The 144,179-nt window shown below is 41.5% G+C and overlaps 2 protein-coding genes across 6 annotated transcripts; one reads left to right on the top strand and one right to left on the bottom strand.

Moving 5' to 3' along the window:
- Positions 1 to 14,601: 14,601 nt before the first annotated feature.
- TTR (transthyretin) lies at positions 14,602 to 21,463 on the top strand. 2 transcript variants are annotated; one of them, XM_021686084.1, is made up of 4 exons: positions 14,602 to 14,736; positions 16,047 to 16,177; positions 18,027 to 18,162; positions 21,199 to 21,463. In XM_021686084.1, exons 1-4 carry the CDS (start codon positions 14,668 to 14,670, stop codon positions 21,304 to 21,306), a joined length of 444 nt encoding a protein of 147 aa, XP_021541759.1. In that variant the 5' UTR covers positions 14,602 to 14,667; the 3' UTR covers positions 21,307 to 21,463. The 2 variants fall into 2 exon arrangements, with proteins under 2 accessions (XP_021541759.1, XP_021541760.1); XM_021686085.2 differs by having other exon boundaries at positions 14,662 to 14,733.
- A 22,665-nt stretch (positions 21,464 to 44,128) lies between these two features.
- Positions 44,129 to 112,704, bottom strand: B4GALT6 (beta-1,4-galactosyltransferase 6). Of its 4 annotated transcripts, none has more exons than XM_021686282.1 (9): positions 112,305 to 112,704; positions 89,658 to 89,774; positions 82,761 to 82,874; positions 65,665 to 65,789; positions 59,175 to 59,291; positions 52,293 to 52,480; positions 48,487 to 48,609; positions 48,105 to 48,206; positions 44,129 to 47,609 (listed from the first exon to the last, which is right to left on the bottom strand). In XM_021686282.1, exons 1-9 carry the CDS (start codon positions 112,417 to 112,419, stop codon positions 47,462 to 47,464), a joined length of 1,149 nt encoding a protein of 382 aa, XP_021541957.1. In that variant the 5' UTR covers positions 112,420 to 112,704; the 3' UTR covers positions 44,129 to 47,461. The 4 variants fall into 4 exon arrangements, with proteins under 4 accessions (XP_021541957.1, XP_044776793.1, XP_021541958.1 ...); XM_044920858.1 differs by lacking the exon at positions 112,305 to 112,704 and adding an exon at positions 101,505 to 101,517; XM_021686283.1 differs by lacking the exon at positions 89,658 to 89,774 and having other exon boundaries at positions 112,305 to 112,588.
- Between the last annotated feature and the right edge of the window lie 31,475 nt (positions 112,705 to 144,179).

Raw genomic sequence — 144,179 nt, 5'->3', positions numbered from 1 at the left:
TATTGGGGCTGACTCAGTATACCCTTTTGTAGAAGAGTGACCCTCCTCATTCTCTGCCAGAATATTAGCAAGCCACAGAACAAGAGACACCAAACTAGGAGGATGGATGAAATGGGGGCATAAGGGAAGAGGGGAGAGCTAGGAGGGGAATGTTGAGAAGGTGAAGATGGGGTCTAGAGAGGCAAAGATTCATGGAAATTCCCCTCTCAGTCCTCTGTCTTTTCTGGATCTTCAGATCTTCTCTTTTACTCCAGCCCCCCACCAAAAAGCTTTCCTGCACAGAGTCTTCTTCAAGCCCACAACCCGACATCAGCACCTCTCCTTTTCCCAAGCATGTTGGGCAATTTTAGTGTGAACTCCCAGCCGAGTTCTTTATACCTGCTTCTGGTTTCTAGTGTGTGGACCTGGTTCCTAACACACTCTGCCGGCAAGAGGTTTTAGATGCTTGAGAGCAAGGTTATGTTTGAAACTTCGTCTGCAGCTTTGCCGCAAGATCTGCATCGTTCACTGAACTCCTTCTACCTGCACTCTGTCCTTGACGGAGGGGGGCAGGCATTAGCAGAAGAAACCTCAAGAGTCCCCCCGCTTAAGACCACCCACTGTGGGCCTCATAGATCAGGCAAAGGACCTGCCAATCCTTGGCACAAACTACTAAAGGTGATTGAAGTTGTTATGTCATCTAGAAATGGGTTACCATTTGTCACAAAAACACATGCACATTTGATTTATAAAATATAAAGTCCTTTCGAGGCAAAGCTGCCTTTTTATTAACCTTTTGTCATAGATTTTTTTTTTCCCCTAAATAGAGGTCCAGGTGCAAGAAATTTTTTTACATCAAAAAAAAAAAAAAGAATTTCTATGTCATATTAGAAAAGGTTCTGATCACTGAACCACATGCCAGATGCTGCTTTTCTCCCCATTCAGTCGGGCAACATTCTCCCAACTAGAGCCCAGGGTCCAGATTCCCCATTTCTGAGCTCAACCTGCTGCAGAGTCAGTTCCTTTGAATGGATATTTTTGAGCCTGCCAAACAGAAGCTTCTGAAATCACAGAAGCTCAAAGCCTAGGACAAAGTTTAAATGCTACTGATGCAACTGTCACCCTTGACCCATTTGCTGGGAGCGGTGATCTTAAGCAATACGATTTAACAGTTCTGTTTTAGCTTACAATAAACAGCAAGACGCAGTTCCAATCGCTGTCCCTCCACAATGCTGATTATTCAGAGGCCCCTCCTTGCATGGCTGGCAGGAGACCGTCAAGCTTCATCGTATTTCTTACATTAACAGAAACAGTAGGGCTCCTCTCCTTCCTTGATTCACTCTCTTTATTTCCACAGACCGTGGGGAATGATAGCCATGCAGCACAGTGAGCCCCACTGAAATAAACGGACACCACTTGAATGCCCTGATACGTACTTACACTTCTACATGTGTCGTAACCCAAGAGGCAATTACCGAGGTAACTAATATTCCAAGTTCTGATAGGACTTCCATATTTGATGCGGACAGGGATGGCATTCAGGGCAAAAATGAAATGGGTCTTAAACTGAGTTGCAATAGAGTGATTCCTACCTAAAAAGCTGGGACCTGGACCTGGAAACAGCCACGGGCTTGCAACTTCCTCTGTAGAGTATCCACAACAAACAGAGCCAAAGATTGAATTGCTTGAACAAAAGATAAGGCAAACATGCCAGTCTCCCCATCCACCTCTACCAACTAGGCCAACATCGTGAATTACTGTGTGCCCATAACTCTGCTGCCTCTCAAGAGAAATATTTCTTTGCCTAGCAGCCCTCACAGCCATGGTGGGCCTGGACGGAGTTGAGGATGGCCCTAGCATAGGGAAGTGGGGAGATACCTGGACGGCTTAAAAAAAGTGGTAGCACCAAAAATTCAAGCTGCCTCCTTTGCACAAGAGCCCCTGCTGAGTTTTTTCATCAATATCCCCTCAGCTGGCATGGCCAACAAAAAGTTTTCAAAAATCAACCAGGAGCAGGCATATCTCACAAAATGGGCGGTGAGCTCACAGATGCCATGTGGACAGGCCTTGAGGTCTCCAGGTGGAAGCTAAGTGGGTGAGGGACTCTGGGGGATGGGCGTGATGCCAGATGGGGCAGCTTACCTGTCTCAGGAGCCGGTTTCAGCCCCACAGCACCTGCAGGAATGGGGATAAGAGATTGCAGATGCTGGGGCCCGGCTGCAACAGTGTTGTTGGGAAAACTGCTAATCCAAACCCACCAGCCACAGCCGACTTATCTTCATCAGAACTTCGGAGCGGGTCTCAGAACTAAACAGTGGGAAGAAGGCCAACTGCAGTTATACCTGACTGCAATAAAGCTGTGGATATATTCATTTTGTTTTTCTATGCAGACATTTGTCCCAACCGAAGAATTATAGTGTTGGCGTGAATATGCATTAAAAGAATAGAAGCTGAGTTGTGTTCCAAGGGAATTGTATTGACTATACAGGCAGCTAATGACATGGTTTACTTCTCTAGAAGAATCAGCACTCATTTTCAGAGTGACCTTGTCGTTTAAACTCTTTAAATTGAGAACACAATGAACAAGCTCCTCTGCTGAATTCATAAGTAACTAAAACACAACAGTAAGCAGCACTAAGCCACTATCTGGGTCATTCTTTTGCCTGTTGAAACGTGGGTTGATCATTGTTCATGCGTCAGTCTCCCTAAGCTACTACTATCTGCAAATAATTCTTTCTATACCAGTGTCAAGACACCCTGACTCAATAGAACCCATATGTCATAGATTATTTGCTTAACCTCTCTCAACACAAAACTTTGGCAAAGAGGTTCTTATTTGCCTCGTTGACACCTGGCTAAATGGATTTGTTTCTGAACGAGGTTGGAGGTCATTAAAGACAGCAGGTACCTGGTCACCGCCCAGCCTAGCCCTTTTAAAGTACCGAGTCAGCCCTGAAGCTTTCCCCTGTTAACAACTGACACCGTGAGAATTTGTGGTGTTGTCTTTGTGGTGTTCAAAGAGCCATAGAGTACTATGACTCCAATGTGTGATCAACTGACTCAAAAATTTTATCTTATAAAGAAAAAAACCCTGAAGTCTGGAAAGATTAAGGGACTTGGCCAAGATTACCCACCTAGGGGGTGGCAGAGCTGTTAAAGAAACGGGACTCTGGACTCCAAGGCCCAACCTCACTCCTGAACATGAAACTTCAGAACACATCATAACCACCTGGAGATCTTGTTAAAACAGATGGTTGGGCCCCACCCCCAGAGTTTCTGATTCAGTATGTTCGGGGTGACTCTCTAAAATTTACATTTTAACAAGTTCCCAGGGAATGCTGACACTCTTGGTCTGAGGCCCAACACTTTAGGAAACACTGATCCAGGATGTGTGGTAGGGAAGAAGTCTCTCCTCTGACCCCGAAGACACAAAAGATTTCTCTAACAACTCAGAATAAAGCAATTTGCTCCCATTTCCAAATCTGTTCTGAGCTAAGTAAAAAGTGAGGTGAAACTGTCTTCTAGAGTGCGTGTTCTAGAAGCAATCCAATCTCAAGGGAGCAGCCTGTCCTGCTGAACCATAGTAAAGAAGTTTTGGATCTGAGTCCATCATCAAAGATGAAGAAATGAATCCTCAGGCAAATACAGAAGCTAGTTAGAGGTCCATGGAAAATCCCCTGGGTGAAGATGGGCCCAGGCAAGCAGGCAGGGAAACAAAGGTAGGGTCAGGGGATGCAACCAGGAGCGCGGGAGCTCAGACTCAGCCTGGCTCCGTCTGACACGTGCAGCCGAGAACGTAGGCAAATGGCAGTTAGATTGTTTGGCCAAGATCAGAAATGGCGAAAGTCAGTTATAGAAGGCAATGCAAGTGTTGATTCACTGAGAGAGAAAGCAAAACCTAGCTGCAGCTGGAAGTGACCTTGTCCGTTTATGGAATCATTTGAGAAGCGTTTATTAGGCATTTCCTGTGTGCACATCCCGCACGAGGGACTGCAGATGCAAAGAGTAAGAAGTCATTGCCTCTTCTTTTAAGGCACTATTGTTTCTGGACAGAGAAACTGAGTACCAACAAGTCTGACAAATGTCATAAATGTTCAAGAGAGGTAGAAAGCACTTCCCAGGACAGAAGTAAACTTCTGCCTGGGAAAAACCTCTGTTTCAGGCTTTTCTTGCTTTTATCACTGACTGAATGTTAGTTGACCCCAGAGTTCCATTCTCAGACCTCTCATTGTTAATGGCTGTCAGTGACCTCCAAATGTTGGAATCCAATCCGAATGCTCATGACTCTGAATCTGCAGCACCAGCCTGATTCCCACCCTCACCAAGCCCCATCACCCAGGCTATTCCCAACCACCACCTGGACGTGGATGTCTGGCTCTCAACCCCTGAAACTCAACATGCCCCAAACTAGATTCACTTTCTTTCATATTTCTAGCTGTAATAGTGAAGAATTTGATCATCTAAATAGCCTCCCAAGCTAAAGTACTCCAGTCATCCTTGACTCTTCCTTCTCATTCATTTTCCATTCCTAATGGCATCAGAATCTCTTATTTCTACCTTCATAACTGTCTTTCATCTGGCTTTTTCTCTCTATGACCATGGCCTTCACCAGCTCTTTGCTAGGTTCACAAAGCTCCCTCTTCTCTGAAAACTTCTGCCTCAAGCCTCACCACCACACACTAAAAAGCCTCTGGGAGCTTTGTTTGCCCCCTCAGGCAGTTAGCAGTCTGCAGGAGAATGGACAAGGAGGGGGCAGAAGGGCACAGGGTGACAGGTCACAGGAACTGTCCAGTGCTCAGCTGGCGTTTGAAGAACCACAACAATAAATGAAAATGGAGAAGAGCTAAGACTTGGCCATCTCTGAATGCCACGCAAAGGACATTGGACTTTATTTGGCTGGCCATGGGGAGTGAGAGAAAGCTTTTGAAGAGAGATGTGATGTAATCAGAGGTATGCATTAAGAGGATTAGTTTGGCAGGAGCTTATAGAAAAGATTCCATGGAAAATGGATGAGCAGTGATGTTGTTGCAGACCATCTGAGTAGGGTTAAACTTGAACTGTCTCTTTGCCCTCTGCCTTTAGATATGCAAATGCTCTTGTTCCATAAATAAGACCTTTGGTTTACTACACTGTTGTTTTTATTCACTGCCTTATGTCTTTTCTGCCAGAGAGACACTCTCTAATCTTCTTAAGTTCTAAAATGGAAAATCATTTTTACCCCTCCATCTTCCTCAACACCCTGTCCGTCTGGTATCCTCCTGCTTCACTCTGTCTGTTGAACAGTGTCCCTTCCTTCTAAATCAGTGACACCACACCAGCCTGATTACTATTATAGCATTGTAGGAGGTCAGTTCTCCACTTGAAGCCCAGCTGGCCTTCTCCCTCAGGGGCATTATCTGGGTGGATTTGCAATTCACGTGGGCCAACCAACGTCCAAAGTCAACTGTGTAAGCTCGGAAACGCTGTTTCATCTAAAATCTCAGAGATGGGACTTTTGGTGACCAAGCTCACAAATGCTGAAGTATAAATAAACATTTCAGTGTAGTGATATTCCATAACAAACTCAACGGTCACACAGGTCAGGATGACTAACATTCTTCTATCTTCATGGGGGGTCTCCAGAGCACTCTTCTTTACCCCAGGGAAAGTCCTGTCCATAAAACTGTCCATAAAACTACAAATATTCCATCCAAACAGCCAACATTACCATTTCCTTCCACAACTAACCAATCCCAGGGATGACTGCTATTCTCTTTCTCCCCATATGCCAGTGGATTCCATTAGATTACAGCCAAGCAGTGCTGGACTGGGACTCATTCTGTCTCTTTGCCTGGGTTCTTGACCTCATTGTGCATAAAATTACATATAGAGGAAGTCAATGACATCGAAATGATATTCGTGACCAATGACCAGTGAGTTTTCACATGGACCTCCTAGTGGCAATGAGCCCTCTGACCTCATGAGGCAGAGTGCTCCAAGCTCACGATAATCGAAAATCTTCTGAAGGTGAGCCAAGGGGTCCCATCACAGAGGGAGATATCAAAATCATATACCTTAAAGTTGCTTATAATTTAGTTACTAAAAAAATATATTTGGGATGCCCAGGTGGCTCAGTCTGTTAAGTGTCTGCCTTCGGTTCAGGTCATGATCCCAGGGTCCTGGGATCGAGACCCGCATCGGGCTCCCTGCTCTGCAGGGAGCCTGCTTCTCCCTCTCCTCCCTGCTCGTGCTCTCTCATGCTATCTCTGTCACTATCTCTGTCTCTCTCAACTAAATAAATAAATAAATAATCTTAAAATATATATATATATATTTGCCCATTTGATGGGAAACAGCATCATTATAAGATTTTCAAAAATTATCAGGAAGGTTTACGTTCTTGCTTATAAGTAAAACTCAGACTTCTCAGGAAAGCACTGAAGAGCTTGCACAATCTAATTCCGAACTGTGTTTCTGGCTCATCGGCTTAGGCTTCTACAATCCATCATCCATACATTAGACACTGCTCTACTCTTCGTTCTCAGGCCATACCTGATACTCTTCCACTTCTGCACTTTGGCTCACTCTGGTTTCCATGGGGCTTAGTCCTAACAGCTCAGTGCTCAGACCAGCTCCCTTTTCCTTCACAAAGTAGGCTCCAGGGGCCCAATAGAATCAATAATAGAAACAACAAATATAACCAGACACTTATAACTAGGTTTCAATATGTCATGGTTGAAATTCCCAATCCATGTGTAACAAATGGAGTATACAGGATGCATAGGGATGGTCCCCTCTGCTCTTGGAGTTGCCAGGTAGGGCCTGGGGAGCTGGATTCACTAGGCTCATCACCTCCAAATGGAGTAGACTTTTCCATTTACCCTAAGTGCTGTTACAGATCTTATCATTCTTACAGGAGTGGAAAATTGGGGGAAGCACAGCATCAGAATCCTCTCCAGTCCAGACTCCATCAGACTTCAGGCTCTAGAATTCTTCCGACCCCTCCTGACCTGCTTGCTCTGTTGTCTCCTTTGCTGTTCCATTGTCTCTTTCCTGGTCTTAACCTTTCTGTCTAGCCCTTTAAAACTGATGCTTCCCTCAAATTCTATGCTCAGTCCCTAATCCTGGATTTCAAATTTTCCTCTATTCCATGTACCACAGTATGTATGCCACTAACTTCTCCTTCTGCCCCACCCAGCATCTGCCCCTCAAATGCTTCCTTACTTGTATGGGAAAGAAATCACACACACTGCTCCTTTCCTCCTACCTAGATTATATTTATCTTTGATGATAAGCTTAAATCTCACTTCTTACAGAAGCTTTCCATGAGCCTGAAAGTGACTTCCTTCTTCTCTGAATAATTACCTACCTCATCAACTGTTTCCCATTGAATGGGAAATATATTTTCTTAATAATTAAATTATAAGCAACTTTGCTTGGGTGGTTCAGTCAGTTAAGCATCTGGCTTGAGCTCAAGTGGTGATCTCAGGGTCCTGGGATGGAGTCCCACGTCACATCCAGTTCCTCACTCAGCGGGGAGTCTGTCTCTCTGCCTCTCTCCCCCCAGTACTGTCTCTCTCTCTCAAATAAATAAATAACATCTTTAAAAAAATTAAAAAATAAAAATAAATTATAAGCAACTTTGAAACATATGCTTCTTGATATTTCTCGTGGTGATGACTAGCATATGGCACACATTCAGAAGATGCCCAATAGTTGTTTGTTTTTTTATTTTATTTATTTATTTATTTATTTTCAAGATTTTATTTATTTATTTGAGACAGAGAGAATGAGAGACAGAGAGCATGAGAGGGAGGAGGGTCAGAGGGAGAAGCAGACTCCCTGCCGAGCAGGGAGCCCGATGCGGGACTCGATCCCGGGACTCCAGGATCATGACCTGAGCTGAAGGCAGTCGCTCAACCAACTGAGCCACCCAGGCGCCCAGTTGTTTGTTTTTTTAATCAGTTGAAGATAAAATATCCCTATATTAGTCATATTTCCAAAATTGAAAGATACATAAAAGTCACCAAAATATGGATCCTGAGCCATGGATCCTGGATGATGGCTCTAAGCTGATTCTAAAGGTGATATGGGTAAAGAGATAAAATCAGTTGAATAAATCTTTATTAATTCTAGCTGGTACAATGGACCCAAACCCCACGGCAGTCTCTTGGTGAACTGAACTAAACTATCAGGAAATCACAAAGACATGTTTGGAGAAGAAAGTAGTCTCTTCCATACTATCTTTCCAACAAGCCATACCCTGATTCTTGCTTCTTTTTCACAGGATGTGGCCATATAGGCCCATCCAAGGGGCATGCAACCTCAGGCCTGTTTTGCTACACCAGCTGCATGAGAGCTGCAGAGAAAAACAGAGAAACACAAAGAGAACTGCCAGCTAGATTAGAACCTGGAATCGCTCCTGTCTATACCTCTCTCCATCGTAAGTAGGGTTGGGTGAAATTTGAGTGGCTCTAGAAACCAAAACTCTAACTTCATCTAATAGCTACCTCTGGGTAAAATCCTTAACAAATGTGTGATTGCTGAGGCAGATAGGAACTTGGACCCAGGCATGGGTGTCTTGACTTCGAATCATCAGAGCTACTGACATAAGGTAAATTAAAGTCCCCCAGATAGAGACGGGGTCAGTTCTCAAACTTGGTGTGGGGCCATGGGTGCTGCTTTTGATGATACAGTCCTGAAATACGGCAGCAGGCAGGATAAGAGCTGTGTAAGATTCTTATACTGGGGAGTTCCCAACTGTTTTTCCCAACTAGGTTGGGCACTGAGATTCAACCATGAAACTAAAATTACAATTAATAAAAAATAAAATGTGGTCTGATTAATGTAACCTGGCTAATGTTTGCCTTGACCTACATGATGGTCCACATGGACAATGAAAGAAGGGAAGACAAGGGAAAAGGCTTTTTAGTGTTTATTCGGCAATCCCTGAGGAAAGACATGGCAGATAAGGTGGACACAAGCAGTTGGAGCACCAGAAAAGTATACTCTATGGTGAAGTAAGGAAACTTTTCTAGGCTCGTCAGTAGTTTGGATAAAATGTTTTCAAAAAAATTAGTCAAGTTCCTTTGCTGTAATTCCTTGCTTACTCAGCAACCATTTGAGTATTAATTAAATTGGTATTATGGTTTTAAAATGAGTCTTTTATGATTTGCTTACCTTTAATCAAACCCACAGGGCTTATTCACCTTGAAAGGAGCTAACAGCTTTGAATTCTCTACCCCTGCAAAGATCCAGGGCCCCGCCCCAGCCCCACTCCTTCCCCCGAGACCCAGTCCAAGTACTTGGCCAGCCAACTCTCCACTCTGGCTAATCAGCTTACTTGCAATAATATTAATAAGTATTTCAGGGTCAACGGATCCCTGGCTAGCAGTTCACAGGCACCCTCAGAAACTAAATGAAGAAAAGAAGAGTTAATCTATTGTACTTTAAAAATATTAATAAATAAGTTTGTTCATTATAAGGGAGAGAGCAGAAGAGCCTTAAATTAAGAGCAGGCCTGAGTTGTTTATTAACCACTGCATATTCTATAGTAGGAGGAGGGCTGTTGTCATCAAATTAGTCTATTTTACCTCAATTAAACATCTACACCATAGTCCCACGGTCAGAATGTGAGGAAAAACCGTATAAGGCTAAGAAAAGACACAACTGAAGCATAAATGTCTCAATAATGCACCTTTTGTTTTCTGGCAATGGATCCTTATTGCTGCTAATATTCTCCCTAGAGCACTGTTTCTGCAGCAACCACTTAGGACTCCAGGAATGTGGTGACCTTCGACCTTAACTCATCCCTCTTGGTGGATCCCCTGTAACCACCTTTCTAAAAGAGCTCTCACAAACTCAAACCAACACAGGAAAGGCAGGCCCTCTTATCGTGGGGCGCCTGTGTTTATCCATGTGACCCTCAGTCATCCTCACAGATTGCCTCTCAGGCAGGAAACACTGGATTTTTCTTGTATTTGTCATTGCCACTTGTTCCGACAAGCGTTCCTTTGACCGAGAACGCATTTCCACTCCTCTTCTCTGTTTTCCTTCCTCCTGCTCTTCTCTCACCTAAAAGGCACTGTAAGCTCCTTCTCCTGAACTCTCTTATGTTTCCTTTAGACCATCTCCCTTTGATCTGTAGGTCTCTGCCAACATTTTTCTTTTTATGTTAAAAATATCCTCCATCTCTGTAAATTTACCGATGGTTCAACAATCAAATGCAGGCTGCTCCTTGTACTCTGCATGACTCCACTTTCCGTCCACCTCCTTGTCTTGTTCAAATTCGAATTTTATTAATGATTTCCAGATCAATGGCAGTTCAGAAGGCAAGCAAGTCCATGTGGCCAAGGACAAGATTGGAGGGCACACTAATGCAGTGAATGACAGAATGGACTATTAAATGGTGTCAATAGGATGGAGTGGAAGACAGAACAGGATGAGATGATAAGACATAAATACAGGTTCCCATATTTAGGTTAAAATTTATAAATGATAACCACAATGGGATAGCACATCATACCTGCTAGAATGACGATCATCAAGAAGAAAAGACATAGTGTGAGCCCCAATGTGGAGAAAAGAGAACCCTGTACACTGTTAGTGGGAATGTAAATTGGTTCGGCTACTAGAGGAAATAGTACAGAGGTTTCACAAAAATTTAAAAATAGAATTACCATATGATCCAGCAATTCCATTTTTGGATACATATCTCAAGGAAATGAAAATCTGATCTCAAAGAGATATCTGCATTTCCATGTTCACTGCCACATTATTCACAATAGCCAACATATAGACACAACACAAGTGCCAGTTGACAAATGAATGGATAAATAAGGTTGGTATGTAAATACACTGGATTATTATTCTGCCAGGAGAAAGAAGGAAATCCTGCCATTTGTAATAGCATGGATGGACCTTGAGGGCATTACGCTAAGCGAAATAAGCCAGACAGAGAAAGACAAACACTACATTGTATTTCTTATATGTGGAATCTAAATTAAAAAGAAAAAAAAAGTCAAACTCAGAAACAGAATGTAGAAAAGTGGTTGCCAGGGCTGGGAGATGGGGGAAATAAGAGGTTGATAAAGGACAAATTTCAGCTATAAGATGAATAAAGTCTAAGGACCTAATGTAAAACATGGGAACTTTAGTTGATAACAGTGTACTATGTAACTGAAATTTGCTAAGACAGTAGAACTTAAATGTTCTCACACATAAAAAAGATAAAGGGCACCTGGGTGGCTCAGTCTGTTAGACATCTGACTTTGGCGCAGGTCATGATCTCCGGGTCCTGGGGTGGAGCTCCTCGTCAAGCCCCACGTTCTGCTCCATGCTCAGCGGGGAGTCTGCTTCTCCCTCTGCCCCTCCCCCCACTTGTGTCCTCGCTCTCGCTCTCTCTCTCTCAAATAAATAAATAAAATCTTTTTTAAAAAACGTAAATATGTGAGGTGATGGATGTATGAATTAACTAGATGGTGGGAAATCCTTCCACATTGTGTGCATGTTTCAAATCCCCACAGCGTACACTTTAAATACCTTACAACTTGTCAAGTATATCTCCATAAAGCTGAAAAACAAATAAAATAAAATTTATACATGATAAAAGCATAAGGCGATGGATAATATATGGTGATTTTATTTTATTTTTTTTTTTTTAAAGATTTTATTTATTTATTTGAGAGAGAGAATGAGAGACAGAGAGAGCAGGAGAGGGGGGAGGGTCAGAGGGAGAAGCAGACTCCCTGCCGAGCAGGGAGCCCGATGCGGGACTTGATCCTGGGACTCCAGGATCATGACCTGAGCCGAAGGCAGTCGCTTAACCAACTGAGCCACCCAGGCGCCCAATATATGGTGATTTTAGATCATTGTGACGAACAGGTCACAATGGGTAGTGTTATGATGAGGGGGGCGGCTGTAGCTACTATGGTACAAATGTTCTCAGGTGCCCCCTTGGCAGTGGAGCCCCTTTGCCAAGGCCAATAAGGGTCTCAATGTCCCGTGTTTTGGCCTGATCCCATCCGGGTCATGTGTCCCCATCAGAGCAACCCATTTGAAAAGAAACAGTGGCCAGTGGGAGTATGTCAGAGGGGGAAGTCCTGGGTGATAAGGGTTCCAGAAACTGTGTCTGAAGAGGAATCATTCAAAGAAGTAAGGATATCTGTTTGGAAAAACAAAAACAAAAAAACGAGCTGTCATTCACTATCCAAATGGCTGTTGGAAGACCAGCAATGGCTAACCCAGGTTGCCAAGAGGCCAGGTAGGAACATAGATGAGACAAACAAGGGCATGTGTAAGGAAAGAACCAAGCTCGAGCCTGATAGGAGCACTAGAAGTATCACCTAGCCTTGGAGTGGAGGGAGGCCGAGGGAGCTGTGATGTCTGAGAGGGAGAGCCCACTGTCATGTGTGAATGTGGGCCTAGAGCTGCCATCTTTCCTGATTTTTCAAGAGAAGCCAGAAACACAAATTTTTATGCAATATGTCTCAACTTTTAATTTTAGCAACTATTTCAGAATATTTAAAGAAACATTGCACAGCCCATCCATACCATGTCTTATGGGCGTCTGACAGCCCGGGACGGCCAGTTCACAGTGTCTGCAGGAGACGGTTCTAGGTTTCAACAGAACATAGTGCTGAGATGGAAGATGGACTTGGGATATGAGAGAATTTTCAAATATGTTCATAGTCAGGAAACAGGCCCTCCATCTAAGTTCTGAGCAACAGGAACAAGTGAAGAGAAAATTGGATGACAATATTTAAGAGATGTTAGAGAAAAGGTCTTCTCCTTAGCAGAAATGTTGAACCAAATTGTTATAACTATCCTTGACCCCAGAGCAGTGGTTTACAGTTTACAAAGAGCTTTTATATCATCTCATACTAAAAGTTACTAGAAAGGTCCTTTGAAGTAAAATATTAGATATTTCCATTTTACAAATGCGTAAGCTGAGTATCTGAAGTATTAAATGACTCAGAGAAGGTCATCCTGGAAATGGGGCTGTAGAAGTAGGAATTGGATGATTCAGGTTTTCTATCTCCAAACTCAGAACTCTTTCCAGCACCACTTCAGAGTCAGACTCTAAGGCTCTAAAGATTCCATTTCTAGTTATGCTCAGAAACAGATTTGCTCATTGTTGCTTTCCTGTGATCACCGCCCCCTTCCCCAGGTCTTCTGCACATGTCCATATTCCTGAAATGCCTCCCTGTCCTTCTACTATTCCCTGAAAGCCGTTGTCCTTCATGATCACTTGTCACCTTTCTTTCAGCCTAAATTCTGTCAGCTATGGGAATGCTCTCCCAGCCCTCGCTGCTCCAAACTGGACCTATCCTTGACATGTATTTGTCCAAAATTGTCTATCTTCTGCATGTCTCTTTAAGGATGAACCTGTCCTAATGAATCAATGAACAAAGCCACAAACACATATATGTGCATTCATATACCCGAGTTGATACTTGATCAATGAATCATCGAAGAGTGATAATTTCTGGGTGTGTAAATTGGGAGGAGGAAAGGATTATGCTATTGACCATAACTTCTAGTTCTTACAGTCTTCTCTACTCCCTTCAAGAAATTTGATTGTGATTCTTTTTTTTAAATACGCTCTAAGCCCAACATAGGGCCCAAACTCACAACCCCAAGATCAAGAGTCGCATGCTTCACCGAGTCAGTCAGGTGCCCTGGATTATGATTCTTGGGATTTAAAAGCCAGCTGGGTAGCCTTGTTTCTACACATCAGTGCAGGAGAAGCAGTGAGAATATCTGGTTCTCTGGGTGCCTGGGTGATGCAGTCAGTGAAGCAACTGACTCTTGGTTTCAGCTCAGGTCATGATCTGAAGGTCGTGAGATCGAGCCCAGTGTTGGACTCCTTGCTCAGTGCAGAGTCTACTTGAGATTCTCTCTCTCTCTCTCCCTTTGCCCCTTCCACTTATGCTGTTCTCTCTCTCTAAAATAAATAAATAAATAAATAAGTATTTTTAAAAAGGAATATCTGGTTCTCTGTATTTCAGGCTTTTTAATGCCAGTTTGAAATATATCATTATTTCTTGGGTTGAGATGAACCTAGTCCGGGAAGAACACAAAAACCAGTGGAGAAATTGCTGAGTAAGCAAAGCTTCCGGATGACTTAGTTTGGCTAAAATGTAGGCTTTTTAAAATATAAACACTGCAAAGTGTTTTTCCTCTTGACTCCTGGACATATAGCAAGGGCACTGGATGTTTTCTAATGCACTGTATTTAACCCCCTGAGGCCGAACATCATTCCGTGTGAAATAAATTATTACAACTTGCATCTAGCATCTAAAACGAAAGACAAAATGTATAGAAAGTGGAAAAAAAAAAAAAACACGCAGAGAAATCTGTAAGGGAGAGAGAAAAAAAAAAAGTCCCAAGAATGTTGCTGCCTCCCGCCAAGCAGGGAGAAGAATATGTTTGTTTGGTTTTGTGTGTTTTGTTTTGGCGATTTAGCTGGTCAGTGACCTGCTAAGCATAAGAATATTTCATAGAGCTAATGTTCCTACACTCTAATCTCTCTAGGCAAGGTTCATATTTGTGCGAGTTACTTATTCTCTCTTTGTTGACTAAGTCAATAATCAGAATCAGCAGGTTTGGAGTCAGTTGTCAGGGATCAGCAGCATGGCTTGGGAGAAGTGAGTATAAAAGCCCCAGGCGGAGGGCGGCCCCCACGCAGGCCCTCGCGTTCTCGGCAGGATGGCTTCTCATCACCTGCTCCTGCTTTGCCTCGCCGGACTGGTACTTGTGTCTGAGGCCGGCCCTGCGGTGAGTGTTTGATTCTGCCAAGTGCTTTTATGCAGACCCTTAGGTCCACTAGACGAAGTAGAAGTGACTCCTTTCAGCTCTGCCCGCCGCCTTTTGTTCCTGGGACAAGGGCACCCCGCATTCGACTTTTAAATGTCATTGATTCAAACTTCAAAATGAGTCGAGTTCGGCAGAGCTCACTGACCCCGGGCTGGGACCCTGGGTGCGCCCCACTATTGCTTTGGTGTACTGGGGTTACAGGGCCTGGTTCCTCCACTCAATGTCCTCAGATAGATGGTAGAAATAAAGACGTGATATTCACGAAGCGACCAATATCACGTTTTCAGAAATGCATCCTTTTTTTTTTTTTAAAGATTTTATTTATTTGAGACAGAGAGAATGAGAGAGAGAGAGCACATGAGAGGGGGGAGGGTCAGAGGGAGAAGCAGGCTCCTTGCTGAGCAGGGAGCCCGATGCGGGACTCGATCCAGGGACTCCAGGATCATGACCTGAGCCGAAGGCAGGCGCTTAACCAACTGAGCCACCCAGGCGCCCCAGAAATGCATCCTTTTATAAGGTTTATTTCCCTTCTGCTAATCAAAATGTCTTTATTGATTAATTTTTGAAAGGCTTGGCGGACAACATTCTAGTCAAATGCCAAATTCTTAAGTCCTCTAGAAGAATTAACTAATGCTATTAAATGGGTCATGAGATGGGCTGACGTGATTTTACGACTCGTAATAGGGAACGACTACAGCAACAGCCGACTAAAGTGCTCTCGGGGAGACACTAACTCTTCGGGCCTGTGGCACATTATGTCTTTTCAGTAATTCCACTGCAATAGTGAGGCTTCACAAAGCAACTATTCTCAGAGGGCTGATTTTCTCCCTCAAAACTCATTAGCCTTGTCCCCGGTCGATCGCAGCATGTCCGGAGGCAGAAGCCAGCCTTGCTTTGGGAGCAATCGGGTCCAGGCTACACTGAGAAGGGGAGCTCATTCCCTCTCAACACTTATATTGCTTATATTGTACGTCTTGCCTTGTTCCAGATTTCGAACACCATCAAGGATAGATCCTTTCAGGGGCGCCTGGGGGGCTCAGTCGGTAAAGCGTCTGCCTTTGGCTCAGGTCATGATCCCAGGGCCCTGGGATCGAGCCCTGCATCAGGCTCCTTGCTCCGCAGGGAGCCTGCTTCTCCCTCTGCCTGCTGCTCCCCCTGCTCGTGCTCTCTCTCTTTCAAATAAATAAAGAAGATCTTAAAATAAGAAAAAGAATAGATTCTTTCACTCTTACCAGTTTTGTTGACCTCTCACTGGCCTTCTCTATGCCCAGGGCACTGGCGAATCCAAGTGCCCTCTGATGGTCAAGGTCCTAGACGCCGTCCAAGGCAGCCCTGCTGTCAACGTGGCCGTGAAAGTGTTCAAAAAGGCTGCTGACGAGAGCTGGGAGCCCTTTGCCTCCGGGTAAGCTGCCCAACAAGCCCAGACCCGGGACCTCGATCTAGCTGCTCATTCTCCCGCCACTTGTTAGAGAGATTGCCTCACACCATTCACGGAAGAATCTTCGAGTAGATTGAGAATGCAGGTGGGGGTCAAGTAGGCCGTGGGGAGGATGCCCTCCTCTTGCTTTGCTTCACCGGGAGTGCCCAGAAGGGACAGGCCATAAAGGGAAAAGAAGGAGCCAGCAGGGATCCACTGCCTTCTCAGGTCACAGACCACTTTAAGAAGGTAAGGAAAACTATGTTCTCCATGCCCAGAAAAATATCTCTCACACACACACACACACACACACACACACACACACACACCCATATGTATATACAATTTCAAGAGTATCACAGATTCCCCGGTGCCCTTGCAAAACACTCAAGCTGAGTGTCCTTGGCTTGGAATTTTAGGCAAGATGTACAATTTGTGTTACTTTATTAATGAAAGGAAAGGAATTGAGGGACAGCCCTGACAAGGCATGCATCTAGTTTATCTGGATCCTCCAGAACCCAGTGCTCGTGTCTAAGCAGCACTCGTGGAATACCCACTCCGTGCCAGGCTGGAGGCTGGTGCACTCAGTAACAAAAGGACACAGACAAGAAAGATACATAAGCAAAGCACAGCCACAGACCGATCACCCAATGTCAGGTATGACCGTGACTTTTCACCTTCCTCGGGCACTGCACAATTTTCATAGTGTTTACCCACCTCCCTTAGCAAGAATTTCAAAGAAAATGCGCATTCGTAAACCTAAACCAACTCACTGAACGAATGAGCAGCCAAGAAACCCTCAGCACCAAACGATACTGCTAAGTGCTTCTGTCTCCACGAAGGAAAATTTCTGTGGGTTTTAACTGAATCCCAAGAACCGCACTGGGATTCGTCACCCATCACTGGGAAGACCATTTTCGTTGGTGTGGTTTCAATTGAGTTTTTATTTGTGAATTCATTTATGTTTATCTAAAACGCCAAGCACAATGTGGAAAGTACTTAAGAGAATATTCTCAGCAAGAGATAGAATGAACACCAAACATATTCAGATGTTCATGTGAATCTTTTTTTCTTCTGACAAGATAAATAAAAAAAAATTAAATACTTTCTTCCTAGAAAAGAAGAAAGGTGGAAAGGCAATGATCAGAGTTAGTAAAGACAATTTCCATTTTTATCTGTCAGTTTTTGAGGTCTAATGGAGGGCAATTTCTAACTCTAGCAATGGAGCTGGTACCTCTACAGAAACAGAAGTTGCCTCGTTATTTTTTTAAAAGGAGTTGCCTTGTATCTGTTGTTAGTAAAGGGTGACCAAAGAGATTAAATATATAAATAATTTCCGGTACAGGTGCCTTATTATACTTTGGGGCTCCCCCTGTGTGTTCAAGTTATATGGACTCTGAAAGACACCCTCACACCAGGAGGGAAAGGGGTAAGACCCCGGTGTCATGGGGACCACAGAGTCCAAGAGGCCCATGGCCACGTCCAAGGGGGAGTTATGAACCTTCACCCAAACACCAGCCCTGAACTGAAATGACCGTTTTTGAGTTGAAACATACCCATACCTTCTGTTCTCCTAAGAAAAATCTAGAATAAGCTTTTTGAAATCTTTCTGACAAATTTCCTGTCAATTTCGGTTACTAGAATTTCACCTTCCCTTCCTTCTCCTTTTCCTCAATATGTATATTTATATAAATGTATTTCCCCCCACATACACACACTGCACATGTGTAGTGTGTGTGTGTGCATGTGTGTGTGTGTGTGTGTGTGTGGTATCACCTTGCCATGGTATGCATTCCCCTAATGTCTAACTTAACCTGTAACTTTTACCTTCTAGGAAAACCAGTGAATTTGGAGAGCTCCATGGGCTCACAACTGCTGAGAAGTTTGTAGAAGGGGTATACAAGGTGGAATTAGACACCAAGTCGTACTGGAAGTCACTCGGCATTTCCCCGTTCCACGAATATGCAGAGGTGAGAGTGTAGAGACACTCGAGTTGCTTTTTAGTATCTTCTTTGTTTTGTTGCTGTCGTTGATCCCAGGCAATGCCCAGTCTGCAGTCACATGCCATGGAAATGTAAGGAAAGCACCGAACTGGCACAGTTTCCCTTTCCTATTTCTACAGCCGGAAAGCTATAGAACTCTGAAAAGCAAAGTTTATTTCTAAGTTTGGTGGAAACTCATTTAGTAACATGACCTGAATTGACATGAGGCTCCTAATTATCTTCTTTAGTTCCCCTGACTAGGAATATTTGCTTGCCGAAGAACTGTTAATATGTTGGATGACTAGCAGCCCTCCAGACCCTACCTAGGGTGCTCTGTAATGAAACATAGATGCGCCATTTTACTTCTCTAAAATCTGAAGGGAAAAAAAAAAGAACAAAACAAAAAAACACTTCATTCCAAAACACATCTGGCTCCCAGAGGTCTGGAGAAGTGTTATGCGGTAATGTATATACAGACAGCAAATTCAAGATAATAACAGCAACACAAGAGATAACACTGGTCGAGCATACACCACGTGCCAGATTGCTGTCTTTTCTATATTTAACCTACTCAGTCCTCCTCCACAGCCCATTGGAGTTGTTATTATTATCCTCATTTTACAGAGGAAGAACTTGAGGCACTGGGCAGTGAAATAACTCGCCCAAAGTCTAGTAAAGGGATGAGCAGAAATAATGACCAACAGGGCCCAGGCTGGGCTTAACCTCAGGGGTACCTCAGCTTTCTTCCTGTAAGAAGTCAGGCTAAAAACAATAATAATAAAGCCACCTTTGTAACCCTTGGTTCACACTCTAAGTTTTGCTTATGAGGTAGTAGGAACCTCCAAGTGATCCACAGGCCCTATCTTGGGGCCTCCTCCTTCTCTGTAATTCCTTAAGTCATTTAAAACAGATGGCTGTCATGGAAAGAGAATCCAGAACTCTGGTCAGAGTTAAAGATCAAATAATCGCATCAAAAATAGTTCAGCATGAAAGGGAAGCATCCTCTCTGCTTCAATTGACATCGGATGGTTCTTTGGGGCAAAGGTGTTGCCAGAAAAACCGTAAGGGCCTGACTTCTGGGGCTCCCCATCTACCAAGAGGCTTGCCTTTGGCTGCTCCTCCTAAGTGGGGCAGCAAGACAAAGAGCCTAGTTTAGATGGTACAGGGCTTAGAGGTGCCCACCACAAAACATTCTCCCCTAGACTCTCTCAGCCTCTACCCTAGAACACAGGATCAGGCCCCTTGGAACCCTTGTCTGCCCTGGGCTCAGCCTAATGAGAAGATTCACGGCCATAGTGTCCACGATGCGTTGCTCCTAGTCATTAGATGTTAACTTCCTTGTCTGTTACTTACTTTCTAAGTGTTCATTCAGCCAACATTTGGAAAATAAAAGCCTTCTATGTGTCCAACACTCTGCTAAATGCTAGAAATTCATAAGTGAAAACACACGCCTGCTCTGGGGGTGGAAGGAGAGGGACTGATGTCAGGCATACTAGGTAGGACCATCAGCCCAATGGATACGGGGAGTGAGAGAGAGCAGGTAGGCAAGCGCGAGTCCCGGGGCCTCCCCTTGGTGGTTGGTGCTGACGGGTTCAGCCATGAGTCCCTCCCCTGCCAACCTCTTCTGACCAAGACCCCCAGACAAATGCTGTTCTTCCGCATCAGCCACCTCCTCCCTCGCCCGGGGACCCAGGTGGCCCTGTTACACTCACAGAGAGAGTTAGGAAACTGCCTGTGGAACTAGGAGTCCTCTTCACTTCATGGGATTTTGAGCACCGATTATGCCATTTACAGTTTTGAGGAAGAATCAAGGGGAGCTGGAGGCCAATGTCAGTGTTAGAGGGAAGAAGCTTTTCCTGGGTGATGCCAGACACTCGGCCTTTAAGGAATGCTTTTTCTCCTTCAGAGATTCTTAGGTGATTCTTACCTCCTCTTGCCCTCAATGCTATTTTTATTTTCAGTATGGTTCAATCAGATTTTTTTTTTCTCCTGTCCCCAAACAACCAAGGCTTCCTTTTGCCATATTAGGAAAAAAACACATTTACCCAGGATGTGTCCAAAGCTCAATCCAAGGCCTATATACAAAATAAGTAAAATTAAAAACCTCCTCACCATCCCCCATCTCTCTCCTGAACCAAATTCCTCCTACTTGTCTCACTCTGGCACCTAGACTGTTGCAGGCCCTGAGCCTCAGAAGCTCTACTAAACCCGCCTGAAGTACATGACTAACTGGAACAACACTTTGGTCAATAATTTGTCCAATTAGGAAGCTCAAACGAGCTCCAACCCATGTGTCTGTTTCAGAATTCCCATGTGACCTTCCACACTCTGCTATCGTAACTAGAACAAGATACTGCTTTTACTCCATATTTCATTGCTTGTTACACATACACACACATTCTTGTTCTTCGTGTTAGAAAATGCAAAGGAATAGAGGGAGAAAAACCTCTGGGTTTGGAGACAGAAGCCTTAACTTCTAACCTGGCTCCATCCTGTATAAACTTGGGCCAAATACTAACTCAGAGGTCTGGCTGACTTACCTCTAAAATGGGAAGAATATTCCTGCCAGCTCTACAATTCCAGGTCTCTGATGTGTGGTGAGAATTGCAGTCACTGATCTCCGGTCTTCAGACCACCGAAGGCCAGTTACTACCTCTCCACTTCCTTTTTCTACCAAGAAAATCGACAAGAGCATTTAGGCTCTCTGTGATTTCCCTCAGTCAGGCTAGCGCCACCCAGATTTTTAGTGTGAATTGGCAAAAACAAACAAAAATGAGAGAGAGACAGAGAGAGACCTGATTATACAGGCTGTAGGAAAGAAATCTTGTTTCCAGGGGTTGCACCAGTCTCCCATGGAGTCTTACCAGCATATTTGGATTTTTGCCTTTTGTTCAATCTGTTCCAGAAAAAGAAACCATAAGATAAAATGAATTAACTTGGCACTGGACTTCCAGTAGTCTCCCTCTCGGTGACTCACATTTCTAGGCTCTGATAGAAACGGACCCTGTCTGTGCTCTCTCGTAGGTGGTGTTCGCAGCAAATGACTCTGGCTTCCGCCACTACACCATTGCAGCCCTGCTCAGCCCCTATTCCTACTCCACCACAGCCCTCGTCAGCAACCCCAAAGAATGAGGGACCCCTCCTTGGGTGGATCTGAAGGAGAAAGGACAGGATTTTGTGTAACCAGTAGTATTCCATTTTTATTAAAGCAGTGTTTTCACTTTATAAGCTATGCTAGAAACTTGGGCAGAGACAATAAAACATTCCTATTAAAGCACTTCTCATTTCATTTGAACTCGCTTTTTTATTCCCGTGTTGTCCTCTCAAAAAAAAAAAAAAAATTGAATTTAAGAGAGAAGCAAAGGAACTCAAAAAAGTCTCTGGCTGAATTCTGGAGGGAAGTCCCAGTGCTCAATGTCTTTCAAGCTAAGCACGTATTCGACATGGTCCGCAGCCATTAAGAACACACATTATGAAAAGGAAAAAGCTTTTGTGTCCTCTAACCTTCGGTGAATAGCAAAAGACAAATTCTGAGGACCCACTTCTTTATTCTGTGCATTCCCTTTAAGTGCTTAAATGATTTTGAGGTCAGTGCCCAGCTGTACAGGGCCAGACCTGCAGTGACTCAAGCTCTCCAATCCGGTTCTGACCAAAGGCAGCCCACAGTCAACTGACTAGAAGATGTAATCAGAGAACCCTCACACCCCCAATTCACTTAGACTCATCCAAAATTCATGTACTGAGAAACCCTACATGCCAAGTGCTATTTTAGGTGCCCTGAACATAAAGAAAGAGATCTAGTGCCCGCATTTCAAGAGCTCACAGACTTTGGAGAAGATGACGATGTCAATGTGATTTCACCAAGGCTCGGGTACAAGGCTCAGCGAGGGGAGGAAAGAGGGCGTAGCAAACAGCCGGGAGAAGTCACACAAGGACACCGAATAAACTTCACTTCTGAATCTTGGCAGTTTACCAGCCAGGAAAGGGAGGGGTTATTCCAGGTCGAGAGAGCAGAGATTGCAAGGCCCAGACAAAGTGAAACAATGCGGTAAGTGGAGGGAACAGATGGAGGTTGAGGATGTTGACAGATAGGAGGTAGTAAGGTGGGCGAGGTTGTGCTGTCATAATAACAATATCAATCTCCGGGACTTCACAAAACCACAGTTTATTTCTCACTCACACCAAGTCCGATGAGGGAATTCTTCATCCGCTGACCTCCAGGGTGGCTTTCCTCCAAATGGTGACTCAGGGCCCAGGTTTGCTTATCTTGTGGCTTCAAGGGACACCCAGTCGGCAGACTGGAGGAAGAGAGAAAGTATGGTCTTCATCCCCCCATGTTGCAGTGACATACAGGATTCTCACTGACATTTCCCTGGCCAGAATTTGTCACATGGTCTCACTTAGACACACCGAGCGATCTAGTTCCTGGCTGGGAGTCATTTCCCAGAATGACCGCATTCTGGAGAAAAGCACTAATCTGTGTTGGTCAAGATCCATCTCTGCCACAGTAAGGTTAGGACCAGAGGGAAAGGAGACTGGAGCGAAAGCAGGCTCTAGATGCCACCTGCTAGAGCTGCAAATTCATCTTCCAGACAATATGGATCCAAGCTGGGAAACTTGTCACCAGGTGTCCCCCGTGTGGCTGGGGCAGAGATAGTTACTTCTGGGGCACAATCTCCAACCAGGGTTCCCCAGGACAACCTGGGTCTGACCCAAGGTTTAGGCCTAAACATACTTAAGCAGCCATTCTGTTTTCCGCCAAATTCAAATCTAAAATCTTGCCGTGCTCTAGCTGGCTGGATAGAAGGAGGAAGAAATTTGAAGAAAGTGGAGTGTAGGCTTGGACTTTTTAACATGCATTCATTAAGATTTACCCCAAATCCATGTGGTAAAATCAATGCCCCTATTTCTGTTAATGAGATTAGCAAGTCCTATTTCTATGTATATTAGGCTAATCCACATCAAATTGCCATTTTTATAGATTAAACGGTCAAATATTGGCAATTTTGTAAGATTCAATCTAATACTTAAAATGATTGTATTGGTCACTGACCTGCCTGTTAATAAAATGCTACATTTCAATTTGGCCGCTGTTAAATAGCTATGGATTTTTATAGCCCAAGCAGATTGAAAATATGAATCTGTCATATATATATCTCTGAATTGAATTTAACTTTTTAATGTTCTTGCCTCATTTCTTCTTGGCATCAACAAATTGAATCTTGCCCAATGAAATCAACTCAATTTGACTTCCAGTTTAACATTCAGCCTTCTCCTTCCTTTCTGAATGTCATCTATCTTCCAGAAGCTATGTAGTATCTTGGCATAAAACGGAGTGTGTTGTCTGGTCCCTGAGAGTCCTCTGTCCCAGCTGCATCCACTGAAATACTTTCTTCCTCTGCTCTTTGTTATGTGTTAGTATCTTTCACGGCCACAGTTATGGGTTGAATTGTGCCCCCTTAAAAAGATATGTTGAAGTCCTAACACCCAGGCCCTGTGAATGTGACCTTATTTGGAAATAGAGTACAGAGGCAGAGAATGGAGTGACGACCAATCATAAGCCAAGGACACCAAGGATTGATTGCCATCGACAGAAGTCTTCTCCCCTACAAGTTTCAGAAGGAGTGTGGCCCAGCTGACACCTTGATTTCGGACTTCTGACCTCCAGAACTGTGAGACAACAAATTCCTGTTATTTTAAGCCATTCACTTTACATCCCTGGGAAACTAATATAGCCTCCTATGTATGGTATCCTTCCAAATTTTATCCTGGGTTTGTAATCAGTGAACTATGTCATTCTGAAAGTCAACATTTACACTTAATATTTCTTTAGATTTTTTTTTTCCTTAGTGTTGCTGAACATATTGTCTTGTGCTCATTGGCCATTCAAACCTCTTGTGAACTGCACGTCCACATCATTTACCATATTATGCAGGGGGTCTGTTTAGTCAGTATTGATTTATAAAAGCACTGTATATTTGAAAGATATTACAAGTTGTATTTGAAAAGTAGTGTGACAGACAGAGGAATATTTATCTAAGTTGTAGAAAACCACATCAGCTGAGATACCCTGATGGAAGTTGGTGTGATAATTGCAAAGAGGAGGGTGGGAACTGGGTCGTCACAAGCAGAGAGATGAAAAATCATGGGGGATCATTGGGTGGGTAAGTTCAAGTTATAGAATCACTGAATGCTAGGTTTTAGAAGTCTTTTTGGGACAAGAAAGCCGAGCTACAGAAGGTTAAGTAATTTGCCCAAAGCCAGGCAGAGAGCTTTGGAAAGTCCTGAAAGGCAGAGAGAGAGATTTGTCACAGTACTCCATGGGTTCCTGATTAATTCTGACCGTGAGGAGTTGCTCACCCAAACCCTTGAAATAGCAGTGAATGCTAATAAGAAAATCCTGCCAAAATCCACAAAAGCAGTAATATGTGCTTCTAACATATCAACCTTGGTGGACTCCCATCAGCCCTACTCTCTTTCCCATAAAAATACCCAAGAGATAAGAGTTTCTTAATTAATTCCACTCATGGCCTTTCCCACTCATCAGAAACACACGCATCTCTTACTTCCCTAAAACTAAAAGGATCTTCATCATGTTGTATCAGTTTCCCAATAACCTCAGAAATAAGAATGTGGCCAAAGATAGGATGGATAAAGTAGAGGAGGAGCACCATGATGATTAACTTTATGTGTCAACTTGGTTAGGCTATGGTACCCAGTTTTTGGTCAAACACCATTCTAGATATTGCTGTGAAGGTATTCTTTGACATGATTAACATTTTTTCCCCTCCAGCTTCATTGGGATATAATTGACATATAACATCATGTAAGTCTCAGGCGCCTGGGCGGCTCAGTCGTTGGGCGTCTGCCTTCCACTCAGGTCATGATCCCAGGATCCTGGGATCGAGTCCCGCATCGGGCTCCCTGCTCGGCGGGAAGCCTGCTTCTCCCTCCCCCACTCCCCCTGCTTGTGTTCCCTCTCTCGCTGTGTCTCTCTCTGTCAAATAAATAAATAAAATCTTAAAAAAAAAAATCGTATAAGTTTAAATGTAAAACATGAGGATTGATAAACATAGATCCTGCGAAAAGATTACCACCAGGAGGTTAGTTAACACATTCCTCGCTTCACATGGTGACCTCTTGTGTGCATGTGTGTGATGAGAACTTTTAAGATGTACTCTCTTAACGACTTTCAAGTATACGATACAGTATTGTTAACTCTAGTTACCATGCTGTACATTACACCCCCAGAACTTACTCATCTCATAACGGGAAGTTTGTACCCTTTGACTACCTTAGACATGATTACCATTTAACTCAGTGGATTTTGAGCAAAGCAGATAGTCCTCCATAATGTGGATGGGCCTCATCCAATCAGTTGATGGTCTTAAAAAAGGCCCCTAGAGAAAGAAGGAATTCTGCCTGCAGACTGCCTTTAGACTCAAGATGGTAACATCAACTCTTCCCTGGACCTCTAGCCTGCTGGCCTGCCTTGCAAATTTCAGACTTGCCAGCTCCCACAATCACATGAGCCAATTCCTTAAAGTGAATCGTTTTCTCTCTAGATATATATGTATATTTAAATATAAATATAATGGAATTTTATATTAAATGTAAATGTGCTAAATTTATATTTATACTTATTTATATTTCTCTGGAGAACCCTGACTAATATAGGGACTATACCACCATCCATCTTTTGAAAAGCCTGTGTATGGTAATAAGGAGAACTTGTAGGGTCTGGACCAGGGGGATGACATGATAGAAGTTGATGTGCATGAATGCGTGGAGGGCAAATGTAAACAACAGTGTCATTTAAAGGCAAGGTATCCATTCTCATAAAATGTACCCCCCCTTTTTAAAAATAGAAAAAAATACTGCTATGCTCTCCACATAAAGCATATTCAAATGAACATAATTTGAATGAGACGTTTATGTGCAACGATCTATTTCAAGATTACCTCTGTTTAAAGACTTCCCTGGGCCGTGTATCATACCTTCAGGGAACCAGAGATTACCATTAAAATCAATGAGACGTCCTGAGCCTTTAAAGCCAGACTTCACAGGTAAAAATTATTAATCTGGTCACATACAGATGAGTTGATTAGTACATTTCCACCCCCCATTTAACCTTTCTGATGTGTCAGGATGCTACACTGCTAAAGCCAGGAGACTCTTCTCTAGGGTAAGACCAGCCACTCGGCACTTTGAGGGGCATAGGAGAAAAGGCATACTTTTCCAGTGGTTTCCAATATAAACCGGGAAGAGAAATGGAATATTCACTGCGCTCCCTCAACACGTGTTTGTGTCTCTCGGCATCCTCTCCTCCTCGGGGCCCAGGGCCATGCTCTGCAACATGAGGACACGGTTGAGGATTGATGCAGCCTGAGGACAAGAAGGGAAGGATCAGAGAAGAGATGACGAATGAATGGGGTCGTATAACTTCCCACAGTGGGAAGGCGAGAGCTGTGGACATGAGCCCAGTGAGGTTAGTATTGCTGGAGACAAAGACCAGAGCAGGGAGGCCAGCCTGACGGACAGCAGCTGGCGTGCGAGGCTCCTTCTGTGCCACCCCGAGTAATCTTCAGTGCAAACAAGCACAGAGGACTTGTTCATCTCATCCCAATGCAGGGTGTTAAGCAGAGAAGTGGTACGATTAAATTGGAATGCCAGATGATTGTTTCTCATTTAAGAAAAAAATGTCTATGCCCTATTGTGTGTGTGTGTGTTTGTGTGTGTGTGTTTAATTCTAGTATAGTTAACATATAGTGTTACTGAGTTTCAGGTGTACAACATAGTGATTCAACACTTCTGTAACTGAGCTCAGTGCTCCTCACGGTAAGTGTACTCTTCATCCCCGTCCTCTGTTTCACCCATCCCCCGCCCCCCTCCCCTCTGCTAACCATCTGCTTGTTCTCTATAGTTAAGAGTCTGTTTGGTTTTTTTGTAAAGGTTTTATTTATTTATGAAAGAGAGAAAAAGCACGAGCTGGGGGCGGGGGGGATGCAGAGAGAGAAGCACCACTGAGCAGGGAGTCCGATGCTGGGGCTCGATCCCAGGACACTGAGATCATGACCTGAGCCATCCAGGCATCTAAGAGTCTGTTTTTTTATTTGTCTCTTTTTTTGTTTGTTTTTGTTTCTTAAATTCCACATATGATTAAAATCATATGGTATTTGTCTTTCTCTGACTCACTTATTTCACTTAGCATTATCACCTCTAGGTCCATCTATGTTGTTGCAAATGGCAAGATTTCATTCTTCTTTATGGCTGAATAATATTCCATGTGACTTTTGTGTGTGTGTGTGTGTGTACCATTTTTTCTTTATCTATTCATCTATCAGTGGACCATAATTTGACTATTGTAAATAAAGCTGCAATAAACATAGGGGTGTATATATCTTTTCAAATTAGTGTTTTCATATTCGTTGGGTAAATACCCAGTAATGGAATTACTGAATCATGTGGTAGTTCTATTTGTAATTTTTTGAGGAATCTCCATACTGTTTTCCACAGTGGCTGCACCAGTTTGCATTCCCATCTACAGTGCATGAGGGTTCCTTTTTGTCCACATCCTTGCCAACACTTGTTGGTTTCTTGTGTTTTTGATTTCAGTCAGTGTGACAAGTGTGAGGTGATATCTCATTGTGGTTTTGATTTGCATTTCCCTGAGGATGAGTGATGTTGAGCATCTTTTCATGGGTCTCTTTGCCATCTGGATGTCTTCTTTGGAGAAATGTCTGTTCATGTCTTCTGCCCATTTTTCAATTACATTATTTGGGGTTTTTTTGAGTTGTATAAGTTCTTTACATATTTTAGATAATAACCCTTTATCAGATATGTCATTTGTAAATATCTTCTCCCATTCTATAGGTTGTCTTTTAGTTTTGTTGATTATTTCCTCTGCTGTGCAGAAACTTTTTATTTTGATGTAGTCTCAATAGTTTATTTTTGCTTTTGTTTTCCTTGCCTCAGGAGACATACCTAGAAAAACATCGCTATGTATGCCCTGTTGTTTTAACTTCTCATTTTGAATTAATTTTCGCCTCAGAGAAGAAAAGTTGGAAAAACAGTATATAGAGCTCCTTACCCAAATTCTAATGCTAACGTCATACATGATCATAGTACAATTATCAAAACTGGGAAAACAACACGGATATAAGGTTTGCTAGTGGCATCCAACCTGTAACAGTTTCTCAGTCTTTTCTTGCTGTATTAGATTCCTGGGGCTGCTGTAAAGTACCATAAACCAGGCGGCTTAAAACAACAGAAATTTATTCTCTTGCAGTTCTGGGGCTGAGAAGTCCAAAATCAAGACATTGGCAGGGCCCTGTGCCTTCTGAAATCTGAAGGATAGGATCCTTCCATGCCTCCCCTCTAGCTTCTGGTGACTTGCTAGTAATCTTTGGGGTCCTTGGCTTGCAGCGGTGTGTCTCCAGTCTCTGCCTCCTGCCCAAATCCACCAGGAGCACTTTGATGTAGTTGAACCCCTTGTGTTTATTACTCCTTCTAGCCAGAGAGAACACACACCATGGGGAACCATAGAGTGTCTCACTGAGAGTGTTGGAAAGAACTATTATAGGATTTGGGCTTTAATTGAATGAGTTGAGAAAGAGTCTAAGGAAGTAGGACTTCATCGAGATTGGACGCTGTCTGAAAGTGATGGCAATTCTATGGGTCACAGAGGTTTATCTGTAGGGAGGGCAGAGCAGAGAAGAGGAAGAACTGTAATTGGTAATGAAGCAGAAGCAGTGACTCCTTTCAATAGAGGGGAGGTTTGGTGCTTTGTGGGTTTCACGGTGATTTTGGTTTTTGTCTTTGTCATGGTCTCAGAGCAACCTTGATGATGCTGATGCTCTGTGATATTGTCATGTCCAACGGACCACTGCCCTATGGTGAGCACCAAACTAGCTTGTGATAACACTGAGGCCAGTTCCTCCACGCGTGAGCTGCTTCCCCACCCCTCCCTCCGCTTTACCTCCATGTCTATAGAGGTATTTAGAATAGAAAATCAGCAGGTAGCAATGCTGGCTTCGTTGTGGGAATGGGGAGAATTAGAGGAGTCTGTGACTTCTCGGGCACCCATCAATGGCTAGCAGATTGAGTGGATAAGCCAGCAACCGAGCTCAGGAATACGGGCAGAAGAGCAGATTCGTAGGCAGAGATGGTGAGTTCAATTTCAACCATGCTGAGCCTCAAGTAACCAAGCCACTTTTTAATCTCATACCTTGGGAGTTGGCATTGTGCGCACACATATAAGCAGAAAACAAAAATCGCCAATATTAAAATAACTCCAGAAACATTCAGATAGCACCTGTCCAACAGGGACATTTAGGGTATTTATGCCTTAAACTATATTTTGTCTGCAGAGACAGCGCTTCCTAGGAATTCTGTACCTCATCCAAACCCTCATTTTTTTTTTAATTTTTTAAAAAATTTATTTTATTATGTTACGTTAATCACCATACATTACATCATTAGTTTTTGATGTAGTGTTCCATGATTCATTTTTTGTGTATAACCTCCAGTGCTCCATGCAGAACGTGCCCTCCTTAATACCCATCACCAGGCTAACCCATCCCCCCACTCCCCTTCCCTCTAGAACACACAGTCTGTTTAAAACCCTCAGTTTACAGCCATTCCTTCTTTCTACTTCCCAGTTCGTAGAACACACCCCTCCCTTAGCCCCACTCCTTCTTACTGCCTCTCAAAATGGAAATAAGCTCCCAATCAATTCCATTTCCCAGCTTACCATTCACTGTGGGTTAGAACGGCCCCAGTTAATTTAAAGCCAAGGCAGATGGCAATTCATCTTTGGCAATCAATGCAAATGCTGAAGGTCTGTTCTGGAACCGCCTGCAGCTAGCAGGGGAGAGGGGCTCCATGCAGCCTGCTTACACAAACGCCGGACATGCGGCACTTCCCTCCAGGCTCAGCAGTCACCCACCTGCTGGCCCGGCCACTAAGGTCACTCCCCAGGAGGCCAGAGGCTGTGCAACCGGGTGTCAAGCCTGCTGTGGAAAGCGGTGGCGGGCTGAGGGAGAGAACCCTGAGGCTGGCCTCAGAGCCCCCGCAGCTTCTAGATGACCCGCGCTGAGCTGAATGAACACTGCTCCACAGTTTTCCCTGGCAAAGTGTTTTTGGAAAAGACATTGGAATGTATTTTGAAGTATCTGCAGAGAGGGTCCAGCACACAGTCAGTGTTCAGTAAATATTTGCTGCAGGATAGGGGCGCCTGGGTGGCTCAGTCGTTGGGCGTCTGCCTTCTGCCCCAGTCATGATCCCAGGGTCCTGGGATCGAGCCCCGCATCCGCGGGAAGCCTGCTTCTCCCCCTCTCACTCCTCCTGCTTGTGTTCCCTCTCGGTGTGTCTCTCTGTCAAATAAATAAAATCTTTAAATAAATAAATAAATAAATAAATAAATAAATAAATAAATAAATGTTTGCTGCAGGATAAGTGAACGGCTTGACTCTGAGTGGGCAAACAGTTCTCCTGTGAGCCCTTACAAGGTCTCGGGGTTTTACCTGGATGTTTTTTCCTCTCATACGGACACATGAGACATGGCACCATGACCTATCAATCTACAAGAAACGGACCAGTTTGTTGGGAAACACTAAAAGACTACCAGCTCCTGGTTCAAATCCTGAGTGCCAAGGTTCTGTATCCTTGAACTGATTTCAAGAACTTAGTCACTGGGAACGTTTAAAAATAGAAAACAGTCTATTTAAAATGTTCTTCTGCCTAGGGCCAGGGCCAAAAGAACAAAAGTGTCCCTTCATTCAAATTATAATTAAAGACTATTATTGAGTGGGTTTTGCTTCAACATCCTGAAAGGCAGAGACCCACAGCCGTTCCAGGCCAGCCCACAGAGAGGCATCATGGGGTGGGAGCCCCGCATCGTGGGGGGTCAGGGCCCTGCACAGGGGGTGAGCCCGACTCAGAGCTCGAGCTCATGAGCCTGAGATCAGGACCTGAGCTGAAATCAAGAGTCAGGATCCTGCATAAGTATCTGGCATCTTGTCAGGAGTCAAGGCCCTTCCTGCTTCCTGAAAGTTCTGTAATGAATATTCCAACATCCATTCCATCCATTCTGCTTCCTTTGAAGAGCAATGCAAATGCTCCTGGAGAAGGGAGTGGGAGCAAGGAGTTTAATCTGTCTAAATCAGTCTCATCATCTTTGCCCCCATGTTTAGTGTAGGGGTGCTCAGGGACCCAACGTAGTCCAATCAGAGGGAAACCCGGGACTTCTCTTTCACGGTGAGGTAAGAATGTGATGTCTCCCCTGGAAGAGCCCGGGAGGTGCTGGTAGGTGTCCTATGAGGGGTGATCTTCAGGAGGGAGCCAGTTCCAGAAAGGCAGAAAGCGAGGCTTGGTGACATGTTGGCACAGCTGAAGCATTTAATATTTCTTGAATTTTCACTGGCATTAACCAATACTTTATTTTTTAATTGTGTTTGAATCAGGGTTTTTTAAATCAATTTTTCTTTATTTATAAAAATAGCTTTTTAAAAATTATATATACTTTTTAAAAAGTTTTTTAAAATAAACTTTGAATTTTAGAACAATTTTGGATTTACTGATTTATTTATTTTGCTACTTGTGACCAAGAATGTCTCAAGGGGTGCCTGGGTGGCTCAGTCAGTTAAGTATCTGCCTTTGGCTCAGGTCATGATCTCAGGGCCCTGGGATTGAGCCCCATGTATGGCTCCCTGCTCAGTGGGGAGTCTGCTTCTCCCTCTCCTTCTGTCCTTCCCCTCACCCATGCTCTCTCTCTCAAATAAATAAAATCTTTTTTTTTAAAGAATGTCTCAAATGATACAGCTGTAGAAATACCCATCTTCTCTCGGTAAGAGAAAAACATGTACCAAAAAAATCAGTAATGTTTCCAAAATAGGCTTTCTCATACATATTATTAAATTGAAAGATTCAACCCCATGATTTATTGAGAAAAAAGTTAGCAGAGTTTTTTCAAAGATAATTATTTTATTATACTTTTATTGAAAAGAATTTAATAATGTTCAAGAAACTAAAATTATAGCAACATATAGTTGTACCGCAATAGAATGTTCTTATTAATAGAATGCTATAAACATATTTATATAAATTTGCAATCATAATGTAAAATTATTTTTTTTAAGATTTTATTTATTTATTTGACAGAGAGATAGAGAGAGATCACAAGTAGGCAGAGTGGCAGGCAGAGGGAGAAGGAGAAGCAAGCTCTCCGCTGAGCAGGGAGCCGGATGTGGGGCTCGATCCCAGGACCCCAGGATCATGACCTGAGCCGAAGGCAGCTGCTTAACCGACTGAGCCACCCGGGCGCCCCATTTTATTTTCATGCTTTAATTATGTTACCACAAACAATTTCTCATATTTCCATATAATCTTTATAATTATAATTTTTATTTTTGAAAAATTTACAGCACTTTCATAATGTAATATACTTAGTCTCGATTTTGAGGACTTGTAGTTAGTGCTACAATGAACATCTTTATGAAGCATACAGCTTTTTGCTTCTGTTGAATTGAGTGACCTAACATTTTCTAGAAGTATCTAACTCTTAGATGACATGGAGCCTTGGTCATCAAACTGCCTGGGAAGTAGTCTTGGCTTCACCATTACAAGCTGTTTGATCTTGAACAGATTACATCAGCTTTCTATGCCTTGGTTTTTTTCATTTGTAAAATGGGAATAATCACAGCACCATTTCCAAAGAGTTATTTTAAAGACCAATTGTCATAATACATGTAAAAAGGTTTAAAACAATCCACAGAACATATTAAGTTCTCAAGAACTATGATATATTATTTGGAGTAATACTGGAGAATGAACATATTAATGTAAAAAATTCTATAACACTGAAGCCTTACCAGTTCTGCTTATTAGAAATGTTTTACCACTTTAGCAGATAGATCATTATGTCTCATGATTGCTTGAATTTTTATTTTTTGACTACAAAGGATGAACATTTATCTTGTATCTATTTTTTTTTAAAGATTTGTTTATTTATTCTAGAGAGAGAGCACAAGCAGGAGGGGCAGAGGGAGAAGGTCAGAGAATGTCAAGCAGATTCCACACCCACCTCGAAGCCCAACACTGGGCTCAATCTCATGACCCTGAGATCATGTCCTGAGCCGAAATCAAGAGTCAGACACTTAACCGACTGAGCCACCCAGTCACCACTGTATTTATTTTATTTTTAATGTGTATGATCTATTCCATTTAATAAACCATTTTTTAAAATATATCTAATAGTCTGAAAGGTCTGACTCATTGATTCATTTAGGCATGTGTATTAGTGTATTAATGTATTGTCGCTGGAACAAATTACCACAAATTCAGTGGCTTAAAACAATCCAGATTTATTCTCTTACACTTCCGGAAGCCAGAAGTCTAAAATCAAGATGTTGGCAGGGCTGTGTTCCTTCTGGATGGTTGGCCTCAAAGAGTGGTTCTCCTTGCCTTTTTAAGCTTCTAGAGGCCACTTGCCTCCTTGGCTCATGGCCCTTTCTTACAAGGAGCCTTGCGATTATATTAGGTCACTCAGATAATCCAGGATAATTTCTCCATCTCAAGATCCTAAATTTAATCACATCTGCAAAGTTCCTTGCACAGATTCTGGGAACTAGCACATGGATATCTTTGGGGGGCAGGTGGGGTGCATTATTCAATCTATGACAACACACATGTATTGGTTCTTACACACACACACACACGTGTTGAGCACCTGTCCTGGGTGCTGGAGCCAGAGGGATGAAATAAGACACCAAGTCTGTTTTCAGGGAACTCATGTTATTACCAGTGGAGATGGGCATGAAAGAAGAACTGAGAGAAAGAGAGAAAGACGGGAGGAAGGAGGGAGGGAGGAGGAAGGAAAGTAGAGAGAGGGAAAGAAAGTCAGCACTTTGGTTAAAAGATTGAAATGCTATGGCAGCCTAACAGAAAAACTTGCCCGGATTCCTGGGGGCCCAGAGGCATCACAGAAGAGGGGACAACTGAGCTTGTCCTTAGAAGCTAAGTAGGAGGCACCAGGCAAATAAGGAAAAAGCCATTCCTGGGGAGGAGACTGAACTGCAGAGGGACAGAGATGTGCGAGGACATTAAACAGTGCGACAAAGGCAAGCAACTCGGTTTCATTTGAGGCAGGCTATTTCATACCGAGTAGCAGAGGACAGATGGCCTATGCTAAGAAGTTAAAGAACATGTGGGTAAAGGGGAAGCTGGTGTCAAGGTAAAAACAGGCAATGAACTGATTTGATCAGTGCTTTAATCCGTCCATGGCTGGGATAGACTGAATGACGGGAACCTTACAGTTGCCTGGTGGAGGAGTGGTAAATCCCATTTATCTTTCTTTTTGTTTTAATGGGTACCTAATACAATAACTAGAAAGGAAAAGAAATTAACTGGATGATGTTAAAGTTCCTTTCTGACCTAAAGTTCTGTGGTATCACAATCCCTATTCAATTTGTTCTCCCCATGGGACTGGTAATTACAATACTTTAGCTACCAGGCCTAGAGTAAAAAAATTACATTTACTCCCAGGACTTACAAAAGAAGTTTTTAGATAAGTAGCTACTAAAAAGTGTTATTAAAAAATTATTCAATTATTTCCCCCGATGTATACTCCAAAGCCTTTGGATAGATTGTATTTCCTTACAAAAGCACACTATAAAAGCAGTACCATATTCCTTATAACCTAAAAGCAGCAAAACCCTTCAGACCACAGACTCAGAAAAACAATGTTTATTGTTCTTTTCTTTCTTAATTTTAATAAATTGTTGGACTTTAAGGTTGAATTCTAGAGTCATGAGTTAATTTCTAGAAAGTTTTTCCTAAGGCATGTAAATTTCTGGGGTTTGTAAAATTTCTCATCCACTTCTTATTCTACTTCTTTAGACCTTCCAATTTCCTTTAACCACTTCCATGTTTTGATTTATCTCGAAAGGGCAGCATTTAACTTTTGCTCTTCTGTCATTGAATCTCTTTCCTGTGACTTCTCAACAGATCCCTTCTTTTACTCGTTCAGGGTGGTTGTGAAGACCAGTAACGAGGTATGACCTGAAACAGGCTTAGAAAGTACCTGGGCATTGTAGACATGTAGTGTGTGAAATATTATCTACATGAACTTTGTGGAAACTGAGCACATTATCCTATGAAATAGTCAAAAACTTGTCAAGATAATGGTCTTATTAAACAATCTCTCATAATGGAGCGCCTGGGTGGCTCAGTTGGTTGAGTGCATGACTGTTGATTTTGGCTCAGGTCATGATTTCAGGATCATGGGATTGAGCCTTGCGTCGTTGGGCTCCAGCTCAGCACAGTCTGCTTGGGATTCTCACTCTCCCTCTCCTCTGCCCCTCCTCCTGCTCACGCACATGCTCTCTCTTCTTTTATTTTTTTAAAGATTTTATTTATTTATTTGACAGACAGAAACACAGCTAAAGAGGGAATACAAGCAGGGGGAGTGGGAGAGGGAGAAGCAGGCTTCCCACTGAGCAGGGAGCCCGATGTGGGACTCGATCCCAGGACCCTGGGATCATGACCTGAGCCGAAGGCAGACGCTCAACGACTGAGCCACCCAGGCGCCCCTCTCTCTCTAAAATAAATAATCTGTCATAAGTCTCCAGCATCTTTCTTCAGAAATAATAATAATTTATGGCCCAAAAGGAGAGAGGGAGGGCCATGGGCCAAGGCACCCCCACAGGTTCTACCTGAGCCTGTTCTGGCCTCAAGCAGTGGTTACCAAACTTCAGTACCCAGCAGCCTGGACCAAGGTCTACATCGGTGTGAAAAGTCCCGTGAGTACATCAACAGCAAGGTCCCATTAATGACTTAGGATTTACTGCCATGGTTTTTAATCCCAGCTGCATTTTTTAGTCACTTGGGAATATTTTGAAGCATACCCGTACCCAGGCCCCAACCCAGACCAGTTAAATCAATTCTCTGGGGCGCCTGGGTGGCTCAGTTGTTAAGTGTCTGCCTTCGGCTCAGGTCATGATCCCAGGGTCCTGGGATCAAGCCCCGCCATTGGGCTCCCTGCTCAGTGGGGAGCCTGCTTCTCCCTCTCCCTCTGCCCACCCCCTCCTCATGTTCTCTCTCTCTCTCAAATAAATAAATAAAAATCTTAAAAAAAATAATAAAATAAAATAAATCAATTCTCCGGAGGTGGTGCCCAAGTGTGATTACAGTTTAAAAAACTCCCCAGTCAACTCTAATGTCAGTCAGTTTTGAGACCCACCAGCTGAGAGTATCGTCCATGTAAACAGTTCCCAAACCATGGGAAATCCCTGCCTCAGCTTCCCAGGACTCCCTAGAAAAGGACCGATGGGGCCCAGATATCTGGGTGATTGTTCCAGAATATCCAAAGCTCCTGAAATCCAACTCAAACTGAAGCTGTACTTGAAAGAGTCTACATTCTGTTGTCTTGGGAAAAGTTGTTTGGAAAAAAACCAAACAAACTGAATCCATGCTCTAAGGGCCGTAACTGAAAAAAGTGTCACTTAGCACGTATTTATTGAACACCCATGAGGAGTGCCAGGTAAAGATGAAAAAGAAATGGTTGTCTTCAAAGACATCTCACTCCAGTGGGGCTATTTTTATGTAGGTTTGAATACCCTTGATTATGAATAGCTTGTCACTCTGATCAAGGTAATCAAACTTGATTTTAATGAGGTCAAAACCCTTTCTAAAAGAAATGAAGTGTCTCAACAAGGGGTTCATTTAAGAAACACAAACTCAGCCCAGCTATCTTGAATGACGAAGGATTTATTTAAGGATTCATATGTATCTCACGGAACACAAATGGAACGGACACAGCTGGGCCTCACCAGGGACTGGGTCTGGAAAGCCATCAGGAACTAAAGTAACTACCTTTTTATCTATTTTTGAGGTGCATGATTCCCAATATAGGTCTTCTTCCTTCTCGATGCAGACCAGCTTCTCTGCTCACCTCACCACATGGAAGGAAATTTGGACTCAGTCCCCACCCCCAAATTAACTGCCTCAGTCCCTGTGTCCCTTCAAATTTCTGAGAATCTGGTTGGCTTGGTTTGTGTATTATTGTGCTTTCTCTGGGCAAGGCTCTATCCACCCTTTGTCCAGTGAGCAGTGGTGAGCAAAGCTAGAGGGGGTGTGGAACTCCCCCTTTGAGGAGGTGGTTGAGGCGGGTTTTCTGGGCAAGGACCATGAGCGGGGCCGCTAAACCCACTGATATGGCCACAGAGGAGAAGTTATATTTGTCGCATTAACAATACAAACTAAACTGTCTACAAAAAAGAAAAATGCACAGTAAAAATGGGAAGAATAAAAGTTAAGCCTATAAAACATGCAAACACAGTATTAGCGACACTTAACATAATGCAGCCATGATCAAACAAGAATTGTTTTCTTTATACTTGCTAAGGTTAATCATTAGCTAATGAAGAACAAACTCACTAGACAACATTTGTTCTGCTTCGCCCCAATACATTTTTTTTAAAGATTTTATTTATTTATTTGACAGAGAGAGAGAGAGCACAAGCAGGGGGAGCAGCAGGGAGAGGGAGAAGCAGAATCCTCGCTGAGCAGGGAGCCCGATGTGGGACTCAATCCCAGGACCCTGGGATCATGACCTGAGCCGAAGGCAGACGCTTAACCGACTGAGCCACCCAGGCGCCCCTGCCCCAATACATTTTTAAATTTGTTTCTGTTGAAAATCGATTTTAGGGTTTGCTGTAAATTCATTTTTTTTTTAATTTTGCAAAAATATTGACACAATGCCAGTTCCTAACTATATAAAATCACACTGGAACAATCAGTCTCACTGCCAACCCCGTGGCCTTCACCCCACTGTTCCCCTCCCCTACACAGACCACCATTTTTGTTATCCTGCCAGTGACTGTTTCGTAAAAGAGAAGCAAGCACACACATATATTTTTAGCTCCCCTTCTTTCATTCACAAAAGGCAGCATTTTATATAGTGTGTGAACCTTATTTTTTTTTTTCCCCCACAGGACACCATCGGCCTGGAAACCAGTACAATCAGAACATAGAATTTAGGCCCCCTCTTTTTTGGCTGCAAAGTGCTTCAGTGTGTGGGTGACTAACTGCTTAGCTTCCATCTTTTGCTATTCTAAGTAACACCTCCACGAATAAACTTGTACACGTTATTTCACATCTGTAGAGATGTATCTTTAGAATAGATGCCTAAAAAAAGCTTTCTGGGACAAAGGGTAAAGGCTTTAGTAATTTTGCTGGATATTGCTGAATCCCCCTCCACAGGGCTTGTGACACTTAGCATCCGATGTATGAGAGCACTTGGCTCGCCACGGCCTCACCAATCGTGTTGGTGAAACTTCTGGATTTTTGCCAATCAGATAGGTCAGAATTGGTACTTCCACGTAATTTTCATTTGCATCTCTCTTACTGTGAGTGGAGTGGATCATCTTTCATGTAGGGTACTTTACCTCTTTGGTAATAAAATTCTTAACTTTGAGGTCATCAGAGACTCACATGCAGTTTTAAGAAATGACACAGAGAGACCCCGGACCCTTTCCCCTGTCCTGCATGCAGTTATAATGCCATGTCACAGCTACCATACTGACCCACAGTCAAGATACACAACAGTTCCTGACCTTTCTTTGTAGGGGACATTCCTAGGAGTTGGACAAGATGGGGTAAATGCATTCCACTGACTTCTCCCACTAATCACCAAACAACAACGAAACCCCATCAGAAGACTGAAAGGTGGAGTAAAGAAGGCAAACTCCCAGGGGACGTAGGGACTTGATGAGGAACAACCCAGGTGTGAGTTCTGGGAGTTTTTTTTTCTTGCCCCCTCAGTATCCCAGCCTGGGTGCTAGATAGGTCTGCCGCCCAGAAATGCTGATAGCAGACCCTCCCACCCCCACCCAAGCAAAGCCTGTTCTCTGTAGCCCAAGAGCCTAGAAGAGCACAGGCCATCAGGCAGACACCTTTCCAACATACCTGTCTATTCTACCAGAAAAGACAGGGCCCTCTCCATCTGAAACCGGCAATCATGTCCCCTCCACTCCCCACCTCCACCTTCTCCATGGTAGAGGTGAGGCTCTCCCTCACAGAGCCTGTGGATGCAACTCTTTGGGAACTCCCCACTTCTATATGACCTGTCCAAGACTTTCTCCATTTTTCTATTGGGTTTCCAAGAAGGTTGTAAAATATTTAGAGGCAAAGGGGTGGCCCCCGTGAGAAGCCCTTGGCAAGCATTTCCCTTGCTTGGCTGTGGCCTACATGGGGGAAGAAACTGCCTTATTCGCTCTCACGTCCTCAGCACAGCACAGTGCCTGACGTAATAGCAGGTGCTTAGTAACTGCCCGGACGTACTGGGGTTGGAGAGACCAGAAACAAGGCTGCCAGAAGTTGCCAAGCAGGTTAAAAGACTGGTTAATTACTCTATGCAAAATGACATTCATACAAGGTCAAGGGATAAGAGAATAATGAAGGGGAAGTCTGGTTACCATGGTAACCCTGTTCTGTCTGAACAAAAGCACTCACAGGATTTCATAAGGACTCCAGGGAAACAAATCGCTGCCATGATTTTTTCCTGATTCTAACAACAGTGGTGGTGGAAGAGAAGAAAGAAGGAAAAACAGGTGAAGAAAGGGAGGAGAAGGGATAACTGTGTAAAATAAAGTCCTTGGAAATCAACTAAATGCATTTTAAAAAGTGCCTCAGATAGAAATTATGTTCCACAGGTAAATTAACACCTTCTCTCTGGTATGAAGTCAAACAGGTGTTTCTAGCATCTACTCTCATTCTTTCTTCAACACAGTAGTGTCTTGTGACATTTATTTTATGGGAAGGATGACTTTCACTTTCCAGGGTTTTTTTTAAATTTAATAAAAATTTTAGCAGTGAATTCTTCACTATTCTATTTCTTTTATACACTAATCTATAATAATTTTTTAAAAAGATTTATTCTCTACCTCAAACTAATATACTATGTCAATTTAAGTAAAATTAAAAAAAATAAAGATTATTTGAGAGAGAAAGAGTGGGGGGGGGGAGAGGCAGAGGCAGAGGGAGAGAATGTCAAGTGGACTCCCTGCTGAGTGTGGAGCCCAACGAACGTGGAACTCATCTCATGACCCTGAGATCATGACCTGAGCCAAAATCAAGAGTCAGACACTTAACCAACTGAGCTACCCAGGTGCCCCTACATTAATTTTCTAAAGCTTAGTACCTTTAAGTTTTAAAAATGTGTTGAGTAAAAAGATGGGCCTGGCTCCCTATTCAGATAGATTTATAGGTAGGTCGAAATGCATCTTGATGATGGCACTTAATAGTCCTAATTAAGGCACTGATCCTGCTGAACACAGCTCTGAGTAGGTATGACATATGGAGTAATAGCGTAATTTAGAATGCTATGGAGTGTTCTGCCCTAACAGATGGCAAACAGTGTTGCCCTGACAGGATGGTCATTCACTGAGCGCTGTACAGGATGCCGGGTATACAAAACCAAATGGCACCGACCACTGCCCTCAAAGAGCTAACAGTCTTTGAGAGAAAAAGAAAACGCATAAACAAATTTAATAGCATAAGACATGCTTTAATAGTGCAGTACTACATGTAGGGCAGGAGTGCAGGAGAGGGAGGGGCAAATTTTACTTGGGTCGGCCAGAGACAGCTTCCAGAGGAGCTAGTCTTTTTTTTTTTTTAAGCAGGCTCCAAACCCAGTGTGGAGCCCAACGCGGGCTGTGAACTCACGGCCCTGAGATCAAGACCCAAGCCAAAATCAAGAGTTGGACACCCAACCAACTGAGCCACCCAGGTGCCCCAAGAGCTTGAGTCTTTAAGAGATAGGTAGGAGACCCTCTGGTGGATGAGGGTAGAAAAGGTCAATGGGAGTAGTTCACGGGCAACTGGAGAATGAAACAGGGTGTGAGAGGGATGGGCAGGGGGGTGTTCGTCCTGCAGAGGCCAGCAGAAGCCAGATCATTCAGGCCCTGGTCTGAGCAGCAGAAATATTTGGACATTTTTCTAGAAGTAGGCAATGGGGAGCCACTGAAAGATTTAAAGCACAGTAGTATTTCAAAAGACAGAGTTTTGTGTGTCAAGATGGAAGACATACTCAAAACAGAAGGCATACCTTTGCAGTAAGACTGGGAGGATCCACGCGAGGATCCACGCACTTGTTGCAAAAACAAAAGACCCTACAGATTGAAGAGGGACTTCAGAGGTGGAGCTAACACCTTGATTGTACGGAGGAGAAAGGCGAGGGTGACTCACAGATTTGGCCTTGAGTTCCTAAGTGGACGGTAAAACAAGAGGAAGACCAGGTTTTGAAGATGGATATGATAAATTCAGCTTAGGACATACTGGGTTTTGAGTTTCTGTGAACAAGCAGGTCAAGATGACCCATAAGTTGACGATGTGGGTCAGGAGCTAAGAATTCTCAGCTGGACATTTGGCTTGAGAGCCTCCTGCTTGTACTTAGGGACGTCATGAGGTTAAAGTTCTGCGAGTATAAGAGATCACCTGCTGTATGTGGCTGTTTACATTTATCTAAGATTTAACAAAATCCAGTTCCTGGCTCACGCCAGCCACATTTCAAGTGCTCAACAACCACATGTGGCTAGAGGCTACCATACTGGACAGCACAGTCCCAGAACCTTTCCATCATTCTAAAACATTCCACCGGACAGTGTTAGCCAGTGGTCCTAGAAACTGAGTTACTGATCAGAGAGAAGGGGCAAAGAATGGAAAGCAGAGGAAGAAGGGTCTTCCAAGGAAACTGGGAAGAAAATAGGTGAAAAAGCCAAGCCCAAAAGCCAAGGTAGGATAGAAAAAGCAGTAGAGGCCCACATGGCATTTAACTTTCTCAGTCACAATACTGAGAGAAGCTACACGTTACTGAATGCCTTCCATAAGCAAAGTATCGTAACAGGTGCTTCCCACGCTACCTAAAATCACACAAGCCTCTGAGCAAACGGAGCCCGATTCCCACTTGCTACATTTCTCCTCATGACTATTACTGCTAAAATTTAATTTTGCACCTTTGCCAATTTTACTAATTGTTTACATGCATTATCATGTATAGATAGGGTAATCACTAACTTCATTTCCTAATGGAATCAAAGAATGCAATATTATTTTTAAAATATGATCCAAGATAACTTGCATGAAAGAAAAGCCTGTTACTCTTGAGCTGAAAACTGACTTAATTATAAGCCAAGTTTTTGCTCAGCATGTCAGGCGCTGGGCTCAGTTCTCTGTTAGGATTAGCTTATTTAAGTTCTTCAGCAATCCTTGGGTAGTTCCTATCATCCTCAACTGTAAGATCAGGAAACTGAAGACCACCAGGATTTAAAATTTTGCTAAAATGTCCCAGTGAACAAGGGGGGATCTCTGAATTCAAACTCAGGTCAGTCTGATTCCAGCGTCTTTGCTTATAACCACTGCCTTCCACACAGTCCTATTAAAAGTTAACTGTAAATCCTCAAGATTCACTGTAGACAAACGATGATCTCAACTACCCTTCTGATGCATAGGGTATACAGCTAAGAAACATTCCGTGCCTTGGGAAAAGCTTCTCCTACAAAGATGTTCTATTGGCCTAATGCTGCCTTAGTAAAATATAAAACCAGTGTTTGCAGAGGACACAACTGAGCACCTCATTTCATAGTACGTAGGTTTTTCAGTTGTTTCCATGACTGTTTTACTCACAGAAGACAGTAAATTCCATTAGTGTAGGTAATGTCTGATACTTATTGGAGATCAAAGACTTCAACTGATGGAGTTAGGAGGATGAAATTAGCAACAGAATTCAGGTCCACCAAAATATGTTATAGGAATGTGTTGAGAAAGATACAAGCTTTATTTTTACAACCTATATATTTTTCTTTTAATTGGAGTATAATTTTGAGTGACATAGCACTATGTTCTCTGAAATCACTTAAATTAAGAGCAATACAGTATATGCTCCTCAAGAACAGCCTTCTCTAAATAAAACAATCTGGGTCCAGAATATCTCCACAACCTTAAATCCATGTGTTTAAGACAGGACAAAAAAAATACATATATAAGATCATTAAACTGAGTTGGCATGTTTCATCAGAGGACACATTAGTACCATAGGTAGGAACCTGGGCCAGACTAAGCCAACTCACTTTTACGGCTCTGCATGATCTAAATGACTAAAAGATTATGATTCCACGATTGGCTTTCTTTGTGACATAAGAGTCACTACCCCGCTAGCTCATACTATGCATAAAAATTAATAATAATTCATTACAGAAATAATTTAAGTTGACAAAATTCATGATCTCACATTCCAGGCCCACATACAAATCTAGTCCTTAGATATTATCTGCCTTAAAGATCTTCAATACTACTTGATACCTAGAAAACAAGAAGGGGATTGACCACCAACACACCAGCTTAGTTTACTCAAGCTTGCAGGCAGAAGAAATGTTAAAAACGACTCCTGGGGTGCCTGGATGGCTCAGTCGTTGAGCGTCTGCCTTTGGCTCGGGTCATGGTCCCGGGGTCCTGGGATCGAGCCCCGCTTCGGGCTCCTTGCTCGGCGGGAAGCCTGCTTCTCCCTCCCCCACTCCCCCTGCTTGTGTTCCCTCTCTCGCCTTGTCTCTCTCTGTCAAATAAATCAATCAATCAGTCTTAAAAAAAAAACACAAAAAAACAAAAACCGACTCCTTAAATATCCTTCTTGATACAGTAGATTACTAACTGTACTGATGAAAAATATTTAAATATTACTGTGTCTTTTCTGAGTTAAAAACTATGAGATCACTAAATGTATTTAAACTGTTGCAAAGGCAGATGCAGTGGTCGCTTTATGCTTCTGTTGCCATTCTCGTGCAACCAAGGTATTCATGAACAGTTCGCCTCAAAATTAGGAAAACAAACACAACAAAAAGCCCAGATAACCCCCAAAAAGTTCCTGAGCAAAAATAATTACAGTGTCACACAGAGTCTTTAGAACATTATATTTCATAAAAGACAATGATAAAAAAGTACAAACATTTCCATGAGAAGCAAAAAAAAAAATGAGAGTACAAGAAATTACTAGCATTTATTTCAGTGCATTTATGTAGAAGCCTTTCAGATCTAATAAATAAAATAATCTTAAGTACACTTCCTCTTTCTGATAAACAACACTATGGCCATTTTAGATCTCTCAATTGGCATACTTGTAAATACAAGGCAACAAATCTAGAGTACTAATATTTGTCTGAAAAGTACACAGAGAAATATAACAGATACAAGCAGAGGCCAAATCAAATGACACAAAATCTGCTTTCACTTGTAGTAAGCCTCCAAAAGAAGGACAATACTGTATTGGTTATTTTTCCATTTTACTTTAAAATGGATATCAATATTTTGGTTGTAAAAGGAGTCTAAGCAAGTTTTTAACACGTAATTATGTATTTGCATAATACTGTAAATAAGCTTTCTGATCAAACAGGTTTTCACAAAATATGAGCAAATTTAAATGCGGATTTTAAAAAAATACTCATGTGTACCCTTTTCCCTCTCTTTTCTACAAACAGGCTCATTAATCATTACTTCTCTCTCGAGGTGAAAGGCACAACGTAACATTCCCAGTTAGTGCCACAGGGACCTCATAATAGCTCCATGTCCACATATATGTGTTTCTTGACTTTGAAACTAAGAAATACAACAGATAAGTTATCAGAGGATGTCTTTATAATTTTAGAAAGGTTTCAACTTGCTTGATTTGTTCAGAAATAAAATACTTTTTCTGTTGGCATACCTCGCATTGCACTTGATACAGAATAGGCAATCAATACATGTTCCCTAAGAAATCCACCAAACATAATGATAAAAAGAATTTCCATTTGCAATGTATTTGTTAATTTTTATGGAACAGATTTTCATAAAATGAAGATAACTGAGCAAAACTATCACTCTTCTGGAAACATGTAAGTCATTCTTTATAGGCAAAAAAATTTTAGGTATGCACTTAAAAAGCAAAACAAAGGGGGGGGAAAGCAAAAAACAAACTAATGAGATGATTTTCACAGGATGACATACCGTATTCAAAACTGAAGAGAGCAAAATAACATGGCTCACCCATAAAACAAAAATGGCTATTAGACTTAATCCAAGAAAATAAGGCAGATTCTAGTAGAACTGAGTTCTCCTGAAACTGTAAAATGTGTATCAAAATGAGGATTCCAAATGTGGGCAGCTCCACATTAAAAAGCAAAAAATATGTTTTACGAGTAAGACTCAGAAACAGCCCTAATTTTCCCCACAGTTAAAATATGTAAGTATTAAAAAAATATTTAAGTATTATTGGGTTAATTATGCTCTTATGCCCCTACTATCTTGTTACAAGTGATCACAAATGTTAACATTCCCAACCAACTTTCATTTCACCAAATTAAAAAAACTGCATTGGCTATGAGACCAAAATGAACAGATATACAAATTCAGAACAAATCTCTTACTTTTCAGAAGGTTTGATTTTTTTGTGATTTTGAGTACCACTAAAAAAATGGAAGGTAAATATCTTGGAAATATTGCTAGAGAAATAAATATGGAAAATTCTGTTTGCTATCATAAGGGAGAGTGATCAATTTTTTCAAAGTATAAGAATTTCAATTACATTATGATTTGGTTTGTGGTCATTTGTATTACTAATATTGCCATAAAAGATGATACTTCAAAATTAAACTTAAACCTGAGATAAATAACCATATTTCTGTTTTAGGTGAACAATCCATGAGGCAAATATTATCCCAACATCCCTCATAGATAGATTTCTATTGTTCTTCATTGTTTTTGAAGATTCACTTTATAGATAATTTTTTGTTTTAAATTTGTGAAAATATTAAGATATTTTCTAGAATCTTTGGTTAACTATAGTTGATAATATTCTAAGTAAGGATATTGTTTGGTTTTGCCATGAAAACTTCATCCAAATTTAAGATCAAGTAATATACTGGATGTCAGGTAGTGAGACCTGTTCTCAGAGAAGTGTCCTAGAACATCAATGCATTTAAATAACTGATTATATATTTTAATAGAATTCTATTAAATCATTTCAGTGAGGCAATTTTAAGAATACCAGAAATGTAATTTCTTAAAAGTGAAAAAAAAATATATAGTTCTAATAAACCTGGCCGACATTAAAGGTTCCCTTCAAAAACTTCAAATTCTATGAGTCTGAGAATTAAACTTAAAATTTGTCTTTATCTACTAAGCATTTATCTTCATAAAAATAGAACATTTAATTTCTTATCTAATAGTATAATTCATTTGTATATTATAAGTACTACTGGGTTTTCCATAGCTCATTCTTTTAAAAAAAATTGTTTTGATTTTTTTTAAATGAAAATTGTTTTCTGGCTCTTCTGAACTAGAAATAATGAAAGTGCTGTTCACTATGAATTAAAAAAAAAATAGAGTGTACAAATACACACAACCTCGGGAAGATTTTTTTGAGGCACAAAATCCCTGACAATTACACCAAAGATACATGAAAGACAGTTAATTAACATAAAGAGGTCCTTTATATCATGTTACGTCACAACGTTTAAGATTTTCTTGGTCATACTCATGCAATGTGCATAAACAATATGGTTGTGATTTAGCAAAATCTGATGAGATTGCAAGCAAGGAAAAAAACAGGTAATCCTGGTAGGAAGAAAAGTGGTCTAAGTCCTTTCTTCTTACCCTGTAAAACCCTAAGAAAGCTGTGACTTCTTCCACACAAAAGGCTGAAGATCTAAAGCTCAAAACTAGTATATAACAATTTACTGTAGGAGTTGGCTGTCAATTATTGACAGTTCCTTCATTTCACACAAGGGTTAACCTTTGTTTAGTGACACAAATTTGCATTGTTTTCTTCCATGCAAATAAAAAATGTCTATAAAAGTCCGATAAAGGCATAACCAATTACATGCAAAACTGCAACACATCATCTTTTTCAACAATTTGAACACGTTAATTTACATCACATATATACAAAACATGTTTAAACAGAAATAAAGCATTCTCTTGAATTAAATTATATATTTTAGTATAAAAATTTTCTCTTTGTAGGGAGCTCTCTTAACTTCCAGATTTCAGCAAGGGCATCGGGTGTCTGCAGGGCTCGCCGTGGGGGTGTGTCTCAGAGAAGAGGATGGGTGATGGTCTCTAACCTCACACTGTAAACAAGGGCTGCTGGCTCTTCTCACGCAGCAGGGCACCATGACACATCCATTCACTGACCTCCAGTAAGAGTAGACTCCCAGTTGATGATCCAGCATTGCAGTCTATCTTGCCATGAGAGCTACTTCTTTTAGTAGTCTTCAATTGGAGCTAACTCTGGCATGAGGTTTACAGATATATTTGTATACAACCTATCAACCAGTATTTTTGGCGTATATATTAAATTGTTCAACCCATCAATGTACTGACGCTCTTTTGAATATCTTAGTAATTTATACCTACGGTGTTAGAGAAAAAAATGAAAAATAACAGCAACACGTTCAAAAAGAAAAACTGACAACAAATATGCTCAAGGTCGTTCTTATTTAAAGCTTTTTCAATTTTTACTTTTCATACATAATTAAAAATCTTTTAAACCATCATCTAAATTAGCATTTTTACTAGTCTTAAAATGCCTCCTGAAAAAATTATTTTGTGCACTTACAACTTGGACATCCTTAAGAAATAAAATGTTTTATGAAATAATACATTTTATGTTAAGGAAACACTTTTTATGTAAATAGTTAACCGGGCTCTCTAATATAACATAAATACACATGTATTGCTCTTCGAAACAAGCACAAAAATATTTTACTTCTATAAAGAAAAATAAGATCAAGAGAAAATTCCCTGCAGAAGATTTTTTTGGGGCTGCAATGTTTTTTTTTTTAACAAATCTTTCATACATCAAATAATTCTGAAACCTTGTTATATGAAGGTGATAGTGAACTTACCGTCCTAAAAACTGGACTTCACCTCGATGGTGATGAGGAATAGACTTGTATTTTCCCAAGTCTCCCTCTGGTCTTGTTACATTATATCCAGCATAGTGAACTCTACAATGCATGGAAATAAAAATATAAAGGAATAAACTGTGACTAAAAATTGATTACATGAGTTCAACTTGAAATGCAAAAGAATGTTATCATTAGAAAGAGGTCAAGAATTTCAGAAGGCACTCTTAATGAAGAAAGGCAGAAACACAAAGTAGGATTTAGAAACCTCAAAAATTTTCCATCCCAAAAAATCTTTTCTTGGAATAGCAAAGTGCAATCTAACTAATAGAAAGGAAATTTATACAAATTCTATTATTAGGCAATTTGTATTTCAACATACCTGTTCCAAAGGTCATCATCTTCTCCTCCCCATCCCCAGAAGGCATTAGGAAAACCATTGATCTTTCTAAATTGTTCCACTGTCAGTCCACTTACACCACCAAAAAACTCTTTATATGGAAGACTAAAAAGAAAGACAGCATTCTAAAAATGAAATCAAAACAGTCTGCCATCTGAAATCAAGTTTTCAGTTTTATATGCGCTTTGCAAAATATATTCTTATTTTCCATATAAACAATTGTTCTGATTAAATCATTTTCTGGGAAATGTAAAGTACACCAAGAAAGAAAACATTTTCACAGTCTAGCAAAACATCTAAATGTGTTAGGTAAAACACAGAGTAAAACACTTGTGATAAATGAAATTTAATATTCAGTATTGTTACTTTGTAAGACTCACAACCCAGTGTTCAAAAATTGAGAAGACTTCCATACCAAAGTAAACTTGATTAAATACACCAATAGTTGTCAATGCAATGTTAGATGCTGTTAAGCTAATAAAGTGTTCTAAATTAATTGAATTATAAATGTGTTATTTGTTATGTAGACCAGGATAAATATAAATTAGTAAATATAACTCTAGCATTTAATTTTGAAATGACTAGCTGCCTGTTCCTGTAATAATCATACCTGTTTGGTATGATACCATAATACTCATGGATATTTACAAATATATTATTTTTGATGTACTAATATTTAGATAAATGACTTTTTGATTGAGATATAATAAACTTATAACATTGTATTCATTTTAGGTGTACAACATAATGATTTCACACACACATATATATTGCAAAATGATTACCACAATAAATCTAGTTAATGTCCATTACCACACACAGTTACAAAATTCTTCGTTTTCTTGTGATGAGAGCTTTTAAGACCCATTCTCTTAGCAACTTTCAAATATATAGTAGAGTATCATTAACTCTCATCACCATGCTGTACATTACATCCCCAGGGCTTATTTATCTTACAAGTGACCTGTGTACCTTTTAACCCCCTTCAGCCACCCTCCCCATCCCCACCCACCACTTTTGGCAACCACCAATCTGTCCTCTGCATCTATGAGTTTGTTTGTTTTAGATTCCACATATAAATGAGGTCATACAGTATTTGTCTCTGAGAAATGACTACTACATTTCCAAATCTGGATTTATTTTCCTTACCTTTCCCTAATTCATACTCCAAGGAATTTGTCAAACTAATTTGTTCCTTTAGATACAGATTGGTTTTCTGATCTCAAGGTAGCATCCCTAGACTTAGATCTGAATAAATTCCTGTGCCCCCAAACGTGCTAATGGGAAGCGGCAAGCCAGGGTCCCTACAGAGGCCAGGTCAATGTGGGAGGCCAACAGGGAAAACATGACCATGCACAGCATCCAGAAACCAAGCTAAGGGAATCCTGGCCAGGACGATGGCAGAGCTGCCTCAGAGAAGGGGAGAGAGCAGGTCTCATTGTTTTTGTGGGAGGACTCTCCTCTCACTCCCTGTAGGGAAGAAGTGCCGGGTGTCAGCTGAGGTCCGAGGTGGTCACAGAAGACGGGAGAAGCAGCTCCTGCATGGAACTCACAGGGTGCACAAGAAAGCGATCTTGGCCCCACTGGCCAAAGGCACCCAAAGACAATCACAGTGTCCCAGGAGACGGCACGAGGCTTACATTTGGGAAGTAAGGATTCTAGTTATAGCACCAGTTGGGGTTCAGTAGGGCTGATAAGGATTCATGGCACTCTTGGGTTTCCCATGCCAGTTAGATTATTCTTCCCTAAGTTAGTGGTTTGGGAGAAACCTGAGATCAGTAGATAGGTAGATATGGATAAATGTGTGTATGTGTGTGTGTGTGTGTGTGTTTTCATTAATGTGTATAAATTGGCAAGCACATTAATTCCATTTATTGTTCTGCTTAAGTGCAAACAACCGATTGCACTATACCCAGAATGAAGAAAGATTAGGTAAAAGGCAGGCATAACAAACTAAAGAAGAGAAAACAGAAGCTCAACAAAAAATGCAGTAGGATTTCTCTCACACTGACCCAGGGGAGAGAGTCACTAATCTGGGGACCGGAGCTTTCTGGTCCACAGCCACCATAGTGTGGGTGCCATTATGGGGCAGGGATGCTCCATCAGGCTTCACCCGTGGCCCGAAGTCTACCCACTACCGGCACTACTCCTTGATCTGCTGACATTCTCCCTAAGCTACATTCTAATTTCTACTCAAATTTCCAAGATACCCTACTAACTCTGGGATCAGTCTAGGTAGATATAAGTATCACATACATTAATACTTAATGTTTTCAAGTAAGAGAAATTAATTTAGAATTCTTAGCTTATATGACCTATATGACGCTTTTTAGTGAAAATCAGTTACTCTGAATCTAATTTAACTCTAGTGGGGGCTAACCAAAACTGAGTTTCCAAGAACCAGGGCTAAAACCCAGATTCTGAACTTGGATGATCTTCCCCAAGCCCGTGGTAACACTGGACTTGGGAGTTCAGATACTGTAATAATTAAGAAAAGGTTTTCTCATGATAATGACCAGCAAAAAAAAAAAAAAAAAGAAGAAGAAAAAAAAAGCATTCCTTTCCTGTTCTAGTGCTGATTCACCTGGCTATGTCCTTGAGACTTTTTGCCTCCCCCTACTCTGTAGGTCGGACAGCAGACAAAACTGTGATGTAGGTAACATCTCCCCTGCTCCAGGCTGTTCTGTCTTCTCTCCACTTCCATCAGCCAATGAGAACTGTGATGACGTGCATGCTTCAATGTCAACTTAAATTACCATCAGAGCTCCAATGACTGTTTACGTTTCAAGGTAGGTGCAGTCAGAGAGCAAGAAAGATCTGCCTCTTATTATTAAAGGCAAGACAAGAACCTGTAACTTAGAAAGAAGACACACTGCAGAGAAAGGGCCTCCTCCGCACTAAAACAAGTCACTGGAGCAGGGGAAGCAGGAGGGAGCCGCCACAGGGCGCCTGGGTGGCTCAGTCATTAAGCGTCTGCCTTCGGCGCAGGTCATGATCCCAGGGTCCTGGGATCGAGCCCCGCGTGGGGGGCTCCCTGCTCAGCCGGGAACCTGCTTCTCCCTCTCCGCTCATGCTCCCTGCTCATGCTCCCTGTTGCTATCTCTCTCTCTCTCAAACGAATAAATAAAATCTTAAAAAAAAAAAAAAAGAAGGGAGCCACCATGTGCGACCTGCACCTATGCAGGGCAGGTCCAGCATGTGTGATCTCCTACAGCCCTAGGGATGGACTCTATTGCTCCGATGGACGAACAAGAAAACCAACACGCAGAGACAGAAGGAACTAACCAAGTCCTATCACTGGTAGGCGTGCAACCAGAAAGTTAAGTCTACATTTGCTTGACACGGAACCCAGGTTCTCTTTCCCATCAACCCACATGCAAACCTCTGCGGGAAGAAGCACCTACATGGCGGGCAGGTGACTCTACATCCTGGCTCCCTGTGTGAGGACCAAGTGGAGTGAAAGATACTCTTAGGCTTTTAGGCCCTCTCAGATCCAGCCACATTAAGAGAGCTACCACTTCTGGGCACCTGGGTGGCTCAGATGGTTAAGCGTCTGCCTTCGGCTCAGGTCATGATCTCAGGGTCCTGGGATCGAGTCCCACATCAGGCTCCCTGCTCCTTGGGAGCCTGCTTCTCCCTCTGCCTTTCTCTCTTGCTCTGTCTCTCATGAATTAAAAAAAAAAAAAAAATCTTTGAAAAAATAATTAAAAAAAAAAAAGAGCTACCACTTCAATGACACAATTTTGTAAGTATGCTGTGTGCTATCAGGAGGAATGCATATTACTCACATATACATGTATTTATCCAGCTTTGCTGCAAAATGACGTGGCATTTCTCCACAACCATAATAGTTTCGGTCATTTTCGGGTAGATGATCCACATCATGGAAGATGACGCAGTCCCAGACACTGTCTTTCATGGCCTCTTTGAAGCCCACATTGAAGAGCATTGCACGGTTAAAAGGCTGTGTGCCAGTCTTCACAAAGGAAAACAGAAATGTAGTCAGGCTTTGACATCTGACTTTTCTCTATGGTTTTCTAAACTTGTTGAAGCATGGTCAAATAACAATAGTAAATACATCCAAATCAACTAGGTAACATAAAAAAACATACGTTAGGATCTTCAAATACACTGTTTAGATTTACTTATTCCATTCTTTTTTACTTTGGTTACATATAAGGAAACACTGTTATCTAGTGCATTCACAGAACGTTTCTGTTTTACTTCAAATACATCAGGATACAGATCATTTATGACCGGGAGAAAAAAATAAAACAATTAAAAATAATATAGGTTGTATTTTTTAGTGAAGCTTTCCCTATGTGTCAAGGCTAAGAGAAGCATGAAGTTCACTGGGACTGGACAAGCCCGTAGGCCTCCGCTTATGGAACAAGGCCAGCGAGAGCGAACTCTGTACTGTTAATGCTTACAATAAAGACAAACATTTTTAGAGACAAAAACAAGTGGAACTTATTACACAAAACCCAACTTCCTTTATTACAACCATTTCCTTTATTATTAAGAAAAATCTAGTAAAGTGCCCGGGCAACAAACACTTCCTGTTTTTATTATTCTTGCTTATGATACAGACCAAGAGCACTTTAAGGGACGAGAAGATGGAACTTATTACACAGAACCCAACCTCCTATGGAATGTCCACTTCCCTTCATTTATGAGGGAAATTATATGAAGGTGCACTGGCAATTAAATCACTTCATTCTGTATCTGAAGGAAATTAAAGAGCAATTACCCATGCCTTGGCAGTATTTCGCAAAATCATTTCCAAACTAGACAACAAAACAGGATGATGACAGAAGCAAATGAGATATACAACACAGTCATCACCAGAGGGCTGCCTCAGGATTGAGAAATGACTAATTTTTAGTCCCGAGTCCTGCACTAACTTGAGGTAACAGAAATCACTTTACTTTTTACAGCTTCCTTCTTCACCAATGAAAAAGAGAATAAAAAAGAAAGGGAGTTAAATTACAGTGTCATGTGTCACACGGGCACATCAACATCAGTGTGAACAAACTCCTTCCCTTTAAGGTTTTCAAAACTGTTTTTTATTAAATGTGGACAGAATATTTTATGGCTTATAATCAAAATAGTAAGTTCCATGTCTAACTCATCTTCATCTTCCAAAAGGAGAGCATCTCACCTCCTCTAGTAGTTTATTCCAGTACTTCTCTCCATATTGCAAGGTAATGAGAGTTCATACATTTCCTGGCTTCATTAACATTAGACATGGTCTCCCGACTTCATACCACGGTCACTGAGGATTCCCACCACCACACTCACTGCCCCTCCATCCATTTTCCCAATATAGTTATATCATAATTTTTGGCTTAACCAATAGTGTTTACATCATTAGGACTGCATAAATATTTCTTGAGTGCAGGGTTGCCTGGGTGGCTCAGTTGGTTGGGCATCTGCCTTTGGCTCGGGTCATCATCTCAGGTACTGGGATCGAGCCCCACATCGGGCTCTCCACTCAACAGGGTGTCTGCTTCTCCTTCTCACTCCCCCTTTCTGTTCTCCCCCCTTCTCTCTCAAATAAATAAATAAAATCTTTAAAATATATTTTTTTTTCTTGAGTGCCAAGTGAATTATGATTCTGTTTTCTTTTTCAAACTGGGATTAATAACCAGCTTCTGTTTTCTTAGTTTTCTAACTATTATTACTCTGTATAAAAGCCCCAATAGATATACCTTCTACTTACTAATAATTGATGTAATTCAAACACATCACATCATCTATCAATTCCTTTTCCACCCCCTCAAGCCCAATTCCCAGTCCCATTGCCCTGGATTCTTGCTCCAGTCTGGACTGGTTTGACCATTGGCATCTCTCATCCTAGGACTTCTTCATTCCTTAGCATCACCCCTGTCCCTGACTTGGCTCTCTCCATTTGCTGAGGCATGTCCTTCTGCAGCTTCCTAAGTAAGGGTCCATGGAAAAAAATATATATACATTTTTAGTCAATGAATGCTGGAAAATGCAATCAGTCTACCCTCATACCTGATGGACATTTTGGCTGGGTAAAAATTTCTAGATTAAAAATCACTTTCCCCTAGAATTTATTTTATTTTATTTTATTTATTTGTCAGAGAGAGAGTACATAAGCAGGGGGAGTGGCAGACAGAGGAAGAGAGAGAAAAGTAGGCTCCCTGCTGAGCAAGGAGCCCAAGGTGGGACTCAACCCCAGGACCCTGGGATCATGACGTGAGCTGAAGGTGGACGCTTAACAGACTGAGCCACCTAGGCGCCCCTCCCCTAGAATTATAAAGGCATGGCTCCACAATCTTCCAGCTATCAGCATTACTAAGAAGGTTCCTATGATCCTGATATATAATCACTGGAAATTCTTCCTACAGAACCTTCTTGATACCTTCTCTTTTTAATTTGTATTCTACAATTTCAAAATAACATGCTTCACAGTGGATCTATATTTTATTCACGTGTACATGTGAGTTCCTTCAATCTGAAGACATGTCTTTCCTTCTGGGAAATTTCCTTGTATTATTTCTTTGGTCATTTCTCCTTCCACTCCCTCCTCAGTTTTTTTCGCTCTACTTTTCCAGAACTCGGAGTAGCAAGTCTACTGCTAATTGTGAGCAGGGAATTGTGACAGCACCGCACAGAAGCCTTCTCTGCTCCGGGACGTCAGGGCCTCGGCTGGAGGATCCGCTCCCAAGGGGGCTCGCTCACACAGCCAGCAAGATGATGCTGCCAAGCTGGTTTCCCCTCCACAGGGCTGCCTGAATGTCCTCATGACCTGGGAGCTGGCTTCCCTGACAGTGAGGGATCCAAGAGACCAAGGCAGAAGCAGCAAGGTCTTTCATGGCCTGCCCTCAAAGTCACATGCTGTCGTTCTTCCAGTTTGGTTGCCCCTGCAAGTCAGCCCATATTCATTGCAGGAAGAGACCACACAGGGGCCTGGTTACACAGTGGCAAAAATCCTTGCAGGCCATCTTGGAAGTGGTTACCCCATGACATACTGGTACTGACTGATCTTCTTAATTTCTTATGTTTTGGTTCTATTTTAGGAGTTATTTTCTTAAGTTTATCTTCCAGCCATTCTATTCAAAGTTTTGTTTTAGTTAGGGCATTTTCTTTTACATAACATCCTTATTCTGACCACTCTTCCTTTATGATGTCCTATTTTTGCAGATTCATTATCTTTACTCTCTTGATTATGAGCTTTTGTTGCTCTTTTAAGATGTTCTCTGTTTCCTTCATTGCCTCTGTTCTCTATACTCCCTCTTGTTGGATTGGTTTTGTCTCCTCTTGTGCAAGCTTTCTTCAAAATCTGAGAAGCCTTGGCATTCGTGCTTGAGAGTGAGGCACTAAAAAGCTGGGGAGAGTCTCCACGTAGGTGTGCGAGGAGGACTGTGGCATCCCACTCTTGACTCAAACACATACACCACACACGCACACACATGTGCACAAGCAAATCCCTAAACCAAACTAAAACAAGAAACCAAAAGCCCCATTCCTCTCCCGTCCTCCACGTTCTTGGCCTAGAAAATGGCAACACCCTTGTTCAAGACACATACCCTGACACTGCCGACAATTCTCCATCACTCACAATGCACATCCGATTCCTCAGCAGTAACATTACTTTCCAACCCAATGTAGCCAGCCAAAGCCCACCAGAGCTCAGCCCCTGCTCCGCCACCACAGCTGCGCAAGCCCACGTCTCCTCCTGCCTGGACATCTGCAAAGCACTGTAGCCGCCCCCGTCTATGCCCTTGCCCCACTCCGTCTGCTCTCACCACAGTCCTCTTTTCAAAGCCTCAGTTAGATCATGTCATTGCTCTCCTCAAAACCCTCCGGTGTCTTCCAGTCTCATGTGTGATAATCCAGGTCCTCACCCTGGCCTGTTGGGCCCTCCATTATCTGCTTCACACGCCCTCTCCTCCTCAACACTGTCCCCCACCCATCGCCCCAGCAACGTCCAGATGACCTCTGCACAAACACACCACGCACTTGCCTGGAATCCACATCCCATCACATGACTCAGGGCTGCCCCAACTTCACCTCCTCCAGGAGGCCTTCCCTGAACACTCTGTATAAAAGAGCACATCTCCCTGCCTTTACTGCTCTCTCCGCCCTTTTAGCCCCGAGCACCTCCTGACATATGGCAAATTGTCCATCTCTCCTCACCAGAACGAGGGGTCTTGCCTTGTTGTGTTCACTGCTGTATCCCCAGTGTTGAATGAAGGAAAGGGCTTTACGGAGGTGATAAGGCAATGAGCTGGCCTCTTCCTTTGGAAATTTCTAAATATTAGATTAGGCATCTTTTCCCTGGGGCTAATCTGTTTCTCTAACAAAGACACTACTCATGCCCTGCCTCAGTTGGAGGGGTTGGGGGGATTCATACCTAACTGCTGGCTTCAAAAAAACAGACAGAGAAAAGGCCCGAGGGTCCCTAGGGTCAGCATGCAAACTTACTTAACCTCTCTGTTCTGAGGCCCTCCAGCTGAGCTGGGCCAGCACAGTCAGGACTTTCTCTGGTGTGGTTTCTCCAGAGGATAAACTTAAACTTTCGTTTTTTACAAGACACAATGGAGTAATCACCTGGCAACATAAGCAAAGATGAGGAACTGGGAATTTGATTGTTTTGTAATCAAACTTTTAAACAATCCTGTTACTTTAGCCCAGTAATTCAGTATATCTGTGACATCTTTCAACTGCTAAGATCCACAGGACTTTGTCCAGCAAACTGACACAATGCTTGTCACAGGTACCCTCAACGAGCACATGGGTTTGAACACCCTCTGCTCTACGAAGGGACTCATTAGTGCCCCATCTGCTTCCTGGCTTCCAGAAAAGTGCTGAACTCCCTCAACGACCATCTCTTTGTCCTTCTGGCTTAAAAACTTTTTTTTTTTTTAAGTTTTTTTCTTTCACTCTCATTTTTAGGAGTTTGAAAAGGAGAAGTGGTAAATATGTGTACAATCTTCTATATTTAACTAGGAGTTCCAAGCCTTTCTTCAATTGCTTAGCACTTCTGGGCACCAGTCCAGCAGAAAAATCACTCTTCTATTTCATATGTGGTAAAAACATTACCACCTCAAAACCACCCACTATTAAAATACATGGGCCTGAACTAATATTGATCAAGGCTGAGATTTAGACTTAAGAGGTTTGTAAAATATGGATCTTAGCTGCTGTGAAGGTTGCTTCATCACGTACACAAAATAATTCAGTGGTGCTGGACTCTCAGAAGAATATGCCTTCAAAAACACAAACACAGTGCCCTCTTCCATAGCTCAGCTGGTAGAGAGGAGGACTGTAAAAACATACGCAGACAGCTGACCTCCCAGCACATGAGGAGACTGAAGTTTCAAAAAAGGAAGCTAGAAGTTCGTAACTCCGACTTAGAGGTTTTTTAACTATGGCTACATGAAAGAAGCTCAAAATTTTGATTTGTTATGAGGTAAAAAAAAAATTGATTTTCATAGTATAGGTTGTTACATTAAAAAGTACATCTGCACTATATGTATCATTGTGCAGGAACAAATCACCTCAAAGGGTGATTTACATACAGAGAAGTAAACGTTGTAATAAATACCGAGTATTTCCAGGGGAAAAAATAGAGGCAAAAAGCTAAGAGCCGATCTAGAATAAGCCACAAAGGAACTGGGAAAACATATTATATATAATAATCTTAGGAACAAAATTTGAGTATGTCCACAAAAACAAAAAAAAAAAAACCAAAAAAAAATACCACAGAAGCATCTAATAATACAAGCCTGGTCACTTTCTGTATACTGGTAAGTAAGGAAATCCATCTTCAGTCAGGTTTCGTGTGAGTAAAAAGGACTACCAGGACAAAATGAGGTTATCAATGTCAAAACCAAAAGTACCCAAATTACAATATATTTGAAACACAAACAAAATGCACCATTTTAGAAATGCTACCTAAAAATCACTGATAAAATTCAACAAGTACCCTAGTGCTTGGGAGGTGGGGTAGTGGAAAGATGAGGAAAGAAATCCCAGATGATACTTTAAGTATAAAGCTAGGTAATGACAGAAGTGGAAAAAAACAAAAGTATGGTAAATACCCTCAAAGGTCTCAAGTAAGACTGAAAGAAACTGTATATATGGAATACTGAGACATGAAAAATAATTATAGAGAAAAAACCAGCTGATAATATAAAGAATAATTCAAAAACAATACTTCATTTTCATAGGTACGACATGATGATTAAAAATTACAGGAGCACATCAACTGATAAATGGATTAACAAAATGTGGTATATGTAACATGCTCAACCCCAAATAAGAATTTACCCAACTATAAAACCAAAGATTCACCTTAAGCTAAACATTTTTAATCCCACCATATCTAAGAGTTTATTAAGTTCCAGTATACTCAGTTACCATTTTGAAAAATATTCTCATCTAGAGGAGCCTGGGTTGCTCAGTCGGTTAAGCGTCCGACTCTTGATTTCAGCCCAGGTCATGATCTCATGGTCGTGAGATCGAGCCCCACATCAGGCTCTGCACTGAGCATGGAGTCCACATGAGATTCTCTCTCTCTCGCTCTCTACCCCTCCCCCCACTCATGCACATGCTGTCTCGCTCTAAAAAAAAAGAAAGAAAAGTTTTAAAAAATTTTTTAAATTAAAAAGAAAAAAAAAGAAAAATATTCTCACCTGTTCAATGACATAAAAGGCAAATTCTAGCCTCTGCTTCTGGAGCATTGGAATCAGATGCAAGAAAAAAATCGGAAGATGTTCATGGCGATTACGGAAAGGAATGAGAACTGCCACCTTTAAAAACAAAATAGTCACATATGTAAATAAATAGAGCAGCAAGCCCTAGAGGTAAAGATAAAAACTGATCCTTAAAAATTTCTGAAGGTTTAAGGGCGCCTGAGTGGCTCAGTTGTTGAGCATCTGCCTTCGGCTCGGGTCATGATCCCAGGGTCCTGAGATCGAGCCCCGCATCGGGCTCCCTGCTCCGTGGGAAGCCTGCTTCTCCCTCTCCCACTCCCCCTGCTTGTGTTCCCTCTCTCGCTGTGTCTCTCTCTGTCAAATAAATAAATAAAATCTTTAAAAAAAAAAAATTTCTGAAGGTTTAAGGGCGCCTGAGTGGCTCAGTCGTTGAGCGTCTGCCTTCGGCTCGGGTCATGGTCCCAGGGTCCTGGGATCGAGCCCCACATCGGCCTCCCTGCTCAGCGGGAAGCCTGCTTCTCCCTCTCCCACTCCCCCTGCTTGTGTTCCCTCTCTCGCTGTGTCTCTCTCTGTCAAATACATAAATAAAATCTTTAAAAAAAAAAAATTTCTGAAGGTTTAAAAGTCCCACCTTTATGGATTTTCTCACCAGAGATCAACAGTGAGAAAAGACAGACATGGCCCTTGACTTTGTGCCACTTAGGCTCTTGTGAACCTGGGGAGGTGTAAGTGGGCTCTGAGGGCCACTCCTTAGATTGTGGTCTTTATTCTAGCAACACCATGGGAAATCCTGGAAAGATTCATTAAGAGTGATAAAATCCCATTTGGGGATGGGCAAAGACTACCATGGAGAGTAGACTGGAGAAACCCCAAAATAGATTCAAGGAGCTGGTTAGGACATTAACGCAATTAGTCAAGAGGCAATGGTAGTTAGAACTAAGGGGAGGGTGGAGAAGAGGAGAGGTACATGAATTTTTGAAACATTTAAGAAGTAAATTAACAGGGGGCGCCTGGGTGGCTCAGTCGTTAAGCGTCTGCCTTCGGCTCAGGTCATGATCCCAGGGTCCTGGGATCGAGCCCCGCATCGGGCTCCCCGCTCTGCGGGAAGCCTGCTTCTCCCTCTCCCACTCCCCGTGCTTGTGTTCCCTCTCTCGCTGTGTCTCTCTCTGTCAAATAAATAAAATCTTAAAAAAAAAAAAAAGAAGTAAATTAACAGGACTGGTTTATGGATTAGATAGAAGAAGTCAGGGGAAGGGATGTGTCAAGAGTAACTTCTAGGTTTTAAAGTAGATCATAAATAATAAATTCCTGGTTTTTAAACTAAATTTAAAAGAGATTCCAATTGAATATCTATTATCCTACACGTGGTTTATCTGGCCTAGAATTATATTTGAGAAATATAAGGGATATATCATAGAAGTTTCATAATTATATTAACATCTTTCATTTAATCAAAATGCACAATTAAATTTTTGATACATGTCATGTTTATTTCAGTGGTAGGATAATACTGAGTTTAAAATGAAATTGATAATAAAATTACATTAAAATGTTAAGCTTAACAAAAAAAGTACTGTAAGCATCAGCAAAGAGAGAAATTTATCCTTTATAAACAGCCAAAGAAATGTGTTTCTTACATAATCTAAAGAACAAAAGAAAAAACACATATATGGAAATTAAATGGTTTCTCAGTAAATCGATGTTTCTTCTAATAGGAAAAAAAAATGTATTGGGACTCTGAAAATCAAGATTAAAACACAACATCTATATAAAATGTGTTCATATAAAATAAGAATAAATGAATATCATCAATCATCACATATTCAAATCCTCTATTTCCTGGATCCAAACTTTGTCATACAAGCTACGTTGCCCTACAACTTAGATTTGCCCTTTAAAAAGATGAAATGTTTTCTAAACATGACTTTTCTTAGCAATTTCTGAGCTAAGCTGTGTTTATTGTAATTGTCAATTTTCTAATACAAGTTGAAATTAAATGTTTTATACAGATTATAAATCCCCAAATCATTGGATTTTCGAAGAACATAACAGTAAAAATATACTTAAATTACAATATCAATGTGTCACTCTATATTCCAATTTTAAAATACAGTCAACCTGGTTATAACAGAAAGTCTTGTAGGAACATTAAATCTGGGACTTCCTGAAATTTCACTTACATCAAATAATTTTTACCAGTGAATGAATAAATGCAAATAATTGAAAAGGCGTAGGTTTAGGACCTAATCCTATTTGTAAAATCAGGACATGACATTAGATATAGTCAACAGAAAATAGTAGCATTCACTTGTGTATTTTACATTACCAGGATCATAAGTGAGAGAAATTTTTCAGTTATTAAAATAGTTTTATTTTTAAAAAGCCCACAAAAGATAGTTTAGCAAAACTGAGAATGTCTAATCTAGAAACGCCACCACTAATTTTCCCTTAAATGCTGATGAGGTAGCAGGAAGGCAAAAGGGCCGCTATGATGCTGTTCTCCTCACGTTCACACTGTTTCATATTCGGTCTGCTGGTAGGAACTCAGAGGCTCTGGTGCCTCTGCCAGCCCCACTCTGGATCCCATTCCTGTCTGGCTCTCCCATAAGGCACCTCTTGAACTGAGAGGCTCCCAGAGCAAAGCTACCCCACATCTAAGAGCTGCTTCCACCCCCCCAGTGACTGGGGACTGCTGGTGGGAGTCAGTGTCTGCTGCTGGTGCAGCCCACACTATGCCCAAATCAATACCACTCCCAAACCCATTAGGGACCCCTAGGTTCACTCTCAGGAGAGTGATCTGCTATGAAAAGTCAAAGGAGAGAAGGGAGTCAGATGGCGAGCGAGATCAGATCCCTACCACCGGCCTTACGTGAAGCGAACAGCATGATAACTTCTGCAGAAATAAGCATCAAGCTTGCCCTTCCTCATTTTGAATTTGGCCACAAGTTAGCCACCTAGGACATAATGTAAATGGGCCATAAAAGCAGTTAAGGAGAATTATAGATATTTAAGGAAAGAAGCTATTAAACGGCTGCCGAGTCCATATTATTTAAACACAATTACACTGAGTGATGAGTTGAACATATAAGAATAAACAAAGACAAAGTCATAGTCCCTAATTCAGTCATTTGTCCAATGAAGCATTTAAAATATCAAGAGCTGGTTTTCTTTCGTAATCTTATAAAGAAACACAATATTAGAAAAGAAATTACCAGTGTCTTGGCAAATTCAAAATAAGCTAAACTGTTGTCTTAACAGCAAATAAACGTCCATATTTTAATGAGACAGCTATCAAATATCTTGACTATGCCTAAAGCGAAGTTTTTATTAAAATAAAGCTAAACGGTATCGTAAAAATTCATTTGGCATGTCCCTTCTTGTGGCTGTGGAATGACATTCTTAACAGTCTACAATTTATTATCTATAAAATGAAGATCTCAGTGTTCTGCAATAATCTATTTCGAGGGTTAATAACCTCTGTTTCAGGACATTTCTTATGTGTACCCTAATTTGCTGTTTGAGCCATTCTCTTGTTGATGCATTTCCAGGGGAGACACACAACATCTGGTCATTATCTTCTGCAAAATAACACTTCATCTTCATGAATCTCTCTCACCACCTCCTATTCAAGCAAAATTATCCCATTCAGTTTGCACTCACTTTAAATCACTAATCTTACTGAATTTATGCACCTATTTTTCTTACTTGCTTATTTTCTCTTATACTCACCATGAGGAGATTAGCAAGAAAAGTGTTTACTACATACATTTTCCCCACCAAGTATGTGTCCTACTTTCAAACTTTGAGCACACCAGCAGCTCCGGCGTCCCTAAGTGACCCGACGTCACACTTTGCCTCCAGCCAGGGCACACTGGTCTCTGCCACTGCCGAGGGCAGACACAGCAGAAGCCACTGTGCTCTCATTCTCCTGCAGGGTTTCCGGCTCCCTCTTCCTCAGCCTCCCCATTTCCAGTGTCTACAGAAGCTTCTCAAACAGGAAGCACTTGATAAAAAAGGCAGGTTCTTGTCCCTTCCCACCAATAGCATCGGGATGTCTGAGCACTACGTTCAAGAATCGTCATTTTTACCAAAAACCCCGGGTGGTTCTGCACAGGTGGCTAAGACTCGTCTCTGAGCCATCGGGGATGAGAAACGGAACGTGCCGCGGGCGGCTGCCTGGTTCTTTAAGCCTTTAGGTTTTAGACGGAAGAGGTTCAGACCCTCCCAGCCCCACCCCCCAGAATGGAAAGGCAATGTCACAGGTGAACACTTCACTTTTAATGTTAGGAAAAGCATCACTATCTTCGCCTTCCAACCCCCCTTTCCAACCTCTATAAGACCTCCAAGGTGGGCTGAATTTTCCACTTGAACCTCCAGTGTTGAAAAATACCTGAGAATTGCTGAAATCACTAGATTTAGAAGATCTCTATTCCAATTAATTGGCCATCAATGAACTCAGTTGGTATTTTTTTTTTTTAAAGAAAAAGAACCTCAAATAATAAGAATCAAGTGGGTAGCACATGTTTAACATAACATGTTTCTCTTCCTCTCACTCAGCTCTGTTCCAAGACAGGAATGGGACATTAGGAGAATGTAAACAGGTTGCGGGCAGGGAGAGGAAGGGAAGAGTCCTTACTTAATTATTAATTAGTTAAATATGGCAAGTTCAAGTCACCTCTGAATGATGTCCAAATTTCCTCTCCTACCTTTAGCTGCATAGCTCAGAACCAGGAACTGTATTCTGAGAAGGGCCTGCGTCAAGTTGAAATAAGAGCAGCATTACCATATGGTTCCTAAATAAAATAAGCTTATTTTTAGATCCTTGAATTAGCTTGCTCCTGGGAACTCCACTTCCAATACTGTTACTTAGTCATTCACATGGAGTTTACGGTCTACTAAAATCTTTAAACAGGAACTACTTCTGTGTGTGATATACCTCCCAGAAAATGAGAAGAAGGAAACAAACCAGAAAATTTAAAATCCAGTGTCTGATATAGACCAACGAAGAAAGAACAAGAATACTTAATTTTTTCAATCCCAAATTATTTCATATTACCGCACCGTGCACACCTGAGCAGTATGCCCACATAAATACTTCTGAGGACGAACCGCCAACGCTACCCCACAGCTATTGTGATTAATGATGCTTTTTTTCTTCCGTTAGCATTCAATATACACTCATCACCCAAGTAAGAAAAATCATTTATTTGCCCGGGACATTTTTTAAAGGTAGAATTGTGTAAATTAGGCCCTGTTTTATCTACAAGTGTGAGAAAAATCAATCATGAAATATGAAGATTCACTTATTAACAGAATCTGACAACTGTAAAATAAATGTATTTGCCAAAATTTGTACTGGAATCCATTTAAGCAGCCTTACACCTTGTTTGAGGCAAAAACCCAAACATTTATTTAATAATTTGTCACAAGGCATTTATTTATCTCATAACCTCAATTCAACAAAACTGGGTTTAGTGCTTACTTTAGACAAGATAATATGCTCTGCGTTAGGGATGCAGATATAAATAACATACTCCCCCAAACACAGAGTTCAAGGTCAATTAAGTCAGAGGGCTTTTATCTAAATTCTCCTTCTCAGCGGTGATTTTTGTGTACGAAAAGACAAATATTTTAGAAAAATACTAATACTGAAGAGAGGAATTGAAAACTCTTCCCAAATTAAGGCTATATCACAATCCTTGAGGATAGAACGTTTGATTTAATCATATGTACTTTTCACTTGAATTATGTGAATGCTACTTCCTACTCAAACATAACCACCTTACAGGAATATGCACTCACTAGCCAATTTCACAGTACTGTGAGCAACTCTAATTTAAATCACGGTTTTCAATTTATTTTAAGCAGCAGAGGCAGACCCATTCCCTTCTAGTTTTTCAAATAAGACATTAATTAAAACTCTGACATGTGTCAAAAAGATAAAAAGCTAGTGCTCTGCCTTCTGAAACAGAGGTGAAGGACCCAAAGTTTTCCTTTTTGTGTCCCACAGGGAACTCTGAGCGCCTCTTTTAAGATTCTGGAACTTTGAGGAAAGCCAAAGTGAGACCCACCTGGAAATCACAGTTCCAGGACTTGGTGGGGCTAGGCCGGTGGGTGACAGTAATTGTTAGGGATAGCAGCAGAAGACAGAGAAAGAAGGAAACAGGAAAACAGGAAAAAAAAAATCTGTTTTCCAAGCCAATCTCAAATGAGGTACTTATTAGCAGGATCTCCAAGAGACAGCACATGAGCACATATTTTGTAAACACATAGGTATGCTTAGAGTCTTCAGAAGTAACACTATTAAATCATACTTGAACTGTGATACCTACACATTAAATACAAAACTTCTGAGGTCTTACATTTTCAAGAGACAAATACATTTCACTGTATATTCTGAACCAAGCACACTTTTCCTCACTCAGACGCATAGTAACAATTACATTACTTATGAAAAAATTTACCTCACCTTCCATCTGGGTTTACAGTCTTTAGGCCTCCAGTGACCTCCTGGCTCAATATCTAAATCCTTGGAGAAGAGTTGATGAATTTCATCAAAACTGATTTCACTTACATTGACATTGAGGAATCCCCCTAGAAGGTCAAACACGTGAAAACTGTTTTAATATGAAGCAAGACAAACAGCAGTCAGTAGGGTATGGCATAACTTAGTTGCCAGGACGGTACAGTTTATTCCTCTTATCACCACATAATTGTTAGTATCACCCCCTTTTGGTTGTAGTCTGGATGATACATTATACCATCACTCCACTCTCTTTGGTAAATCAGCCAAAGTAAATCAAATTGTTGAAATCTTTTGCTCTGAGTACTACAGTGAATATTTTACTATTCTTTGGGAAATGTTTGCATGTCATTACAAATTAGCTTATTATTGTAATTTTGCAACTTATTCAAGTCTTTTAAAACTACTCTTAATTTCAACATAATCAACATAGACAGCATGAGAGCACAGTACATAAGAGTTAATTAAGCAGTTAGATTGGCAGGGAGCCACCAAATCCTACGTTCTGTGCATTAGGAACACTATTGAACTTCTCTGTGCCTCAGCCTCTCTCTCTGTAAAAGCAGATGGTGATACCTGCCTCCCAGTGTGGTTACATCCACTAGATAAAATAGTGCATGTGAAGGATCAAGCACAGCGCCAGCCACAAAGGTACGCACTCAACAGACGTTAGCTATTATTACTCTCCTCTATTTTACTCACGTTTCTTGAGAGAATTTGCAAACACAACTCAATAAATTTATATTTTTAGCACCTACCCAGTATCCCCTTGATATGCAAAACTGGAAAACTATAGGCTTTTAAGATATTCCTGGTCTACTAGGCATTCGCTCTCTGAATTAACAAATATATTCCTGGAGGTGTTTTTAACTAGTAGCTTCTCTGTTGTATACCACTGAAATAGGAATGACTCTTGGATGGAAAGCCATTCCCATTAACTCAATCAAAAACAGAACTAAGAAGTTACAGAACTAAGTTCTGTCTCGCTGTTCATCTCATGAAATGCGTACCAAGAAATGAGGTTTCCCACTTCAAGTCCTCTGAGCCTGAGTGGCCCTGATTCCACATATAAAATCTTCAGCTCCTCTTGGAGAGAGCCTTTTTCCTTCCTCCTGTTGTTCTATATTCTAAGGCTTTACAGCTGCCTCTCTTTCCATCCCTCCCTTCTTCCCAAGTAGGCCAGAATACCAGCAGTTTCCACTAAGCACTGAGGCATGCCATGGGGCGCGTGGGTGGCTCAGTCGTTAAGCGTCTGCCTTCGGCTCAGGTCATGATCCCAGGGTCCTGGGATCGAGCCCCGCATCGGGCTCCCTGCTCCGCGGGAAGCCTGTTCTCCCCCTCCCACTCCCCCTGCTTGTGTTCCCTCTCTCACTGTGTCTCTGTCAAATAAATAAATAAAATCTTTAAAAAAAAAAATTCATTAAGCACTGAGGCATGCCAGAGAGAAGTATTTCAAAATACAAATGTCTACATTTCAAAGGGTATGCTGGAAAAAATGTGCAATCTTCTCATGTCTGACAGTTCTCCTGACAATGTGGTCCTTTACAACCAAATACCCAGCCTTTCATGTGACAAGATTCACCTAAAGGAAAGAGTAACCTATGAACTTGCAGAGAAAGGGCAGGTCATGACGTGAGACTGATCAGCCTAATTACTGACTCCGCTGACAAAAACAGAACCTACCACCGTAATCAAATAAAATTCACACAAATAAATCTGATGCACTTAATGGTATGTGTGATTGCTAAAATGACAGTCATTAGGCTAAATTACAGGCAGTTCACAGAAGTCACCGAAGCCGGGATTCTTCAAGCACTGTGACACCGATTTCTTTGCCTATTTTCCAGCTTGACAGGACCTGGCCCAGTGGAGATCATCATGGTCAGCAGGTCTCTCCAGTCTCATTTAGGTTAGTTTTCATCTCAAACACACATGCACTGGCAAATTAGGCAAGCCTTCTACCTCTCTCCTCGCTGGGCAGGGCCTCCAGTGGCCACCGCCTTCTCTAATGCTCGAGGCACCCAGAGTTCACTTCCCGTCCAGCTGCCCCACCAAGCACATTCCTCGGGGTCCCTCCGCAGCCTTCCCCTGTGCCCGTTTTTTTTTTTTTTTAATTGCTCTTTCCTCTGAAATCCCAATCTCTTACTGGCTGAAGGCCAAAGATGACCCAGTGGCATGACATTGTCATGCCAGGGGTCACAGCAACATTACTATTGGGGGGTGTGGGGGGGGAGGCGACAGGCCTCCAAGACAGGACTGCCACACTGGGAACACTGGAAATGTGATCAGAGAGAGAAGAGATTTAGTGGGGTGGGGCGGAGTGTGATGGGACAAACAACTCTGTTTCTCGGAGTTGCTGCCAAGGCATTTCAAAATATGATAACCCTACTCACACCCACCCAGAGTCCCAACATTTAGATAAGGATGTGACTTTAGGATTCCTGCCATAAGTTCCTGCTTTGCTTCTCCCAGGGCACCTTTTTAAATAATCACTTACAGTTAAGGCCACAAAAAAGTGAAGCGACCTCTGCCCCAGCCACCCTGTAAGTGACAGGTGCTGGTTCCCCTGCTCTGCCTCCTGCTCACTCCGCCTGGAACACAGGACTGCCCTTCCCCCAGCTCACTGCACCCCCTTGCTTCTGGGATCTGTAAGTAATTACATCTTGTGACTCGACTGCCTTTGTGGGGCTGTACTGAGATAACTTCAGTCAAAACGACCCCATGGGTTTGGGTTTCACTTCCCCAAAGTGGGAGCTCGGATGCCGAGGGAGCTAGCTACCAACCCCATGTGGCAGCAAGTCACAATCTGGGTAACTGGCAATGAGGATGCGACTGTGGGTGCAGTGCGTGTCCCCATACAAGGCCCCGGGGCTGCAAATGGCTTACTAACCTCCTCTCCCAGACCGCTCGGCCCCCTGGAAGGAGCCCCCGCTTGCTGGCAGTCTGTGGCACTGCCACAAATCCCCACCCTGAACTGTCGCTGCTGTAGAAGTCAGACTCCCCTGCAAGACCGACCCCCAGCAGGCCCCGTCTGAGGTGGGTGTGTTTCCCACTAGTCTCCAAACAAGCCCCCGCTGTGTGGCAGGTCTGGAGGTAACTGGCAGTACTCGCGTGCGGAAGTCCCAGCACTGGGCCAAGGTGAGCTAATACCCACGAACACCAGGGCTCTGCCTCCTTCCCCCAGGCAGGCACAGGGGACGCGGGCTATCAGATCCTGGGAGCGCGGGGAGTTCCCTCAGGTCAGTGCCACAAGGGGAGGCTGGCTGCTGGGCCTACGGCGCTCATGGTCAGGACTGGGGTGTGGAGCCTGCAGAGCCGGCCCTGACGCACAACACAGGGAGCGCTGTGCGGGGCGTCGTGGTGCACCTCCCACGCTGCCTCGTTCCCGGCGGCTACGGCCAACGGGCCCCCAGCCCCACGGGGTATCAGGAGCCCGCCCGTGGCATGGTACAGCAAAACGAATTCTCACTAAGGGCAGGCCCCTGAACACATGGCAGCAGCTCCTTCCCAGTTCCCAGAGGAGGCTGGAAAAACTACCAGACACTTGCAGGACCCCTGCTCAAATGGCTTGTGGGGCATATCATACGCCTCATCGCGGCTGCTCCCTTCTTGAGGTTCGGGACACATCAGCTAATGTCACACTGGTGGAGGTGAACCCCGACCACCTGGAGGGTCGGTCGGGATAACCTAGAACAGGAGGTAGCAGCATATGAGTCAGGGAAGAGGCAACCTCAGTCCCAGGTGCTCCCTGTTACTATCCTTCCAACCAGAACGTCCAACCACCAGTGTGAAAAGAAAGAGACAAGTAACTATACAGGGTAGAAATGCCAAGGTTTTCTAGGAAAATCTGCCCGTGGGGAGGGGGAGAAGGATGCTAATTGGCTCTTACAGGTCTTTGGAACCAGCTCCAAGCTGTTGATTTCAGCAGTTGAGATGCCTGACCTGGCCAGATTGGCCAAAGACCCCAAAATTCATAATTTGTACAAAAAACAAAAAACAAAACAAACCACTCAAGGTACTGAAGGCCTATTTTATTAGAGACACCCTAGAGGAGACTCCGGACTTGTCACCACAGCGACAGCACTCCCAAATGAATTGAGCTATCAAGGCAGGAGATGAAGACAAAAAAGGGAAGAGACTCTCAGGAAAAGACCTCCCCCACAAGCGTCCAGAGTCCACAGGGATAAGGAGAAAGCATCTCTGCCTCTCCTAGCTTGGGTTTCTTCTTAAAGCTCCCCTCCGCGCCTTGTAATTGAGGGGTTATAATTCACTACAGCGTAATAGGCATTAGACCACATCAATGCTGTAGCTAGACATGAAAAAGATAATTTTCCCGAAGGCCAAATCTTGTTTGCCAGTAAAGGCAAACGGCCCCTCTGCCCCTTCAGCTAGGAACCCAACAGAGGGACCTAGGAGATATAAAGGCTTCCAAGCCCCTATTAGTCTCCCTCGAGGAGTGGCTCCTCGACTCAGCTCCCTCCCGCATACGATGACCAACAGGCCCCTCTGTATGGGCAACTCTGGAGATCGGGGTCTCTACCCTGAGACAACTCAAATACAAGTCAGAAGCCTTTGCTCAGGTGCTGTGAGCTCTTCAAAAGACCGCCAGCCCACCATGAGGGCAAACGCCATCACCACTTAGAACGTCCCAGCCCTGGTGGCAGGATCTGGGGTCCCATACTCTGACCTCCAAGAGTGGAAGCTGCTAAGGCCACTGCCCTAGGGACCCAGCAGTTCCCCAGAGTTTGTCTCTCTTTCTGGGGGACAATCACCCATATATTTCTCTAATTATCCACTAGGACACACATAATAGTCCTCCATTCAAGCCTGCCAACAGTTTTCATATTTTTATACAATAGGCAGAAACTGGAGCTCATTTTGGGGGCCAATATAATTGCTAGGCATGTTACCAGGTTCAACAAAGGCTGTTTCCTGAGTTAGTGGCCTACCAAGCTGATTTAACAACCCTGTCCCCATTCGACCAGCAGAAGGGCCCGCCCCCATGCATCCCTATGGCTTTGCCTGGCCTCCCCCTATGCTGCTCAAGTGCTCTCATGCAGCACATTCTGCAGTACACTATGTGATACTTGGCAGGAGCTCCGCCCAGTGCCCTTTGTAATCTTCCATCTGCCCAAGCACCAACACCACATGGATGAGTATGATCTCTACCTCGTCCCAAGGAGAACAACCCCCATGGTCTTGGGCCTTAAGGCCCAACCATCCAGGAGGAACCTCCAACTTATCTTGGCTTCCCTGATTAAGCAGTTCTTGTCCACTGTGGGTACGGTGCGCTGGGGCCGTCACACATACATGGCTCTCTCTATGTGCACTTCTTCACTCAACCTCCAATGCATTTGCCTCCATGCCAGCCCCCAGAGTCCTGTCTAGTCATACCAATGTACTTTAATCTTACAAATCACTGAACACAATACCCCGCAACCATCTCTGCTCCCTCACGTCAAAACCATGCAGAATCCAGGTCTGAGCCGAGGTCTGCTGCTATCCCTCACTGGAACTGGGCTAGATGCCACCGCACGGGGCACACAACAACAAATTAGTAAAGACAAATACCAACCTGTCAGCCGCCCTGCTGAACACACGGGGCTGTAACACCAAAGACTAGCCCTGATACAACAACATGATTCTCTAGCACAGACAGTTCGGATAACGGATAACCATTCCATTTTAGGTTACCTACTGGCCAGGGAAGGAGCTGTATGTGCTGGAAAGGGCCCCACCTGCTACAAGTATATTAATAATTCTGGAAAACTTCAGACAAATTTACAAAAGATGGCCCAACAGGTACAAGTATTCCACAATCTCATCCAAGTGTTTCATCAAATACCTACTTTAACCTTATCCAGAGGCTTTGGTTTATTTTCTTGGTTGGATCCCAGCAAATGGTGAGGGCGGTTACGGACAGCATTTCAAATTGTTCTTTGTCTATTGATATTGCTGACTGGCATTTTTGCTTTACTCAAGTGTTTCATGCACTGGACGACCAAAACCCTGCCAGTGGTTAATATCGTCACTGTCCAGATAGTGCCTATGATTTTCCCTAAAGATTAATGCCTAGGCATCACAGGGTCAATTGTGATGAGAAAAACAACTATTGTTCTTCTGAAAAAACAACTCTGTTTTTCTGAGTTGTTGCCTAGGCATTTCAAAGTATGATAACCCTGCTCACACCCAGAATCTGGACACTTAGATAAGGACATGAGTTTAGGATTTCCGCCATAAATTCCTGCTTTGCTTTTGCCAGGGCACCTTTTAAAATAATCACTTAGAATGAAGCCCACAGAAAAGTGAAGCGACCTCTGCCCCAGCCACCCTGTAAGTGACAGGTGCTGGTTCCCCTGCGCTGCCTCCTGCTCACTCCGCCTGGAACACAGGACTGCCCTTCCCCCAGCTCACTGCACCCCCTTGCTTCTGGGATCTGTAAGTAATTACATCTTGTGACTCGACTGCCTTTGTGGGGCTGTACTAAAACTGTAACTTCAGTCAGAACGACCCCATGGGTTTGGGTTTCACTTCCCCAAAGTGGGAGCCCGGATGCCGAGGGAGCTAGCTGCCAACCCCGCGTGGGTGGCTTGTGCCTCCTCATTCAGCAGGTCATAATCTGCATATTCTTAATACACCAGCTCCCCCTTCTCAACACATGGTATTGGGGGAAAGACCCCAGGCACAGGAAGTGAAGAGAAAGGGGCATATTACAGAGAATGGCCAAGAAGAGGCACTGAGCAGATGAGCTACTGGTGATGTGGTTTCCAAACAAACCTCAGGAGAAAAAACCTCTCAAGGTGAGCCTGTGGTCAGGGAGGACTGGGGGTCTTCCCCTCACTGCACCCACTGAAGCTACTTTCACGTCCTTTACATACTGGATGTCCCCTTCAGGTCCCACTCAAAGAAGCATTCCAGTGCTTTGAAACCAGGAGAGGACACATCTCTCTTTCCTTGTACAGAAGTAAGCAATCAGCCAGGCTAGGCCCCTTTATTTCATTTGCTGAGATTTCAAGGGCAACTGGGGAGGAAGGACCCACTGAGCTCCACAGAGAACCCCCAATCTTCACGCCACACCTGTGCTAATCAGAGCTCTTCCAATGAGAATGTGTGCTCATTCCCCAATTAGAAATTAAAAGCTCGAAAAATAAATATATTTGCTGAAATCAATGTATCTAGTAGTACCATCAAATTTTGATTTTCACCGTTTGGAAGGCGGAACTGAGATTAGAAAGAAAAGAGCAGGGCCTCACCTGGGGTCAAGTGGAAGAATGAAAGTCAAGTGTAAGCAGTCCATTAGTCCTGGCAACAAAGCCTGCGTGCCAAACTCTTTCTTTTATGTGCGAGAAAAACTTAGTTGCATCATTGGTTATATTCGACATTCACTACAATCTCTTAATGCTGAATTAGCAAGACATGCAATAATGCCACACAGTTTGGAAACCTAAATGGGCCTGGGGACCATCAGGTATGTGCAGGCCCAAACCATGGGCTCATGGTAGTGTGCACTGTAAGGTGTCACATGACATGACTTAGGATATTACTTTTTCTATTAAAATATAATTCTTAAAAGAATAGTCAATACATATGGATTACCTATATTTACATTTTTTCTTACATTCCAAGTAAAATTTAAGGCATATATGATCTCTAGCCAGAGAGTTGTTTTCCCTATAAATCAACAGCTTTCCATGACTACTTCACTCAGCTTAGGGTCTATTATCTATTTTTTGGTATCTAAAGCCTAATTCTGGATACCCTGGCTTTTTATCACCACTTCACCCTCAGGGTTTCAAATGTGCACAGCCCAACGATCTGATGACAGTGTTGAGAAAGACCTGAATTTCCTGAAGAAATATCCCATCAGGTGAATTCCACTCCAAAGTCAAAAAATGACTTTTATGACAAGAGAGCACATTCTCTCCCGCACCCTCTGGGCTGCACAGCTCGAGGCTATTTGGTTACATCAGTCATCTTGTCCCCAGTCACCCACTGCCCCCTTTGGAGCCAACACTAGAAACTGCCTATTCCCAATGGGGAATTACTTAGGCTTCTCAACTTCTGGCATTTTTTTTTTAAAGATTTTATTTATTTATTTAGAGAGCGTGCAAGCAGGGTGAGGGGCAGAGGGGGAGGGAGAGATTCTCAAGCAGACTCCTCACTGAGCATGGAGCCCAAGGCGGGGCTCAATCTCACGACCCTGAGATCATGACCTGAAACCAAGTGTCAGACACTTAACGCCGCCCAGGCGCCCCCAAATCTAAGTATTCTAAACACAGAGTGGTTTTTAGCCATGCACGACCAATGCCTGGACACTGGATGGATGAACGAACGAACGGATAAATGAATGGGTAGGAAGGGCAAAGCCGGCTATGTCCAAATTCTGTCTCACCTCTCTTTCTTCTGCTTCCTTTCTACCTGTGTCTCCACCCGCTGGCTCCATCAGGTACTAAAAGACGCCTATAAGACATTTGTGCAAAAGGTGTCCCCCATGTAGATGACCCAAAATAAGAGCCCTCAGCCAGCCCAGGTTCTCATCCTCTAATCCTCCCCCAACACACAGTTGTTAACAGCCGATTTCCTCCCTTGCTTATGGTTTCCTCCCACTCGACTCTGAATGATTAACTGAAACCTGCAGGTAACAGTCTGCTTTCTGTCCCCACCTTTGCCTTCTAACCCACCCAAGGAGCCTTTGTTCCAGCCCTGAAGGTCTCACAGCCTTTACCACACTCTTCCAAATGGTTTTCCTAGTCCCCAACTGTTGCACAGCTGACAACCACTTCTGGTGTCACCATCCACAACTATTACTTATTTCCTCAACTCTGACACATGCACTCATTTATGTTTTAGCATCCTGACATAGGGACATACCCCACAATGTGTGCATTTAATGTACTGCTTCTTCCTTGTTCCCAAAAAGCCATTAAAAAATTAATGGTGTGTCTTGTCAAGAAAATACGGCATGTCAAAGAAAAAAAGGAAGAAAGAAAGAAAAGAAAATATGGTATGTCATATACTCCTCTTGTGATGGCAAATGTGTTTTCTGGAACGATTTCATTACCAAGAAATTTCCATATGTGGCACCTCAGTGTTTTTTCTAGAACGACCACCCGACTCCTCATCTTAAATGAACAAGTGTTCTTCCTTTCAAAGTGTGTTAAGTGCTCACTTTCTTAGGTCTACAGTCTTGGAGGCAGGGATAAAAGAAGGTATTCCGCAGACTTATACCTACACTTTACAAAAAAATGCTTACTTCCTTCTTTCATAAATTCACCCCCTTTGAAGTTTATGATGGTTAATCATACCACCTTCTAATATCCAGCCTTGTTTACTGATAGGGAGGCACTCTCTCCTCCCTGTCCATCATCCTTACAAACCCAGATCTGTATTCACTCCCTAAGCATCACTGTCACCTAGAATGATGGGCAGTGTCAGAGTTGAAAGCCAGTCAGCTCTGGCTTCAAGTTCTCTCTGCTCTATCCTCATCTTTCCCCCATCTATCTGGCTTCTAATCAAGCAGCTCACTAAATTTGGTGGTATGGCTAAGAATCAGCAGGCATGGCTGTTTAGAATGAAGGTTACTGGCCCCATTCTCAAAGCTGCTGTATCAGTAGACAACCCTGGATCATGTTTGCAGCCACCCAGCTTTATGTGAACACGTTTCAAGTGCTTGAACTGCTCACCACCGAGTCCTGCCTCCCACAGGAAGAAGCTAGAATCTACTCTCCTGTCCTCTCCAGCAGACAGAAGCAGTCACATGACCACCTGCACCAGCAGGAGTATTTAAATCAGAAGAGAACACCAGGAGGACGGGGGCACTTTACAAAACTACCTTCTGGTAAAAGCAGTGGCAGAAGCTTCCAGCTTTAGGGGCACCTCTGGTCTGACCTGAGCACCGTGGTGGGAACTGTGACCTCTGCGGAGTGAAAGAGATGTCTCACAGGAGTCTGGGCCTCATCGTAGCTGCTCAGCCTCTAACCCTAACTCTGGGCCACCCAGGTTTTTTGAGGACTGCCCGATACCTCTTCACAGGTTCCCTTCCCCTTAAATGAAGCCTAATTGTATTCTGGGGTTTGCAGCCAGGAAACCGGACCTTCTCTATGGATCTGGGGTTTGGCTTAGAGGCTGACATTTTTTAACCAGTATCCCAAGCTGATTCTGGTGTAGATGATCCCTGGACCACGCTTGGAGAAACACAGCTCCATGAGCTCTACCCTTGTAATGGGCTGAATGTTTGTGTCCTCTAAAATTCCTACCCTCAAAATCCTAACCCTCAATATGATGGTACTAGGAGGTGGGGCCTTTGGAAGGTGATTAGGTCATGAGGACAAAGCCTTCATAAATAGGATTAGGAGCCTTAGAAAAGAGATCCCAGAGAGATCCCTTGCCCTTTCCACCACATGGGGACACAGTCAGAAGATGGCCATCTGTGAACCAAAAATCAGGCCCTTCACCGGACACTGAATCTGCTATAGCACTTTAATCTTTACACTTCCGGCCTCCATGACTATGAAATACTTAACTGCTTAAGCCATCCAGTCTATAGTATTTTTGTTTTAGCAGCCCAAATGGACTAAGCCACACCTATTCACTCACAAATACTCTTACTTCCCCTCCCTTCCTGACCTGACACACCTGATCAATAATTGTCCATGCTTGAATCCTCTACCCAATAAATACCACTAAAGAAAATCACATAAGCACATACACTAATGTCATCATAAGTGACAGTTATCTAATACATTGCCTTGAACACAGTAAGCCCTCAACAAAAACAAGTGTCACAATATTTGTGCATTTTGATCCCCCAGGCTAGTGGGGGGGGTTGCTTTCTTGGCTAACCAGTTAGTCACCTTTAACTTGTGATTAGCTGACTCCACTCTTCATTCCCTACAACAACTTTTTATTTAATTAATTTATTTATTTATTTATTTTTTAAGATTTTATTTATTTTTGACAGAGAGACAGTGTACAAGCAGGGGAAGAAGCAGGCAGAGGTAGAGGGAGAAGCAGGTTCCCCGCTGAGCAGGGAGCCCGATGTGGGGCTCGACCCCAGGACCCTGGGATCATGACCCAAGCTGAAGGCAGACGCTCAACCGTCTGAGCCACCCAGGCGCCCCTACAACAACTTTTTAAATATTTACTTCTCCCTTTCATGCTGCTCAGTCCTTCTTGGTCAACCTCTCATATGTATGTGGCGTCCCACTTCATTAGGACACAGAATCAACAGGCTTGAACCCCCTTAATTTTCTCCACCTCATCTCCAAATGAACTGTACTCTTGCCTCAGAGGAGAGGCGGTTCCTACTTTCCAAGGCTAATTCCTTGACCTCAGCATATTTCTGTTTCCTGTACATGTCTCCAGAATCTGGCTCCATGGATACTTCCCTCCTGCTCCCTTATACTTCCCATCTCTTATCTCTCTGTAATGCCTAAAACTCGCTCAAATCCTCATCTTCCCGAAGAGTTCCTCCCTTGCCCTCACCTCCTCCACATACCTTACCCCCTTCTGCTTCCTTTTCCCACCAAACTTTTTTTTTAAACCGACTAGTTTTTATACACCTCTGAGTCACTTCTCCAGACAGTACATGTTGTCTCTTACCCTACCCTATCCTACTCTACTGAGACTGTGCTTGCTGTGGCAAATTCATGCCAAATTCTTCATGCCAAATTCTATGGCTCTTCACGGGTCTTCCTTCCAGCTGCTTTGAGGTATGTCACAAGACAGAACACTCTCTCCTGGAAACTCTCTTCTCGTTAGCCTCTGGGACACTGTTCTCTGACTCCTCTCTGCCCGACTGTTTCCCTTCTTCTACAGACGGACAACCCTTTCCCCCCAGCAAGTGCAGATGTTCTCCAGGGACCCACTCTCAGCATTCTGTCTCACTTCCTCTATTTCCAGCCTGGATCTCTCTGATGAAATTCAGACCCCACATCAACTCTCCTGAGCTTTAAAAAGAACGGGCCCAACACTAACTTCCTCATTAACTTCCCCATTCTCCAAATGTGATGTTTATCCTGCATTACTTGTTTCAGTGACAGTTGCCAAGCCAGAAACCTGCTCATGAACCCTGATCCCTTAGTTGGTCACTACATCCGGCCAATGGCACCCCTGGAGCTTCTCCTTGGTGCCCCGTCCTCCCTCCAATGCCACGGTTTCCGCACATGCTCTTGTCATTTCTCTTGGCCTCCTCAGAAAGCTCCTCACTGGGCTTTCAGATTTCAGTGTTTCCCCACTCTCATCCATTTTTCAACTTCTCATCAGAATAATCTTTCTGAATACCATCTTAGTCACATTATTCATCTGCTTAAAGCAGTGGTTTTGGTTTTTGTTTTAGCCTTTTTTGTCCCCAACCCTTTGAAAACTGTGCACCCTCACCCTCCAGATATGCACACAGGCCATAAATCAACCCTTGGCATATACGCTCAGGGGCTCTGCTCCCTCTGAGGCCTATCTCATGGATGCCCAGGGATTCACGGAACCCACAAGGCCCTCAAGGCCCCTCACCTCCCTGTCCAGCCTCACTTCCCACACGCCCCACCAAGCACCTACCCTGGTCACAGCAGACCACCCTCTGTTCTCAAAACACAGAACCCTTCGTGCTCTGACACCTACCTCAGCTGCCTACTGAATCTTGCAAGACCCAATTACAACACCCCTCTCACTGACATCTCCCTTCTCCTTCTAGAATAAACCACTGACTCCTTCCATCACACAATAAACCATTCATATCAATGAGCACACTGCCTTTCTCTGAGCATGTTACCTGCTCTGGCTGGTAGACATAGGATCATAGTTAGCTTTGCTTCTCCTCTGCCTGTCCCTGGGAATAACCCAGGGCCACTACATGTCGTTTACTCCAAAATGGCTCCCATTTCTCTTTTTACAAAAACACATGCATGATGCTTTGTCACATTAAGCAGTCTTTGAGCTTCTCTTTAAGTGTATTTATTTACCTTCTCCCTCTTTGCTGATGTTCATTTGAATTATTTAAACTCATATCAAAAAGTCCTTATAGCTTTTGTTATGTTCCTAAGTCTAGCAATATTGCAATTATCAGGTTTAAACCCTAAAGAGAACTATTCCACAAACAGTAAGGACAGAATACATGAAAGTTGCTGCAAATGTATTCTATTTAAGAATTAAAAGATAGGAAAACTCCAGGTAAGTCTACTGCAAAGTATACAAATGACACTTTCTGGCTCTACTTTACACAGAAAAATCAAAATATCCACGCTAAGCACTTACTATTTTTAACCTCTAGATAAAGTGAAATTTCTACTTTATTTTGTTAGCATGCAGAGTCTCACATAAATTTTAAAAAGCTGAAAGTGGATTAAGCCCTCTGGAGAATCTATAAATACTAACACTGACAAAGAAGTCATTCATATTGTATAAATAATGCACATAAAATAGATTTTAGAGTGTAATTGATTGAATGTAAAATACTGCTGAAATCCATTAAATCAATTTTATCTGAATTCCAATTGGAAAAGTTCCAACTTTATCTTTATGGCAATCCAGTGCTTCTAGTCCCATTGTTACACTAGAGATAAATAAAAAAAAAAAAGTTATAGCTAGCTAATCAAACACCAATTTTAAGCCTTAACTTCACTTCTGGTGAATATAGGAAAATTAGGTATCATTCATACTTGGATAGTTTTCATCGAAGGAGGTCTTCTTACTACACAGACTTCCTTTAACTATTATTGAGGGAAGTACTATATTCAATTATTTTGTATGATATTATAATAAGATTTTACACTAGGTATTTTAGTATGCTGTTCTCTATTATGGATGGAAAATAATCCTGTTAATTAAAAATAAATTAGGGATGCAGAGCTAAGTATAGGACCCCTCAACCCCATCCATTTGTCCTAGGTTTATCATTCCCTTGATCATTACAAAGTCTGGTTCCCTCAAAGTAGTGAGAAAGAAAGGGAATATCACACTAATGTCTGTCAAGCTTCAAGCTTGTATCCTTGCAACACTGTGATGTTGATATTATACTCCCGTATTTTACAGATAGGTCAAGTGAAGCTCTACTTTGTAGAGGTCACACGACTAAGTGAAGGGGCTCTCCTGGATGGAAGAAGTCTCATTACATTGGCTGTACCCACAGCCCCTTTCTAAGCAGTTATTGGTATGTGGTCGATTTTCTAATTGGACACAGGGTTGGTGCCAGGCCCAAAGCCAGGAGCCCATGAGGAGGCCTTCTGTGACAAGGTGACAAGGTGGCTTGCCAAACCAGTGTGGTTCTCTCTTGTGAAGAACGCAAGACTGATGGAAGCAGTGACAAGGAACAGTAGCACCAGGACATTCAGAGAAAAGGCAGCGCCCAGCAGCCCTGACACAATCTCTCAAGCACTAGGACAGGAGCAATTACGAGTTATGGGCCTGGAGGAGGACAGGGCTAGTAGGAAGGCCTGGCAGGCAGATGCTTTTAAACAGAGTTTAATTAGTACCCATAAAGCAGTAATTAAGAAAATGGCAACTACACCAAGAACAGAAAGATTTCCTAAAACTATAAATCCTTGAATATGCAAATTATGAAAATGGAATTATTGTAATCAATATTTCAACAGAACTTTACTTAGTGGTTTCAGTCCTGCACAGACAAAAACATTCATTTTTAGAAAACCAAGGCTACAATAACAAAGTAATGACAAATACACAGCCACAAAAATCACAGCTTCCTTCTCTACTATAAGACAGCAAAGAGACAGCAAGATTAGAAGCCACTGAGAATTTTTTTTAAATACCCATGCCCCCTGTCAGGTTAATAAAATCACTTAGGGGGTGGGACCAGGAATTATAAAAGTCGCCCAGGTTCAGTAGAACCAGGATCTATTCTAGATTAGCGGGTCTCAAAGTGTGGCCTAAGGGTGACTAGCACCTAGGAACTCATTAGAAATGAAGATTCTCAGACCCTCCTCGAGAGCTACAGAGTCTGAAACTCTGACAGTGGAGCATAACAATCTGTATTTTAAAAGACTACCCAGCTGATTCTGATGTACCCCAAAATTTGAGAACCATGCCTTAGATGACATTGAAAGGTGACTCTTTTTTATTATAGCTATGTAACGTCAACAACTTACCAACAATAAACTGAAAAAACATCCTACAAATGACAGGTGAAGGCTAATTTCCTCAATAAAGAATACTCGTGTAAAGACATAAAAAACACATTCAGATACCACTTTAGAACCCAAGGGTAAACAAGCAATTCACAAGGATGTTCATTTAAATTTTAATTATATAAAAATTAACATACAAGCTTATATATAAAGAGTGTGCTTAAAATTAGGGGAGGGAATATACGAAGGACAAAATGTCAGAATGCAAGCCCTGCAGCTTCCGAGCAGTTACAGCGGGCTTTTCAATGAGGACACATTGTCTTCATAATCTTGAAAAAATACACATTTAAAATTCACTATCTTGATCTCTATCTCGTATTATACACAAAAGTTAAATACAGGGACGCCTAGGTGGCTCAGTCGGGTAAGCGTCTGCCTTCGGCTCAGGTCATGATCTCAGGGTCCTGGGATGAAGCCCCATGTTGGGCTCCCTGCTCAGCGGGGAGCCTGCTTCTCCCTCTCCCTCTGCTGCTCCCCCTGCTGATGCTCCCTGCTGACGCTTCTCCCTCTCCCTCTGCCCCACTAGTGCACGCTCTCTCTCTAGTGCTCGCTCTCTCTCAAATAAATAAAAAAATCTTAAAAAAAAAAAAAGTTAAAAAAAATGGTAAAACTGTTAGAAGGAAATAAGAGTATTTGTATGGCCTTCAAGTAATAAGGAAAGCTTTCTTAAGACCAAAAAGCAAAAACTTTAAATAACATCACTGATACACTTGGAAACATTATAACCTTAAACTTCTATAAAAGATTCCATAAACAAAATGAAAAGACAAGCCAGGGACTTTGAAAAGCTGTTACAACACATACAGCAGACAATAGGTCACTACTGGAATATATGTAAAGAACTTCCATCAATTAATATGAAAACCTAATTAACCAATATGGAACTGATAAAGCACACGACTGAGTCACAGAAGAGAAAATGCAAAACCACTCACAAACACATCAAAAGTTACTGGAGGGGCGCCTGGGTGGTTCAATGGGTTAAGTGTCTGACTCTTGATTTCGGCTCAGGTCCTGATCTCAGGGTCAGGAGACGGAGCCCCTGCGTAGCATCCGGCTCAGCGCTCAGTGGGGAGTCTGCTGGAGATTCTCTCTCCCTCTCCCTCTACCTCTCCCCCTACTTGTGCTCTGCTCACTCTCTCTCTCTCTAAAATAAATAAATAAATCTTAAAAAAAAAAAAAGTTATTTGAACCCACTAGTAATAAGAAAGGTGAAAATTCAAACAACGAGGTATCACTTTTTATCTAACAGATTAGAAAAAATATTTTTATCAGATTAGCAAAAATTTTAAAGTCCATCCATATCAATATGGTACATTCAAGCTTAGCTGTTGGGGATATAAACTGGTCCAGCTGCTTTGGTGCTAAACCAAGCCAGCCTATATAGCAACTCCAGTTCTAAGTCTGAACCCCCAAACACATATGCACCACATGCAGAGAACTCTGTACTCCACTGCTCCCTATAACAGTACTTTGTGATAGCAAAAAAGTGGAAATAACCTAAATTTCTATCAGCAGAGAAAAAGGTAATTGAAATGTGGTACATTTATTCAAAGATGTACTATACAGTAGCTAAAAAAATAGACATCTGTATGTATCAACATGGATAGTTCTTAAAAAAGCGAGCAACTTATAGAAAGAATTGTAATTTTAAGACCATTTATATAAATTCTTAAAATCTTTGCAACATTATAATTTTCTATCTAACCATCTATTTGTATAAAAAGTAATTTTAAAATAACCTGTAAGAATACATATCAAACTCACAACAGAGGTTACATGCCACGTAACATGAATATTAGCACCCACAGTAATAATCTGAGCATGGTGTGCTCAAACCATGTGGTTTTTATTACTTTATTATAATACAAGCAAAGAGTTAAGTTAAAATTAGATGACACTTACGCATATAAGGCAGTTTCTCTGGGCAGGGTAGATATGGTGAATATGTGAAGTTTTCCGGAAGATATGTTGTTGTTTGAACAAGATAATCGCTTGAATTATTGCCTTCAGGATAATCTTGGAGAGAGAGGAAAGAAGTTACAACCAAAAAACTGCCTTCTGCTTTGCTCCTAGTATGAAATATGTCACTATCACTGTAAGAAGACCTGCAATATGCAATCTACAGAGGTACTTAAAAGCAATTATCTATAAAGAACCAGAGAAAAGCAAACACAGCTGCAGTGGCTACTCTCCCATTCACCCTTCACTGCTATTGGAAAGGACCTCTCAGCATGATTTCCCAAAGGAACTCGGGGACAAGTCTAGAGAGCAGCCTGGACTCATCTGTGCACACATACAGAGCAGGCTCATCTGCGACCCTATGAGAACACCTGCTCCCATCCCTCCCCCCAGCTGAGCAAGATCAAAAGGGACTGGGAAAGTAGGCCAGGGAATCCCCTCCACTATCAATGGCCAAGGGTATCCTGGGCGACCACAGAGCTACGGCACGATGCTTCTAGTAAGCACCATGCTTCTAGTAAGCACCGGGTTGAGGGGTGGGAGTATTGTTTTCTCACCACCCCACACTTAAGAACGAGATTTACCCACTCAACTTCCGTAACGCAGTCCATTTTAAATCTTTAAGTTCCCAACTCATAGGCTGCAGTCCCTTGGGGAGCCCTGAACTGTGTATTACATTAGGTCCGTCATCTTTAGATACTGCAAGTTTTTTTTTTTTCAAGATTTTATTTATTTATTTGAGAGAGAGAATGAGATAGAGAGCATGAGAGGGGGGAGGGTCAGAGAGAGAGGCAGACTCCCCGCTGAGCAGGGAGCCCGACGCGGGACTCGATCCCGGGACTCCAGGATCATGACCCGAGCCAAAGGCAGTCGCTCAACCAACTGAGCCACCCAGGCGCCCAAGATACTGCAAGTTTTACGGCATGGAGGGCACTAGTTAGAGCACCACAGTGAAATGTGGAGTTCAAATCCTTGCTCCGACATGCACGAGCTTTGTGGCACAGGGCAAGACGATGTAGTTTCTCTTCTCTGCCTACCTCATGTAGCCATTTTCAGATTTCCATAAGAGAAATGCACAAATTGCTTAGAACAATCCCGGGCCCATATACCTATTCAATGGCTGGAGCTCTGAGCGACTGGTTCAGAGCCGTGCACGTGACTTAACGCAGGACATTCAGAACCTTAGAAATTTTCAACTTGGAACCAAAAAGCTCATGTTTCAGCCCTTTCTGGAACAAGGTTCTAAGATGCAAGTCTGAGAACCATGACCGGCCAGTTTCCTCTATGTCAGAGGAAGCCAAAGAGAATGAGACCAATGTACAGTAAGAGACAAGACATGGAAACAGCTGATTAAATGAGAGTCTGTATCCCGGATCATAAACCACGTACCCACAGGAAATGAAGCTCTAGCAGACACTTTAGGAAAATGCAAAGACATCCTTTCAACCTCGGTAATCTGCTCTGTTGATGGAGTTATTCCAATCTGAACTGGTCTGCAGGCAGAGATAAGAAAGAGGAGAACAGGGCGCCTGGGTGGCTCAGTTGGTTAAGCGACTGCCTTCGGCTCAGGTCATGATCCTGGAGTCCCGGGATCGAGTCCCGCATCGGGCTCCCTGCTCGGCGGGGAGTCTGCTTCTCCCTCTGACCCTCCTCCCTCTCATGCTCTCTGTCTCTCATGCTCTCTGTCTCAAATAAATAAATAAAATCTTTAAAAAAAGAAAGAAAGAGGAGAACAGGCATATGACTTGAAAGAGAGGCCTGTCTGCCAGTGACCAGCAAGCAAAAGGCGAAAGGTAAAAATCACACACCTTACTAAAATGTAAAAGCTAAACCCTCTCCCTAGGGAAAGATGGTAGAATCCTGGCAACTGAATATGAAGTATATAAGAAGAGTCAAAGAACACTAAACACTGACCCTGCAAACCTTTTGCCTGACATATTCACTATCATCAAAACGGACTTGACAGGGGGTGCAGCCTGGGTTCTAGGACGGCACTGTCGAGCGAAGGCACACCTGCTGGAAGGGACCCTGCAGAGGCTGCTCCGCGGAGGGTAAGGGGTTCTGGTACCAACGAGGAGACAGAAGCTGGAGGAGAAGGTCCAATTCCAAAGGACTGCACGGAAATCCCAGTTATGAATTTGGCAGGGCATGGGGAAGGTTTTAAGTGTATTTATTGCCAGGAAACCCCAAGATGATAAGTAGGGCCGAATGATGTACAACCGCTAAGGCCTATTCCAGGAAATGGGAAAGTGGGAAAGCCCCAGTGACAGAATCCTCCCAAGAGCTCTCTCCAGAGCAGCCCTAGAAAGCACTTCATAGGAAAGTCCTCCAAGCCAAAGGGTAGGGGGCGTTCAGTGGACAGTAATTGCTTTGTAAGCCCAGGGACACACCAAGAGCATAGAGACCCCTCTAGTAGTCCATACTCTGTATGGCCCCCATACACATCTGAAAGATTTAAAGATACTGAACATAAAATAAGTGTAAGTCCATTAAAGTTCTGATTCTTTCCTTAAGATGCTTTTTAAAAATATATCTAGATATAAATCAAATTTCAAGTTATATTCAAAAAATTTTTCTGCATTTATGGGGACTCCTACTATACTAGGCAGCTAGTATAGTCCATGCATTTGTAGGATCTAAAAACAGAAGATAAATAAGGTTGTCCCTGGCCTTTATGTATTCTGAAGATTCATTTTCTTATAATCCTGAGGCAGATAAATATTAACATTCTCAAAATTCTCAAGTATTTCTTAATGTCATGTAGATAACTTTAGATAAGAGTATTTTCTTATTTTGCATAATTTATTATTTCTTGTAATTAATGTTTGGGCCCCTTCTCTTAGCCATATGCTATGATTCTATAAATCTATATCCAACTCACAGAAATTGTAAGCTCTCTAGATATTTCTGCAAAACAAACTGTTAACGGAAGCTCCCCCTGGGCAGGCTGGTGGCAGCAGAAGACCTAGAGGACTGTTTCACTTTTTATTTTAGTGCTAGAATGACTGAGTCTTTCACAAGAGAACCCATGTATCACTTTGATCAGTTTTTAAAGGACTAAATTAAAAAAAAAACAAAACTCAAAGACATGGAATAACAGTATATTCACTTCCTTTAAATACAAAGTTTTGGAGCTAAACGTGTTATTCTTGGCTAAATCATTACAAATGATCATAAGGATCAACTCACTGCCAGAGTTACAGAAAAGTCTCTGCATTCCTTGGGTACCGTGTCCAATGCTGCTTATGTCATCCCAATGTATCATGTGTAAGTCTATCCACCTACCCCTGCCACTAGTCTGAATACCTCTTTTTCTGAAATCAAATTGCCTTTGATTTCCAGTATCTAACAAAGTATCTACAACACGGTAAAAACTTACTGTAAATGAACACTTCACAACTCATCATTCAGCCAACAATAATTTAAGCTTTTGGAGACAATACTGTAATAAACCCACAAAATCATTATTCCCACAAAAGTGCTTGGGTCCATCAAGTATAACCACTGCTTTCAAACCCAGGAGTTTTAAAAGGTTACGCATGATAGATGCATTTGAGACGGATCTGCCACAACTGCTTTAAAATGTAGACATTATTTCATCTAATGAATGGATGGATGAAAACACAATGAGTTCTGGGATCCCCAGAACTTCTTCCTCTTTTCTAGAGCCACACCTGAAGAAAAGAGAAACACAGAATGAAAACTGCTGGACAGGTCCCCTCCTCAGCTCTCACTGGACCTTATCACTTACAGGAAAAGGAGAAACGCACCAAATTGGACTCTCAAGGGCTTTGTTCTTCCTGCAAAGGGCAGCTTAAAGCAGGTGCAGAAACTCCGTGAGAATTCTAGTCTGTTCACCCCTGGCTTGCTGTGTCTGTCTGGCGGTGTCTGAGGATTCAGACCACATGGCCATCAAACAAGGAAGTGTGCTCGGCTATTTCTAACCAACCTACCAGTTCTAACACTGCATGACCCTTATCATCTGCTTCGGTAATTATTCACTGATTACATCTTGTTTCCTTAATTTGACTAACTCCATAGCTATAAGGCTATAATCATTTGATTATGAGAATATGTGATTTCTTTGCAAAAATATTATATGTAGTATCTATTTACACTTGGTGCTTCAGAAAGTCAGGTACAAGATTAAAAACCCCTTTTTGAAATCAAATGTACTTAGAAATATCACAACCTATTGCCATGAAGTGTTAAATTTTAAATGAGCCAGTACATGTTAATCAAGTCTCCCCTAGAGTTCAATTAGCTCTTGGTACACCTTCTTGGCCATTGTCTCCTTGTTGACAGATTATATCTATATAAGTCTGTGCAGAAATAAACAACTGCATTATAAGTAACTATGTATGCTTCCAACTTTCTCAAAGCCTTGAGATCCTCATACAAAGGGAGGATGTTCTTCTTAATGCTGTGTCTCCAAGTATCTAGGTAAGAATACTGACTACACGAATTGTTCAATATACATGAACACAGCAGAGTCTCACAGTTGCCTACTCAAACTCCATTTTCCCTTTCTCCTTAGGTAACAGAACCCCAATTTCATTCAAAGCACCAGCGTACCCAGCTCAAAGACTGTAATGTACAGTCCCTACAACAAAGTCCTAGCCAATGCAATGGAAGCAGAAATACCACGTGAAACTTCTGGGAAGTCTCCTTAAAAGGGTCCCTCTGTTCTTCTTCTCTCTTCCTTTCCTCCTCCTTACTAACCCAAGTACAAATAGAAAGACTGGAGCCCCACAACAACCTTCGAAGACTATAAAACTCCATGACAGAGCAGAAGATGGAAGGCGTGTGGAGACTTTCTCCACCACGGCCCCAGACATCCAACTTCCGGATCTCTTTTACATTAGAACATAGAGTCTCATGGGCTTAAGCCGCTGCAGCCAGGACTCTCGTACAAACAAACCCAATTCCTACCTGATGGACTATCTCCTGAGAACAGTTTTACCACCAGTAAAGGAACCATGAGAAAAGTTTTCAAAGGTTCATAAAAGCAAGCCAACTCTAATCAAAGTAGGTAGTGGTTGTGTGGTCAGTATCGAAACTATGAGTTGGTAATGGGAAAGAGAATTTCCCTTTTTCTTGTCTTCCAGTTGTGGGGTGTGGGTGGGGGAGAGAGTTAGTCTTGACCCAGTAATCAATTCTCCTAATCAAGCGCAACTGAGTTCCCACATAAAACTTATTCATGCCCCAGGAAAGGAACTCGATTATGCACAGATGTCCCGCACTCCCTTATACAAATACAGGAATCTAAGGATGCTGAGTATTTCTGTTCAGTTGAGTGAACTTTTAACGAACACTTTCACAATCAACTTATTCAACTAGGACAAGTCCTGAAGAAGCTTTTATAATGTTTAAACTGCTCCTAACATCGACCTACTATTCCGAAGACCAATTAAAGCAGAAGACCAATTAATGAAATTTTTACAATACTATTAAAATAACAGGTACAATGACAGTCTTTCTAAAAGAAATTTTTTTCAACTTAAACGGGAGAAAGGGCGCCTGGGTGGCTCAGTTGGTTAAGCGACTGCCTTCGGCTCAGGTCATGATCCTGGAGTCCCGGGATCGAGTCCCACATCGGGCTCCCTGCTCAGCGGGGGGTCTGCTTCCCCCTCTGCCCTCTTCCCTCTCGTGCTGTCTCTCATTCTCTCTCTCTCAAATAAATAAATAAAATCTTAAAAAAAAAAAAAGAGGATGGAAAAAGATATACCATGCTAACACTAGTTTTTAAAAAAAGAAAAAAAAAAAAGAAACGGGAGAAAACAAGAGTGTTTTGATTTGTGGCATCATAAAACAAATCAGGCAAATGACTAGAATGGATTTTGCAGAAGCATGTGTGAAATTAAATTAAGAATCAATTTGATACAGTCATGAATTTTTAGAAGGGTAAACTATTACTCACCTTAACATACATTTTAAGAAAAAATATCTATGGTTGGCAGATAGGGACTTCCCATTAGTAGTGTGTGCGTGTGTGTGTGTGTGTGTGTATCTGTCTGTCATTTACAGTGGCACAATTGCGAACTGTTGACAGGAATGAAATCTTTAACCGTTTAAAATAAGAATAGAGAGGATGCAACAAGTGACAACCAGTTAACTGAAACCTTTAAGTAACATCTAATAACACTTCAGGAGACAGTGCAGAAACACTGCCCCATGGGAGGCTGAGCATTCTTAAATGATAGTTCAATCTATTTTGCATCAATTCTGCCTTCATTCAATCACTACTTTGGCCTATTACTTGGTTTTAACCTCACATGATTCTGATGGACACTCTACTTCCAGATAATATTTTTAAAAGACAAGAGCAACTATGGATTTCCACTTTCATATAATTTCTCCTAAGCCCCCTAAAAAGGCCATAAAATTATTAAGAATCTTCTATAATTAAAAACAGTAAGTATTTCCTAAACATAGTTGGAAAAACATTTTAGGAGTTAGAATGGGCATAAAGAGAGATGGCAGAAATGACTAATATGGATAAATTATTCTCTTTGTGGTTGATTTTTCTTAACTACGACAGGTGAATTGAAAAAAGCACAAGCTGCTTTTTGTATTTTATGTTTGCAGGAATTAACTTTAAAATAAAGAATTAACTTAAGTATCTTTGGACAAAACCCCCATCACCTCTGAGAGAACACCTTTACATATCCTAAAACATGGAAAGCACTGGCTCGAGCAGTGAACGAATCTCCCAGGACGCTCCTTTAACAGGAAGGAGTCTCAGAGGCAAAACCAGAGCTTGAGAGATCTGGTTTACTTTTTTGACTACAAAGGTAAAGAAGGAGAAACAAAGCATGTTTAAGAAGCAAGCAATCTTACCTGTACCGTTGAGAGTACTGTTTTTATTTGTGTAAAGCCTGATCATATGCCCTATTGTTTTCACATTTTCTCTCAACATTATTCCTCGAGCTTGTACCATAAAGAGATATGTGTTGGCTACAAAAGAGAAGAGAAAATATCATTAACTCAGTAAGCTTTTTTTTTTAAATTTAATAAAATAATATTCAGACTAGGGAACTGCCCAATAAACCCAAACTGACTCAATTAGCATGTCCAAAGGGAAAACAGAAATATAAAATGACTATTTCCCATTATCAAAAGCTTATAAAAACAGGGGTGCCTGGCGAGCTCAGGCAGAAGAGCATGCAACTCTTGATCTTGGGGTTGCAAGTTTGAGCCCCATGTTGGGCGCAGAGATTTCCTAAAAAAAAAATAAAACCAAAAAAAAAAAGAGAAACCAAAAAAACAAACTTGTAAAAACCGCTTTTTTAAAATGAAAAATTCAAGTAGTAAAATCCATCAAATAGAATGAGACTAAATGAATATCATAATGAATTCCTTTATCCATAAGTGATTTTCTACCATAAAATATACTTACAAATTTCAAAAAGGCATTTTATTGCAAATATACAATCATATAGTATACTTTCTCTAATTCTATATTAACTCCCTCAAATCCAAAACTCCACAAGGGCAAGGATTCCTTATCTAATAGTAAATATATCATAAATCACCATAATATCTAGTATGAATATGAATCTTGCAATGGATCTTGTAAATTCCCAGTGTGTTTGGGGAAGGAGAGTTAGGGGGCAGAATGACCTAGAATCACTATCTATTTTGGTAATTTCTCTCTACTGAGTTAATTACTTAGAAGTTTTACACTCCCTTTCAATCACAAATCTACCTACCAGGATTGTAAAAGCAGACAAAATCAAAATCAATGTGCATTTTCAAGTTGGTACATTTAATTATTTGTGCTAAGTGCTTCAAAACTAGGCCCCTAATTTCTTGCTGTGGGAGAAACTGGTAAACTGCCAAAGATGACAAACATCTCTGCCTCTTGAGATGCTAGGACTCCTCAGAGAAGCACAGAAGTAATCAAAAGATCCTTTCTTTCTCGGTCCTGATTCTGTGAGCACAATGCACAACTTTGGACAGCTCGCTGAATCTCAGTTTCCTCACCTAAAAAGTCGGTATTGCATTAGATGTTCTCTAAAGGCCTTTCTACTCTCAATTCTCCAAGCATACAGCCAAAAAATCATAAACTCCACTCATTCAAGAGGAGGAAGATCATTTTCATGGCAAAACCAAAAAACTGCAAGTCTCAGTTAATGACTTCTTTCAATTTTAAAATAAGCTGCCTCTGAACACTGTAATGACACTCTCAAAAAATGAATGCTAAATTAAAAAATCTGAAATGCCAACTAATTTTCTGGGCCCTGCTCTACTTCCCTGAGATGCTACAGAGAGGTAAGCAAAATGTGATGTTTACTACCACCTTTCCCATTTTTTAAAAGATTTTATTTCCTTATTTGAGGGAGAGTGAGAGAGACAGAGAGAGAGTGAGCGTGTACAGGCATGAGTTGGGCGAGGAGCAGAGGGAGAGGGAGAAGCAGGCTCCCCGCTGAGCAGAAAACCTGATGAGGGGCTCCATCCCCAGAACCCCAAGATCATAACCTGAGCTGAAGGCAGATGCTTAACTGCTTAACCGCTTAATGGACTGAGCCACTCAGGCACACCTCTCCTTTGCCATTTTTTACGTAAATTTTAACTTGCTCAAAGTACAAAAGCCAGAATAAATAAAAGTAATACAGAAGCAGAGTACAGTAACACTTCCCCTTTTACAGTCAATCCATAACAGAAAATAGAAATCCAAGCTGCAAATAAGTTTTACCTCAAATCATTTTTAAGAGTGTGTCTACATTCTCTCTAGAAAGCAGTCCTATAATTAGATATAACTTGTTTAGGTTTAAATTTATTACACCCATGGGGCTACAAATGCAAGTTTTTATTACATTTTTGCTCCTGAGTGGACTTTAAAAGAAAGAAGAAAAGAGACAAAGTGAAAAATGAAAACAAAAAGAACAGCCAACCCAAAATGTAGGAAAACATTCAGTAAAAGCCAACTAACATTAGCAAAAGCAAAGATCTAAAATTCAACTGAAATGATGCAGGGAAAACCATCAAATAGAAAACTAATGCCTACTGGTTTACAACACCTTGGATCATTGAATCCTAAAGTTATATATGACATTTGTTCTCAGTGATCTAGTATCTTGTAACATTTTTTTCTGCACCAAAGCGTAGAGAGGACCTATCATGGGGCAGCGAACTAAGCAGCTGGAAACAATACTGGTCCAAGCAAGGATCTGCTAGGTAAGAACATCAGTGCACTTCCATGTGTCCTGGAAACGGAATTTTTAACACACCTACTCATATAAAGAATATTGTCTGACATCGTGAAGCCAAGTCAGATTTAAGCAGCAAAGAAAAGATCTGGTATAGAAAAGAATCATCAAAGTCAAATTATCCTAAAAACTTCCAAAACATCAGGTAACAAACCTGTTACAGGAAAAAAAAAAAAAAAGATGACTAATGGCAACTGTGACGATGGTGAACCATTTACCAAAAGAATGCATTTACCATTCATTAGATGGATGGAGATAAAATTAAGGAATGCAAGACACCAGGCTCTCCAAAATGAGAATCTATTAGTTTATTTTAAATCATTTACAGCTAATTGAGTTACATTCCTTAGGTTAATGGTCCTCATGGGTTTAATCCCTGAAGATCAAAACCCATTAAGGAACGAAGCTGTTTTGTTTAAATAGAGTCCTTGTTAACAGGAAGAATGCAATGTGTCCAAGTGTTGCAAGGCACACTAACCCAGCATGAGAATGGTTCCAACTGTCTGATTTCTAAACACCCTAAACTGCTAACCCACACTCAAATAACTATATGACCGCTAATTACCATTAATATAAAATGTAACATCTTATTGGCAAGCCAGCAAGTTAGAGGAAATCTTTGTCTAACATTTCTATTCCAAGTAAAAGAAATTGCATTTCAGAAAACAGGGAAATCGTTCTCAGCTTTGCCCTTTGGTACAGAGACAACTCAGAAATACACTAAAAACTACCACTGCTTAATTAATTAAAATCATGCCCTGTTCTCTAATTTAGTTAATTTGCTATACGCCTCTGCTTTGTGAGACATAAATTTAACTTATTTACCTAGGTCTGCTTTTGGGGGGTGGGAGATACCTACAACTTATAAAAAAAAAAAACCTCAAAAATCAAGTTTACAACAGCTTTTAGGCATCCTACCCGGGTTTGTGAGGTAAGCGATTTATGAACTTGCCTCGTTCTCCGCTTAAGAAAACCAAGGAATGAGGAATGCACTTGCTAGTACTGTGTCTCCCCATCCCTTTCCACATCCAGCTTTGTTCAGCAAAAAAAGTATCCTAGACAAGGAGAATGTGCCAGTCTGCACTCATCTAGAAAGGTTTCCTGAGTTTCAAAGGCCTCGGACACAACATCCCCCTGGTCCCAATACTATGATACACTGCCGCAGGTCTGTTAACAAAAAGTAATCCAGCGAGGAGCTGATTTTGAGAGGGAGATTATGTTGGATAGGTACATTGTAAGTGCAGGACTGGAGCTAAGAAAGAAGGGCAAGAAATACAATTTGGGGTGACATTCATATAAGAGTGGGAACTATGGTGGTGAATTACCATAAGGAAAAATTATCCAGAAAAGGTATAAGAAAGTGAAGTTCAGATACATGGAAAGAGACCACAAAGAGGGTCACAAAGATAAAATGCCCCAAGATGAATTAGTCTGAGCTTGAACACAGTGAAGAAGAGGAAATGGTCAACCATATCAAACACCACGGAGGCTAAAAAGACTAAAAAATAAGAGCTTAAAAAAAAAAACCACTAATACTTGGTGCATACTCTTTGCCAGGCAACCTTAGAAGAGCTTTACATATACTAACCTAATTAATCCTTACAAGCAACCCTATAATGTTGGTACTAATATTATTCCCATTTTACAGATAAAGAAATTGGAACATGGAGTTAAGTAGCTTGCTCAAGGTCACATAGTTATTATTAGCTGGTGGTGGAGCCAGAATTCAAATGCCAGCAGGCTGGCCCCAGCCGTCTAGCTCTTTACCACCATACAATGCAGCCTCTTAAAAATACTGTTAGGAGATCACTGTCAATCTTTAAAAGAAGAGTTTCTGGAAAGCAATGGAAACAAAAGGCAAGTAGGAAAGAGTAAAGTGGACAGTGACAAAGTAAAAGCAATTTTAAGAGAAGTGACAGCAAGGTCAAGGAAGTTTTTTTTTTAGACAGGAGAAACCTGAGCATGACTGTGGCCTAAGAAGAGGGAAGAAAGAGTAAATTTAAACTTAAGGCACTGAAAGAAATAGGAGGAAGGATGGAAAAGAACACTTCCCCCGAGGGAACAGCATAAGCAGAGGCTCTGGGGTGCACGGGTGCACAGCACATCCAGGAGTAAACAATCTGACTTGAGTAGAGTTTGGCAGCAGTGAAAAATAATTTGTAAAGGTCTAAGTGGATGGATGGTGTGAAAAAACAGAAGAAAAGAGGGGAGAGGACTCGAGGTCCTTGTGAAGATGAGAGGCAATGTTAACAACAGTGAGAAAGTGCCAGAAGGATAAGGTTAGAAGACTATGGTCTGGAGAGATGCAAGGGAGAGCAGGTCACAACTACGAGGACCTGACGTGGCCACACAAGGGAGGATGGAAGACAAGGACCAGACTGCCTGACGGCCACCAACAGGACATCCATGGGGGACGAAGTGGGGCAGGAAAGTCCTGAACTGAGAGCAGGCTTACCTCAGAGACATTGCAGTTCTGCTGCAGCCCACCACAAGAAAGCACATATTGCAATAAATCAAGTCAAATAAATGTTTAAATTTCCCAGTGCACATAAAAGTTTACACTATAGTCTCTTAGGTGTGCAATAGCATTATGTCTTCAAAAGCAATGTACATACCTTAATTTAAAAATATTTTATTGCCAAAAAAATGTTAATCATCATCTGAGCTTTCAGCAAGTAATAACCTTTTTGCTGATGGAGGGTCTTGCCTCTTGATGGGAGTGTTGGTGGCTGCTGACCAATTAGGGTGGTGATTGCTGATGGTGGGGTGGCTGTGGCAATTTCTTAAAATAAGACAACAATGAAGTCTGCCACATCGAATGAGTCTTCCTTTCATCAGTGATTTCTCGGCAGCATGTTAATGCTGTTTGTAGCATTTTACCCACAGTAGAACTTCTTTCAAAACTGGAGCCAATCCTCTCAAACCCTGCCACTGCTTTACCAACTAAGCTTATGAAATCCTTTATTGTCATTTCAACAATCTTCACAGCACCTGCACCAGGAGTGGAAGCCATCTCAAGAAACCATGTTCTTTACTCATCCATAAGAAGCAGCTCCTAGGGCACCTGGGTGGCTCAGTTGGTTAAGCGACTGCCTTCGGCTCGGGTCATGATCCTGGAGTCCCGGGATCGAGTCCCGCGTCGGGCTCCCTGCTCGGCGGGGAGTCTGCTTCTCCCTCTGACCCTCCCCCCTCTCATGTGCTTTCTCTCATTCTCTCTCTCTCAAATAAATAAATAAAATCTTTAAAAAAAAAGAAGCAGCTCCTCGTCTGTTCGAATCTTCTCAGGAGACTGACAGCAATTCAGTCACATCTTCAGGCTCCGCTTCTAATTCTAGTTCTCTTGCTCTTTCCACCACATCTGCAATGACTTCCTCCACAAAGTCTTGAATCCCTCAAAGTCATCCATGAGGGCTGGAATCAACTTCTTCCAAACTCTTGGTAATGCTGATATTTGGACCTCTTCCCATCATAAATGTTCTTAATGGGATCTAGAAGGGGGAATCCTTTCCAGGTTTTCAATTTACCTTGCCCAGGTCCATCAGAGGAATTACTATGTATGGCAGGTAAAGCTTTATGAAATGTATTCTTAAATAAGACTTGAAAGTCAAAATGATTCCTTGACCCATGAGCTCCAGCATGGATGTGGTTTTAGCAGGCATGAAAATACCAACCTCATTGTGTATCTCCATCAGAGCTCTTGAGTGACAAGGTACATTGTCAATGAGCAGTAATATCTTGCAAGAAACCTTTTTTTCCAAGCAGTAGGTCTCAACAGTAGGCTTAAAATATTCAGTAAACCATGTTGTAAACAAATGTGCTCTCACCGAGGCTTTGTTTTTCCATTTCTAGAGCACAGGCAGAGTAGATTTAGCATAATTCTTCAGGGTCCTAAGAATCGGGGAATGGCAGATGAGCAATGGCTTCAACTTAAAGCCACCAGCTGCATCAGCCCCTACCTAACAAGAGAGTCCACCTGTCCTTTGAAGCTTTGAAACCAGGCACTGACTCCCCTTCTCTAGCTATAAAAGTCCTAGATGGCATCTTCTTCCAACAGAAAACTATTTTGTCTACATTAGAAATCTGTTGTTTAGTGTAGCCACCTTCATTAATTAACTAGACTTTCTGGATCATTTGTTACAGCTTCTACATCAGCACTTGCTGCTTCCACCTTGCTCTGTCATGTTCTTTCTTTAAACCTCATGAACCATCCTCTGCTAGCTTCAGACTTTTCTCCTGCAGGTTCCTCACCTCTCTCAGCCTTCATGGAATTGAAGAGATTTAGGGCCTTGCTCTGGATTAGGCTCTGGCTTCAGGAAATATTGTGAATATCTTGGATCTTCTAACCAAACACTAAAACATTTTCCACTTCACCATTAAGATTTTTTCACTTGCTTCACTGGAGTAGCACTTTTAATTTCCTTCCAGAACCCTTGCTGTAGGGGCGCCTGGATGGCTCAGTCAGTTAAGTGACTGCCTTCAGCTCAGGTCACGATCCCAGGGCCCTGGGATCGAGCCCCACATTGGGCTCCCTGCTCAGCAGTGAGTCTGCTTGTCTCTTTCCCTCTGGTCCTGCTCTCTTTCTCTCAAATAAATAAAATGTAAAAAAAAAAGAACCATTCCTCTGCATTCACATCTTGGTTAACTGTTTGATGCAAGACGCCCAGCCTTTTGCCTATCTCGGCTTTCAACATCCCTTCCTCATTAAGCATAATCACTTCTAGCTTTTGATTTAAAGTGAGAGACATGTGACACTTCCTTTCAGGTGAACAGTTAGAGACCACTGTAGGATTATTAATTAGCCTAATTTCAATACTGTTGTGTCTCAGGGAATAGAGGGAGGCCCAAGGAGAGGGAGACTGATGGGGAATGGCCAGTCAGCGAAGCAGTCAGAACACACACTTTTATCGATTAAGTTTGCTGTCTTATAGGAGCACAGTTCATGACACCCAAAACAATTACAATAGTAACATCAAAGAACACAGATGACCATAACATATATAATAATAATGAAAAGGTTTGAAATATTACGACAATTATCAAATGTGACAGAGACATGAAGTGAGCAGATATTGTTGGAGAAATGGCAGTAATAGGCTTGCTTAATAGAAGATTGCCACAAACTTTCAATTTATAAAAAATCTGTTATCTGCAAAGCACAATAAAGTGAAGCATAATAAAATGAGATATGCCTGTACTAACTGCCAAAATCATGCCGGGATGCAGAATGTCGGTGGGCAGAGGCTTCTCAAGAGAAGGGGGGCCCCTGGGTGGCTCACTCAGCTAAGCGTCCGACTCTTGGTTTCAGCTCAACTCATGATCTCAGGGTCATGAGATTGAGCCCCTGTACTGGGCAGGTGCCTGTTGGCATTTCTTGCCTTCCTGGGCTCGTGGTCACATCACTCCAGTCTCTGACTCCATCTGTACATTGCTCCGTGCACAGTACAGAGTCCACCTGAGATTCTTTCCCACTCCCTCCCCCTCTGCCCCTCCCTGAGTGTGTGCACGCATGTGTGTGTGCATGAGCTAACAAGTAAAATTTTTTTAAAAAATAAAGAGAAGGGAAATGAATTAACATTTATTGAGTACCTACATTGGTCATGTATAAATATATTTAAATACACATACATATAATTATATTTCATTTAATTCTTAAACCACCTGTATGTAGCAGGTTGAATGGGCCCCCCCCCCCCCCCCAAAAAAATATGTGAATCCTAATCCTCAGAAGCTGTGAAAACGTTATCTTATTTGGAAAAGGAGTCTTTGCAGATGTAATTAAGGATCTTGAGATGAGGAGATCATCCCGGATTATCTGGGTGGGCTCTAAATCCAATGACAAATGTTCAGATAAGAAAAAGACAAGGGAGGGCGCCTGGGTGGCTCAGTTGGTTAAGCGACTGCCTTTGGCTCAGGTCATGATCCTGGAGTCCCTGGATCGAGTCCCACATCGGGCTCCCTGCTCGGCGGAGAGTCTGCTTCTCCCTCTGACCCTCCTCCCTCTCATGCTCTCTCTCTCTCATTCTCTCTCTCAAATAAATAAATAAAATCTTTAAAAAAAAAAAAAAAAGAAAGAAAAAGGCAAGGGATATTTTATACACACACACACACACACACAGGCAAGGGATATTTTACACACAGGCACAGGAGAAAGCAATGTAAAGATGGAGGCAGAAACTGGAGTGATGTGACCACAAGCCTAGAAAGGCAAGGAATGCCAACAGGCACCTGAAGCTGGAAACAGCAAGGAAGGATCCCCCTAGAGAGCCTCCAGAGGGAGCACAGTCCTGACAACACCTGATTTCAGACTTCTGGCTTCCAGAACTACGAGATAATAAATTCCTATTGTTTTAAGCCATTCCGTGTTTGGTAATGTGTATGGCAGTCCTAGGAAACTAGTATACCACCACATGGTGTGGGTATAATTTTTCCCCATTTGAAAGATCAGAAAACAAACTCAGAAGTAAATTGCATAGATAGAATTTAGAAAAACTGGGATTCGGGGCGCCTGGGTGGCTCAGTTGGTTAAGCGACTGCCTTCGGCTCAGGTCATGATCCTGGAGTCCCGGGATCGAGTCCCGCATCGGGCTCCCTGCTCGGCAGGGAGTCTGCTTCTCCCTCTGACCCTCCTCCCTCTCATGCTCTCTGTATCTCATTCCCTCTGTCTCAAATAAATAAATAAAATCTTTAAAAAAAAAAAGAAAAGAAAAGAAAAGAAAAACTGGGATTCAAGGACAGGTCCGAATGTCTGAGGGGCAGCAATTTGGAAGAAGCAATGGTTGGAAGTCATAGAGGAGAGGGAGGGGTAAAAAAAGAAAAAAAGAGAGAGAGAGAGAAATCTTCACTGTAAAAAGTAATGAGGGAGTGAGAAAGGAGGGATAAGCCAGATCTCAACTGGTGAGAGGAGGAGGAGGAAATCAGAAGGGGCACTAAAAGGTTACAGGAGAGAAAGCAGTTTCCCTTATCAGCTACAGAACATATAAAGAAAGAAACAATGTAGAAAAAAAGCAAAATACCACTTATACATGCCCCTGGATATTACTAGAGATATCTGAATCTCATATCTCTGAATCTCTTGAACTCACAATAATCTTCTAAGGATCTGTTTCAGATGCCTAAAGGTTTTCTTCTACTCACATCTATCCCTTGTTCATCTAATTCCCAAAAATGACTCATCCAAGATGGTAAAGCTAAACATATTATCTCTGGTAATAATGCTGTAAGCCCCAGGATTACGCCAGACTATATATGAAATATTGCTCATATTCTGCCTGGGACCAAAGTACTGCTTGGGTTAAAAACAAAAAAATAACATATGTCTAGGCTGTGCCAGGCTGTAAACCAAATGATTCACTTTATGTCAAAGTACTATTTAAAAGCAGAGTATCTGACCATGGTGACAATAATTCAAAGCCAGATATGGGCTTAAGGCAATCTGTAGTGCAAATAATTACCAACCTATAATAACCTCCCCCCCCATCTTTCAAGTGAGTCATGGGCTGACTGATGAATAAAGAGAATGAAACCATTCTGCCTTCAGAATCCCATTTTATCAAGGAATAATGAATTCCATGATTATATACAGTATAGATCTGTTTCAGATCTTAGCCAACAGCTACAGCTTTGCTGACGTAGACACTAAAAATTAACAAGAAATTCTTTACACCTGGTGCTTTCACCATTTCCACTCTGCAGTTTAGCAGTTTTATTTTTGGGAGATTATTTGTGTTTGAATACTGATCAAAATTAAATATTTTTAAATAAAATTGGACTTTTCCAATAGTCTTATTAAAGACGTTCAAGGTGGAGACATGTGTTTGTTCAACAGGTATTTACTGAATGCCTACCATTTGCTGAGCAGTACCAGAAACTAAGGTGTCCAGGGTGTTCCTCTGTAAAAACTAAAATCCTGAAGCATAAACTGCCTAAAACGTCAGAAGTACTTTCGAAACAATCAGACTGTTAGTTCAGGCTAGTTTACACTTAGCTGGTAATTCTAAAAATAGACTCCGAACCTGGCAATATGAAAACACTATCTAACCCAAGATATCGATCTGCTCCGTCATGTGTTAGTTCACTGTTATTCCCTTAAAATAAACACCTGTTTCTTTAAAGCAGGCAGGAGCTTAAAGAGTTAAGCATTACACCCCACACGGTAGAAAAGTAAAATTAGGAGGAAATGAGGGAATCGAGGAAGAAGAATACAGGCAACTAAATAGATTTTCTTAAAGCCAGTCAGTAAGGAAACTTAATGAAATTACAGACTAAAAGATTAAACCATAAATAAACATACCCAGAAAACATTATAAAATTGTTGAAAATTAATGATTTCAGAGTACATAAGGTGAATGTGAAATGAATCTCTATCCTCTTAAGAATTCTATCATGAGAAAAAAAGTGGTATATGAACTACATGTTTTACAATCATCCCCGATTTCCTTGTGTTTCACAATTAAAATACCTTTTGAAATTTCAACTTATTTATTTTATGAAAGGAAAATGACTCTAAAATAAGCAGGAGAGAAGGGGACACTGTGGGAAATGAATTTCAAAGATTTCCAAAGCTAGGGGTGGCTCAGTCAGTTGAGCGTCGGACTCTTTTGGCTCCAGTCGTGATCTCAGGGTTGTGAGATCGATGGGCTCCGTGCAGAGTCTGCTTGAGACCTTCTCTCCCTTTCTCTCCTTCTCCCTCTGCCCTCCCGCCCTGTACGCACGAGCTCTCTCTCTCTCAAACAAATAAAATTTTAAAAAAGACTTCCAAAGCCAGAGCATATTTTCAAATCAATAAACAAGGCACCTTATAATCCTCTGCCTTAAGTCTCTTGATTCAAATAAAAATAAAGTCCAATTTCTCTTCCTCTGAGTCAAACTGGAAATTGCAGAAGTCATAATTTCTGAGCTATTAACTTAATTATCAGGAAGGCAATATATATATAATGGTTTCAGTAAAGTCACATTAACACTAGCAAGCCTCAAATATTTAAAAATAAAACAACATGGGGCGCCTGGGTAGCTCAGTCGTTAAGCGTCTGCCTTCGGCTCGGGTCATGATCCCAGGGTCCTGGGATCGAGCCCCGCATCGGGCTCCCTGCTCGGCGGGGAAGCCTGCTTCTCCCTCTCCCACTTCCCCTGCTTGTGTTCCCTCTCTCACTGTGTCTCTCTCTGTCAAATAAACAAATAATCTTTAAAAAAAAACAAAAAACAAAAAAAAACCAAGACACAATATTTCAATCAAGATGACAGGTTACAGTAACAAATCTCATATACCTACTTACCTGTAACAATATTACAAAGGGACTTTTCTAGCCAAATGCTATAGGAAATGTTTTTAAATCATTGGCTAACATGCAGGGCTATATGCTTTAATCACTTTTACTGATCTTATTAAGTAAATTACAATGTGTCTTTCTAATAATTAGAAACACTAACAAGTTTCTGATCAACCTCTAACTCAATCACAGAGTCACTGCACACTCACAAAGAAACACGTGATCCTGGTTGTCTTAAAGGATGTTTTGTCCATTCCGTCCATTTCTATTCTGGAGGAAAAAAATTCTTCACCATGACAGCCATCTCTAGCTCCAGTAAAACATGATGCTACAAACAAGTTAATCTGGTTTTTAAAAAGTAAGGTTACTTCTATGAAAGAGCAAATGATCTAAGATGATTAATTTCCAAAAAGAAACCTATCTAGCACTTGATTTTTTTTAACCCATCATTTGGGGTATTTGTCAGAAATAAAGTTCCCAGGGTCCAGAATTACCTAGGATGTGTATTAAAAATGAACCAAAATCAGAATTAGCATCTCTGGTAATAAAACCTAGGAAATAAGTTTATTTATGCAAACCACCTTAAGTAAGGCTTAAGCTCATTTATGTTTGAAAAACACTGCTTGTAGTAATCCTTTAAACATAACATTTGTCACAAGCAAAAAAAGTAGAATCTTCCTTTTATATTAGTTTAACTTATATTAAATAAATCCTCTTTACACAGCTTTCTAATTTGTGCACAGTTCATTCAGACATAGCAGAATCTATGTTTACCTCCTATTATAATGGTATCACACAATGATTTGGTGGAGCCAAAGACTTTTACTAACTCGAATAATTAATCATGAAAACAAAGATGAAAGCAAAAAGCCGTATTTATTATGCCTCTGGAGAAAAAAAGTTAATTATAAATTTCAGATTTAAAATTACTAAGTATGTTTTCCTAAACATTTTGCTGTGCCACATAGCCAAAAATATAACTGCTGACAAACATCCTTTAAGCTAGCTTTCCTATTTTAACTGAGGAGCGTTTTTGCTGTCGCTTTAAACCAAACTTTGCCAAGTTCTGGTATGACCGAAAACAAGTATGCTCACAAAACGTAACAAATCAAGGTGGCCCGACATAGGATTCACATACTAGAGAAAAATAAAATTGGGGTGTTACCTGAAATTCTCTAGTGAATCCAAGACATGAAGTAAAAATCTCTAGTACTAACTGGAGTAAACTCTTAATTTTGCAAAGGCATGTTAATGGCCTTATAGGTAGGTTTTCCTTAGAAAACCTACTTTCAACCTTGAATTGGCCTCATCTTCAACTCAAATCACATTACCTGTATAGTAGTCTCTTTGTGGTTATTCTGACAAAAGGCAGAAATGGAAAGAAACAGTCTTTTAAATATTAAATTACCGTGTCCTCCAGAAATTAAAAAGAAAAAAAAAAAAAGAGAGAGAGACAAACAGAATCAGAGGGAAAAGAGGGGGGAAAGGACGGCAGCGATGACAGGGGCAGGCTGCTCTGGTTAACCCGGTAGACTGCAGTCAGAGGTAATGCTAACAACAAGCCAGCTTGGTCTAAGGCGGCAGGAAAATTGACCAGAAGGAGAATACTGTAAATGCGGAAATCAATGCTCTTGGAAACTCCCAAATGTGACCCAGGAAAACCAAGCTCTAGACAAATCACTGCAATGCACCTTTCCACTGTCTCAGTGCAGCCCCCCCACCCCCCCCCACCACCTCCCCACTTACTGAGGTTAAGACAAACATGAAACGCAGGCTTGAAAGGGAAAGGGAGTCACAAAAGGCAGTGTGGGTGGGGGTGGAGGAGCAGGTCTGCCCCTAGGCTGGGTGAGCAAGGGTGCTGCCGAGTTCAACACAGCATCACTGAGTTTAAGAGGCTATCAGAAGTCTATCCAGTCTCCCGAGCACCTTCTCCAGCCTTAACAGGTGGTCATCTACCCTCGGCCTGATGAGGCACCTTTGAGGCATGTATTTCATTGTTTATAGCTCAGTTAGAAGGGTTTGATTTCTTAAAACCTGCCTCTTTGTAACTACCCTCACTGCTATATGACGCTATCCAAAGAAAGGTTCATCTCTCTTCTACGTGTTCCTTTAACCTAAAGAGCAGAGAGCTCATGTTTCCCCCGAGTCATTTTCCAGGGCAACAATGACCAGGGCCTTCAGCTCCAGCACAGTGGAAGAGTCAGCTACCCCAAGGTGTACATTTCAGCTCTTCCAAAAAACTGCCTACTTCAGCTCTTCCAACAACGACACGGGAGACTGGGGCAAATGACAATCGTTGGGAGGCTGTCTTGCCTTCTCTCTCTTTACAACAAGGCTATTATTCCATAAGCATGGGGCTTGGGGGTGTGGCAGGGACAACTCTATGAAGCTCCAACAGTGGACAAAGCAGCCGGCTACATCTGGAATCTTTCTCCTGGGACTTCTTTGCTTTGGCTCCAGAGACACCACGGCCTCTGTGTCCAAGGTTCCCGTGGCCCCGCACCCTTGAACAGAGGATCAAACCTAGAGGCTCTGGTGGGGAGACCGGCAGCCACAGCTCTGACTACCAGAGCTGAAGGTCTACAAACCCAAGTGCCCTGATAAGCTTTGTAGTACATTCTGTGATAAACAGGCTGGCCACGGGATAGGTTAGGAAATTATCCACCCTATATAACACTGCCTCAACAGAAAAACCCATTCAGTTCCCAGCTAAATTCCAACTAGTATTTGGAATACCTACCACACCTACCATACAGAGACTACAAACCTAGATTAAGCGTTTCTCTTTTAAAAGTATCCACAGACATGGCTTTTTTGCCTTTCATAAACATTAAAAGGCAGTATGATAAACACTGCTGCAGAATACATATATCACTTTTCGTATTCTGCCATGTTGTGTTTTTTTTTTGTTTGTTTTTTTTACTTATTCACTTGAGAAAGAGAGAGCACAAGCAGGAGGGAGAAGCAGAGGGAGAAGCAGACTCCCTGCTGAGCCAGGAGCCCGACCTGGGGCTCGATCCCAGGACCTGGAGATCACGACCTGAGCTGAAGGCAGATGCTTAACCATCGGGGCCACCCAGGTGCCCCTCTGCCATGTTGTTTAATAGACCTCAAATTTATTCATGAAAGGATAACATGAAGAATGGTATTTAGCATTGTCAGATTTCAATGAATCCATTTATCCTCCAAAAATACCGCATTTCCCACAAGTCCACAGGATTTAGATTCACTTATACTGAACCAATATAGCTTGAGTTACATATGGTGCTCAAGAATGGCAATCTGACTAGGGTCAGAAGTCTCTAAGAATGCCTCCCATTCCCTTGAATGTAGACTAGACTGAGTGACTCTTTTCTAAGAAAATAGGGCAGGGATGCCTGGGTGGCGCAGTCGGCAAAGCATCTGCTTTCAGCTCAGGTCATGATCCTGGGGTCCTGGGATCGAGGCCTGCATCAGGCTCCCTGCTCAGCGGAGAGTCTGTTTCTCCCTCTCCCTCTGCCCCTCACCCTTGCTCGTGCTCTCTTTCTCGCTCTACTCTCTCAAATAAATAAAATCTTAAAAAAAAAAAAAAAGAAAGAAAGAAAAGAAAATATGGCAAAAGTGATGGGGTCAGGAGCTGCCCTATGGAGAGACCCATGTGGCAAGAAGTGAGGGAGGCCTCCAACTAACAACCTGCAAAGAACTGAGGCCCTCAGTCCAACAACCCTCAAGGAACTGAATCCTGCCCAAATCCACATGGGTGAACCACAATCCTGATCAACACTCAAGACTCTGTAACCTAGTGGGAGACCTTGAACCAGAGGCATGCAGCCAAACCATGTCCAGATTCCTAGCCCACCGCATCTATGAGACAGTAATATATTTGTTCTTTTAAACCCCTACATTTTGGGGTAATTCACAAAGTTACAGATAACTAATATACTGACCAATCCAATTTTCTCTACGGTTTCTAATTCCCAACCCATCCCTCCATATTCTCCCAAGGTATCTAACATATAACATCCCAATGGTATTGATGAGTCAGGTGGTAAGAGAACAAAGGAGCTGCCATACCAAGAGAAGTGATTTAATCAGAAACATTCAGCCACTCAACAATTCTTTACTCTAGTGTGGACCAAGGCAGAAACCAAATCTCTTAACTTAGGTTAGGAAATAGTTCACTCTATACTAAGATTTGGTCAAATAAACTGAGCCCCTCACTCTCAACAGATAACTCAGATACCTACCTAATCAAGTATGAATTCCCTCAATCTCCTCCTCCATATTTGTCTAATTTTAGCTACCGCAAACATCTTTTTTTTAAAAGATTTTATTTATTTATTGGACATTGAAAGACACAGCGAAAGAGGGAACACAAGCAGGGGGAGTGGAAGAGGGAGAAGCAGGCTTCCCGCCAAGCAGGGAGCCCGATGTGGGGCTGGATCCTAGGACCCTGGGACCACGACCCGAGCCGAAGGCAGACGCTTAATGACTGAGCCATCCAGGCGCCTGCTACCACAAACATCTTCATGTCCTCTTCTCCCATCTCCAAAATTAATGTACCTATATACTTGATCCCACTCTCTCTACCTGCTCTCCCTGACTGATTCCAATCTTGTTCCCTTTAATCCATTCATACCAGAACCACCTAAATATTTCTGAAATGAAAATCTGATCGCATCACTCTCCTACTTAAAATTTAAGCTCAATGGTTTGACATTGTCCTCAGGCTAATATCCAAGTTCTCACACCCAGTTCACAAGGATCACTATGACTAGACCCATATTCATCTCTCTGGCTTCAGCCCACACTCCCCTCTGCACTCTATGCTTTAGCCCCTGCGTTTGTTTGTTTGTTTAACTTTCCATTTCTCCCTCACCTCTTAACCTTCAAATCTTCCATTCCTGCCTAAAATATTTTTCCCCCAAGCCAATCTTTTAATTACCTAATTTCAGCTTCTGGCCTCAGCTTCAGCTTCATCTTCTCCATAATACCTAAACCAGTTTAGTGCCACCCCACAACAATAAATAGCAAATGGTATTTCTACTCTAGAATATTAGTCTTCAGTTGTGAGGATTGCTCATTGTCCATATGATCTATGAAGACAGGAACCATGTGGATCCTGTTCGATGCTGAACCACAGCGCTTTCTGCAGACAAACATTTGCTGTATGAAAAAATAAATGAAGTCTTCCTAGATAGATCACATGTCGTAATCTGTTCCCTTTCTCAAATCTTCAAACCCTGTCCTCAGTCCTTAAACCTTTCTGTAAGCTCAGGTCTTCCCATCTTGTAAGGCTCCTTAGATCCTGCTTTGCCCTACTTCCCACTAAATAAGGCACTTTCACGTGACCTCTGACATACTACCCAACTCAAGGCTATCTGACCAGTCAAAACAAAAATTGCTCTTGGAGTAGCTGTCATGCACCTCCTACTTACCAAACTGGTAATTCTCCTTCCAAGCATTAACCCATGTCAACACTTCTCTTGCTAATCATCATTTTTCTTTCATTCATTCACAAAGGCCTCACTTCCCTCATATGATCTCACTTTCCCTTCATTTTCCTGTTGCTATTTCTCCACTTGCCCTAAACTGTTAGATTGCATCCATGGCTACCTTCTCTTCAACTTCCACAAGCTCTCCTTGAGTGGCCACCCAAAATTCCCATGGTGGCAACCACAATGACTTCCTATTTGGGACTGGGGAATGAAAAGGGTAACAGAGTCTCCTGGGAAACTTTTCAAAGTATACTTGGGCCTCCTCTATATTTTGATTTAACCCCTATCATCCCACGTTAAGAGTAACTGACTCAGTGAGTCACTTCTGCTTGCAGAGTTAGTTTTATCATTCAGGTGTGTTGGGAGAGAAATAAGTAAGGACCATTCACCTACCTGCTGAAAACAGCCAAATCTCTCTCCTGTCAGACATTTCTCCTGGGCTCCAAGTCCTTATGTCCATCTTCCTACCTACTGACAAGTTCTTCCTGGATATCCCACAGGCATCCTAACTCAATTTCTCTAAAACCAAAATAGTTCCCTCCAAGCACATGCCTTTCTCTATTCCCTACGACCAGCCACCTGGTTGTCTAAGCTAGAATACAAGCATCATCTTATAGCTTCTCCCTTTCCTTTAATGTCACTACTCTGATCTGCTCAACTCTGCCCAGATCCAACTATGACCTTGATCAGGTTCTAATCTTCTGAGCTACTGAAATAACTTCCTACCTGGTCTCCTTGCCGCTAGTTCTGCCCTCTATCACCATGCTCCATGTTAAAAGAAATGCCGTAAAACAAAGGGTTGCATCATTCCCCTTTTCAAAACTTCTGATGTTTCCTACTACTCCCAGGACAAAAATTTGAGCATTGGATGAGTGACCGGCAAAGGAAGGCCCAGAGGAAAGAAACCCAAATCAAAAGAACCCCTGAAAGGAGCCATGTAGGTCAGAGAACTTGGTGAGGAAAAAAAACCAAAGGACCTTTGAAACACAAAGCAAACTGTAACAGCTCAAAAAGAACACAACCAGGCTCACCCAGCCAGGGCCAGGAGGCTAAAGGGCTATGATAAGAAAGCTGCAGGGCAACTTGCCACCTTCTGAGCTAGCCAAGAGAAACCCAGGCAAAATGTCAGGGCACTCTCAGCAAGGATCTAACTAAGCCACCCTCTCCCCTAACACCTACCCTTCACATACCCACACACCCTGACCACCCATTAGCTACACCAATACCAGCAGAGCACAAACCGCCTAGAGGCCCAAATAACAAAGCACTCGCCAGGTAATTCCTTAAAGGGCCCATAGGAATCCAGACCAAAGTGCCCCAACCAGATTCCACCTCTACTCAAAGAATAAAACGGTCTGTCAGCACATCTAGGAAAGGTCAAAACCTCTGGTGAGTCACATAGATGTGAAACCCCACTCCCAATGGAGTTGTGCAATCTTCTCCACAATACTAACCCGTTGATTATAGGCACATCAACTTTTTTCTTAATCATAGACAGCTTTGATAAACCTTTCTGAGTTAAGACCAGCTTCTGCCAGGAATTTTAGGGACCTCAACACCAAAACACTAGGCTGGGCAGGGGAGTCCCAAGACTTTTTCTCAACCTGGCTGATCTGCCACCCCATACCCTAAGTGGTAGCCAGATGGAAATACTCCTATTTTCTAAGTACCATGCTGGCCATGCTGTCCCATTGCTTAGTCCAGATAAATCTTCATCCTCAATGGCCCGCTCCCTCTGGAAATCCTTAACCAGCCCTCAGTCCACATGAAGGAAGTAACTGTGTCTTAGTCATCTATCTTCAATGTCCAGCCTATCTGTGATACTCCACTTGTATTTGCTGAATGAACTCATAAGTCATAAGTTCATCTTCTCCTATGATGCTTTAGCAGGAAAATTAATTATATTGTGTTGGAAGTTGCACTGGAAACTAAACACTAAATGGAATTCCACTCTCAATCCAGCCATGTCAAGACCTTGGGGGAAAACTGCACTCATTTTTTTGCAATCATGCACAAAGGTGAAAGAGAACAAGAAACAACTAATGGCTCCTGACTGTACCAAGTGGGCTAGGGAAAAATCTGCCTTCCTGTGGGGGTGGGTGTCTGCAGACCAGTTTCCCTTGTTATTAAAGTTCATAATATAAAGACTATCCCTGTGTTTCCTGCATGAATTAGAAATTTCAAAGAAAATGTTTCAAATTATTCTTTTTTTTTTATTTTTTTTTTCTTTTTAAGATTTTATTTATTTGTGAGAGAGAGAATGAGAGACAGAGAGCATGAGAGGGAGGAGGGTCAGAGGGAGAAGCAGACTCCCTGCTGAGCAGGGAGCCCGATGTGGGACTCGATCCCAGGACTCCAGGATCATGACCTGAGCCGAAGGCAGTCGCTTAACCAACTGAGCCACCCAGGCGCCCTCAAATTATTCTTAAAATAATGAGCTTTGAGTTTGATGGGGCTCATTGTAGAGTAACACCGAAATAGACAAAAAACTGTTGAACATGAGAAAACACTGAAAACTAAACAGACTACGCTGTCTACAACTGTGTGGTACTGCCTGCTCAGAGGGAAGAGAGAGGGAGAGAGAAACACAGGTGAAGAAGGCTAAGGAAGAGGGACTAAAAATGAGAAAAGGACTGCTTGGGGGAAGGTGCATGACAAAAATAGGTCTCTGGACAGAAAATATAGGAAAACAAAATTAATGTCTACACAACAGGTTGATGTGGATAGGAATAATATGGACTTTCTAACAGAAGACATTTGAAACATTTATTTAGGATAAATAAAAAGTGCTCTCTTGGGGCGCCTGGGTGGCTCAGTCGTTAAGCGTCTGCCTTCGGCTCAGGTCATGATCCCAGGGTCCTGGGATCGAGCCCCGCATCGGGCTCCCTGCTCCACGGGAAGCCTGTTTCTCCCTCTCCCTCTCCCCCTGCTTGTGATCCTGCTCTCACTGTGTCTCTCTCTGTCAAATAAATAAATAAAATCTTTAAAAAAAAAAAAAAAGTGCTCTCTTACACCACGTATATTTTAGTCACAAGAAAGTTTTGCCCCAAGATGTAAAGATGAATCTTTCAAGAAGTTTCTCTGTACATCTAATGTAAATTAGTTATAAGAATTTAGTTAGTTTGGGGTATATCTCATTAAGAAGAAATCTGTAATGAAACGGGAAGCGTACATAAGGCATTTCTGTAGCACACCAATGTACTATGGTTATCCTGAAAATCAACTTGTGCACTGATTTTGCATTATGAGCTGAACTAGCCATATTTTTCATAAACTATCACTTTCACTTTAAAGAACTGACAAATTTGGTTATTTAAACTCCTGTATTTGACCTACATTTTCCCAAAAATGAACAAAGTGAGCCAGGCACTTCAAAAACAAAAAAACAAAAACAAAAACTGACAGTATTTGTTGCCAATGATAAAGTTTGAGCTTTCAGGCAAACACGTGATTTTTGGAAAACTGCTTCCCAATAAAAGAGAAATAAGGAGACTTTTTTTTTCTGCTAAATAATACTGGCTTTGGGAAATAGATACAGCTTAACAAATTGATAGCACTTTATAAGTTTTGGTTTTCATTCTCCTTACTGGCTTTAATCAATTTTTTTAAGTTATAAATTTTAAGACCCACAAAAACAGTAGCTTAAACTGTGTCAACCTAATTGCCATAAGAAAGTTGCCAAATTTTTATGGCATATCAGTGATTATTCTATGGCAAACATTAAACTTATACATAAGTGAGAAAAACGTATTAGTATTTCGTATCAACTGAATTTTAAGAATCTACACATAATATATTGATGCACCAAGAAAAAAAAAGGAGGACTACCAAGTAACAGAATTCTGATTTCCTTTGGTTAACTTTTTGAGTAACACAACTTCAACAAGTTACCCAAAATACCAAGAGGGTAAAAACATTGTTACCTAACTGCAAAAAACCTTTTTTCTGCAAAACCTTTCAAAGTTGAATGTCTGATTAACTAACATCACCCAAAGATTTCCAACCTTTGAAGAGCTACCTGACAAAGTAAAAACGGCTGTAGAATGAAGAGTTAATTTATAAGACTGCCAAAATTGCAGAGGACTTTAAGAAAAGCCAGCCAAATAATTTGGCTAACTACTCTCAAGTCCACTGAACTACCACTGTCATTTCTACTACAGGCTTCCAGGGGTTTTTATTTTGCCTAAAGAAAAATCTGCATTAAAGAAAAATAGTATCTTAAAATATTCATACTTGTTTGAACTCTAACGTCAAACTCCTATTCTGGAATACATCAAGGTTTCAACAATTTATGTCTTCTCAAGCATTGTTACCTTAGTTTATACATCTTACTTGAATCTAAAAATTTAATCAAGAAAAAGTCACATAGTAATTCTGTTCTAGGAAATGCAACAGTCTCCACTAGGTTTGCATCTTCCTTCTCCCCTGCAATTCATTACAATGATCTGTTATCACACAAGACAATGCCCTGCTACTAATTCCATCTCAAAATTCTGCACCTGTTTTCACTGTATAAGAGGCCATACATTTTTGGCTGACCCAGGGAGAAATGGTTGGCTCAAAAGACTACTAGTGTCTAAAAAGAAATAACAGGAGATACACACTATTACTAAGGGAACATTAAACTTATACTTTACACTAAATATGTTAACATTAAATATATACCACAAATATTTTAACATTAAACACATAATAACCAGGAAAAACTCAGAAAAAGTTTTGGAGATGCGATGTGTTTTAATATCCATATGAAGTTCTTATTTTTTATTCATTAGAATGCCCGAGTGGCACCTTTTCAACCAAAGGGGACTGAGTAATTAGAATATTAAATAAGCCAATTCAAGTAGATTATTTAAAAAGTATATCCGGCCCAAAATATGATAAATAGGTTAAAATGTTAAACTACAAACTATCCTGTGTAACTGTCATTTTAATCATTATATTATCTCAGAAATCATCCTAACAGGTAGCAGAGTCTACCTATCCTTGAAAAGCAGACTGAAGAATGGAGCACTGTTTTCACAAGAAAACTCATCGCCTAAAAATTCCTGAAGTGTGGCACAAATGTTCACTGACCCCATTCTAAAAAAGTGACCTAGAACACAAGAATACATACATTCTTGAACTCAATCACATTCCCTGGTGTTGGTTTCTCCTTCATATTTTCAAACCAGTTATTATATCTGAGGGTGTTTGAATAAAACTACGATTAAGCATCGAGTTTAGGCTTAAAGACGTGATATTAAATGAATAAAGCTGTCATGAATACTCAAGAAAGCGACCAGGGCATCCGGGGTCACCACACCTAATTTTGCTACGTCCATTTAATGCAGTCTTTTAAGTTATTTAAACCGGCACAAACGAAACTCACGTACCAAAGCCATGCCCCGAGCAGTTTATCTGACACGTCTGAAATTCAAATAAAATGCTTTGTGCGGGGCCCCTGTTTATGCACCTTCCAAATCCCATAAGTAAGATCTTGCATTTCCTTCGGTGTGACCGTGGGAAGGGAGGGTGTGTCTCGGTGCTTACCGATGCCCGGAGCCACATAGACGAAGTAGAGGCAGGACGAGGAGAGGGAGAAGAAGAAGATGAAGGCGAGGAGGGAGCGATTGGAGACCCGCATCATCCGCTTGAGCACAGACATCTTCCTCTTCCCGGCCAGCAGCTCAGGCTGCGCTCTCAGGCCGGACTTGGGGGCACCATCCAGGCCCTAAACTTCCATGAATGTGCTAAGAACCCCGAGACTGCAATGGGGTCCGCGCGGGGAGGACCTAGGGGAGAGGGCCAGAGCGGGAAGGAGGAATGGGGAGGGAGCGGACGGAATGAATGGGAGGCCGGAGAGCCGGGGGAGGGGAGGCGCGGGAGGAGAAGAGGAAGGGGTGGAGGAGGGAAAAGGGAGGCAAGGCGCGGGGAGGGGAGGGCCGGGGACCGCTGGACCTGAGGAGGCCCTGGAAGGGCAAGGACGCGCCTTTTATCCGCCCGGCAGCGGCGGGAGGAGGGGCTGCAGGTGGGGAGAGGCGCGGGCTGCGCGCCGCGGCGCCCCTGCGGAGAGGGGCAGCAAACTGCAGCACGCCCGGGCTCTCCTAGTCCGCCCTCCTAGTCCGCCGGGGTCCTGGACGCGAAGCCCCGGCGCTCAGGAGGCGGCCCGCCCGCGCTCGGCAGGCCTGCGCCGCCGCCTCGTCCCGGCCGCGGCGTCTCGTGCCTGCGCGGGGCTAGCGTGGGCGCCGGGGCCGCAGTCGGCGCGCGCGACGCGCGGGGGCCCGCGGGGGCCCTGGGGGCCGAGGAGCTGAGCGCTCGCGGGCGCGCAGCCTCCTCCTCATGCCACGCCGGGCCCCGGCGCCCCGCGGCGGCCGCGGGAGCAGAGCGCAGGCGAGGGCGGCGTCCCGGCTAGCGGCGAGCGCGCTCCGACTCCAGCTCCTGCCACGGCCAGCTGCCCGCCCGGCCGCAAGGGCGGCAACCGCAGCAACATTACCGCCGCCGGCCCAGGGCGAGGCGCCCCCGCCGGCGCCGCCCCCACTCCGCCCCCGGACACCAAGCGTTGAGCGGCCGGGCGACTCGCGCTGCGGGCAGAGCTGGGGAGTCCGAAGAGGAGGAGGCCGGACGCCGTCGGAGCCGCGTCTGGGTCGCAGAAGGGAGCGGGCCTGAAAGGGCGGGGGAGCCGCGGAAAACCGGGACCGGCGGGCGCGCCCGGAGACCCCCGCGGGGCTCCGCGCCTGTGCTCGAAACTGCAGGCGGCGCTGCCCGGGCACCGGAGAAAACCTGGAGGCCCCCACCCGCCCTCTCTCCTCCCTTCGCCCCAAACACCGCGCCTCCTGATTGGCCGGCGCCGCACCGCGCCGAGCAACCTGCCCCCTCCTCCCCCCCACCACCTCCCCGCGCAGCGACCTGGGCCGCGGCCGCCTCCTGCGTCACCGCCGCCCCCGCCAGCCGCGGGACCCCAGCGCCAGCCGCGCTGCTCGGAGCGGAGGCACAGGTCTTGAGCCCCGGGTACGCACTCCCTCCTAGGGATCGATAAAGCAGGATGATGTACCTGGAGGGAAAAGGGTATCTCGAGGAGGGGACTTCAATGGTGTAATTTCCTCCCAAAATACACGCTCCGGGAACAAGATTTTTTTTTTCGTCCCAGATTAATGAAACCTTCCATCCCGTACTTCTTACAGAAACATACTGCCAGGATGTGTTACGGATCTACATATATCCCTTATAATGGGACTCGCCTTCTCATCTGAAGGTGAGCCCTGGGTAGTCCTACAGTAGCTCTATCCATTCAGGCGGGGCGGAAAAGACTTCTGTGCAGCCAATTGGCCGTTCAGTACTGCAGCACCAACCAGCTTCAATAGGCAAATTGTTTTAATTCCACTCCTAGGCCTTGGTCTCCCCTTTGTTCAAAAACTGCTTCTTCCTGCTAGCTGAATAAATTAGTCCGGAGCCTTAGTTTAGCTATCTCACAGTTTGCCAACGTGAGTGTGAAGGTGGTTCAGCTAATCATGTGGGAAGTGGCTGGATGCCGCCTACCGCCATTACTTGCTCAGTATTTCCAGATGCAGTGGTGTTGACCCATCACTTGATTGCCAGCAAATCTGGTACTTTCTTAGCGAGATACCCATACCTTGGATCGTCTCTTAAATAGTACTATGTTACATGGAGGCTGAAACACCTGGATTTATAATTTACTACGGTCTTTCATTAACTGTGAAATTCATGGCAAGCTACAACCCTCTGCAAGCCTCTCTACGCGGCCCTCAAATGATGGGTGTGAGACCACCTTGCAAGGCTGTGTGTGGAGTTAAATGGGGTAACTGCGTAAAATCCCAAACACTATGTTTGGCACATAAGAGATTTCCTCATTTCCCATTAGACAGTTGACTGAATGGAATTGCCAAGTTCAAATTCATTTTTTAATATTTAGTTTTTTTGGAATTCCCTGGCTGATGGGATATTTAATGTGAAAGGAAATGACACTATTCTGTAACATTTTTAGATACGTAAGGGGAATGTGAAATATAAACGGAGCAATTTTAAATGAAAATAAACCACACTTAAAAAAAAAATACCTATACAAAAGAAAGAAATCCATGAATGGTCTGGAAGCAAAGAGTTTCCCTCTCAGACCCTGCTGACTTTTCATCACTCTATTCCCATGAGTTCAGCCACCATGCTGACTTAGCAATGGCCAGGTCTCAGGCAAGGCTGGCTTTTTATAAGGAAAGTTTATTATGTAACTAAGAGGGAAGTATTAACATCGTAGAAATTGATTATTAATCTTATTGTAAGAAATCGGACATCTGTGTATAAGATGTGCCTGGCTGGCAGAGACAACTGCCATGGTTACTCTCTCAAGTTCACCACAGTACTTGTTAAAACTAATTGGTTGCAGGCGCCTGGCTGGCTCAGTCGTTAAGCGGCTGCCTTCGGCCCAGGTCGTGATCCCAGAGTCATGGGATCGAGCCCCGCATCGGGCTCCCTGCTCCACGGGAAGCCTGTTTCTCCCTCTCCCTCTCCCCCTGCGTGTGTTCCCTCTCTCGCTGTGTCTCTCTCTGTCAAATAAATAAATAAAATCTTTGGGGCGCCTGGGTGGCTCAGTTGGTTAAGCGACTGCCTTCGGCTCAGGTCATGATCCTGGAGTCCCGGGATCGAATCCTGCATCGGGCTCCCTGCTCGGCGGGGAGTCTGCTTCTCCCTCTCATGCTCTCTGTCTCTCATTCTCTCTCTCTCAAATAAATAAATAAAAAATCTTAAAAAAAAAAAACTAATTGGTTGCTAAGAGAGTAAATCTTAAAAGGTCACATCACAAGAAAAAAAAATTGTAACTATGCATGGTGACAGATGGTAACCAGATTTACTGTGGTCATCATTTCATAGCATATACAAATATTGAACCATGCTGTACACCTGAAACTAATGTAAGATTATATATCAACTCTACCTCAATAAAAAAAAATCAATTATAGAAAAAAATTTTCAAATTAAAAAAAAAGAAAAAGACTGGTTGGCTCTCCCCTGGAGTAAAGCAGTGTACCAGAAAACGAGCTCAGTTGGCACACCCATTAGCACTCTTATCACTAGTCACAGAGGCAGCCAAGCCTTTGGTGCCAGGGAGCCTGAGGTTGAATCCCAATCACTCTCTGATCAAGTGACCTCAAAGATAATCATACTACCTATTAAGGTTGTTGTAAGGGTTAAATTAAATGAGTTAATGCCTCTAAAGAGTTTGGGGGAGCCTGGTACCTAGTAAGCACAATTCAAATATTTGTTATTTTTTTTTTAATCTCTCTTTTAGATCACACTCTGCCAACACTAAGGGTGATGCTGGTCTCTTTCTGTTTAAAAACCAGATTTCCTACTGGGTCACCCATGAAGTTTCTAGCCGTCTGAAGGATGCCTCAGGATCTCAGCCCATTTGTAAAGCCAAAATCCATGAAATACTCAGAGCTCAAGGAACGCTAACCAAATCTTTCCAAACCAGATTATCAACTGATACTTCCTCAGGAGCCAGGTAAAGTCCATAGCAGAGGAATGGCCTTGCAGAAAGTTTCATTTTATATCATCAAAGTTTAGTTTTATAATATCAACAAGACTGGGGCGCCTGGGTGGCTCAGTCGTTAAGCATCTGCCCTAAGCTCAGGTCATGGTCCCAGGGTCCTGGGATCAAGCCCCGCATTGGGCTCCCTGCTCCGCGGGAGGTCTGCTTCTCCTGCTCCTATTCCCCCTGCTTGTGTTCCCTCTCTCGCTGTGTCTCTCTCTATCAGATAAATAAAATCTTTAAAAAATAACAATAATAATATCAACAAGACTTTAAACTTATAATAATAAGACAAAACATACAATAGTAAGACACAAGTGAATTTCATTTAATTGCTGTGTTCTATATTTATTACTATCATGTATTCCTTTTACTGTTTTCTGTCTACGAGAGCCCCCATGCTCTTGAATATTTCAGTATCAAATTGAGTAAGTTAAGTTTTAACTAATGGTTTTCTATTTATGTTAATCAGAAATATATTACTGAGATTGTGATTACAACAAAAAAGAAAAATGTACTTGTTTGATGAGGTGGATGACATTATACTTGGTCCGTGCTGAGTGAGGATAAACAATATCCATGAAGTGTTTTGGATTTGCTCACAACCTTGGTAGTATAAAAATCGGTAGGTTTTTTTCCCTATAAATTGGATGGGGGGGAAAGGAATGAAAGAAAGCACATTAAACCTCACTTTTATGGTTAGTTAGTGTTCAGACCTCCATATTACAATCACTGATTAAATATAGTAATTTTATATATTTAAACACAGGGTCTCAGCACCTGAGATTCATTTAAAGAAAATTGTTGGGTTGATGAATTGTGCTTAGACAGTTGAATTTTTTTTTTTACTTACGTAATTGAAATGTAAATTGTATAAGAGTTAGACATTGGCATGAGCTATAAAATGGAATAAATATTCCAAAATATTATTGTGGCACAGAAACTTTTTTTTTTTCTTTGAGCCCAACATGGGGCTTGAATTCACCTCTTTCATATCAAGACCTGAGCTAATATCAAGCTAATATCAAGATGCTTAACTGACTGAGCCACCCAGATGCCCCCAGAAACTTCCCTTAAATAAAGCCCATTTCCCACTGATTTCCATGATAAATATAATTAGAGTTCTGCTGAGAAAAAAACATTAGTCCCTATATCTTATTTAGGTTATAATAAAGAAACTTTAAAATTAATGTCTTACATTTGAGAGCAAACATAATCACTTTAAAGCCAGACTTTAATAATCATATGTATATGAAATAATATAAACTTTATAATAATACTGTATTGTGGTTAAAATTTAAAAAGAAAACCACTGGAGTGATAAGAATCCCTACTTCAGCAGTTGCCCCAATTTCATACTCCTCTCAGACTGCATAACCCTTGCATCTGAAATCCAAAATCATTCTTTCTCATCATAAGAATGCATTATAGCATATTCAAACCACCTTCCCATCATTTTCACAAAATCCCTTTGGCATACATTTAGCAAGTATTATTATGTCACTTGTGATGAGGGAACTACAGCTCAGTCAGGTACAGTGTGTGGCCTGAGTTCACATGGTAATGAGGTAGCAGCAGAGCTGGGAAAAGAGAGCTGAGATGTTAGCAGCCTTCCAGTGTCCCTTCCACAAACCACACCAGCTCCCGTCTTCACAGGGATTGCTTTGCCTATTAGGGCAAAGTTTTCTAGAAATAAATAGGTGCTCTCCATCTTTCAAACTATCTTTACTGATTTTGTCTCCGACATCTGTGTCACAAAGTATATTGATTGTACTACGTGGTACATAAAGTTAAAGCCCCTCTGTCTGGCTCAAGCAACTGATAAGTCACAATGAAAAATTAATAGATTGTGTTTGCTTTATCCCTTCTTTTTCTCAGCATAATGTTGATTTATTCAACAGATGGCTAGTTTTGCCTTAAAGAGACTCTGAGCTTCCAGGCCATGCCCCTGACTTAGCCCCCAGGCTAAGTATAGATGGAGAAAATCCTCTGCCCATGGCAGATGGAGTTAGATTCTGTTGGGAAAACCGGACATTAAAGGTTGGGGAACAGACAGTGAAAAGCCAAGACAGGAGATTGAAGGAGCAGCTGAGTCACATACATGGTAGCGCCTGGTGCCTTCCATGGAAAGGGATGTGATTTCAGCACCCATCAGGGTAGACGTAGGAGGCTTCCTCTTCCTGCTTGAGGTTTCCATCTCCCAGGTCCCATGCAGCCCCCTGAAAGCTGAGGGAAATCCAAGTATCAGCACACATATAAACCAGATGCGTAGGACATGTGGGCCTTGTACATACCAGCTGAGCAACCCAGCCCTCGAGAGAGTCCTTAAACCTGGCTACTAAACAGACAAAACAATAGCCACATCCCCAGAGCTGCCTTGAATTCTAAACAGCAGTCAGTCCTGAGTAACTCTGAGAGATACCTTTCTTACTGATATACACATCCATGTTAAAAAGAAGGAAAAAAGAAAACCACTCCTGTTACTTGACACAGTTAAAAAGATTCTGCTTTTTGTAGTCAAAATAGCCCATCCTCAGCCATTTAATTTTTGAAAAAATCATTTCCTGAACATTATTCTATTTTGTTGATATACAGTAGTAGCCCAGAACCTTGTATAAAAACAAGGCAATAAATAATTATTGAATGAATAAATCAACACACTCTTAACCTTTTACATAATTACATATATTCCTCTGGGTAGTGTAACAAGGAGTACAAGTTGGTTCACCTTAACTTACCCAGAGCATTTTATCAAAAGAGCCATCTTCATAGGTGAATGAATCATAAAAGTAGAAGATAAAATGCATAGATAAAAGATAGTGTACTATTAAAGTGTTCTTCTATCGTATCAAGAATCTTACACCTGTGGCAGCCAAAAGCAATAAAAAAATAGAATTTAAAATACGGAATAACCTTTAATGAAGGACATTAGTAGGTAATTGTCTATCCATTTTTTTTATCCTGTTTAACATCACAAGGCTCAGAGGATTTTCTCCATCTATTCTTTTAATGACTAAATCACCCTGGGCGGGGAGGGGGCGGGGTAACTAGTTTTAGAGTTTAAATGGCTAAATATTGAAGTGAGAAAGAAGATTCAGGTAAATTTGATAAAAGGATTTCAGTGCTTCTGTGTCTGAAAAGGTAATTTGGGAGTGTTGATCCTGACTTAAACTAAAATTCACAAGTTCATAGTCACCGGAAGGATTTAAGTCACTGTAATAAGGGACGTAAAAACATAAATTTAAATATGTCAGAGTTAACCAAAAGAAAGATGGAAGCCAGTCTGTTCAGCCTAAAAAGTACAAATAATACCAATTCACCATGACCAAGAAGGAATGTCCCAGAAATGCAAGAACCTAGCAACATTAGGCAAATTATTAACATAATCCAACATATTAGGCCAAAGAAAAAAATTTAGTATCTTATTTTCAAGTAGGTGATTGTATAAATATACTACAATTTAATTACCTATCCTGTTACTTGTTAATGAACATTGCTTTTCAGTTTGATCCAGTTACAAATAAAACTAGTTATAACACATTATAACACATTATAAACAAAAATTTGTGCATTTCTGTTGGCTATATGCCTACTAGTCAAAATTCTTGACTTCATGATATGGGCATGCTCAGATTTCAGAAATAATATAATGGCAACCAATTCTCCAAAATGGTTTTACCAGCTTACACTCCCAACAGTAGTGTTTAAGGGTTCAAGTTCCTTACGTTTTCACCAACACTTGGTGTAATCAACCCTATTAATATTAGCATTTCAGGTTGAATATAGTGGTGTCTCATTTTGGTTTTAATATTCACTTTCCTAAGGACTAACAACAAGATTGAGCCAATTTTTCAAAATGTATTGGCATACAATATCTCCTATAAAGGCTAGAAAAGCATTTGATACAATCAAGCAATTTCTGATGTTAAAACTTTTCATAAAATAGAGATAAGAGGATATGGTTGTTTGTTTGTTTGTTTGTTTAAGTAGGCTCCTTACCCACTGTGGAGTCCAACATGAGGCTTGAACTCAGGACCCCAAGATTAAGACCTGAGCTGAAATCAGTTGGACATTTAACCAGTGAGCCACCCAAGTGCCCCTGTTCTTGTTTTTTAAAGACCAGGAGGCATCCTTATGATTAATGTAGAATCATCCTCATTCAAATCATGAATAAGACATGGACAGGCAAGAATTAGGCAATGCACTTGGATGAGAATATGAAGAGGTAAAAACAGTGAAAAGAAAGTGAGAAAAAATATTGCTATTTATAGGTTTGTGACCACCAAACAAAGCATTAACTGGAAAACCTGTTAGATCTAATAGGGAAGATCAATAAAGAGCCAATGAACACAATATACGCGCACTTAACCAGTTTAGCCTGGAGATACATGCCTAGGAATCAGAGCTCTAAATGAGCTTAGTTATATGAGGTCCTATAGTTCCCGTGGGGAAGTATTTTAAGTATCATACTGAAGCAATTTCTCAATCCTCTCCATTTTTAGCAATGTTTAAGATATCCTTCAAGGACCGCCTGGGTGGCTCAGTCATTAAGTGTCTGCCTTCGGCTCAGGTCATGATCCCAGGGTCCTGGGATCGAGCCCCACGTCAGGCTCCCTGCTCAGCAGGAAGCCTGCTTCTCCCTCTCCCACTCCCCCTGCTTGTGTTCCTGCTCTTGCTGTGTCTCTCTCTGTCAAATAAATAAATAAAATCTTTAAAAAATATATATATATATATATCCTTCAAAATGTTAAAAAAGACTTCTACCAATCTCCTAATTTTCTTTATTCTCTGCTTCCTCAAGCATTTCCTTGAAAGCATCACAAGTGACCAGAAAATTTGTCTTCTAACTTAGCCTCTGACCCTCCTTGTTCCTTTGTAGTAGGTAAAGCACTGTGGCACCATAACTTTGGAAGTCAATTTATGTCAAAATTATTTACCAGAACTCAAAATTCAGGAGAAGCTAGAGCAGAGAAAACAATGTACATTGTAGAACCACTCATCTCAGGATGACTGGGATATCACTCACTGGTTACATTTGTTAGCAGTGTAGTCCCCTAGTACCTCATGGGTTAAACATATGATGGCACTCAGAGCATAACCCTATTAACATATGATGGCACCCAGAGAAAAACCCTATTAACAGGGTAATATGATAGATTATTAAATATATAAATGTATTGTTATACACATAGCATATTCTATCTTTGAAAATATCATAAAGGCAAGTAGCAAGTGGGAAATGTAATGTACCTGATTATATTACAAAATGGGAAAAATTCAATCAACTTATCCCACACAAATATTAACCTGTGAGTTAACCACAGCCCAACTTGCTGGGGCATTATCAGAGCCTAACTGACCTAGGGGAAAGGAAATTCCCAACGCCAGTCAGCTCTAGCCTTCCACGTGGGAGAAGAGAAATACCCACATCCAGCCTAAGATCTCAGTTGATCTACCAAGTTCCCAACTTGATCTATAGATTCAGTGCAATCCCAGTCAAAATCCCAGCAGGTTATTTTATGGATATTGGCAAACTGATTCTAAACTTTATATGAAGAGGTAAAAGACCCAGAATAGCCAACACAATATTAAAGGAGAAGAAGAAGAAAGTTGGAAAGCCCACACTACCCTACTTCAAGACTTACCATAAGTAATCAAGACAGTTTGATATTGGCAAAAGAAGAGACAACTGGATCAGTGGAACAGAATAAAGAGCTCAGAAATAGACTCACATAGATATGGTCAACTGATATTTGACAAAGGAGAAAAGGCAATAGAATGGAGCAAAGATGGTCTTTAACAAATGGTGCTGGAACAAGTGGACATACACATGCAAAAAAAAAAAAAAATGTAGACACAGACCTTATACTCTTCACAAAGAATAACTCAAAATGGATCAGAGACCTAAATGTAAAAGGCAAAACTATAAAACTCCTATAAAATAACATAGGAGAAAACCTAGATACCCTGGGTATGGTGATGACTTCTTAGAACACTAAGAGCATGATCCATGAAAGAAATAATGGATAAACTGTACTTCATTAAAATTTAAAAACTTCTTCACTGCGAAAGGCAATGTCAAGAGAGTGAGAAGACAAGCCACAGGCTGGGAGAAAATATTTGCAAAAGATACATCTGATAAAGGACTGTTATCCAAAATATACAAAGAATTCCTGAAACTCAATAATATGAAAACAGAAAACTCAATTAAAAAATGTACTAAAGACCTTAGCAGACACCTCTCCAAAGAAGATATACAAATAGCAAATAAGGATATGCAAAATGCTCCACAGCATATGTCATTAGGGAAATGCAAATTAAAACAAGATACCACACACCTATCAGAATGGCCAAAATCCAGGGGCACCTGGGTGGCTCAGTCGGTTGAGCATCCAACTCTTGATTTTAACTCAGGTTGAGCCCCATGTCCGACTCTGCACTGGGAGTGGAGTCTGCTTAAGATTCTCTCTCTCCCTCGCCCTCTGCCCCTCCCCCTCCCCTCTCTCTCCCTCTCTAAAAAGCAAAAACTAAAACTAAACATACTCCTATCATACAATCCAGTAGTCATCCTCCTTGATATTTATCCAAGGGAGTTGAAAACAGGTCCACACAAAAACCAGCCCATAGACAATGGAATATATTATCCCAGACTGAAAAGAAATGAGCAGTCAGACCATGAAAAGACATAGAGAAACCTTAATGCATTACTAAGTGAATATTACCTAGTGAAAGAGCCAATCTGAAAAGGCTACTGACTGTATGATTCCAATTATATGATTATTCCGGAAAGGCCAAACTATGAAAATAGTAAAAAGACCAGTATTTGCCAGGGGTTGGGAGGGGGAAGGGGATAAATAGGCAGAGCACAGAGGATTTTTAGGGCAGTGAAAATACTCTATATGATGCTAGAATGATGGATATCTGTCATTATATATTTGCCCGAACTCATAGAATATGCAACACCAAGAGCAAACCCTAATGTAAAAACTATGGACTTTGGGTGATAATGATGTGTCAATTGTAGGTGCATCACTTGTAACAAATGTACCACTGTGGTGGGGGATGTTGACAATGGGAGAAGCTATGCAGGTGGGGGCAGGGGTATATGGGGGAATCTCTGTACCTTCCCTTCAATTTTTCTGTGAACCTGAAACTGTTCTAAAAAAAATAAACAAAAGGGGCACCTGGGTGGCTCAGTCAGTTAAGCGTCTGACTTTTGACTTTGGCTCAGGTCATGATCCCAGGGTCCTCAGTTTGGGCCACCTTGGGCTCCATGCTGCGTGTGGAGCCTGCTTGGGATTCTGTCTCTCCCTCTGCCCCTCCCTGCTCACACTCTCTCTCTCAAAAAAAAATTTTTTTAATTAAGTAATTAATTAAACAAAAAAGCAAAACTTCTAAAATAAGGGCCAATTTGAAAATGAGCGCAACTCCTATTCAAAATCAAGTGTTTTATTAAAATAAATTTGCTTCCAGAAAAATGGAGACCAAAAAGAAGACTTAAGAAATGGAAAGAGGAATTCAGCATTATAAAGATGTGGATTCTCTCTGACTGTGACCATGAATGTTGGAGAATGACCAGGTTAGAGAGTTACAATCACTTATTCCAAAAATAGATGGTTTGAGATAGGACACACAGCAGTGAATTTGCTTCCAAAGCAAAGGACAACTCCCTAACTATAATATTTATTATCACTGCCAATTAATATTTCTAGTATTCTTCATCTGACAAGGCATGAAAAATATGGTTACTGTCAAGGTGAGAAAAACAGATTAATCTATCCTTAAATAAAGAAAGTCTTTCCTTCAGGAAGAGGTAAAGTAAACAGGAAGTATTTCTAGACTAGTTCGCTAAAACGTCTGAGGTAGAAAAAGTCAGCACTCATAAACAACACTTGGCTTCCTAGGTGGAAGCATTATTGCTTGCACCAAGCGTAATACTCCTTCGCTTACCCAGAACATAGATGTGTCCAGGGAAGACTGGACAACTTTGAACACACCATCCTCCTCAGGACTATGGTATACTAGGTGGGGAATGATTGCTCAAGTCTCTCCAGGCTCAACAGTGTGTTGAGAGAGCCAAGGTACTAAGGAGAGGATGTGAAGTGACTTCAGAGCCCTAGAGCCCTTGGCTATACCCCTGGTCAAATGAAAAGCATGTATAGGACTTTTGTTCACGCAGATCATTTGCAGCAACTGGAAATTATTACTGAGTTGGTTTTGTTTCTGGTCCTGTTGTAAGTTTTCTTAGAATAACTTCAATAAAAAATTTCCCTATTTTTGCTGTATGATAAAAATAGCTTAACCTAAAATCCCACTTTATCAAAACAATGGGCATTCAATGTGAAACTGATAATACAAAATAACAAATAAATTTGACCCCTCCACGTGTGGCTTACCAATCATCCCCAGACCCCATATGTCTTTAAACTGTTATCAGTGGAATAATTTTACCAATACGAATTGCATTGTGATTAATAAAGATATTTAACTTTAAATATTCTTGATTGAGTTCCAGGTCTGCTTGTAAGATAACATTAAAATCTCTTGGGAGCCTTCCCCATGTGTTAAGAACCAGGCTATACAGTGGAGAGGGAATATTGATCTGATGAATTAGAAGTCTCGTTAAAGTAAGATGGGAGTGACTTTTTCCCTATTTTTAGGAAAAATCTTTCTGGTAAGCCCTTCTCCACTCCTACAGAGAAAGGGGCTAAAACAATAAAAGTATACATGTAGCAGGAGGTGACTTGTTATTAAAAGCGAGGCTGGCAAAAGGTGGTTTCCAGTTTAAAGAAATGAAGTAAAAATAGCTCTGCCACCTCTTCTCCCTGAAATCAACTGAAAATAACAAGGAGTACAAGAAAAAGCCTCAATGATGCAAGAAAATACCTAAAATTCTGAACAATGATATACGAAGAAAGCCTGGGAATGTTGTCCGTCAGTCACGGAGAATGCTATAAGCGAATCCCTACTCAGTCCATTGGGACAGCTCTCAGAGCACCCAGTTCGCTCGGTGGTGGGGCCTCTGAGCAGCGAAACAGTCACCATCTCCTCTGGTGGTGTCTAGGCTGCCTAAGGAGCTTCTCTCCCCTCTATTGACCATGTGGCAAGGGAAGTATTCAACCAGCAAAGCACAGGCTCACCATTTCTCTAAGAAGCAGGCTATCAATGTATCCTGTGGAAGCAAAACCTGCCAATCTGTATACGTTGAAGGTTGTGAAAGCTAAGTCAAAGGTAAATATCGTGGAAAATTGTATCACATGGAGGTTCATGCAAAACCAGTGCAACTTCTCCTAACTTGCATTAGAATTATGCCACAGGGCAAAGTGGTAAAACAGCTTTCATCCGCAACGTCTTATAATGCAGCTGACCCGCGGGGGCACTCCCTGGCCCTTACCTCCTACCAGACTGGGAACAACTTCATTCCAAACAGAAATAGCCAAGAAGGGGCCACCATAAAACACAAGAAAACCAAGAAGAAAAAGAACATGATGTAAGAAAGGTAGATACAACCACATACCAGAAAGATAATACCATAAATGAGGTCAAGATAAATTTTTTTTTAATTCCAAAGAATTTTTATACACACACATTTATCTGGGATATATATATAGAGAGAGAGATACAAGGGCTCAAGAAAGCAGATGCAAAATAATCTGGCAACGCTCAGGAGAAAAATGAAAGAGAAGAATAATGCCATCACAAAAATCATATCCATATGGAGGGCAGAAATAACAGAATAACAGATATTGCTGAAAACACAGAAATGTGAGATAACAAGCTTAAAAAAACTGAGCAAAGTGAAATAATAAAGGGAAAGTAGATATGAAAGACGGGCAATAGAATTCAGCACATGTACATTTGGTGTTGCTGAAGAAGAAAACAGAATAAATGCGACAGAAAAAAATTCAAAAATATAAATGAACAAACTAAAAAGAAAGAATATCTCTATTCATTATAGATTTTTTTTGGCTTTCTTTATTCCTATCAAATCTTGCATTTTGATTAATCAAGTTTTATTTCATTATGTTTCCCCCTTTACTGTTTTCTACATTCTGTTTCTATAACTTTATTGATTACCTTCAAATTTCAACATACATATTAAATTTTTTATTATTTTTAAGTAACTCTAAAATTATCAGTGTCTCTTTCTCGAAGATCTAGAACAATTTAACTTCTCCCCAAACAGCCTACTTTCCATATAACATGCCATGCCTACCATTTTATTTTCATTGTTTTAAACCCCATCAAATGTCTTTTTTAAAGAAATTATTGTTGCTGTTTTTAGGATTAATACATATTTTTTTCTGAGATATTTTACCCATTTCTCTTCTTACCATGGCTTCTTGCATCAGCTGTTTCATCTTCGTCCATGTTCCTTCTTGCTTAAATATATCCTTTAGAGTCCTTACAGTAAGCATCTGTGGTATTAAGCTGTCAATCATTGTGTGTATAAATATGACTTTATTTTGCTAAATGATTGCTAGCTTGGCACAGAATTATAGGTTGACAGTGATTCTTCCTTCAGCCTTTGAAGGTATTGGTTATTGTCTTATGGTATCTATGGTTGCTATTTGACTGATTATCATTCTTTAGTAGATAATTTTCCCTTCATCACTATTAGAATGTTCTCTCTTTGGGGATGTTCTGTGGTTTCATTATTATGTGTTTGAAATATGTTCTTATTTATACTGTTAGGGATTCAGTATGTGATGGCCTTCTTAAGTTCTGGAAAATTTGCAGTCATTAGCTCCCTGAATATTCTACTTCCCCATTCTTTCTATGTGCTCCTTCAGGAAGTCTGTTTGGCATATGTTGGATCTTCCCATTCCCCCTGCCTGTCTTTTAATTTGTCTTTCAGTTTTCCATCTCTTCATCTCTGAGTCTGCTTCATTCTGAGTTAGAGCCTCAGCTGATATTCAGTTCAGCCATTACATTGCTTTTCTAGTCTTCTTTTTGATTTTTTCAAAGTGTTTACAATGGAAGGGATGCCTCTGTCATGTGAACTCAGTCTACCATCTTAAAGGAGGCTGAAGACTTAAGTCAACATGTTCAAAGTTCATGCCATGTCCCAGAAGAAAAATTAATATGAACTAATCAACATTGATCAGTATACTCAGTAAACAGCAAAAAAGAGTCTTCTGGACATGTGAGCAAAAAAAGGTCAAATCATTACAACAGGGAAAAAATTAACTGGCTCCAGACTTCTCTACCAAGTTGTTGAATTCTATAATAATTTTCAGAAATCACCAGGGGGGACAAATGTCATGCAATAATTTTATACCCATAGAAACTGTTATACGCATAGCATAAAGGCAACAGATACTTTCAAATGTGGAAGAAGTCAAAAAGTATACTTCCCATGAGCCCCTTCTTGAAAAATCTGCTGTATAGAAAACTTCAACTAGCAAAGAGCTGAATGAAGAAATGATGGTGGAGGAATGCTATGACCATTGAATCAATACAGACTACTACAACTAATAAACTCAGCTGCCAAAACAATAAAGCAGAGTAGAAATTCAGAATTAAATTCAAATGAATATGGAAATTCAATATATATAAAAAGTGGCATTTTGGGGGTGCCTGGCTGGCTCAGTCAGTAGAACATGCTACTCTTGATTTTGGGGTTGTGAGTTCAAACCCCACACTGGCTGTAGAGGTTTCTTAAAAATAAAATCTTGAAAAAAGTGGCATTGGGGTGGCATTTTTGAAGTCATGGGAAGTGGGCAAGATTAGTCATTTAAAGGAGAAGGAATAATACTAACATCTGGAAGGAACTAGATCTACTTAATTTTTTATGCTGAAAATTTCCAGAGTTCAAAGTTTTAAACATAGAAGTATAGAAAGTAAAAACTATAAAAATACTGAAGAAAACAAGGAGAATCCTTCAGTTGTCTCAAGATGGGGAAGGTCTTTCTAACAAAGACATTTTTAAAAATGGTTGAGAAGTGTTACTAAGCAAATATAACTTTCTTCATTGGAAATGTTCCCTAAGCAAAGTTAAAAATCAATGATAATCTGAAAACAAGTATTTGAAATGCATGAAAGAGACAAAGAATTAATTTCCTTAATATATAATAAAAGCACTTATATATCAATAAGAGATGGGAAAAGGAGCTTTCTGGGAAAAAATAATTTTAAATATAAAGTTGTTAAACTTTCACTCACAATTCTTAAGATGCAAATTAAAATGGCAATGAGATACCACCTTTCACTTAATGGGTTTGGTGAAGAATTAACTGTATTGGCAAGATATTATCAAAGGCAGTACAAAACTAATACAAATCTCTAAGGGGGCAATTGTTGGCATTTACTAATATTTTAAGTGCCTATAGGCTTTGGTACAGCGGTTACTATTTTTTAAAAAATTATTCTGCAGTTCTATTTGCACATAAGTGCAAAAATATAAACACAAGCTTGTATGTTTGCATCAGTGTCGTAAACAGGAAATAACCTAACTGCCAACATTCAGGGACAGGTAAATAAATTACAGCAGTGTGATATGTGATTCAATACTATGCTTATAAAGGCCTAAGGTAGATTTCATGTGAGTTGATACATCCTGACATCTAAGCTCCAGAAAACTGCGTAAATGGTGGTCCCATTTATATCTTTAGGATTCCACCAGGTCACATTCAAACTGGATAACCTGAGGAGTTCTCAAAGAAGACTGTTAATAAATTTGGGAGGGTGTGGTAGAGAAACCTCTAGAGATAATCCAAGGCATTATAACCACAAATAGACCTGAAGAGATGGAAGAAAGTCATAGTTACCAGAACTGGAATGAAAGTAGTTGGAGAGAGCCACCAAGGGGAACCTAGGATGCCAGACCAAGGCCCCACCTCTCTCTTCCCCTTAGATCTTCCAACACAAAGCCAGAGGTGAGCGAGTCTGAGGATTGATCCATAATGGAGCTCCGAGCAGGGAAAGAAAGGTAGAGAGTTGATCTGGAGAGGGAAATGGGAGATATGCAGCACTTTGTTTTGAAAAGTGCTACTATACTTGTACTTATGTACTCAAGAATCTGGTATGAGGGTTCTTTGAGAAAGACAACCATGGGAATGGGGTCTTTGCAGTATGAGGTGGAAAAAAATCATATTTTCTCTGCATTCTTTATTTTACTGTTGACAGTTTTATAACCTTACGCATATATTATTCTTTCAATTTAAAAACTAGCTGGTGGCAGAATTTCTTTTAGGGAGAACACTCTTGTTTAGCAAGCATCTTGGTAGGTCATCCTGGCTGAAGAAAGAGAGGAGAGAGAAAAAGAAACTGTTAAGAATAATTTGAAGAGGGTAAGGGAACCCAGGAATGAGTAGAAAGCAGGAAGAACTTTTTTTTAGGTAAGCTCTACCCGCAATGTAGGTCTCGAACTCACAACCCTGAGATCAAGGGTGCATGCTCTACTGACTGAGCCTGGCTCAGTGACGAAGTGATGAAGTTGAGGAGAGATACAAAGGGCACAGAAAATGCCGGATAGCTAAGACCTAAGGAGAAAAAAAGGACCAGAATGACACAGAACTCTAAGAACAAGCTCTTAATACCCAGTTTTGTATTACCTCAATCCTTCAGAAAAACCAACTATATTCACTGCTTGTACTTATGGTATGTGGTTAGGGCGGGTGGGAGAGATTAAAAGGATAGGACTCTGTTTCCTGTTTGGGCTATTTTAGGACTGAGAATAAAGAAGAATTACTGTTAGCCAGACACACACACACAAAAAAACGCATTTCATCCTAAACCAGAAATTGGGGCAGAATCTGACTTGGGAAAACATAAGCCCCTAGAAAGTCTTCAGTAATGTAGGAGGGATGCTGATTTTCGCAATATTTGAGGTCGGAGACCAAGCCAGTTTTGAGAAACGAGTGAGCCTAAACAGCTAGAGCTCTAAGGATGCCTGGGGAGCTGTGTGATATATATAGAACTCGAGGAGAAGCAAATAAATGTATTCAAGGACAGGTCTGACTCAGGTATTCTGCAGATGTCTAAGAATTCATATGGAGAAATATGTAAAGCTCTGAGCTCAACTGCTTTGCATTGGCTCTTTTTCATATCAGCAGGGTTACGAGGTTTAAATATTATTCTGGGAATTGATAGCCAGTGCGTTATGATTCAGAAGAGGCAATCAGACTTTGTCTATCATAATAAATCATGTATCCAGCCCCAGAATTTTAATCCTTCTTTGTTATCTCTGTTTCCAGCAAAAACAACATTAATGACAGCAACAAAAACTGAATATAAAAAACTAGTCCTAGAAAAGTTTTGTGGTAAATGATATGTCAGACTGTCAGGTACACATAATAATAATAATTCATAATAATTCTACAATTAATTACTAATATGAAGAACCTAGAGGGCTTCAAGATATATAGGAATAATAGAATTGGTTAAGCAAAACCAAGATCTTTCACAAAAGAGCATAGGACATCTTTTTCATTTCAAGAAAGTCCTGTATCTATTCTCAGTATAGTTTTTGTTATGTCTTTTCCAAATATATAAGCTCTCATAAACAGGCATTTGGATTCGCTTTTCTTTCCTTTCTTTTTAAAAAATAAATTGCATTTATTGAAGTATATAGGCCACATAAATGCAAAAATTAACAAACATATTTTCAAGTGGATTTAGGATATTTACAAAAACTGACAAAATGTATGAAAACACACTGGATTTGTTTTTCTGAGACTGATGATGGGTTACATCTTTAGAAGACATATATGTAGGCTTTTTTGCTCTCTCCTAACCAATAATACATATTTGTGAATTAACCAATTGGCTTAGGGTTGCAGGCCATGGCCATTCAAGAGTTTTTTCATATTAAAGTTAAGCAACCTCTAAAGACCTCATTTGTACAATACACACAATAATCAATTGGGCTGAGTAGCCCAGAGTTTGGGGGACATGGAAAGAGTCACATGTTTAGTGATTAATATACAATTTGAGAGAGATATAAGAGATGTATAGAAAAATGTACATAGGCATTCAAAGTTAAATATAGCTATAACTATAGTAATATTCTGTTCACCTCCCAAAAGAATTTGGCATAAATTTAAAATGTCATTTAAAAATAAAATTGTCATTTAAAAATCACAGATACAGCATAATGCCACATCAGTCAAATAAGATAAATAAGACAAAAGTCAAGTAATAAATATGGTGCTAAATGAATATAGCTATTCTCAGTTTATAGATGGGAATATAGAGTAGAGCTGACCTCAAACTCAGATCTTTTTACTGCCTTGTAAAATATATGTGACTCAGCATATATGAATCTGATATTTTTTCTTAACTCTAACAAATTAATGAGAATAATAAAAGTACTTATACAATAGAGTACGTTAAAAGATAGTATGTAACACTTGGCTATAAGGCAGAGAAAGTGCAGAGTGTACTTTCAATGTCATACTGGGGCATTGTTGAACCAGCCTATTCATGGATTATTTCATTATCTGGGGTAACATTCCTTTGTTTGATTTTCATACAGAACTTTGTGTATGATTTGTACATAAATTAAGATCTTAGGCTTTGTGGAGTTACATGTTAACTTGAATAGATACAGTGGAACAGCAAGTAATTTCTGTCAGGTAGAAAAATAGCCCCAAAGGTGATGTTCTTTTACTGCCCTCAAGATCAGTCTTATTCTAACATTCCTCTTATGTGTCTCTAAAAACCCAGTTCCTCAAAATACTTTTTGAACCACTTTATTATGTTGCCGATTTGTTCATTAATGAGTTAATAAATCTTTAGCATATGTTCATCCTATATTGGAATGAGAATCATGTTTTTAGTTTCTTGAAAATTATATTTATTTGTTTAAAAGACATTTATTTGAGAGAGAGAGCGCGCACGCAGAGGGGAGGGGCAGAGTCTTAAGCAGATGCTGGGCTGAGCAGAGAGGCCAACACGAGGCTCAATCTCATGACCCTGAGATCATGACCTGAGTTGAAACCAAGAGTCGATCACAACCAGCTGCTCCACCCAGGCACCCCCAAAATTATATTTAGACAGGTAGTTATGATGGTTAAATCAGACAAGTCTAGAACATAGTAAATGCTCAATAAATAAATCTTAGGTTTCATTAAGTTTCATATCCTAATTCCTCTGACTTTATAGAAAAACGTAACACTGTTCACAGAGGAAATACACACATATGTGCATATAAATGTATTAGATGTGTATATATATGTATCTGTACATGTGTTATAATATATGTATAATATTGATGTATAGATCTTATACACAACACATTTGCTATCAAAAACCTTATGTAACTTCAAGAGAATCTCCGTATATTTCCTTATTCCTATGACTGACATTAATGTCTTCTAGAAATGTTGATATTAATAACCAGTAACATATGCTCAAGCCTGTTTTTGGCTTAGTATCCCTACGCTGAAAGTACGTAAACGGACCGAATAAGAAACAACAGCAGCATCATAAAGGTAACTCGGAGAGTTTGCGAAGAGAAGGTTACTGAATATTCCGTGAGAACTCTAAAACACTAGTCATGTTGATATACCTAAAGTGCAAGAATTGCTTGTCAACAAACATCTGTTTTGAGTGGACATTTCTTCATGTGCCCTGGTCTATACAAGGGAGATGGATCCAAGGAAGAAGGAAACTACGAAGAAACATAAACAGGCACTGTTTGTCTATATTTTTTCTCTCTTCATAAGAGTGGCTGCACAGCATAGTGTCTGGGAAACTGTTTTCCTTGCAAATAAAAATATGAAAGTCAACTTCTTCTGAACTTTTTACTAAGGGACCCAAATCGATTAGCCACACCCTTATCTGTGAGAAATAGTTAATTGATTTATTTTTATATTTATTTTTTTTAACATTTAATGTCACCTAGGAAACCAGAACCTATTTTTTCCCTCTTTAATAAAATATTCACTCATGGAGGCGCCTGGGTGGCTCAGTCGTTAAGCGTCTGCCTTCGGCTCAGGTCATGATCCCAGGGTCCTGGGATCGAGCCCCGCATCGGGCTCCCTGCTCGGCGGGAAGCCTGCTTCTCCCTCTCCCACTCCCCTTGCTTGTGTTCCCTCTCTCGCTGTGTCTCTCTCTCAAATAAAGAAATAAAATCTTTAAAAAAAAAAAAATATTCACTCATGTTCCAAGACACTCTAGTGTTAGAACGTAGCAATGTATTTCACTGGCACCTGGAACCTAAACAAGGTATCTGGCTGAAAGATGATCGTTTTCTTTCTTTCTCATTCATAGATGTTCATCAACTGGCCTCACTAAGAGTTACAGCTTTTACCACAATGAAAAAGGTAGGCACAGAATTTTGTATTCTTCCCTGTCTAGATGAAGAGGTTAATTTACGAGCTAAGTTAAACATGTTCTGCCTGTAATTTAGAATGTTTGAAAAGAGTAAGCTCGGGAAAGGAATGAATAAAACATTTTTCACAGTGGTAAATTATTTAAATGGTATTAATTAAGTTAAGCCTCCTCAGAAGCTTCCCTGTCATTGTCATTTAACGACAGGAGCTCCTAGGCAGTTTCTTATTTTAATACTTCCCCCCAATTATGCATAGTTCATAATAGACTCATTATAGAAATTTGTAAACAGAAATATATTGAGTGGAAGTGGAAGTCTCTAACACAACTTAGGATGCTGCTCACTGTTCTTTCGGATATTATACTTACATGCATACACATAACAAACTATGCTACAGAGTACATATGCTATATGTTACATTGCATATATGATATATATTAAAAAAATAAACGAGATCATCTTAAACCTGATCATGCTTTAACCTGACCTTTCACTCAACAGATTATGGACATTTATCAATGTCAATTCATATTGCTCTACCTTATTATCCTTTTTGATAGCTATATAGCATTCCTTCACATTGGTTCATCAGGAAGTAGTTTAGAGCATTAATTAGCCCATTTCAGTTTACATTACTTACACTCTTGTGAAGTTTAGTAATTATCCTGTTGTCAATGTCCAGCTTATACATATTTAGATTCAGAAGGCCCAGCATGGGACTCAAACATCTATATATATATTTTTTTAATTTTATTTTATTATGTTAGTCACCATACATTACATCATTAGTTTTTGATGGAGTGTTCCATGATTCACTGTTTGCGCATAACACCCAGTGCTCCATGCGGTACATGCCCTCTTTAATACCCATCACCAGGCTAACCCATCCCCCCACCCCCGTCCCCTCTAGAACCCTCAGTTTGTTTCTCAGAGCCCATAATCTCTCATGGTTCATCTCCCCCTCCGATTTCCCCCCCTTCATTTTTCCCTTCCTGCTATCTTCTTTTTTTTTTTTTTTTAACATATAATGTATTATTTGTTTCAGAGGTACAGGTCTGTGATTCAACAGTCTTACACAATTCACAGCGCTCACCACAGCACATACCCTCCCCAATGTCTCAAACATCTATATTTTTAAGAGGGTTCAGAGGAGATTCTGATACAGACCAAATTTTGAGAACCACTTAGTTAACAATTTTCTTATTGATGTACATTTAGTTCTGTTTTTTTGTGTGTGCAAAACCTTGTGAAAGTATTGACACCTGAAAATGAAAGAAACAGAAAGTTAGGAAGAAATAATCTGGGGCGCCCGGGTGGCTCAGTCGGTTAAGCATCTGCCTTCGGCTCAGGTCATGATCCCGGGGTCCTGGGATGGAGCCTTGTGTTGGGCTCCCTGCTCAGAGGGCAGTCTGCTTCTTCCTCTGCCCCTCCCCCCAGCCCATGCTCTCTCTCCCTCTCTCTAGCTCTGCTCTCTCTCTTTCAAATAAGGTTTTTAAGGAAAAAAAATTTTTAATAAATAAAAAATAATTTGAAAGAAAGAGATCATCTTATTTTTCTCTCTCTCCCTTTATTCTTCTCACACTTTCTTCTTCATTTCACCCCAGCCTCTGACTTTCCCACTTACTCCATGGAAGGAAAAATAGTAAAATATTGGAGTTTTGAAAAAAATAAAGGAAACTATGACAAGAAAGGAGATCAGTAGAAGATACTGGGAAATATTGGCAGAAGGAAAAACAAAATAATGTCATAAAGCAAAGAATGCATTTATTCAATTAATATATTTAATTAGAAAGATGGAAAATGGTGATGGTAATGTAGAAGAGAGGCCATCCTCTGGTTTAGGAATAAGCAACTGAAAAAAGATGAGCCTAGGTTTGTCCTTCTAGATGCATCATTATGAAATAGGAACTCCTATTTTAAATACATTTTTCATTTCATCAGGGTTTCTACCTATGTACTTAATTTTCAAAACTGTTGCAAATTTAACTTTAAGCAATAAAGGTGAATGGGACCAGCTCTAGACCTCATTCTCTATCTTTACTGTCTAGCTGGGTGATCTTCGACTAGTCAGTTTCTCCTGCATCAGCTTCCTAGCCTATAAAATGTGTATGCTAGATTAAGACTAATCTATAGAAACCTTCACCTCTACTGTTCTTTAATTCTGTGAGAGAACAATTTATTTCATTTTGTAATTAACCCCATTTCAGAAAAAGAGCTTTTCTTTATTCTAATTTAAAAACCCATGGGCACTGGGATATGTGACAATGAGCATTTATAGCCAGTAAATACACATCTCACTGGAACCTTTCTCATTGAAGGTGCATTACATACTATATGTTATTCTGAAACACAGAGGGCTGAAGAGAATTCATTAATTATAGAAGGGTTTTAATACTTCAATGTGAGTCAATCCACAAAGACTTTAGTAGGAAAATGATGTCTCTAGGATACCAACAATTTAAAACAAGTTCTAGGCAAGTAGAAAAATTTAGGCTCAAACTCAAAGACTACCAACAGCAACTCAAGGACTTTTCATCTTTAGGAAATAAGAAATGAGTAAATGGAAAGTGTGCTTTTCTGATTAAAACAGTTGCCTTGTCAGGATAAAACCAAACCACACGAGTATAAAATGAGGAAAGACTGCATAGGCTGAAATAAACAGCAAGTAAGTGACAAATATTTGAATATCAGTGAACAATAAACTGATATAAACAAGCAATGCAGTGATCTCAAAATATCAGATGGGAAGTTCCTGCCTACTCACCGGCTTAACGTCTTACCACAACTCATCTTGTAGTGGGTTGAATGGTGGCTCCTAAAAGATAGGTCCACCCAGAACTTGTGAATGTGACCTATTTGCAAAAAAGGTTTTTGGAAATGTAGTCTGCATTGTTCTAAATCCAATGACAAGTGTGCTTATCACAGAGGAAATGGTGAAGTGAAGATTGAACATGTCTGTAATCCAAGTATTGCTAGTATCCATACTCCCTCCAAGCCACCAGGGAACAAACCCAGCTGAACCCTGATTTCAGACCTCTGGACTTGTGGCCTCCAGAACTGTGAGAGAGTAAGTTTCTGTTGTTTTAAACCATCTAGTTTATGACAATATGTGACAGCAGCCTTAGGAAACAAATACACTCCTTTAAAAATACACAATTGTTGGGGCACCTAGGTGGTGCAGTTGGTTAAGCATCAACTCTTGATTTCAGCTCAGGTCATTATCTCGGGATCATGAGATCATCAAACCCCATGTCGGGCTCCACACTCAGCAAGGAGTCTGCTTGAGATTCTCTCCCTCTCTCTCCTACTGCCCCTCCCCCCACCCCATCCCCCACTCATGGTCTCTAAATAAGTAAATAAAATCTTCCAAAAAAATAAAATAAAAATACACAACTGTCCCTTAAACAACACAGGAGTTAGGGATACGGACCCCCGTGCAGTTGAAAATCAGCATATAACTTTTGACTCTCCCAGAACTTAACAACTAATAGCCTATTGTTGACTGAAAGCCTTACTAATAACATAACAGTCGATTAATACATCTTGTGTATGTTATATGTATTATATACTGTATTCTTACAGTAAAGTAGCTAGAGAAAAGAAAATGTTATTAAGAAAATCATTAGGAAGAGAAAATATTTTTATGGTACTGTATTTATCAAAAGAAATCCATGTATAAGTGGACCTGTGCAGTTCAAACTCCTGTTGTTCAAGGGTCAACTGTAGTTTCCAAAATTACCGATCTGCTCAGACTTCTCTGAACATTCTGTACGATGTACACATAATATAGTCCCCATATCCTTTAGAGATCAGGTGATGTTGGCCTAAACCTACTTTTATGACCTATAATAGTCAGCCCCACCCCACCCCCCCATATATCCTGTGAATTCCCTTCCCATACAGAGTTCCTCATGGTTGGGGCTGCCATATCAAGTCGTGCAGGCTGTGTATTGCAGGTCATCCAGCCAAGGAGGTACAAGTGAGGACTGCAATCCAGCAGCACTCTGCCCTCAAAGCTTTGCATCCTGCTGTGCGAGGATCAAAAGGAGATCCCCCATTGCCTTGGGGGTGCAAGGGTTTTTTTTTTTTTTTTTTTTTTTTTTCACAAATAAACTACCCAGTCCCAAAGAGATATCTTTTTAAAATTCATGCAAAAATGATATAACATCAGCAGTGGTCTTGGTGGTTCTTTTTGTCTGTGCTCTTGCCCCTGGTCCCATGGTATCAGCTTCCCCAAGACTGGTATCCACAAATAACTCCCAAATATCAAGCATCTTTAAGCCTAGGAAGACTACTAAAGTTTGGGGGTAATACAGAGGAAAGATCACACACATAAAGCACAATTTCACTGTCATGTTCAGTTTTTTCCCTCATGTTACCCTCTCCTTTCCAAAATTCCAAAATGTTTAATATACAACTCTGCTACTGATGTAAGCCATCCACAAACTCTCTCTGTGTACCATAGTCTGGAAAATAAAATTTTTTCCATCTTTTTATGCTATTTTGTCTCTGAGCCTTTGAACATGCAGAACCTTGTGCTTAGAATCACTTTCTGAACCTCTTGTCTACCAGGTAAACTCTTATTCATCTAGTTATCTTTCAAAACCCATTTCAAAATGAAAGAAATGGGATTATTAAAAAGTAAAGACTATATAATGCATCTCCAAATTTACCAGTCATCACTTATCTCCCACATTAGCCTCTGTTCTCTCCTACATCTCCCCAACTTGATGATAACTCTTTGAGAGCAGAGCCCTGATTGGTTGTTCCCATTGCATTTAGCTCTCCATGCTGGAATGTTTGTTTCCTAAGCATTTTTCTCATAACCAGATACCCTAAGAGGATTATAGTCACTTAAGTTTAAACTCCTGCCATTTTCCAAAATCAGTAACATTAAAAGTCATAATACACCTTCTGTTGGCCATCACTTCAACTGATGATGTAGACATAAACTATAGCATACAGTCTTTTTCTTATTTACCATTGGATTTCTGCAATAGTTTGGCATTGCCATTGTTTTTGTAGCTCTATGGTACATCCTCTTTCCTTTTGCTTTCCTGACATAGTATCTTTAAGGAAAATCACTTTCCCTTTCTCCTTCCTAATTCCCTTTGTTACACTCAAATTTGCATTCATTGCCCTACTTTTTTTATTTTAAAAGATTTTATTTATTTATTTGACAGAGAGAGAGACAGCGAGAGAGGGAACACAAGTAGGGGGAGTGGGAGAGGGAGAAACAGGTCTCCCGCTGAGCAGGGAGCCCAATGCAGGGCCCGATCCCAGGACCCTGAGATCATGACCTGAGCCGAAGGCAGACGCTTAACCGACTGAGCCACCCAGGTGGACCTCATTGCCCTATTTTTAAGGGCTTTTGGTGATGTTATGTTTCATCTAAATTTGATTTCTTTGTCTATTTTTGACTCCTTTCCAATTCCACATTAACTATGCCACTAAGCAGGGAAAGTGTGTTAATGAGTCAATTTCATCTTGACAGGCTCAAAATGCAGTTATTTTCTTGTAGGGTATATTAGATTATGATCAATGAGTGTAAGCCTGAAAACATATAAAAAGAAACTTTTATTTCCTCTATATAGGCTGCAGAACTTTATTTTTTATTTGTTAACAAAAAAGTGCATTGTTTCCAAGCACTGTTTAGGTCTCCCCAGATTCTTTAAAAATTGACATTCTTATCTAAATATAAAAATTATAACTCAGAGGAAAGTGTTATTTTTAAAAATCTTTTAATTTATTACTGAGCATAGATCTTAAGTGCTTTATATACTTCATTGTGGTAAAGCCACATAATGATACTATAAGGTAAGTACTATAATTAGCTTTTGTTACAGACGGGTAAACAGAATTTCTCAGAGACAAAAGGATGGGACCAAAGTTGTCTGCTTAGAACATAATGATTCCAGCATGTAGTCCTACTCTAACAGAGTTTGAAGCCCCCACTTTCCTATACGTGGGCCTCTTCTTTCATCAGAGGCACCTTCTAATTAATATTTTCAAAAAGCATCTCGGAGTTAGGAATTTAATTAATTTATTTTCATAAAGGTGAAACTTCATTGTTGTTTTCTTTTTTTTTTAATTTTTTTAAAAAGATTTTATTTATTTGTCAGAAAGACACAGCAAGAGAGGGAACACAAGCAGTGGGAGAGGGAGAGGGAGAAGCAGGCTTCCTGCTGAGCAGGGAACCAGATGTGGGACTCGATCCCAGGACCCTGGGACCATGACCCAAGCCTAAGGCAGACGCCTAACAACTGAGCCACCCAGGTGCCCCTCGTCATTGTTTTTCAAACAGGGATCCCAAAATCAAATGCCTGTGGCAACTAGGCAGATATTGAAAGCAGGTGGTGTATAAAGTAAAACAAAAGCAAAATAACCACGGATAAGCTCAAGTTAATTAGTGCCTTGAGGACTGTTGGCTTGTTTGCCAGGTTTTTGTTATCTTCCAAAGAAGCCAGAAATTTAGGTTTTCACTTAAAATCTGCCAGTTATTAAATGTTAGCAACTAAATCAGGTCTTTTTGTTTTTCTAACTGTGCAAACTAAATGCGTCTATGTGGCCCACAAGCTGCTGGCTGGTGAATGACTATAGTATATGCTGATGTTGGCCCATAAACCACATGTCCAATATGGTAGCCAATAGCCACATGCAGCTATTTTAATTTTAATTTTAATTAAAATAAAATAAAACTTAAATGTCAGTTCTTCAGTTGAACTAGCAACATTTCCAGTGTTCAGTAGGAACATGTAGTTTGTGGGCACTGTAATGGACAGTGCAGAGCATTTCCATTCTAGAACGTTCTATTGAACAGCACTGAACTAGAACAACAGGAAAATCCGGGCTATTTTTCTGTCACCTTTCATGATTCACCAACTGGTACTGCAGTGCTAAAGTTAACTGCTCCCCCCAGGCCCATTTCTACCACTTCTCATCCACCTGAACAGAGAGAGGCCGCAAAGGCCACTCATCTGGCTGGGCATCACTGTAACTGAGAACAAGTCAGATCCAGGACAGGCCTGGGGAGTAGGCAAAGTGTGTCCTTAGCCTCTTCCACACCCCAGCTCTGGAACTATAAGTCAGGCCACTATCCTCCCCTTTCCACAAAGGTCAGAGCCTCATATCCTCTTTATTCACTCTCAAAAACTTATGGTTAGATGGTTCAAATACAGTAGCGTATAAATAATGGATACTTACCTGAAGTTTCTATCCTTCCCTAGGATGTTTACATCTATAATGTATAAAATTCTAAGAGTGAGGGATGCCTGGGTGGCTCAGTAGATTAAGCATCTGCCTTTGGCTCAGGTCATAATCCCGGGGTCCTGGGATCCAGTCCCACATCAGGTTCCTTGCTCAGCAGAGGGCCTGCTTCTCCCTCTGCCTGCCACTCCCCCTGCTTGTGCTCACTCTCTCTCTCCCTCTCTCTTTGACAAATAAATAAATAAAATATTGTTTAAAAAATAATAAAATAAGGTAAAATTCTCAGAATGAAATGTCAAGCCTAGAAGAGATGGTAAGGCAGGATTTCTTATTCTCATAGGAAAAGACCATCATCATCTCCCTAGAGCATCTAAAATCCTGCCTTATAGGCAGTCAGCTCATTTCCCTCATTTAATGGCAGGCCCCACTCAGGATCTGGGTCAGTAGTTTCTAAAGGAGTTGCACATGAGAATTACCTGTGTAGGACTACCAGTATTAGCAAGTAAAAATACAAAATTCTCAGTTAAATTTCAGTTTCAGGTAAACAATGAATAATTTTTTTAGCAGAAGTATGTCCCATATGCCATGCAATATGGATTGTATCTGAAAATCCTATACCTATGGCCTTATTATAAAAATAGTATTGGGGTGCCTGGGTGGTTCAGTCGGTTGAGTGTCCAACTCTTGATTTCAGCCCAGGTCATGATCTCAGGGTCATGAGACTGAGCCCCGTGTTGGGCTCCGCACAGTTGGGAGTCAGTTTGAGGTTCTCTCTCTCCCTCTGCCCCTTGCCCCTTGCCCCTTCCTCTCTCTCTCTAAAATAAAATCTTTTAAAAAAAATACTGTTTTTCTGGCTCCAATAATTCTTTTTTTTTTTAAGATTTATTTATTTATTTCTTTATTTGAGAGAGAGAGCGAAAACTCGAGTGGGGAGATAAAGGGAGAGGGAAAGAGAGAGAGAAAAGCAGACTCCCCACTGAGTGTGGAGCCTGATGTAGGGCTTGATCTCCTGACCCTGAGTTCATGACCTGAGCCAAAATCAAGAGTCAGACACTTAAACAACTGAGCCACCTAGACGCCCCCCTCTGGCTCCAATAAATCTTAATATTCATTAAGACTTAGGAACCATTGATCATAATTAATTCACCTGCCTCTGGGTAGTGTTTCAGTTCTTAGCCAAATCTCCATCACCTTTAGAACAGTCTTTTTAGATGGAATCACAGTCCCCTAAAGCAAATATCAAGCTACACGTGACTGTGGCCTTCGTTATGCTATTTGATCCTCACGATAACCCCGTAAAGTAAGAAAGGCAAAGAGCCTCCCCATTTTGTCAATAAGAAAACTGAGGCTCAGAGACTTAAACTTCCCAGGCCAACCTGCTAGTAAATGGCAAACTAAGAATCCAAACTCAGGTCTTCTGGGTTCCAATTATAATGCTCATTCAACTGTTCAGTGCTGTAAGTGAAAGAGGGTGGGAACAACATAAGACAGAGACAGAAAGAGAAAGAAAGAAACTGAGACAAAGAGCTTCTAAGAATTTCTCATCCAAAGTATGGTTAACCAATTACCACTCTGTTGACTCAGCTTTCTAAGCCACCAAGTAACTAGGAAGCTGAAGGGGCAGACCTGGGACCCAGAGTTCAAAAGACCCCAAGTCCCCAGATACTTAGGGGTCTGAGAGAGACTTCAGAAGTGGGTGATAGAAGCAAAATAGTTCAGAAATTGGCTTTGGGACTGGTAATGAGAGTGATGACAGAGAATGCCTGAAAGAATGTTTTGTGCTCAAAACTGTTGTTAAACTGGGAGTAATGAGATCCTATACCTGTAATTTACCTCAACCACCGAGCTCATACTCTGGAATTTCTTCACAGTAACAAAAATGAGCAGCTCTGCACTTGATCTGATCCCAAGGGCTGCAATGCAGTGAACAGGGTCAGAGATGGGTTACTGCTGGAGAAGGAGAGGAAGTGGGGAGAAACCACATACCTAGGCTGTTGGGCTGCCAAGGAGAGACAGCTACTCTGCCCCAACTGAATGCCAGGAGGTGGTGGCAGAAGCTGAGCAGCCTCTGCACCCAGCTCCTTAAGTCCTTTGCTATTGAGAGCAATTCCTTGAAGGTGCCCAAGCCATCACACATCCACAATTACGTAGAACGTTCGTGTGCTACCAGAAGAGATTCATTCAGTTCTAAGAAATAACAACTACTCAAGTGAATTTCCAAAACAAGTAGAGGAGTTATAGCACCATCTGTCCATTTTAGTACGTGTCTCATGTTTAATCCTTTCTATGAGCTATTAATATACTGAACGTTATAATATTCCTGAATCCTGACAGTTGATTGAAAGGTACCCACTTCAGACACTTCAGGCTTGATATCATGTTCAATCAACATATGATGCACAGGATGAGAGCATATGCTCAGCATCATGTTGTAAATCAATGAATATTCTTATAACTAAACAATTCATCCTTATTAGGTTATAGCTGGGTGAATGAATTATTATTATAGACATTTGACTCTCATTAGAGACACTCAGATTTAAAATCATTTTGGAAGTAACTTTCTCTATTAATCTCTAAAACGCTTGTCCATATTTGACCAGGGAACGCAATGTAAAAAAATTATTTTCTCAAAGAATTCTTTTTTTTCTAAGTTTATTTTTTTAGTAATCTCTATACCCAACATGGCACTTGAACTCACAACCCCAAGATCAAGAGTTGCACACTCTTCAACTGAGCCAGCCAGGTGCCCCAAGGAACTCTTTTGACGAGATTTAAAACATCAGCCTCTTGCATTTAAAAAGACATCAGAGTTGATAACAATAGAGTCTATGAGCTTATGTGTTGGCTGATTTGACATAGAAATAAAAGGGTTACGTGGAAACGAAAGGTTTAAAGATCAGATGGCCTCACAAGCTACTTCCAGACTCTTTTCCAGATCCATATTATGGTAGCAAACGTACACTTACCAAAATAAAATATTTAAACAACAAATATTTGTTCTTACCCCCAAATCAGCATACACTGGACTTGAAACAATATAGCAAGTATGTTTTCTCTTTTGAGGAAAATTTCTCACTGTATTCATTCTGGTATTGTACCAAGAATAATAATAATGCTGCTGACTGGTCATCAGCGAGTCTCGCGCTTGGCAGTCAAAGTTGCTAGGTAACAAAGAGCATACGCGCTCGGGGAGTGACAGGTCAGACGTCCAGGACTGCAGAAGGCATAGCCTGCCGCAAGAAATAGGACGCTCAGGAATGAGGACAGAAGGAGGAGGGAGGGCTTTTAGAAATTCTAAGCATTGAGACTCCCAAATCTGCTGGAGAGAAATCCTGGCCTTTCTGTTGGTACAACTCTTGGGAATTCAGGTGTGGGAATAATAGAGCTGAGAGCG

The sequence above is a fragment of the Neomonachus schauinslandi genome, chromosome 14 (genome assembly GCF_002201575.2).
Source record: "Neomonachus schauinslandi chromosome 14, ASM220157v2, whole genome shotgun sequence".
Taxonomy (NCBI): domain Eukaryota; kingdom Metazoa; phylum Chordata; class Mammalia; order Carnivora; family Phocidae; genus Neomonachus; species Neomonachus schauinslandi.
This window is presented reverse-complemented; position numbering and strand designations above follow the sequence as displayed.

Coding starts and splice junctions, on each gene's coding strand:
- TTR (XM_021686084.1), top strand. CDS start 14,668: ATGGCTTCTCATCACCTGCTCCTGCTTTGCCTCGCCGGACTGGTACTT. Junction 16,178..18,026: donor TGGGAGCCCTTTGCCTCCGG/GTAAGCTGCCCA, acceptor TTTACCTTCTAG/GAAAACCAGTGAATTTGGAG. Junction 18,163..21,198: donor CGTTCCACGAATATGCAGAG/GTGAGAGTGTAG, acceptor GCTCTCTCGTAG/GTGGTGTTCGCAGCAAATGA.
- B4GALT6 (XM_021686282.1), bottom strand. CDS start 112,419: ATGTCTGTGCTCAAGCGGATGATGCGGGTCTCCAATCGCTCCCTCCTC. Junction 48,207..48,486: donor GATGATGACCTTTGGAACAG/GTATGTTGAAAT, acceptor CATGCATTGTAG/AGTTCACTATGCTGGATATA. Junction 47,610..48,104: donor GAAGTCCAGTTTTTAGGACG/GTAAGTTCACTA, acceptor CTAACACCGTAG/GTATAAATTACTAAGATATT.